This window comes from Oryza brachyantha, chromosome 4 (assembly GCF_000231095.2).
Source record: "Oryza brachyantha chromosome 4, ObraRS2, whole genome shotgun sequence".
Taxonomy (NCBI): Eukaryota; Viridiplantae; Streptophyta; class Magnoliopsida; order Poales; family Poaceae; genus Oryza; species Oryza brachyantha.
In genome coordinates, this window is record NC_023166.2 from 5,380,423 (window position 1) to 5,507,179 (window position 126,757).

The following is a 126,757-nucleotide window of genomic DNA, read 5'->3' on the forward strand; positions in this document are numbered from 1 at the left end:
CACTAATTAGAAATATTAAATATAGACTATTAATAAAACTCACCCATACGATGAACTATTTCGTGAGACGAATCTATTGAGTCTAATTAGTACATGATTAGTGAATGTGTCTAATTAGTACATGATTAGTGAATGTGGTGCTACAGTAAACATTTGCTAATCGTTGATTACTAGTAAACATTTGCTAATTGTGGATTACTTAGGCTTAAAAAATTTGTCTAATGAAATACTCTTTATTTATACAATTAATTTTTTTATCAGTCTATATTTAATTCTTCTAATTAATATCCAAACATCCGATGTGACAAGAACTTAAAAAAAAGTCATTGACACGTCCTTAGTATTCCATTGTTGTGAATTTTGTTTACCATTTCTTATTATTTTATGTCCATGTATCCTATATTTTATAGTTCTATTAATAAATAAATTTTACTATTGAAGATGATTATATATTACTAGTAAAATGTGCTTAAGTTATGAATTAAAACCATCACATGGGAACATAGAGAATCTATTTTGAAATTAAAAGTTAATTAGAGGTTTTTGTTACTCCCTCTGTCACATATCATATGGGATTTTGACTTTCTGTTTGTAATGTTTGATTACTCGTCTTCTTTAAAAAAATTGAAAATATTATTTATATTTTTATATTTCACTAATTTTTTTAATAAGACGAAAGATTAAAAATTATAAGTGAATAGTCAAAATTTCATACAATCTGAGACTGAGTTAGTATTAAGTTTTTAAGAGAGAATAGTGAGACTCGTACATGTTTGAATTGGGGGGTTAGCAAATTCGCCATCTACTATCCCCGCTATACTCTTTTTATGGTGTAGATAATAATATTATATGAAGTACTGTATAAATGCTGACATGTAATGCAAGTTCTTTCGTAAATCTGCCATAAAAAACACCGTGGTTCAAACGATATATTTGTATATGAAAAATAATATGTAAATAAAGTTTTCATAATTTAAAAGTAACACCGTGGTTCAAACGATATATTTGTATATGAAAAATAATATGTAAATAAAGTTTTCATAATTTAAAAGTAACGATTGAAAAATAAACTAGGATAAACAAACTTTAAAATCAACTTTAAATACGGTTAAAAATCTAATTCTTATAAGGGAAAGCTGGGGCCCTCGAAGGTTGTGCTGTAAGCTGACGTATGGTAGTTTTCTTTCGTCATTTGCTTTTTGTTTAGAGTAGGCTAAAAGTTTCCTAAAAATATTACATCAAATTTTTAGACATCAGAGCATTAAATATAAATGATCATTAAAACTAATTACATAGTTATGGAAGAAATCATGAGACAAATCTTTTGAGCCTAATTAGTACGTGATTAGCCATAAGTACTACAGTAACCCACATGTGCTAATGACGGATTAATTAGTCTCGAAAGATTCATCTCGTATTTTTTTGGTGGAATCTCTAATTTGTTTTGTAATTAGGCTTAGTTCCCAAAAACATCATATCGAATCTTTGGACGCCTAAATAAAGCATTAAATATATATGAACATTAAAACTAATTACACAGTTATAGAGAAAACAGTGAGATGAATCTTTTGAGTCTAATTAGTATATGATTAGCCATAAGTGCTACAGTAACCAACATATGCTAATGACGGATTAATTAGACTCAAAAAATTCGTCTCACGGTTTTCAGGCGGAATCTGAAATTTATTTTGTAATTAGACTATGTTTAATACTTTAAATGTGTGACCGTACGCATTGATATGACCTCTTTTCTAAAAATTTTCTCCAACTAAATGCTGCCTTAGACTATATTTAATACTTTAAATATGTATCCATATATTTGATATTTGATGTGATGTTTTTAAAAAAAAATCGCAAATTGAAGATGGCCTAAAACTAACACACTCACGCGGTCACATCCCTCTTCTGTTGCGTGGCATCGATCCTGCAGGCTACAGAGATGCCTTCACATGGATGATGGATCATGGCAACCATCCCAGAACCAAATATCATGCGTAAAAGTTTCCAATAACGAGTCACCTGCAGCAGCCGGGAAGATTACCAGGGCGATGGTCATGTGAAAAGCACGACGACAACGACGAGCCTTTTCCTGATCATTGCACAGCTACTTGTCTCTTTGTAGCTCTCTTGCTTTGCTCACCAACTTGCCCTCATCCTGTCAGTTTCTTTCCTCCCGTTAATGGTGAACCATGAACACCGCCACTGATCGATCGATCACATTCAGAGAATAATAGCTACGTTTTGGTACTGGATTAATTGGGAGATTGGATTAATTATTATGGGTTAGAGGTCATACAAGACAATCGTACAAAATTTTAAGAGCGTTCTCAACTATTTTACTAATATATCTTACCCACAAAGCTGACACCCTCGTTTTTTGCTTTTACTGAATTTTTAATTTTAAAAATAAAGTTGACTTTGAGATTTTTCTTTTATAGTTTATTTTCCAACCTTTGTTTTTAGATCGCTAAGAACACATATATAAAAGTTTTACTCGCAAGTTACTTTTCGATTGCAAATATACCGTTTAACTTTTTTTTCATGCAAAAACGAAAAGATGCCCCCTGAGTTTCTTGTTGAATTATGTATGTGTGTGTATACATATACATATACATATATATTTATATATACATACATACACATATATATACATACATATATATATATAGATATATACATATATGCATGACATCTTTTTCATGTGTGTCCTGGTTATATCCATGACCGGGCAGGTGCACTCTAGGGTAGGGTAGATATATAGCTTACATATTTTCATTTTGTTTCTGTTGCATATATAAAATTAAATTCTGGATATACAGACTCAATTTGTATGCATTATCTTAAAAATTACTTAATTTCATTATCCAATTTACTCTAGTTGCAACTTTTGTAATCGGATAATAATAGCTAGCGGCAACTGCAAGTGGCAACTCACACTATGGTTGTCGTAGATATAAAGCTAGCTATGTGCTTCAAGCCAGTGTCTACATGTTCTTTTTTTTTTTCCTTTTTCTTTTTGGTACACAATTAAAAAAAGGAGGGGCCGGGCTGCACACATATATGGGCGAGAAAGAGAAGGTTTGGGAATCTCCCAAGGTGTATCTCTCGCAGCCATACACCAGCGTACGAGACGTATTGCCTCTGCTGTCCAGTTGATCGATCCAGCAGCGATATTTTTTCCTGCACAGAATGGATCGACGCATTGTGGTGGACATTCTGATCGATCAGGGCAAGTTACATCGATCCTGCTTTTACCAGCACCCCCCCATCGCAGGCACACGTGAATACCCTCCAATAATTGAATTTCGAGAGCGAAATTTGCAGGAGTTGGAAGAACTTGGAAGGAATTTTTTGGATCGATGGTTGGTAGCTCAGAAGCAGCGAGAAAAAAGACAGTCTGTGCCGACAGACAGCTTACATGGCGCAAGCCAGGCCTCCAGGATGGATCGGTGCTGATGCCGTCCCAGTTCGTCTACACATCCCCGTCAATGTATCCGTCCAAGGCAATGTATATCGATCGCAACGGAGGCGAATCCAGATATTCGATAAACTGCTGTCGCAATTCATCAATTATATTATATAATATACACACACATATACGTACATATATATAATTATATATACATATATATTTATAGACATACATATTTATTTATTTAGTTATTTATTTCTAGCTAGCTATAGGCAATTTAATTATCATTGTTGCCTGACTCTGACCGTAATACTGTAGATAACCCGTCGACCCTTATCAGAAGGTTGTGCTCATGGCTTGGCAAATGCTCAGATCGATAAGATCAACACGGAAATGTTTGCACCAAATCACTTGAATTGCCTTCGATAATAGACTCTGCTTGTGCAAATGGAGAGTTTTTTGTTTAGTCAAGTGTCATATTAATTTCGATTTATCCAATTTCTACGCTTTTACTGTGCTCTCAGTGTTAACATGCCAGAGCCTAAATCACAGAGACACTACTAGAGAACTATGCTCTAGTGCAGGTTCCAGAGAGGCATCTGTGCCAGTTATATATGGTACCGATCGACACCCGTTTAGGTGGTTTGGTACCCCTTTTAGGTCCACAAGCTGAAAAAGAAAAAAAATATGATTCGAGCCAGCTCGTCCAAACACAATAAAAATTAATGCACATAACAAAACAAGCAGGTTATTCTCTAGCGGTAGCGTGGCCATGGTCATCAACATCCACCCTTGTTGTCAGCTATCCCTAGCTTCCACAAGCCATATCTGCCGGCAAGGGTGCTAGGTTCACCGGATCTAGGCAGTGTTCGGCAGACCCCATAAGATAACTTAGGGGGTGTTTGGATCCCCAAGACTTTTTTTTTCCTATCATATCGAATGTTTGAACACTAATTAGAAGTATTAAATATATATTATTAATAAAGCTCACCTCATACTCTGGACTATTTCGTGAGACGAATCTATTGAGCCTAATTAGTACATGATTAGCGAATGTGATGCTACAGTAAACATTTACTAATCATGGCTTAATTAGGCTTAAAAAATTTGTTTAATGAAATAGCATTTATTTATGCAATTAGTTTTGTTATCAGTCTATATTTAATACTCTTAATTAATGTCCAAACATCCGATGTGACAAGGGACTAAAAAAGTCCCTGGATCCAAACAGCCCATATTCTTCTCGTTTTCCACGTGCACGTTTCCCAAACTACTAAATGGTATACTTTTTGCAAAAAAATTATATAGTGAAGTTGTTTTAAAAAATAATATTAATCTATTTTATATTTTATTAATAATTAATAGTTAATTAATTATGTACTAATCTATTACTATGTTTTCCGTACCGAATAAATTAACTTACCACCCCATTAAAGAATGCGGCCCTAGTTGCCCTTGAACCGGAGCTGGGAAAGGATGTGGCCTAGAGAGGGAGGGGGCATGGAAGCCAAAAGTTGAGAAGAGGGAAAGCGGAGGAGAGATCAGGAGGTGGCCGCCAAACCGGGGGAGTGTTTCACCGCTATTGGACATGGAGAGAAGGCAAAAGAGAGACAGAGAGTGAGAAATGGAGAATGATATATAGGGATAGTTTGAGAGTTGAACAAACTTTTTTTTTATGACGTGTCTTGGCTCGTCCTCTATTGTCTTGGTTTAGTCTTTAATGTCGGTTCGTAGAACGAGCACTAACAGGTGTTTTTGTTCGGTTCATTTTTAAAAGCTTGTACATAAATATTTAGTATCTATTCAACTGAAAAGTCGGCACTAATATGGTGTTACGTGTGTCGGTTTGTCTTATCTGAATATATTATGTGCACAGCAATAAGAACGACTTTAGGGTTGAGTTCTGTAGCAGTGATATTTCATCGGAGATGGTCAAAATTAATTGAAACGTGTATAGTATATCTTGTTATACACCGGTATTATAGCCGCAGCGATACGTACGGTACATTACACCCGGCCATGCTGACGACGAAAGGGCCCAATTGATCGATCGATCGATGGACATACGTACACATCCGCAGTATAACTGTGCGTGCGGCATAAAGCACCCAGCGCCTCCGTGGCGTAGCGCCATGCATGCATACCGGCAGGCGCACGCATCGCACCGCACCATTTTTTCTCGCTTTAGTCAGCCCCCCGGACGACCCCCCCCCCCCCCACGTGACCCAGATTCCGCGCTTCCCAGCGACCTGCAACAGCTACAGTACAGTACTCGCTCGCTCGCTGCTGCTACGGCGTCGCAACATATATTTTTCTGCCTCATCTTTACCGTCGTCGAGATCACACGCATACGTGGAGACCCATACAGTACGTGTATAAATAGCTGGCTAGCTCGCCGTTACGTTTGCATATGCCAACTGCATGCTACCTGCAGCAGCAGCAGTACACCTGCAACTTTCTAGCTAGCTAGACCTGCTGCTGTCTGCACTGCAGAGTGCAAATAGGCCGGTGTGACTCGATCGTACGTACGTGCATATATATCTGGTAGCTGCATGGACCAGGAGGACAAGTCGAAGGAGGCCGGCAGCAAGTACCGCGGCGTGCGGAGGCGGCCGTGGGGCAAGTTCGCGGCGGAGATCCGGGACCCCGAGCGCGGCGGCTCCCGCGTCTGGCTCGGCACCTTCGACACCGCCGAGGAGGCCGCGCGGGCGTACGACCGCGCCGCATTCGCCATGAAGGGCGCCGTCGCCGTGCTCAACTTCCCCGGGGAGGCCGGCCGGACCCGGACGAGCAGCGCCGGCTCCTCCTCCTCCGCCGCCGCCACACCACGGCCAGCTCCGGCGACGGCTACGGACAAGGTGGAGCTGGTGTACCTCGACGACAAGGTCCTCGACGACCTCCTCGCGGAGGACTACAGCTACCACAACAAGAACTACTGATTCCGGCCATCGATCGATGCAGTAAGACGGGCATGGGATTGCTCGTAAATACGTGCTCGCTGAGACGACGACACTCAGCTCACTACGTACCAATAAGCTCGCCGATCGAAGAACAACTCTCCCCTACATACATATACCTTCTTCTGATGCCACGATCATGGCATGCATGACTCATGGCTACTGTGCATTCATTCACGAACGTGCAGATTCAACCACGCTTCACGCTCTTAATTACATGGCTACCAGCAGTTAACATACTCCATTACTCCTTCCTTGCTTTCAAAAATACAGAGTACCGTACATACTGTTTGAGCATCCAAACTTCTCTGGTTCATTTTGGTATACAGTAAACATTTCTGTGTGTGTTATTAGAGATGATAAGAATCCAATATAATATCTGAAGATAAAGATAAAATTCTATTGAGATATGATAGAATATTTGTCTTGTACAAACTACAAGTTTTTATCCCCTATATACGTTATATACACCCACGAGGGTCAGTGCAATATACAATAGATTATAGGATTTCTCCATATACAATATTTTCTACATGTTATCAGGGTTCTAAACTAACGTTATTAAATCTTTGGTTGTCATAGCTTCCGTTAGTGCTGCCCCGGGAGATGATTTCTCTATAAATCTCCCTGTGGCATCGCATCGATTAACTACAATAGATTATCCATATATTAGTATTAGATCAATTCCTTTAAGTCACCCTAAATCATCTATAGATTATATTATATTTAATTATATCAATATTTAATATTACATTAGTTTCTTCTAGCTACAAAACTCCCAAATTCTAGCGGCAAAAGCAAAGGAGCGGCGATGGTAGCGATGAGTCTGAGGAATAGTAACGTACAAATTGTTGAAGTCAATCCACCAACAAGCAAGCATTGTATTAAGCGACCATCGTCTTCACCAAGCATCCACGTCCACCAACAACATGCATTGATATAACACGATTATACACCGTCGATGGCCTACATCAATATTGGAACAACACAACGCCGCTTCATGCACAATGATGGACATACATTTTGCGTCCTCTAACAAGAATTACTGCAAGACGCTTCACCAATAATGACCGATGACGAATCCAGGATAAAATTATATGGTATGCTCGAAGTACTAAGTTAATTAAATTAGATCGATACATCCTTATAGAAGTTATTCAACACATGCATGATTGAACAAGAAATGAGAGAATAATAAATAAAAATAAAAATAAGACGTACCTTGCCAGTTGCCACAACAAGGTACATTATCTTTCCTGAACATGTGGATACCAATTGTGATGTTGATCGGCACAATTTCATCGTGGGGTTTATGCGTGTGGAGGAGAAGATCGGGCTACAGTGATTGGCTACTTGCTCTATATTGACGCGCGTTAGATCTCCAAACATTACTTTAGCTTTTTAGCACCTTCTTCCGCTGCACAGTGTGTCGTGTGATAACGATCCATGATCTTTTACTTGCATGGTTACTGGTTTACGTGGTACAAAATTCTATTTAACATTATTGTAACCTACACGTATCCCTACATCACCTTCCTTGACCTATTGAAACTAAATCTGACATAGAAACTGAAGTTGGGTCCAAAACTAAAATGGACAACTTGAAACTCGTGTCTTACGAAGGAAACTACAAACTTGCAACCCATGATAAGCATAATAAAATTAAGCAATTCTAACCAACTAAAAAGTGCACATCACTATTAATCTAGCAACGACATAAAACATAATGGGTTTCAAAATAAACTATAAAATGCATTGATGTTTTTGGGATAGCATCTATTGATAGATAATTGAATGAGCTAAGGTCGCCTACAAATATTAGGGGAATAATCAAACAAAAAGAAAATGTGCACTTGCCTATACCAGCAGCCTTATATTTCGTTGGTTAGGCAGCAAAAACCCTATGAGCATGGCCTCCTTGTACGGTGTGTCTATTTATCTGGAGGAAAGCAAAATTACTAAGTTGTTGGATCTGAAGGTTGAGGATGCATCCATGGTGGAGACTGTTGGCAAGCATTGGCACAACTAAAGAAGCTACCGGCACTACTTAAGAAGTTATCAGCGCCATTGAAGAAGCAAATTACATCCGTGAAGGAGCTCGGTGAATCAGTTGCGTCAGGTCCTGTCGCGCTGTTCTGCTCTAAAGCATTGGTCGTGCGTGATGAGACCTTCACCTCTATGCTGCCACATCCCTCCTCTGTCCCATCCACTTCTGTCGCCACCTTTGCTTACCACTGCCCTGCTGACCTGGGCCTCCGCCTCATTACAGCACAAACACTCTCTAGAGACGGTTTTTATATAGCGTAGAGACGGATGTACCCGTCTCTATTAGTCATAGAGACGGTTTGTGCAACCGTGTCATAAGCGTTGTCATTGCTCTTGTTTCAAATGATCAGAGACGGTTAGAAAAGTCGTATGTATAGCTAGAGACGGTCGGAACCATCTCTAGATAGAGAACTCGAAATTCAAATCAATTTTTTAGACACATGGAAAACCGTCTCTACTTTAAAATATGGCCGTGTCAAATTTGAAATAAAAAATTTTGTTAAAAACATGCAGAGACGCTTGTTGATGCTAGGCATGGTTGTTTTCGTCTCTACCATATATTAGAGACGGTTTATTGTTTGTCTAGAAACAGTTAGAGCCGTCTCTGTTCATGGCTAGCATATTAGTTATTTTTTGTAAAGACGGTTTTTACTTATATAGACACGATTACAACCGTCTCTAAGTTGCGTCAAATTTACATGTAATACTGTCCCTAGCACTGTTGGTTACACGAGAACAATTGGCACAAATTTATTTAAAAAATTCATAAAACAATATCACCACATTGAATTACCAATAGATCACAACAAGATTTTTAGCACCAGTACTTTGCATTAAAACAAACAAGTAATATCCATACATTCTTCCCAATAAAAATGCTGAAACATTCTTTCCAATAATAATGAAACAGTAGGTTCTAAAACAAGTTAACTAAAAAAATCCTAATGCAGCAAGTAGTATGGAATGATATAGTTGCCACTGTAAATTTGTAACTTCAGTCTTCTTCAGTTGAAGGCTAGGAAGATGCTCTATGACTAGGAGATGGCTCAGTATTTGGTGCCTGAATATCTTGGTTTTGATTAACCTGAAAATGCATCCATGAATATATTATTTTTCAAGCTTATGCATATGCCCATATAAGTTGCTACATTTAAAACTAATAATCTTTTACCCATACCTCACTTGTTGGAATGAGCTTAGTAAAGGATGGTGGCAGCCTAGCCAATAAATTATCCTCGGGATATTTCTCTGTCATATATGATCGACCATAAAACTTATGAAAGCATTGACATTGCTGGAGTTGGCTCCTTGTTCATTGCTTGCTGATATATTTGAAAATCTTCCACTATAATAATTTGTGGGAGTAATGGTTGAACCCATGCCTCTAACTCTACCACTATGATTCTTTCCAAACACATCCAACATAGCTTGTTCAAAATCAGCTTCAGTGAGTTGTTGACCATCTACTCTTTTCTCAGCCAATTTCATGTATACATTATTCTACATTGGAAAAATCAGACTCTTAGCATAATGTATTTTGTTGTACAAACAATTAAAAAAAGATAGGTTAGTACCATTTTTTCTTGAGTAGCATCATTAACATATCTGCCATCTTTTGTCTTATGGCATTCATCAAACAAGGTTGCTCGGTCCACATCCACCCCCATTAACTTCCTATAGTTATAAATCTCAAATGCATGAGGAAACAGAAGAATAAATTAATAAATAAAAGTGCTAAATGACTTACCAACTCTTTCCTCTTTCTTGCAAAACTCTTTCTTCCTAAAGTGTGTGGATGCTTGATATTTTGTGCATTCTCTTGGTTTCTATCACTGATTTTCTAACAATACAACATATATCATCATTTAAATGAGCTGAGATAATTCAAAATGACTACCACTCACTAAAAAATCCCAACATATATTTACCTTAGAGTCCTCTGAGTTCCAGTAAGAGACAAGTATAGGCTTATTGAGATTCATCAATAGTTTTGGGTACCATTTTCAATACTTGTTCCATAGATAAGTTAGGCTTGTAATATTTTCCTTTCAGTTTTGCCTTGTGCTGCCTCCATTTGCCATCTAACTGATGGAGAAGCCAACTCTTAGCTCTCCCATCAATTGCAAACTTTCGCTAGTGCATAAAAAAAGCAATAGAATTATGCTGGAATCAACGTATAACAATATGATTTTAAAAACATGGTAAATTAGAGATAAATACCTCTACTTCAGCAATCATTTTTTGATGATATATTCTTTTAAAAAGTTTGTCGTTCCATTTCAGAATATTCAGTGGAGCTAGATGTGGCTTCCTAACTAATGTTCCTAAATAGGATCCAAGAACTACAGAAGATTGTGAGCAAGGTGCATTGAAACGGTCTAGTTTGACAATAATCTTAACTCCAGCGGGAAGATTTTCAACATTTGCCAATTTTGTTGGTCCCCGATGTCTTTTAATGCGGCCATCAGGATCTACAAAGTTTTAGAAGTTAGTATATATATAAGAAACAATTTTGAACCAAAATACACAATATATCTTACGATACTCATAGCAATTTGTGCGCCAATCCTCATTTGATAGGTTCTGTTCTTCAACATACTGATCATTCCTTGGTAGGGCTGAAAACGGAGCGAATACGGACGGATAACACACGTATCGTATTTGTTTTCATATTTTTAGGCGGATACGGAAACGGATATGAATATCTCGGATACGGAAACAAATACGAATTATCTCGAATACGAATAAGGATCGGATGTAGTCGAACACGAATACGAAAATAAATATTTCTTGGAACATACAAACCACCCAAACTGTTCATAAAAACAAATAGCACCACATATATAGCTAACTTAATCGAGATAGTTGTCATTTTAGACCTTATCGTAGATTAAACACGTTACATTTAATTTCACGTGTAATAGACAGTGACATAAGTTCACCACATAGCACATAATGAGTTCAACAAATACTGATAGTATAATAGCACTAAAGCAGTTTTGCAGTAAACTGGTTGATGGGCCAGACCTGAAATCAAATGGACTAAACTGATTTCAGGTGTTCGCGGATATCCGCTCATTACAATCTTCGGATATCCGTCGAAATATCCGTATCCGTCGGAAACTGTCATACTGTATTCGTATTTGTATCCGAAGAAAATTATCCGTATTCGTATCCGTATCCAAGTTATCCGGGAAATATCCGCTCCGAGCTACCTCTGTATCTGTTTTTTTTCGAAGCGGACGGAAACTATCCGCTCCGTTTTCAGCCATATTCCTTGGTATATCTATTTATTGATTTTACACTCCATTCTGCTAAAGATCCGAGCCCTGTAGTTTTTGGGAGCTCGCAACCATTTGCACTATATTTGAAAATGGGTCAGAATTTTAAAGATATAAGAAACAAGATAACCATTGCATACCAGGTAAGGTGAAAAAAATGAGATCACACATTAATTTATCTATAGAGACGGTTCATTGATCTGTGTCTCCCATCTGTATCTACTTAATGAGGTGGGGTGGGAAATGGCTTCGGTAGATACGGTGTCCCAAGTCGTTTCTTTGAAAATGTCTCTAGATGCCCATTTTGTTATAGTGCTTTGAGCAGCACTCACACGGTCGATGATGCTTGCTTCTCGTCCTACCTTTACAGCGTTTGGGGATCAGGGATTTGGGAGATTTGAGAGAGGACATGTACACACGCTCAAATGGAGGTAGAGAGGGGAGGGGGGGATTTGGTGGGGTCTGAAGGAACAATGGCGTGCGCTCGATTGCAGTAAAAACTCACATCCGTTGCCACTACGCAATCGAATCCAGACATCGGCGATGCCTCACAACTCCTCCATAACAACGCCTGTAGACTGCCAACTCCCCATGTTGGAGCACACGTCATCGCATTTGCTCATTGAGACAACAAGAACCATCTCTTTATTCATTTAATTGTGTGCACATCAGCTAATTCTACCTCCGTGGCAGCACAAAGACAGCTGTTGTCCAAGCGCTATAAGTGCCCTCATCAACCTCGTATGTACAGGACAACCGCTTAAGCCCAGCTATGTCATAGACCAACAAACAGAACTATAGAGACATCGGGCTTGTTCAATTTATTGCAGATCAAACCTTCTCAAAATTTGGTATACTTTTGGATGTGCATAGTTTATAGTCTCACAAAATTTTGGTAGTTTTCTTAGAAGTGGATCAAATTTCCAAAACTACCAAATTTAAATAAGACAATAACATAGGGACAATTAAAAGCATTGCCACACTTTTTTGGAAAACGTTTAAATATAAGTACAATATGATATTGCATTATAATTACGTTATAACTATATGGGGGTAATTGTTTGGGTTTTGCATGGAAAAAAAACAAACAGCATATTTGCAAACGAAAAATAATTTGTAAAAAAACTTTTATATCCGTATTGTTGGCGATCTAAAAGTCGATGGTAAAAATTTAACTTCAGTGAAAAAAAAAACCGTAAAATTAACTCCAATTTTAAGATTGAAAATTTCAATTTTAGCTTATAAGCATAAGCGAAAAGATAGGGTTAATGCTAACTACATTGTAACTTCATATATGTATGTCCAACAGTATTACACAAATAAGTAAAATTTCATTTTTCAAATTCATCATACATAGAGAGCAAAAAATCGGATATATTTATACTCTTAAAACTATTAGGTTTTTTTGGGTGCCACCAAACTAATACTATTTGGAGATAAATGTACAATACTTCCGAAAAAATAATAAAACAATTCTTTTAAAAATAGTTCTTTGAGGCCCAAATGACGTCGGATAGGAACATCTTCAGAGGTATAGTTTAGGACTGACTCTTCTTATATCCATATCAACAACAACAACTCATCTTATAACAGTGTATATAAAGGTATAGACAAATTTCTTAATAAATAAAAAAAGTAATTTTTATTACACTCATGTCCTTGTCATCCATCTCATACAACAAAATTTCTTTCGATAAATGGGTGACAATTGGCTGTGAGTCATTGTCACACATAACAAAAGTTTTTTTTCTTGTCTTCTCTGTTTTTTCTTCATGTCATCAAATTTTCTTGTATGAAGATGAGAAAATTCAGCTAAGAATTATACGTGCCCTAATATATATTTGTTCCTACAGTGCCCTTAGGGTTGGAGCCATCTCTGGACGAGGCCAATACAATGCCTCCAACGGAACAGCCTTGGGCATGGTCAGCCCGGACCCTTCAGCCATGTCAACCTCCTCGTCACCAACCCTGCTCCAATGGAAGCAATGCACGAGCGTGCCGAGCGCGAGGCCGACGACCTTCACGGCGAGGCCCTCGCCGGGGCACCGCCGCCGGCCCATCCCGAACGGGAGCATCCACTTCCCGTCGCTCCTCCCGCCTTCGAACCTCTCCGGCGAGAACCTCTCCGCCTCCGGGCCCCACGTGCGCCCGTCCCTGTGCATGGCGTGCACGTTCACCAGCAGCATGGTGCCCGCCGGGACGTCGTAGCGGCGGCCGCCGGCGCCGGCGCCGACGGAGCAGTCGGCGGAGGACTCGTGCGGCGCCAGCAGCGGGGCGACCGGGTGCAGCCGGAGGGTCTCCCTGATGACGCACTGGAGGTAGGGGAGGTTGGGCAGGTCGGCCTCCTCCAGGAGGCGGCCCGTGCCGACGACCTCGTCGATCTCTTCCCTGGCCTTCGCCATCGCCGACGGGTGGTTGAGCAGCAGCGCCATGGCCCACTCTATGCTGCTCGAGGAAGTGTCCGTTCCGGTCTGCAAGATGGACTGATGCAACGCAGCAAAGGTTAATTGGATCGGCGAGCCAAAGGTATATAATTAATCTGGTGTGCAAATTATTACCTGCATTATTTTATTTGATACCGTTAGTTAATTTTTTAAGTAGTTATCTTATTCAATAATTATATAGCATTGTTGATTATTTTGCTGTAATTTGATTTATTAATTAAGACACTTTGAGCATGACTTGTAATACTATATATTTGTATTAAAAATTTAGAATAAGACGAATGATCAAATGTGATCCAAAAGTCTAACACGTCGAATATTTGCATATTTAGCATATTTGTATAATCTCAATAAGCTAGCTGAATAAAAGATTTACTGGACAATGAGCTGGTGAATTGCGTATTCAATTATAATCGTCCTTGACTGGTTCTAGAATATAAACACCATAATATCAGTGTGGCAGTATGAATACGTCAACTGTAAATAGAACAGCAGATGGTGCAATAGCAGGAGTACAACTGTAGCGCAAAGTGTTGCTTGTATATGACTCCAGGTTTTATCACCCTTATAGGTAGGTTTGACAATGAAATGTAGAATTGATCTTGCCAAAGGGAATCTTAATTTCTTATCACAGTTCATTTAACTAGATGAAGAAAAGTTTTCATGTTCAAATTGTGGCTAAGAACTAAACACTGCTCTAATCGAATGTTTGACATTTTCCGACATGTGTATTAACCAAAGCTATTTGACAACACAAACCAAGTTGATCGGAGGTACTAACAGACTAAAGTTCGGCGAAAAAGAAGAACAGAATAACAACAATTTACATACTCTAAAAAGTAAACACTCATGAATTTCTGTAGTCAGCCTCTGCGGCGGTGATCTCAAACTCTAACGGAGAACCTACGAATTAGCATTAATTACTACTTGGTGATGACCAGCGGCAGGATCCTAAAATCGAATGATATTTTCCTATTTTTTTTAAACCGAAGGCTGGTGTTATATTTAAGAAGAAGAGAATTGACCTAGTTTATATAAAAATCGGACTTGAAAAACTTACAGTGTTTTTCTAGTTTTTAATTGAGTGACCAAACAGCAAGCTCCGAATAAAATAACTAACTGTAAGATGCGATGTAAGCACATGGTTTCACATGGGTGATGGGTTAAACCATGCAAACTGCTCTGTCCTATGTCGTTGGAGTGCTGCCCTGCATTTCTAAATGAAAAGGTATGTCGACTCGCCAATCTCAAAACTCAAAAAGATCATAATCAACGATCACGAACGCAGAGGTCAATTTTCTGCTACTGAAATATCATAATTATATATATATATATATATAAAGTCTCTATCATACTATATTCCATTCACATCTAAGGTGCAGAAACGTATCCATACATATTTTTACTCTCTTTTAACAGAAAATGCTCTATACATATATCATTTATATGAGATTTAATATGGGATTTAATAGTGTCTATCATTTCTGTTGGGTGAGAGCAGAAACAATTATGAAAATGTTTTTCATTATGGACGTAAAGGGAGTATATATATAAGTCTAGCTACGGTGAGGTGCAACTCACGGCCTGCTTCGTGAGTCGGAGTCCAAAAACATATCAAATCACCTCTAAATTTCGATTTATATGGCTCACTAGATTCCTTGTATCAAAATGTTGTAGCACGCAAAAAAATTCATTTTTGAAGATTTTTAAGTATTTGTTTGATATTTTTAAAAGTGAACTTAAAAATCTCCAAAAATGAAAAGAAAAATTGCATGCTACAAGATTTTGATACAAAGAATCAAGTGAGCCATAAAAATCGAAATTTAGAGATGATTTGATATGTTTTTGGACCCTGACTCACGGAGCAGCCCGTGAGTTGCAACTCAATATATATATATATATATATATATATATATATATAAAGACTATTATGTGCACCCTCTTAGTATAAGCTATTCTACACCTCCCTCACTTCCAAGGCCTCCCAAAGCCCATCCCACCTCCCATCCCTCTTTTCTAGGCCCAAAAATCACCCACACCTGAATTAAATGTTAGTCAATTAGTTCACCACGTGGATCAACCTCCTCATGGGCTTCCTCTCATGTTTATCTAAGTCCACTCCTTGTCTCACAGTAATTCTGTAGTAACATAAAGTCAAAAATACAGGAACACGACAACTAATTTATAGTAACAACGTCAAAACATATCTATTAGAGATCTACTTTTTTAAAGCATTTTTTCTAACAATGTGGTACAAACGTTTTTAAAAAATAATATATGAGGTGAGAGATAAAATTGTTTAAAGTTTGAAATTTTAAGAAATATCTATATGATTTACATTAGTATACACTAATACTATGGCAATAGGTGCAGCAACAATATATATTCTATATAGTAATAGCGTCATGTTACTATAAAATGTGTATTGTTACCGCATAATTACAGTAATATAATTACAGTAACATGTGTATTGTTACTGTACAATTACAGTAACGTCATGATATAAGTATAGTAACATTATGATCAAAGTACAGTAACGCGAGGTGTGACTGTATACTATTGCTACATACAACTAATAAATGTGGGATAGCTAAAATATTGTATTTCCAATTTTTAAAGAGCAATATATTATGTGTTCTATATTATTTTTTAAAACCGTTTTCGCTACCGTGGGTAAAAAAATATGATTTAAAAAACTAGATCCGTCATGATGTTGTTACTATATTTTATAAGACATTTTACTGTATTTTTACATTCGTGTTACTGCATTTTTCAGATAGACAGGACTAGACAAAGGTGGGGTATGGAGGAAGATCAAAGAACGGGTTTGATGGGGGGAGGGCTTTGACCAGGCTACTTGAGAAAAGTTTTGGGCCCTTGGAAGGAGTGGGAAGAGGGGTGTATAGAATAGCTTATTCTAAGGGTATATATATACACACACACAATTATGTTGCTTGCTTACTTTGAACAGTTACTGGTTCTGACCATGTGGAATACTATCGCCATTTTCCCAGGAAAATAAATGTCCTGGTCCGACCATCTGAGGACCAATCCATACCGGCATGTCTTTTGCTAACGTGTGCTAACTTGTGTGTACCATCATGTTCACGAGTAAAAGAAACAAAACAGAGTGCTAGCCTATGCCATGTTTGTTACTGGGGGCTGACTTCGGTTTTACTGCCGTTAATCTATTTTATATTATATTATCAATAATATTAGGTGGACTGAAAATTTAAAAAAATAATATCGTCCTTTTATAATGATCTTTATTAAAAAATTATAAAATAATGTTATTCAAGTAATTAATAAAATAAAAAATATTATTTTTCTACTGGTCGTATAATATAAAATGCACCGGAGAGTTGCCCTCGTTACTAATATCTGCATTGGTGTGAATCACCTTAGCTTATATTTAGTTGTATCCAAAAACGGAACATCATGTATTCATGTTCATGTAATTTGCCTAATAGCAGAGTAGTAGTAGCAACTATAGTAGCATTCCAATGGAGCAATGAGCAAGTAGTGTACAGTGTACTCGCTATACTCACCAGGCACAGAGCTCTGATGACCTTGTCGCTGTACGCCTCTGGCTCCGACGCCTGCATCTCCAGCAAGTCCCCAACCATCGTCCTCGCCTCCGTCGCGGCGCCGGCGCGGTGCCGGTGCCGGTGCTCGTCGATGAGCCTCTGCGCCCACGCGTTGCGCGTCCTCGACAGCCTCACCGCCCGCCGCCTGGCGCCGCCGATGTCAACGAGGCCCAGCACGGGCACGAAGTCCTGCAGGTTGGACGCCGTGCATCGCGAAGTACTCCCGCACCATCTCCCTGAACCGCGCCGCCTCCTCCGTCTCCGCGTCCGCGTCGCCATCGCCGCCGTAGTACCGCTTCCCGGCGACCATCCGTGCCACGACGTTCAGCGCGAGCTCGAACGCGCGCGCCTTCACGTCGGCGCGCGAGGGATTGGAGGGCCCCGACGACGCCGCGGCGGCGGCCTGGAAGAGTCGCCGCGCCATGTGCCGGACCTCGCCGGCGCGGACGTCGGCGGAGCGGAGGAGGCGGTGCGCCGAGAACACCTCGACGGTGGCGATGCGGCGGAGGTTCCGCCAGTTGGGCCCGTAGCTGGAGGACCCCAGCGTGGTGAACCCGTTGGAGAGGTGGCGCGCGGAGGGGAGCTGCGGGCGGTTGGCGAAGGTGACGTCGTGGTCGGTCAGGCACTCCTCGGCGACGGCGGGGTCCGCGACGTGGATGACGCGGCGGGAGCCGAAGCGGAGGAGGAGCACCGGCCCGTGCGCCGCCGCGAGAGCGGAGAGCGCGCGGTGGAGCGGCTTCTTGAAGAGGTGGAGGTGGCCGATGACGGGGAGGGACGGCGGGCTCGGCGGGAGGCGGAGGCCGCGGCGCTGCAGCTGCTGCTTCTTGTTCCGGAGCCTCCGGAGCAACCTGAGGAGCAAAAGAACCGATGCCAGCGTGAGGAAGAGGAAGAGGAAGGAGAGCGCTGCGGTGGTCGCCATTGACGATGAGCCAACCTTTCGAGCTCGGGGGAACGAGATGTAGATCAGGGTACACCACCTGCTTCTTCTTAGCAATTTATAAACCTTAATCACCTCGATGTGATACCTTAAGGATTTTTTTAAGGTACCGCTCTGGAAGGCGTCCGTTACTTTAGATACAACGGATCTGATTTTCTTATATTATGCTGTGTAGTAGTGTAGTAAAAATTTTATTAGGGTAAAATTAGAACTAAAATATATGACATTACAATAATTTGTGTATAATATTTCATATTAAAATAGATAAATTGCTAAGTATATATTAACAAAATTTCAAATAAAATATTTAATATACTTATAAAAATATATGTTTAGATTTAAATTTTACTACAATACTACCCTTCCTACTGAAGGTACCGTAACAATGCCCTAGCTTAATTAACCGATGCAATCTTATCACGTGGCTAGTGGCTAGCTTTAATGGCAGTGTGGCTTGTTGATGATGTATTGAAAGGTTTGGAGGCGAAGGTGGAGGCCATGGAGGAATGGGTTGATTTTTAGGTAGGGTTAGCAACGGGGTAGATCGGGGCTAGGTTGATCGATAACGTCCCTGACCCTAGTAGGCACTGCGTGTCCCAAATCAGGGCCTCGTGGCTTGATGGCGCGCGACGCAGAGATAGAGACGTGGGTATGCAAAGGCGGCTAGCGAGGGTAAGCATGGGGGCCACTAGCTGCGCGAGGGCAGGCGACTCACGCACACGAGTGGAGCTGAAGGGTCGTGACGGTATTGAGGGGAGGATAGGTTAGGATTTGAGGTTTATATACGAAGCTCTACACTATTGGTCTATTAGATTTTAAAAAGGAGAAGTGATGGATGAATAATTAGGCTACTAGACATTTCGGAGTCCCGCGGGGAAAAGATTTCCCTTCCCCGGCCCCATGGAGGCGGGTTCCGACGGATCCCTGGCCCTGACATGGATTTTTCCAACCCTAGTGATGATGGTGAGATGTGGCGGTGAATTTTATCGGTGTTAGGGTTATAACAGCGCCATCGTCGCTACCATCGACTCCATTCACGATGCACGGTGTCACAACCACTAGACCTTTTGAGTTAGGGGTGTCGGGTAGCACCAACATACCAGAAAAAACTAAAAAATTGTTTAGGATCAGTTAAGTACTCCACAAACATACGAAGGCGGAGCTACGGTGATCTTGGAGGGTTTCCAGACACACGGTCCTGAAATTATTTTAGTTAGAGTTAATGTATTTTTAATATATATATATATATATGCATCCGCTTAATCTAACCTCAGACAGCCGTATCAGTCTAAACTTATTTCAAAACACTAAAAATAAAAGTGAGTGGCATCTCTCTGTATTTTGTTATATACAGCTCTGCCATTAAGAACATGCTTGTAGGCTATTAGATCACCGTACGACAACCTACACTACAATCGAAGAAACACACGCAGCACTTACTCGATCTCATGACTTGGGTATCGGCAGAGCTAGCTCCAGACTCCAGTGTTCTTGCTCGTACGGGCGTTTGGCGCCTGGCTACAACGGGGCAGGCAGCGGCAAGCCCAAGGCCGGAGATTAGGGACGCGTCGTCGGCGCCTCGATCGCGGAGGCGGTGGAAGGCACGGAGCGGAGTTCGCCGTTCGCCTCGTCGTGGAGGCGCGGGGCGCAACGATGGGGCTTGCTCTCCTGCTCGGGTCACACGGACTCCAGCTCACTTCGGCCCGGGCTAGATGACTCCAGCTCGGTTAAGCCCACCTCTGTTTCTTGGGTCACGATGGCTCCAGCTCACATTGGCCCATCTTACATCCATATTCGCTGGCCAACCCATGTGATTTTGGACCATAAGAGCAGGTATAAGTTGGCTATAAACATATTTTAAAGAGATAAGATAGGAAGTGAGCTATAAATTTATAACCAGCTGCAGCACGGACTCCAAGACATACTGTGTGTATGACACGTGGGACATGATAGTATATGTTTTGTAGCTAGCTATTATATGAATTAGCTATTAGATTGACTATAAATGAATTGGAGACAGTAGTTGGCTATACTATTTAACTTGCTTTAAGCCATGGTGTGGATCGTTAGATCATTGGGTCCATGCAGCCCAACTGTATATGTTATCTACTACTATAAAAGTGCAGTGGTGGTGGCACCTAACCCACCACCAACTCTCTTCTATTTTTTAAAATAAAAAATAACTTAGACATATATATCAAACCACTTTATTAACTCTATTTTAATAATATATTAATGATATTTTTAATAAGATCCTGTGTAACGTATGAGTAATATGCTTGTAAAATAAATGCTACCCTGCTCATCGCATAACTCATTTCCTTGTAAGTCTCTCCTGCTACGTTTACAGTCCTCTCTCTCTCTCTCGTTACATTTGCCGGTACGGGCGTCGTTCGTCACCGAGAGACAGATATCCTCAGGTAATATGATAATTTTATTATATACTTTTCTATGGGATCCATGTTAGTGGTTGTAATTGTATAATAAGAGGTAGGTGATCCTAGAGGGTTTGAAGGTTGTAACAGTATAATGAGAGGATATGAACCTAAAGGGTGATTACCAGATAGCATATTTGCGGATGAAAAGTAAATTATGAATAAAAATTTTTATATAAGTATTATTAGCAATAAAAATTAAGGTTGAAAAAATAAACTTCGATTAAAAACCTCAAAATCAACTTTAAATTTAAGATTAAAAATTTAAATTTTAGGTTATAAGCATAAGCCAAAGATAGGCGTGCTGGGCTAAGGAATTGAATCTGACAAGGCCGAAGAGGACAAACAGGATGGACAGCACTTCGGAAATCACAACCAGGACTGACTGTTCAAATAAAATAGGAGTATAACTAAAAGGAAGCACATTTAGGAACAAGGATAATGTACATGATCTCTTAGCTTATTCTCAATAGAACTGTGATTTAAGGTACAGATAAGCCTGATTTTGGTTCCCATTACACTCATAAAACCGATCACGCCTGATCAAAAGGTGCTGAAAATTCTACAGGGAAGATTGCAGACTACCATACTGTAACTCTAGCGATGTTCTTCAACGTACACTAGGCTTGCATAACTTACGTATTAGTACCTACTGACCAACACAAAATCGTCGTCATCAAGAACCCGTGCCTCTTTCTCACCCACGAAGTTTTCCCGTCCAATCGATTCGACAATTCGGACAAACTCGACCCTCTTTTCAAGAGCAAGAGGTACATATGGCAATCTAAAGACGGGCCTTACCACTCCAAGCTGAGCCAGTGCAGTGTTGAGAGCAATCGGATTCGGCTGACAAAACAACCATTTCATCAGAGGCAGCAGCTTCTCATTTAGCGTTGCATTCTCACCTTCATACATCAGACTGTGCATGAGACCAGGAATAAGGTTGCTAGCCACAGAAATAACTCCGGTGGCGCCATATTTCCACCTAGAATCGTGGCATTCATCATCATTACCACTCCATATGGTTATTCCTTTGTCGGTGTAGCACTTAACCCTGTCATGCCCAACACATTCTTTCACACCTGCCAAGTTTGGAAAACTTGAAACTGCCTCAATAACTCCAGGGGGAATATCTTGGCCCGTCCTGGATGGCACATTGTAAATGATGGTTGGACCCATTGGGAGGACAGCCTCAAAATGAGATATCAACCCCTCGATAGATGTCTTCCCATAATAGGGATTGATGTGGAGAGCCGCATGCATACCAACAGCAAATCCCTGCTCTGTTGCATGAATAGCCTCTCTTGTTGAGTTACTTCCTGTGTTACCAACCACTTTAACTTTAGTACCAAAGCAGTTAACAGTATGTCCAATAAGCATGATGTGTTCATCCCAGCTCATAAGGTGGCCTTCTCCTGTTGTTCCTCCAACTATTACACCTTCAGCACCACCTTCTATCTGCATATTTATCAGTCCGTCATATGCTTCAAGATCGAATCTTCCGTCTGGCAGATAAGGGGTTTTGATTGCTGTAACTACTCTAAGGCTAGTGATATCAGCTGTCGATGTCCTGCAGGTCAGAAAGAGGAAGATCAGACCTGGAAAGCAAATAGAAATCAAAGACCTTAAATACCCATGTGATCAAGGTTATAGATTGACCAAGTACAAATTTCAGTTACCAACAGTAGGCATGTAAAGGATTATTTGATTTCACAATGTTGACAATAACAAGAACATCTTATGTTTCTTTATTGGTAAATGTTTATTCCTGAATAAGACCTGAACTTGATAACATACATCAAGATTCAAGAATGCCCTCACTATCCAGTTTACACCATTACATGTCATCATAGTGTACAGCTTACACATGCAAAAATATGTAAGCAGGAGCAATTTGATATAATGTATGAAGCAATTTGGTTCTGGCAAATTCAGGAGCAATAAATGATTTCAGGACATGATAAGAGTAAAATTGGTTACAGATGTTCTAATAGAAAGAGATTTGGACATGTGAAGTTCTAACTGAAAAGTTGCAATTGAAAGAACCAAGTAGCAATTGAGAGAAGCAGTTTACAGGGCATCTTAATGTCTAGAAAAGTCTGTGGCAACTTAAATAAAACAAGGAACCCAACTCTTCACTTCCAAACTAGAAAGATTACCGATTTTTCACTTCAGTACTTCGCATAGGAAGATAATCATCAAGGGTTATAGCCGCCACTGAAAACTTTCCTCTGCTCATCCTGCACAAACACCTGCTGTGTCAGTGTCAATGTATTGCATAACAAATATGGGGGGATTATTGAGATAAATACCCAACATCCATCCTTTGAATAACAAAAAAAGAAGTTGCATAGATCATCGAAGTATCAAATTTCTAAAGAAATGAGATGGCAGGATAATATTCGGTTGGGTCATTCACACGTTACAAAGAATATGAACATCTGGAATAAAAAGAATTGCAATATAGCAAGAATAATATAGCCTTCTTGGGCTACCTACCAAGAAATGCACATAGGCCATTGCTCATAAAATAGGTTGCAGTTGCCAACTACATGCTAAACTAACTATATTCCCTTCCATTTGAAAAATGCTGTGCGGCAAGATAGCTAATCGATTTCATGCCAATGAGTACTTGCTACTTGCTAGTCTAAAAATGTACTTCAGTTAGAGTATGTTCCCAAATTAAAGTAATCTATATCTATACTAATATAAAAAGTACCAGTTTCACCTCGCAATCCTGTAATCCCACAATACGTCATACTCCTCATAACCTGACACGTGGCCCACCCCAATCAAAAAAAAGGAACAACCTTGCTCCCCTCTTTGGCTGCCTACTGCGAGCGATCCTGCTGCCGTCCCAATCCCCTGAATGGATCCCCACGGCACCCCTGATTCCTTTAATGGATCCCCATGGTGGTGCCTACACTGCTCCTCGCCTCTGCGGTTCAGCTGGCTTCGTCGAGTCCCCACTGCGCCCCCACTCAAGGCGTCTTTCTGGTATCCCTGCAATATCTCAGCTTCAAGGAGGTATCCTTCCATCCGTCTGTCCATGTATTTAAATCTCATTGTCTGTATTACAGGAGTGATTCCTACCATGCTACTTCTCATTCATCCTTTGCATAAGCATATTACTTCTCCTTCATGGTAGATTGCTTATAGCAAGGGCATGGCGACCTGGAGGTATGCACTTTGTCCATGTACGACAAACTTTGAGCACGCGACTAACTCTAATTGAAAATCTGATTTCCTGGTGTCCTAGAATAACCTGCCATAAGCCTCATTGTCTCTGTCAGTTAAGTTTCACCATGTCATGCCTGAAAATATGAAAATAATTGTTCTGAGGAATCAATATTCTTCATTTTTTGGATATAGATATTCTTCATGTTGTTAATATTTGGGAAAATTATGTTATATATATTCGGTGATGACAGCTTTGCATGGTTTTAGCTTTGAACAATCAAGGTACATTATAAATGCTTGGAACCACAACATGAAGCTGGCAGCATGACACAGAGGCAGCTGTTCATGTTAATCCATATTCAGCCATGATTTCATACTGTCCTTTTGGCTTCAATGAAGCACGCCCTGGAACTGGACCTCCTCACTTCATGCTACAACATCATTGCCCGGTCATCCTCAATGCATGACAACCCATCCTTGCAGCATGCTTGGGCACCAAACCTCATCACAGCACTCAATTCCTTTGGCCGCCCTGGTCCTTGGCATTTGCGCCCCCCCCCCCCCCCCCCCCCCAAAAAAAATCTTCACAGCATCATCCGGGTGCCGATCCGCCTTACCACAGACAGCTACATTACCGCCTCAGTCACCATTCTCTCCCCCGCGGGCTAATTATGACCATATTTAATTTTTGAACTGTCCCTTTTTACTCCTTACAAACAGGCGTAAATGGATAATATGGACATCTAGCCAGTGATTTATATTAGAGTTCACTGACAATTATTAGTGAATTTCTGATTAAAAGGTTCAGATGTTAAGTAGCTGAAGAAATTCAAATATATGTGCCATTCATTCTCTAGATTATATTCATTTACTTCCTTTGTTCTTCAAACTGGATGATACTGATAGTGTTTTCACTACAATTCCAATAGCGAGTTTTCTATTGGCATTGATATGGGATTATTGGGGTCATTGTAATCAGCAGCTAATGTGCCTTCTTTTTTCTTCTTTGCAAGAGGATGGTAGCGCCTCTGAAGGTTAGGAGGATGGCACTAGGCAAGGTGTTGTGCGACCTAAGTGGAGCAAGTTAATCGCGAATGCAGGTTTGGAGAATGCCATCACTAAAGCATATGTCCTGTCAGAACAAGATTTGGCATTCATATGTTGTACACAGATATCAGCCCAAAATTATCTACCTGAGTGTTCTGGTCTGTCACAAGTAAATCATAACACTAATGACTATTTGTGAATTATCCCAAAGTCTGACCTTTGCACTTGAATTATGTGCAGTGATGGTTCCCTCTGCTCAATCTCAATAACAAGAATAACATGCCAGTTTCCTTACAATCTATTGCTGGGTTCATGCTAAGTATATACATTTGACTTTATATTTTTCATAAAAGTCCAGAATATTCATGTGCAGATTTCACATATGACTTTTCTAATGTTTGGACAATCCTAGACTTTGCATGGTCTTCAACTGCAGTCTGCAAATAGTCTACAGGTAAGTCTACATCTTTATGAAGTAGTATGAACCTAGACTAACAGTTTAATCGTGAATGATGTAAGCAGAGCTTTTTTTTTTTTCCTTTCATTTTTTAATGTTGTTTGGATAAAATATTGCAAAAACGTGCACGATTACTAGTAGACGTAAATTTGTTACGGAATGCACAATCATATAAAACGTACTCCACAACAACTATTAAATCTATAGTGCTCGAAGATATACTCGTAAACAAATCACAATCTGAACATCAACGAAAATAAGTGCAACATTCCGAATCATACAAAACTCTCAAGGTCTTGCGTATTTGCGCAGCTGAAGTAAGCGAGCAGATTAAAAAAAAAATCCCCACCATAAGTCCTCAATCCAAACACACACGGACACACCCATCCATCCGGGTCTCACAGGATCATGCCCCCGCAATAGACGCACTGACCGAGGAACAAAAGAAAAAGCCCCAAAAGGGAAGGGGCAGCAGTAGCCAGGAGGAGGAGGAGTTGGGAACGCGACCTGAGCAACGGCGCTGGTGCCGGTGCGGCGGCGGCGGCGTCCCGCCACGCGAGGCGGCGGGCGCCCGGGCTGGCCGTCAGCAGCGACGCCATCCTCGCTCGCAACCCAGTGCACCGCGGCGGCTGCGCAGGAGGGAACGGGTGGGAGGTTTAGGTTGGAGTTGGAGTTGGAGTTGGAGTTGGGGGGATTGTATGCTGCAGCGCGGTGGAAGTGGAAACCCGCGGTCTCGTCTCGGTGGGGGAAATTCCACGGGAGAAAAACGAGCGGTGCGACACCTGGTTTTGGAGCAAAATTTTTAGCTCATGCGCTGTTGTTTTTGGGTGGGTTGGCTCGGCCCAGCCTAGAGACGGTGGTGGTAAGGAAATGGCCGCCGCGGCAGGGTATTCTGGCCCACCGAGCGGTGTGTGAGCCCGGCACGCGTAACCAGCAAGCCCGCTGGGAGTTTTGCCGTGGAGCCCACCAACCACCTTAAGGTGTTTTTTGAATTTTTAATTTTATTTATTAAATAATTTACAAATTTAATTTTTTATTTCAAAAAATCACAAAACTAACCTCCTGCCGTCCTCTAGGAGGACGAAAAGGTGACGTGGCAAATGGTCACTCGGTCCCGAGCAACGGCTGGAAACAGCGACACGGCGAATTTTACATTTGAGACCCTTTCCGCCCTCTGTAAGGGCAGCAAGAACCTAAGTGCAAAATTTGCAGCGCCGTCCGAAAATTTTACGAATATGGTTTGATACATATGAATATATGTATAATGTATGAAATTGTATATCAATAGTAGTACTTAACTAAGTGGTCACCATGCCCCTCTTCTACAGTGGGACGATAGCCACTAAGCTAAGATAGTCCTTGTGATTAAACAAATACATACGTTATACATATATGTATCAAACCGCGATTCAATCGAAAAATTCTCGGTTCAATCACAAAATTTCCGGACGGCGCGACGAATTTTGCATTTAGGCTCTTGCCAACCTTACAGAGGACAAAAAGGAGATAAATGCAAAATTCGCCGTACGTGTCGCCGTTTCCAGCCATTGCTCACGACGAGTGGCCGTTTGTCACGTCACCTTTTCGTCCTCATAGAGGGCGGCAGAAGGTTAGTTTTGTGATTTTTTAAAATACAAAATTAAATTTATAAATTATTTAATAAATAAAATTCAAAATTCAAAAAAATCCCACCTTAAGAGCGTGTTTGGTTTGGTGCACCGCACCAGCAGCATTGCATCAGGCCAGCAGATGTCGCATTGTTTGGTTTGTTGGACCGGGGCGTGAGCCAGGCTAGGCAGGTGCAAAAACGCCCTCTGGGCCAGGCCGAGCAGATACGCGAGAGGTGAGCATCTCGGTGCCCAGCCAGAATCGGTGCAGGTGCAGTCGCGCATGCAAAGTAGAGAACGCTTTCCTCACCCCTTCTCCTCGATTCACTCCCCAATCTGCTCTGCGTACGCATGATTTTGTTGGACGGCAAGGATTACATTTTCGAGTCCTTCGCTACGGGGTGGTGTATTCGTCACTTTTTTGCTATAAATTTTAAAGGGTTCGTGGGAGCTCTAATAATTTTAACCGGTAATGAGGACTTGAGACCCGCCGCCTCTGCTTGAAGGTGGGATCTGAATCCGAGTGGAGACACTCTACACCTGATTATTTGATTCTAAGGTTGCCTGGTTGATTTTGAAGTCGAGACGTAAATGAAACTGGAATCAGACATAAAGGGCATGTTTGGCACAGCTCTGCTTTAGTTTTTCCTGCTCTACTCCACTAGCTTCACCTAGGAGCAGCTTTAGTGAGAAGTTTGTGGAGCTAGATGTTTTGTTTGGCACGCAGCATAGCTCTAGCTCCAGAAACATTAGATTTATCTGACAAAGGTCAAGTATGCCCCTGCTTAGTAATTGGTGTTTGTTATGATGTATCCAGAACTTGGGTAAGCAATGTAATATGATATAGAATATGATAAGATTTTATAATATGATGTAGATTAATATAATTGCATTTAAAGTAAGAAACAATTATTTGGTTAAATAAATCCATACATTTGCCCGTTCAAAATATCGTTCAAAAATTCATCTGTGAACGGGCCGTACGGCCATGTAGTACATTGTCCCCGTCGTGGCGAGGACGTCGACGTAAAGGAGCGTGAACACGGTGAGCAGCGCGTTGCCGTGGTGTAGGCCGTGGAAGCTGAGTTGCCCGGCGGTGGTCTCCAAGCACGCGGCGAGCGTGACCAGCGTCGACGGCAAGAAACGCACAGCACACGAGCAGCCGCAACTACCCCGGCCGTCACACCAGATCCGACTGGCGCCGCGGCTCCTCGGCTGGCCGCCACCGCACCAGATGCCCCCGCCACCACCGCACCAGCTCTCCTGGCCGCCGTAGCAGATGGCCCCGCCGCCGCCGCCGCACAAGCTCCCTCGGTCGTCGCCCAGGTGCCCCTCTGCTGGTCGGGACGCCTCCGCCGACCGGGACCCCTCCGCCGGCCGTCGCACCTACGTCGGCTGCCCCGCAAACCCTCTGCCCACGGCGCCGTCGCCCATGGGCGCACCAGTTCCGGCTGGGACGCCTGCCGTCGTCGCACCAGGCCCCACGGTGCCCCTGCTCGCTGCCGCATCTTGCTCCATCGGCGGCGCTTGGCGGCTACTGAACGGGACGACGGCTACTGGGGAAAAAAAAAGAAAGGACGCAACGTTTTCTGGTTGTAATGACAAAGGTGGTTAATTGTCACACAGCTCCACGAGGAGATACAAAACTCTGATGTGTGAAGTACCCCTTCACGAGCTTCATACAAAACGTGGAGTTTGGTTTTGGCTCTACCTTTTTCTAGGAGCAGAGTTTCTAGAGCTAGACCTGATCTTTTGGTAGCGGAGCAACAAAAGTAGGAGCGGAGCAGTCCCAAACAGGCCCTAAGAGTGAACTCTCCCAAGATTATCCCATGTCTTTTTTTTCTTATAAGTCAAAATTTAAATTTTCAATCTTATATTTAGAGTTAATTTAGAGTTTTTTACCGAAGTTTATTTTCAACCTTGATTTTTGATAAAGGTCGCCAAGGACATGTATTTGTTATCTATTTAATATATAAAGACAGCTAAACAGATAAGTTATACCATGGACTATCTATTTGGTTGTATGTATAACAAGTTATACCATGGACTATCTATTATTTGATTGTATGTATATTATTTGATTATATGTATAATAGTTAGTACATTATTTTTTATATTTTGTATTACTACAACCAATACACGAAGTTTTTCTTTAAAAAAATTTACATGCAACTTGCGACAATAATCAATCATGGATATATATATAAGGTCATTGTCTTATACAGGAAGCCTGTCTCATTATTATACATGCTCTACAAATTCATATATAAAACTTTTATTTATAAACGTATAGTTCAGCCTTTTTTTCCATAAAAAATCGAACCAATCGTCCCAATTCAACGTTGTTCAGTCTTTTTTCCCATAAGAGCAAGACTAATAATATAACCAACGAGCTACCTATAAGATTTCTTATAGTTTTCTTTTAGCCCACCCATATAGATTGTTTATATTTTTTATAGTCTTCTCTTGGCCCACCCATATAGTAGTTAGCTCTTCATCATTAATGTAGGACCCACATGTCACTTTCACAGAATTTCTTATTTTTTGTGTCTAAGCTGACTACAAGCTTATGACCTGTTTACACTCTCACATCTTCTCCCTCTAAGAGCAGGTACAATAGCAGGCTATAAGGCTATAAGCCAGTTATAAATATATTTTAAAGAGATAAGGAAGAGAGAAGAGAGGTGGGCTACTAATTTATAGCCAGCTGCACACGAGCTTCAGGAAGCTTCAAGGCAAAATATATGTATGACGTGTTATATAAACATATTTTAAAGAGATAAGGAAGAGAGAAGAGAGGTGAACTACTAATTTGTAGCTAACTGCACACGAGCTCCAAGAGCTTCAAGCCAAAGTATGACGTGTTATAGATAACTATTGTATGGTATGAGTTAACTATATATTGATGTTTTATATATAACTATTATATAAGTTGTATATAAGTTGGCTATTAGATTGACTATGTATTGATGTTTTATATATAAATAAAATATAAGTTAACTATTAGACTGACTATACGTTTGTACTACATAAGTTGGCTATCAGACTGACTATATGTATTGTATGAGTTGACTAAACGTACTACATAAGTTGGCTATTAGACTGACTATATGTATTGTATGAGTTGACTATGTATTATTACGTATTATTAGACTGACTATACGTTTGTACTGTATAAGTTGGCTATTAGACTGACTATATGTATTGTATGAGTTGACTATGTATTTTATATATAACTATTATATAAATTTATATAAATTGATGTTTTATATATAACTATTATATAAATTTATATAAATGTTTTATATATAACTATTATATAAATTTATATAAATTGATGTTTTATATATAAATATTATATAAGTTAGCTATTAGATCGACTATGTTTTATATATAAATATTATATAAGTTAGCTATTAGATTGACTATATGTATTGATATTTTGTATATATAAATATTATATAAATTAGCTATTAGATTGACTATATGTATTGATATTTTGTTATATAAATATTATATAAATTAGCTATTAGATTGACTATATGTATTGATATTTTGTATGTACCTATTATATAGTATTATATAAATTGGTTAACTATATAACGATATTTTGTATGTACCTATTATATAGTATTATATAAATTGGTTAACTATATAAATTGGTTATTAGATTAACTATTATATAAGTTGCTATTATATAAATTTTATAAATTGGCTATTAAATTAACTATTATATAAATTGGAGCTATGGCTATACTATTAACTTGCTCTAAAAGATCGAAACAATCGTCCCAATTCGACGTCGGGGCTTGAAACTCACAGGCCGAGTTAGGCCGCGTCTCCGCCTCTACCCGCTTCCCCCACGTCGTCCGGTTAGTGCGGATCGTGGGCATTTTGCACAGTTGTGATCGTTCCCTTGGCGTCGCGCTCATGGTCCGGGACGGACGGTCACTGGTGCTCCCTGACCCCTGACGCCGCAACAATTTGTGCCGCAAATGGACACGTCGTCACGTAGCAGCCTCCCACTTCTACGACTCGCCCGCGACTTAGCACCTTTACATGGAACATAGCGGCGTACGCAACCGTAGCCGGTAGCCCCCGCGTACACCTCTCAAATTCACCAAAAGAGGAACAACAATAGTACACAATCAATATTAACCAAGAACCAACCAAATGAACTCGACCTTTCAGAAAGTGAAAGGCGATCCCTAACCCCAAATTCGAGATAAACCATAAGAAAGAGATCACACCCTCTGAAAAATGATTCAAATGCGAAACACATCAGGAGGAGGAGATCACACCCTCTGAAAAACGATTCAAATGCAAAACACATCAGGAAAGCGGAGTTTCCAAACACGATCTCGAAGACGAACATCGAGGAAACTGCAAAGTTCATTTCATATAGGAGTAAGTTAGATGAAGACATCTCCACCTCCACAAGCCTCATACCATTTCTTACACTACATCATCAGGGGATACATAGAACTTCGCCTACCCAAGAACTCGATCTAATTAGGAGAGACATGGAGGACACACACCCTTTGTACAGATCCTAAAACACCAAGAGGGGACCTAGATATAGCTCATCAGCCCGGCTCAGGCAGCGGCGACCTTGCGGGCCTTCTTGGCGGCCGGAGACCGGACGGTCTTTGGCTTGGCCTTGAGCTTCGCCGCCGGGGACTTCTTGGGCTTGGCGACCACCTTCTTCTCCGGCGCCTTGCGCTTGGAGCCGGCGGCGGCGGCCGCGGGGGCCTTCTTGGGCTTGGCGGCGGGCTTCTTGGGCTTGGCGGCGTCCTTGGCGGGCCTGGGGGCGGCGGCGGGCTTGGCCTTGGGCGAGTCCTTCTTGGCGGCGTCGGAGAGCTTGTAGGAGGCCTTGACCTTGACGAGCTTGCCCTTGGCGGCGAACCCGCGCAGCTGGATGGAGAGCATCTTCTTGTAGTTGGCCGGCAGCGACACGCCGTGCTTGTCCTCCATGTGCTTGGCGATGGCGTGCGCGCTCGAGCCGGTCCTCTCCTTCAGCGCCGCGATCGCCTCCTTAATCATCTGCAAAACCAAGAAACCACTCAGCCGTCAGCCCCCAAAAAAAAAAGTAACTCCAATGCATCACATCCAGCTGAACCAGCGACCGGTTGCTCACCTCGAAGTAGGGCGGGTGCGAGGGGCCACCGGCGGCGGCGGCGGCCGGCTTCGCCTTCGGCTTCGGCGCCGACGCGGGCTTGGCGGCGCGGGAGGCGGGCTTGGCCATGGCAGGCATGGTGGCGAGGCGAAACTACTCTTGCGTGTGCTTTCTCTGATTTTTCTTTTCCGAGAGGGGAGCTGGATGGATTCGAGGGGTGGTGCGGCGAGACCGAATTTATAGCCTCGGGGGAGGACCGATCCGGCTGGACGGGAACGCCGCGCTCTGATTGGTCATGACGGGAGCGCCGCGGATCGCGATCCGTGGGAGGAGGGGCGGGGCGGATCGCGGCCGTCGGATGGAGGTGGCGGTGATCGCGCGACGCCGCCCCGAGCGGGAAATGGGTTTTTCTATCTGTCAACAAGAACAGCTGGGGGCGCGGGTCGGTGGAACGCGCGCACGGTGGACCGTGTGCGGGGCGAGGTGGGGGAGGTGGGCAGGAGTGGCTGGTGTTCCGTGGAGCGGGTGTAGGGAACACGGTGAGGCAGGTTTTCTTTTTGTGTGTGTGTGTGTTGGTTTTTGAGACGCAGTTTGTGTTCGCGTGGTTTCCGGCCTTCGGTTTTTTTTCGATCAGGATAAATGGATATGGGTGTGGTAGAATTTTTTGGAGTTTTCAAAATTGGAACAAGCGCGCGGTGTTGCCACGTGGCCACGGCCTTCTTGTAGCATGTAGCTCCTCCATCCCAACTTCCAAATTTCCGAGTATAATTTAGTAAATTTTGGCGAAGTATAAATGTATACTGGCTCCTGCCGAGTAATTTTTTATTATTATTTTTTTAAAAAAATATTTACTAAAATATATTTCCATTTCAAAAAATTAAAAAACTAGCTCCTCGCACCTAACCGTGGGCGGTGTATAAAATGCTCTCTGGTTGGGCGGTAGGGAGTGGTGCGCGACGACCGTTAGGCGTGGGGTAGAATTTTGCGAGCGGCCCCTTGCCGCCCTTTATAAGGATGATTTACGGGCAGCCGGAAGGCGCTTGAAAAAATGACGTGTTGCCTTTTTTTCAAGCAGCTCCTTGCTACTGATAAAATATCCTGCCAGAAAGCTTTGAGAAGGCCGCTTACAAAATTATCTCATTGACTTTTGTTTGCATGCAGCCCCTTGCTGCTAAAAAACACTCTACCATAGGGATTTAAGAGGGTTGCCTAAAAAAAGCCCCTCTAATGGACGTCTCATATGTTCCACTCGTCATCTGCCATGTCACATGCCGCATCCTCCCACAGGATGTTTTATATATTGCACTCACTAGTTGCGCGTGAGAAGGTTAGTTTTGCATTTTTTTTAATAAAGATATATTTCTATAGATATTTTAAAAACAAAATTAATAAAAAAAAATCTCCGGTTGATAAGGGTAAGCCCATTATTGACCAGCAGGGGGCGAACTTATGTAGAAATTCATGTGTCCTTGCTGTAATCTTACGTATACCTTAGCATCAGTTAAGCCTTATATAAATAAATATTTTTATAGTCAAATATCTTTTAGATAAGAACAACCATGTCATAGGTAAGCGTCGAAAGATTGGTAGGGCGAAATAGGGTTTCGATATATAACAAGAGAGCCAGTGCTAGGAGGAGATTTTGGAAAGAGCTTTTGAGGTTGATCAAGCCCCAGACAATACAGAAATCATGCATGAACTCATCTACCAACACTCATCGCTAGAGGAGTCACAAAATTCAACCTTAACCATAGTCAATCTATTGTACATAGATATTTTGTACTCTGTATTGTATTAATCAATAGGACATATGTCTATGTGTGTTGATAGATGCTTAAAACTACATAAAGTCATGGGAATGCAATAGACCAACACTTAGGCAATTCCCTTGTTCATGTAGCCGACATCCCATATATTGTGATCAAGCTAGGGGTGAAACCGGGTCGGGTGCGGTCGGATAGCATCATTCCCGTATCCTAACTCATATTTTCTTTTCGGGATCGGGTCGAATACGGATATTGTCGAATATGAATACGAAGACGGATAATATCGGGCACAAATACAGAACGGATACGTGCTAAGACGGATACGAATAATCTTGGTTACGAATACTTATTCGGATATCAAATCAAAACAACAACTATACATATATAATAGCTATTCAACTATTCCATAAATCTTAAATACAACTATATCATGGAAGTAACAACTAGCATTAGCAAAATTTGTAAGGAAATATAATTGATTCATTAAATTATATCATTAGTATGTTAGTATATATGAACAAGAAATATAAATAAAGTTAATGTACATGTATATGGAACACTTAGAATAATGTTTTCTTATTACTGGGCTTTAATTGTATGTGAATGCAACTTGGGCTTTTGATGCGCTATAACTATCCAGGTTATATCCGGATATTTAACCGGATAGTACCCGTTTTTTGCCGGGTAACCCGTATCCGTCGGATACCACGTTCTCGAACCCATATTTGTATCCGAGAAAAAATACCCGAACCCGACCCGAAATCCGTATTATCTTCTGAATACCCGATTTGGTGACCCGAATTTGTCCCGAATTAATTCGGGCGGGTGGGCGGACGGGTAATATCCGTCCCGTTTTCACCCCTAGATCAAGCACAAACAAGCAAGGGCCCCTTCGAAACGCATGATTGACAAAATGCATGTATAGGAAAAACATATGATTTTGATAGGAACGCTTGTGTAAACATATAATTGAAAAAACATACTAAAAATGTAGCAACAAACTATTTGAATAGACCATAGAAACAACACGATAATTAGAGGAAAGAGATAGAATTAGAGGAAAGTTTCCATGAGATTGGACCTCATGCAACCTTTTCTTCAAAACATGCATGGAATGAGACATTACATAAGAGTTTCATAGGATCCAATAGGATTATTTTTTGGGTTTCAAAGGACCATGTAGGAAAACGAATCCTATATGATTGAGATCCTACAAAATTCCTATATTTTCCTCCAAATCAAAGGGGGCATAAATCGAAGGATCCCTAGCATTCGTCCCTCCATTAAATACACACTAAGTGCATTCATGTTAAGGAATAGTCGTAAATTCCAAAATCCCATATATGTGTTTAACATTATTCCAAGATCACATGCTATTTTTCATTAAAAAAGATAGAACTTTTTATATTGTTTACATATTCACACAAAGTTCCATGTCACATTGTTTTTTATTAAAATATCATGATTTTATTATGCTAACCTTGACAAAATATCTAGTGCAAACATGTTGAAGGCTCCTTTGAAACACATGATTAACAAAACATAGGAAATAATAACATAAGAATATATTGTCACATGCTATGCAATACCACAATAATTTAGAACAGGATAGGTGAAGTCCTTGGATGGTTCATAGGAACTGAAACACATGATATTTGGGTAGTAAATCATATATGTGTGTTGGGGGTGTGCGCCTTAGAAAATGAAAAAAAACAAGAGGTGTGAGCTCTAGCAAAATTTCCTATGGAAGAAAGTTGTAGAAAATCCTCCAACACTATAAAATTCCTTTAATCTAAAGGAGTTACAAGTGACTAAGGAGAACATATGGGTAAGCTAGCCAAGCACGTCATTGGCTTTTGTAACAACCCATCCTCTGGAACCGCGCAACCCATCCCAACCTGACCCAACCAATGGGCGAACTCACTTATACATACTAACGTACTTATAGTTTCATCCTCACTTCGTGCAAAAAGGTCAACCCAGGAGTAATATGGTCGGAGGGTGGGGCCTTATAAGTTGGTTCCACCCTTACTAAACTAGCAAAGTGGTACTAAACATGTCTCGTAGACCACAAATGCCACATCATAATTGGGTCAAGATATCACATCTTCACCTACAAGGTAAGATGTAGATTAAGTATTGTTGATGTTTTACAAATTGAAGGTGACACATGCGATCGAAAGAATGATGGTACACAGAAAATAAGGTTTATACAAGCTTAGGTCTTCATATACAAAGTAATACCCTACTTGGTGAGGACATCTCCACCGAGGATATAATCATGTCAAGTCTACAAAACTAAACCAGTGTTACAATGACCAATCACATGTGCTCATGCCTATCAACTTGATTATAAAGTGAATGTGTTATTGGGATTGCATAAGCATGATTACTGATTAGGATACTACTAAGTGCTTGTATGATGTTATTGTGCTCGGGAACAAAGGACAATATGAAGGAAGAACGTCTCTGCCTTAATCCCCAACACAGTGTCAGATTCAAAGGACAATAATTGTTGATCCAAAAGTCCATTTGGGGCGTATAAGTACTTGATGGAAAGGTCTCAAAGCCCACTTCCAAATAGATGTTGCCTCATCTCCAAATTCCTCTCCAATCGATTATAGTTGCCAAAACCACCACCAGTTTTGGGTCGTAGGTCCATTTATCGGGTTGAAATCGTTAGGGATGTGTCTTAGGTTTAGAGGAGGACCCCAACTCTTCCTCCCACCTATATTTTTCCCTTAACCACCAAAGATCAACTCGGTTTTTGTTTAGATCAAGTTTAGCTTCGTTACTTTGTCGTGTAATTCCATGATTAGTTAGATCGTCGGTTTGCTCGTTTCAAAACCACACCTTTTGATACTTTTGTTGGTTTAATCTTACATCTTTATTTCACAATTTGAGTTGCTTTGTCCATCTTATTCTTGTTAGTTCTCGATTGCTTGCATAAACAAACACCCTCGTGGTTGGGCTAACCATGAATCCGTGTAGATCACGACCACCTCTAGGGTTGGTGTAATGAGTGCTAAGGTCCAACGTCCCTACACAGTTATAGTCGAACTATCAATGTCACTCAACTCGATTGACTTATCCTCTTATTGAAAGATCGGGACACCCTAGCTCACAACAATACTCATGCCGGCATGTTCCACCGTGTATATTGGTGGATGTTGAATAACGTGTCACTGAGGGGGCCCTATATGCTCATATAGATCGATGAACAAAACTAAAAGGCATGGAACCTAGCTGAATATGACTTCATTTACATGATATTATTTGATTGGAACTCTGTACCCTGCCATGGGAAACAAGGCAACGTATTATCCATGTTCTAGTCTATCCATATGTAATGTATCTGGTTTACCCCCTCCCTATTCAAAGTTGTAGGGCTGTCAATGAGCCGAGCTCGAGCGAGCTAGCCTGTCTAGGCTCGAGCTCGACACAGGCTCGAGCCGAGCTCGAATCGAGCCTAAAAAACCTTCGAGCTCTTAGACAGGCTTGGCTCGAGCTCGGTTTGAGTTTATGATATATATATTTTCATGATATTTGTAAATAAAAATAATAATTTTAAGTAAACTATATTAAATAAATTATAAATAAGATTTAAAATTAATATATAATAATAAAACAAATTAATTTATCATTTAAATATATAATAATTTATTATTAATCTACTATTTTATCAAATAAAAAATAAAAATAACATGTATATGTAAGCTCGTGCGAAGCTCGAGAGCTTCCGATCAGGCTCGGGCTCGGCTCGTTAGGAGCTCGAGCCAAGCTCGAACCGAGCCTGAAACGAGCCGAGCTCGAGCGGCTCTCGAGCTTCGAGCTTTTTTGACAGCCCTACACAGTTGGTTATGCATTTTATGTGGGTGCATGGTATCAACATCTTCCATAGTAGTCCCCGGAGTGATTCATAGTTGAATCGTAGTCTTTCTCATGGTTTAGGACTAATGCTGAGTGCTCCCAAGTGAGGTCCTTCACTTTGATATCTTTGGAGAGTGGGTCTAGAGTGCTTAATTGATAAAATCTAGGAGTAACCCCGACAATATGCTTAGATTGAAAACAACTAAATATAGAGTAATACAATTGTATCCAAAGATGAAGATCCTAGGTGTGCTAAGTAGGTGCACCTAATAGGTGTACTATATGCTAAGATGAAAAATAACTAAACATGGAGTCTATTAGGATGATATCCAAATATAGACTTGATAGGTGCCAGAAAGATTAACTAATATACTAACATGAGTGCAATATTGTCGGGTTGATGCATCTAATAATTAATAAATTATTAGGTAAATGTGAAAAATACTTAGTTAATAGACTAACCGAGTGCAATAGCATCGGGTAGGTGCATCTAATAGTCAATATATTATTAAATTATAGGTGCGAATATGAAAACCGGTCAAAATTAGACAAATACTTGCAAAACATTTGAACTTGCAATTTGATTGTTTTAAAAATTTGATCAATTTATTAAACGATATGTCAACTCAAGGCAGCTCGTAACCTCAAAAGTTCGTGGAAACCAAGCATTTTCACCAATTTTTGCTGGCAATTTCTTCCCAGATAATTGACTTATTTTATCATGATACATAGTAATTGCATGTTTTCCATATCTAACACAACTATCAGACCTACGCTTACCAAAACTGTGTTCCCTTCCTCTAATTTCGATCATGTTCCCATATTTAACTATTCAACACTCCTAGATTTGGTAATTAATTGATATGTTTATGACAAGACTCATATGTTATAGACACGAGGTATGATAAATATGTAAACACAACAATGGAAAAAGAATCAAATCCCCTAAAAAATTTACGAACATGCCATTATCATTTTGCAAAGTTAAAGATATGTCATATAGAGTCTGCATGAGTCAATGACATGTAGGTCAGGATAACATATCTCCAATTTTACAAAATTACAATATCATCCTTGTAATTTTCCCTCTAAAATTTGGCGCTCGACCTAATCACAATCATGTAACGCTTTAGACCAGCTATCAATAAATTTAACCAGCAGTTTATTTTTTTTCCTGACAGTTCATCTAGAAATCCCTCTAAAGTAGTATCAGTAGAAAAAATTTTTCCGCGATTACTTTTTTTTTTTTGGAGGTGAAACGCGGAGCACCGAAGAAGACCGCCGCGTACTCCACCTCTGACCTGACCTGCCCCCCCCCCCCCCCCCCCCCCCCCCAATCTTCCCCTGATCCACATCGCCGGCGGAGAGCGCGGCGTCGCTCCCTCCCTCCCCTTAGCCGCTACCAGGAGGCGGCCGGGCTGCGCGGCCGCAGGCGGCGGCGAGGGGAGAGATGCACAGATCTGCGGGTGCCGCGATGGCGTGGAACGTGTTCAGGTTCTGCACGGCGCTGAGGGGGCTGGGCTCCATCATGATCCTGCTCGTCCTCTCCATCGTCGGCGTCACCTACTACGCGGTCGTCCTCTGCAACTACGGCCCCGCCCTCCTCGCCGGCGGCGCCAGCACCCTCGGCGCGCTCGCCGTCCTGCTCCTCTTCCACTTCCTGGTAACGCGTCGCGCAACTCTGGGGGGTTTGGTTGCGAAGAGGATTAGCTGGTCGGGTCAAATCTCTCAAATAGAGGAGGAATTGAATTTTTTTTTGAGCAATGGTAGGATACAGATAGAATGTTTTGATATCTGTACTCATTGATATGATATTTACTGGCGTATTTCCTCCGTTTTTTCTTTTACTTAGTAGAAGTCGCTATGAGCGCGCTGGAAACTGATTAGCATAATTGAGCTGTTGTGGCCATGGTCTAGCTGTTTCCTTAATATGCTTCTTAACAACATACTAGAATTGTTATGGCAACATACTAGATTTGCTACATTGTTGAAATGGACATGGATTGTAGCGAGAGATTAAGAAAGAAAAGTAACACAATGAGTTGATAAAATACAATTGATGCCATATTGATTAAGAGCCACAATTTTAAGGGAAGCTTGCATGCTGGAAATAGTTTGATTATAAACACTAGCCCCCTGTTATATTGGGCATATTTTCACTGTTCTGATTCTGTTTTTTTCTTTGCATATTTGTTTTGATAACAATTTGTTTATTTTCGCTTGGCAGCTTGTTATGCTTTTATGGAGCTATTTTTCTGTTGTGTTCACCGACCCTGGTTCTGTTCCACCTAATTGGAATCTTGACTTTGACGAGGAGAGGGGAGAAACTGTCCCCCTTTCTGGATCAGATTTCACTAGCCAGATGAACTCGCAACAATCTATGGCTCACAATGATACGGGACATTCAAGGGCTAGGTATTGTAGGAAGTGTAACCAGCTGAAGCCACCTCGATGTCATCATTGCTCTGTTTGTAAGTTGTTGATTTATTCTTCAGGGTCAATTGTCGTTCTAGTTTTTATGAATTGCATAGCATAATCCATAATCTCATGTATTCAGGTGGAAGATGTGTTCTTAAGATGGATCATCATTGCGTTTGGGTTGTTAATTGTGTTGGAGCACTGAACTACAAATACTTTCTCCTCTTCCTGGTATGGTGCCACTTTATTTGATATTTTCTTAATTTGTGCCCTTTAGAAGGGAAATAAGGCTTTAGAGTTTTGTTATTGTTAACACATTACCAAGCTTATATTTCTTATTATGCTAGCAAGATGCACAGAAATTTGTGTTATTTCCTAAATTTCTTATCTTTCGCAATAAGAAACTTGTTTCATTTTTAATAATTGATTTAAGGCACCATGAATAATAAGAACTAAAACTGTTCCTTATGTTGGATATTATTAGCTAGAGGGGTGCACTATAGGGGTGTAAGTGGGCTTGCTCACGAACCCGTTTATAGGCCAATTAAGCGGGTAGTCCCGACCTAAGCGGGTTAGCAGGCTGGCCCACTGTCACGCCCAGAAATTTACACCAAATTTTTGAACAATAGCATGTATTAAATCTCGGTCCAGGAATCAGCCCGAGTACACACCATGACAAATTAATACACAGTTCTACGACTTAAAAACAAATAAAAACAATTATCTATCGAAATGCAGCGGAAAAGGAAAACAAACTAAACCATCTAATCTTCAGCTTCAGCTGGCGATGACGGCTCCACACCACAGGCATTCTCGACGGCGGACTGAACCTCACTTTAACCTTTGGAACAACCTTCTTCTCACTTCTGACTCAGGCTCTGGCACTTGCTCTGGTGGGGGAAAAATTAAGCAAGACTGAGTACAAACCACTGTACTCAACAAGTAACACCCAAGAGAGGGGGAATAATGAATGCAATAGGGTGTCGAGGAACAGGCTAAGGTTAAATTGCACAAAGCAGTAGTAATTTAGCAAAACAGTAAATAAAATAGACTGAATAAAAAGTAAAGTACTTGAAAATAACCATCCACTGTTCAACGTTACATCACGTTGCAACAGGCCCAGACCGCTATTGAACATTACACCACGTAGCGACAGGGTCAACCCTCTGCCCAACGCTACACCACGTTACGACAGACCCGAACCACTGCCAACGTGTTACACCACGTTGACAGGGTCAAACCAGTTCCAAGATTAATGAAGTTATTAAGGGGTTCAACTAATCCCAGTGAATCTGTCAGTTCGCCCAATAACCATGGATACGGCTATTCGAATATTTTTACTCTGCAGAGGTGTACAACTTTACCCACAAGACATGGCTCCCAAGCATGTTACCATGCCCCAACGTATCACCACGATACCTCAGTACGGAAACCATGATAAGACCTTTCACCTAACCCTCCCTAGACAATCGCACCACACTTCAGGTTTCGCCCCCTTCTTTACACCGAGTCAGGCAGCCCCCTCTTGTGCCTAGGTGAATCCGGAAGCAACATAGGACCATCGTTACACCACGATTCCCATCCAGACTCCATCACGCCCACCCTTGCCTGGGTACGTCGAATAGGGACAAGCTAGACTACAAGTCCCACCGTTGCCCATTCTGGCTTGTGGTTAGTACGTGTAAGACTTCCAGGGTTTCCTGATAACCGGTTCTTAATTGCTATGGGCACGACTCTCAAAACCATGCACCCACAGCCCACCATAAGCAATATTTTAGTTATATTAATCCACATCGGGAACATTCATCATGATCATAACCATTAAAGGTTTATCAAGTCTAACAAATAATTAAATAAGAATTGGTGAGCTAGTTGAACTAAGCATAACTAAGCATTGCTTAAGCCTATTTCTAGTCAAATTAACCCTGGGATGACAATAATAATAAATGGGGAACAACGGATCTAAGGGTAATTGCCCAATAGATAAATAGAATAAATAGATTTGCATAAAACAATTCATGTTTGAATGTAAAACAGGGATTTTATAAACATGGGATCAATATGTTCAAAGAAGGGTGCCACTTGCCTTGCTTAGACCCACGAGGAACTTCGGCGACGACTTAAAGAACGAACGGCGCTGCGACGGGGTCAAAACCTACGACAAACAAGGCAAAACAAGCAAAACAAACTATAAAACTACTGAAACAGAGAAAGAAACTATTTTTAATGGATTCTTGACATTTTTCTGGATTTAATGAAACTTGAATGGACCTAAACGGAGACTAGATGAATTACTTATGAATTTTAGAAGATTATCTGTCTTTAAACTAAACAGAAAATCCTTAATGAATTATTGCGCAATTAATCGGAGGCAATGACGTCAGCAGGGAGAGAGAAGGTGTGCTGACAGCTGGGACCCACTTGGCAGAGGCACAGCCGAGAGAGAGGGAACAACGGCTGACACGTGGGGCCCATGGGGAGAGAAGGACAAAATGGGGGGGAAGCTGACAGGTGGGCCCCCTGGTTCGGTGAGAGAGGAAGATGGACGGTATGACGGACGGGGCCCACAGAAGAAAGGTGAGAGGCGCTGGCAAGTGGGGCCCGCGGCCTGGTGAGAGGTGGTGGCCGGCGGATGGACCCCACCGGTAAGTGACAAAACAGGGGAGAGGGGAGAGCGGACTCCGGCCGAACAGAGGCAGGGAGCGGGCGGCCGGGCGGTGGCGGTCGGCGACCAGCGGCGGCGGCGGCGGTCGGCGACCAGCGGTGGCGGCGGCGTTCGGCGACCAGCGGAGGCGGACGCCCAGCGACGGCCGGTGACCGGCGGTGGCGGAGGCAAGCGGAGCGGCTAAGTGGCGGCAGCGGAGGAGACGGGAGGCGGTAGCCGTGACGGTGGCTCGCAGGCGGAGGGGGAAGAGCGGCGGTGAATCGACCGGTGGCAATGAAGGGGAGCGGCGCACGGCGAAGGCCGATGGTAGGAACGACGACGACCAGGGCGGCGGAGACCGAACGCGGCGCACGGTGGCGACGGTCGGGAGGGACGACGCGGCAGCCCGGGGAAAGGGCGGCGCGAGGAGGAGACGGTGGTGGCGCGAAGCGCTAGGTGGCGGCCGAGGAGAAGCAGAGGCGGCCGAAGCGGCGTCGGGGAAAGGAGACGTGAGTGCGCCGGGAGGAAGGAGAGGGGAGAAGGCGGCGACGCCAAAGGGTGGCGCGAGCACGGCGTCGTCGGCCCGACGGCGTGGCGTGTGCGAGTGGGAGATAGAGGAGGATGGAGGGAGGGGGAAAGGCAGCTCATTGGCATGACGACGGTGGAACGACGCATCGACTGTGGCCGAGCGGCGCAACCAAGCGGCGACGACCGGGAGGAGGGGATCTATAGGTGGCGGCCGGCGCATAGGGCGGAGGGGCGGTTAGCGCGGCCGGGGTGGACGCGGCGCGGCAAAAGTGGGAGGTGGTTGGCGGCGGCACGGGACGCGGCCGGGAAAAGCGGCACAGTGGCTGCGTGCGGCCGCGAGGCGAGGACGCGACGGCGCTAGCACGGGCGAGCGGAGGACGGGGACGGCTGACGGCTTGACGGCACGATGCACGGCGAGGCGAGGTAGAGCAGCAACATAAGGGTGCCGGTGCGGTGGCGAGGTGGCTCGGTGCACACGAGGCGGGAGCGCAGCTCGGTGGCAATGACAGGGCGCAGACGCGGCGAGGCACGACGCTATCGGCGACGCAGAGTGGCGACACGCGTGCGCGAAGGATGGTTGCAGCGACCGCGGCGCGACGCGGCGAGGCGTGCGTGCGGTGAGGCACGAGGGCAGCTGGCAGCGAGGGAGCGGGGCAGCGGTGGCGAGCGAACGTGGCGCGGCACGACCGACAGCGCGAGCGCGGGTGGTAGGGTGTGGCGCACGGGCGCGGCAGCGGATCGCCAGCGCGTGTCGGCGTAGCGGTGACGCGCTGGCGCAACGCGGCATGGCGGCGGGATGCGCGTGTGGCTCTAGCGTGGCTCGGCCGGGAACGCCATGCGGTGGCAGCAACGGAGGGCGGTCGGAGGAAGAGGACGGGGCCGATAGGTGGGGACCACCTGTCAGTGGCCCGGAGGAGGAGAGGGAGGCGGCCCGGACTTGGCGCGAGCGAGGTGGCGTCTAGGCCGTGGCCTTCGGCCGACCCAGTGTGGGAAGGGAGGGGAGGAGAGCAGGCCGAGCGGAGGGAGCGGGCTGGACGGCTGGGCCGGCGGCCTGCTAGCCTGGAGGAGAGGGAAAAGGAGGAGTGTGCCGAGGGAGGCGATGGGAACTTCGAGCGCGTGTTGGGCCGCGGCTCGGGAAATTTGCGAACAGTACGCGTATTCGCAAAATAGAACCAAAACGTGCACGAATCAAAGATTCGTACGACGAATCAGATCCGAAACGCGAACCCGTGAACCGTTAGCGGAACAACGACAGGATTGAACGACCCGTTAAATTGAGGTTTAACGACTCGCTAACTGAAACTAAACGACTTTAACGTAAAACCAATCTACGTGTACGAAATTAAAGTCCGCACTGTAGATCAATCTCACGCTAGCTAATTAGATTGGAAAATCTGAGCAACGGTAGATCAAAGATAGATTGATTCGCATGAGTAAAACATGTGCGAACATGAGATTTGGTGGAGAGATCAGCAACGGATTGTTGCCGTTCCTCGCTGTTCGGCTAGAAAACCTAAACAATTAAATGGTAGATGAATTTAGATTGATTCGCATGAATAAAATATATGCGAACCTGAGGTTTGGTGAATAACCGGCCGGTGACGTGCTGTGAACAGGGATGCAGCAGGGCTTGTAGCAGCTTGCTGTTGCTTGCTCGCTGTTTGTCAGGGACAGAGCATGGACGTGCAGCGGGGAGCACGATCAACCAGTGCACGGGAGTTTGGCCAGGGACGGCGCACGGCAGAGGGGCTCTCGGCAGGGTGCGGATCCGCCGGCGGCTAGAGGGGACGGCCGGGCAGGAAGCGGCGGCTTGGCAGGAGGCAGCGCCGGTGAAGCAGAGCGACGGCGTGGGCGCAACGCGGCTGAAAAAAGACGGGAAAGAGTGGGGGCTTGGGGGTCTATTTATAGGAGAAAACTAGAGATAAATCTAGTTATCCATCTCCTATAAAAAGGGAATAGATAAGGTTTCAAAGGGATAAAAATTGGAGTCCTAATTGATTGTAATTGTTTTCACGTGAGAGAGGTGGAGATGGGGGTTGACTCACGGCTGTTGATGGGGAGGAGGATGTGCGGCATTAGGGGGAGGTGTGAGTTGGATGCGTGCACCAGGAGGGGACGGAGCAGGACGTGCAACCAGGGAGGAGGAGTTCGGCCAGGGTGGAAAAAAAAAGAGAAAAAGAAAAAAGGAAGGAGGGAAAAAAAGTAAATTGCCTCTAATTTTGCCGATTTTTATTAAGTTTATTAGAGCAAATTTTATTCTCTGAAATTTAAATTTAAATCCTGTTAATCATTTAAAATGCTTTCAGGACATTTTAGAACATTCCGCAAAGCTTCCAATTAGTTTAATTAAATTTATACACTGTTTTTCTCCTGAACTTTAATTAACAAATTATTTTTAATACATTATTTAATTAATTCTTGGCTTGGGTAAAACTCAGGGCGTGACACCCACTTACACCCTTAGGTGCATAGAAGGATATAGGAATACTATGGGTGACTGTTCTCATGGATACTGCTGCTTACACATCATGCCATGCAGCGGTCAGGATCATGACCCTTTTGTGAAGTGATAGGCATGTGAAGGAAATTTTTGTAGTTATTGCTTGTAGACAGTTAAACAAACCATATTTACAAGTTAACAAACAAGCTAACCAAATAAGTACCAAACTAATTGAGAGTTGGAGACGTAATCCAACTAACAGTTCAAAGCCCCTCATTCATGGTGGTCACCTGTTCCGGATCCATGCTCTGCATGCGCATCGCATCGTTCATGACTTTTGTGGGTTTGATTTCCACCACTCTGACTGCACCATACAAATAAGTCATCGGAACATGTGCCACAATGTGAATAGCTAAACTCTTCTAATAGATTACATGTAACTTGCTTGACCTGCTTACAAATAATTCATCTGATTCCATGTAACTTGAAATGTGAAATCTAAATATAGCAATGTTTCGTACATCTCCTTTGTCATGCCAGATTCTCTATATCTCTGCTTCTGACCTTAATAGGTAGACTGAAGCAGCTAATAGACATAACAAGGCGAATATTCGTTGAGCTATGCTTGATGCTACCTCCGGTTTTATTAGTTTGTTGCTGTTGAGTTTGGACATACATTTGACCATTAGCCTTATTAAAAAATTATAAAAATATGCAAAAATACAAATCATGCTTAAGTACCTTCAATGATAAAAACATATCACAACAAAATAAATGATAATTACATTTTTAACAATAAGACAAATGTTCAAATATATGCACAGAATTCAACAATGTCCAAAACTAAAAACCAGAGGTAGTGTTTTGTTAATATTTAGTCATAGTATAATAACACCTATTTATTATTGGAGTGTATAAAGTGAATTGCCCGTCTTTTCTTATCAGCTTAGGCTTCTAGGTGTAACTGGTCAGTGCATGCAACTTAACATGGTATCAGAGCCAGAGGTCTCGCGTTTGAATCCTGGCTGGCGCGCAATTAATTAAATTAATTGCAGCCCACTCCAATATTTCACGCTTGAGACTGGAGGGGGTCTCGCGTGAGGGGGAGTGTTGGAGTGTATAAAGTGAACTGCCCGCCTTTCCCTATCAGCTTAGACTTTTAGGTGTAACTGGTCGATGCATGCAACTTAACATTTATTACAATGTTGCTAAACGTTGGTTAGCCATGATACTCATTCATTCATAGTTGAGTGTTCATACTTTTCTCATCTACTTGGGGATTCCACTTATATGGCAGAGAAGAAAGTAAGGCAGGAAAAAAAAAGAAAATCTGTGTTATTAGTGTGTTCACTTCTCTGTTAATAGTATTAGCAGTATAAATGCTGCTGCACTGGTGGTGCTTTTATTATTCTTATCTTAATTTGGTCCACTATCTGTTTTTTTCTTCTTTCCACACAGTTATTTGATCCTTAGGTTTCTGAGGTTAAAATCATGTTTTAATGATTCTATGCAGTTTTACACCTTCCTTGAGACAACACTGGTTACCCTTTCTTTGTTGCCTCACTTCATAGCCTTCTTCAGTGATATTGATATCCCAGGAAGTCCTGCAGCACTTGCAACCACATTCCTCACCTTCGGTGAGTGCATTACTAATACTCTACCAGGAAAAATTATGGTTGGGCATGATTGTCTGAGTATTGGCTAATAATATTCCTTTTCTCTGCAGTGTTGAATCTGGCATTTTCCCTGAGTGTTCTGGGTTTTATGATTATGCATGTTTCACTTGTTTCTGCTAATACAACAACAATTGAGGCAAGTATCCAGCTATTTATAAATTATAGTTATATAAGTACTACTTACTTTTGACACCTGCAAGGTGAAATTAATTTGTTACCTGTTATTATAGGCATATGAAAAGAAAACTACGCCACGCTGGATGTATGATCTTGGCCGGAAGAGGAATTTTGTTCAGGTTAGGCTTTTGATTGGAATTTTCTTCTTAAGAACATGTTCTTAATCAATTACTTCTTGTAATGGTGCAAGCACACACAGACTTCTTTTTATTTAAAACCTTGACAAGGCGGGATTATAAGGCATGAACAAATGAAGATATTTGTTTGTTTAGGTTACACCCTGAACATCAATATCAATCAGAAAATGTCCCCCAATTATCACAGCAGTATAAATCATGTTTCAAGGATGGTTTGATTTGGCATCATATGTGACACGTAGACTGATGTGATAGTTTATGGAAATAAATTAATGCTAGTTTTTTCCAGACAAGGTACGACATGTTAAAAAACCAATGATGTGGCAACCACAAAATCCAAAACCAGTTAAGAAAGCTTGTCTGGATGCAATTTGCACTGATTGTAACAGTCGTGGGATGAAAATTAAATGGTATTAAAGTTCAGGTTGTAAATTCAGGTAGTCAGAAATCAAAGGCGGACCTTCTTCTTAATCCTATTTTAGATAATTGCGGTAGGTCCACCCTCTCACTCATGTTACTAGCCCATACAAGCAGAAAATTTTCATTATCCAAAAAGGTGGTTTCACAAGGACAAACAGGGATGGGATCAACTTCCAGGGTAAATCAAGAATTTACTCTTAACTTTCTTTACAAAATATATAAATTCCGTATGTTGTTCCAAACTTCCAATAATTGTTTGGACTTCCATAAATTTCGAGTATACCATTCTGCATGCGCTAAAGGGTATTTATTTAACTAATTGTCAGTATTACTAAAATATAAGCCAGCAAAGTCGCTAGCCTGATAATCCCAATTCAAGTCAGTATGTGTTATCTTCAACACCTGAAATATGACTTTGTCTTTTCATTTTTTATCTCTGTTTGCTAAACATTCTACTGCAAGTTTGCAATTCTGTTTAGGTACTGCCATAACTGAAGATATCATTAATAAAACACAAAGTTAGTTAAACAGTATTCTGTTAACAGGTTTTTGGAAATGACAAGAGGTATTGGTTCATCCCTGCGTACTCAGAAGAGGATTTGAGAAGAATGCCCGTTCTACAGGGCCTTGATTATCCTGTCAGAACAGATTTGGATGGGCAAGAATTGTGATGGTACAATTTCGCCAGTGCCCTCACTTCCCATCTGCATCAAATATGTTCCATGTAAATTTTACGGTTTCCTTGCCAGATACCTTAGTGTTCATTATTTATAAAGGTACACCTTAGTACTGACAGCATTGCTGGTTGGGTACTGCATGGCCTCCGATGACACAGTGTTCCCCGAGTTACTTGTCAAACCATGTGTAATTCACTTGTGCTGTCTGATTGCAGTGGCAAAGAAATTAGAGGTCTTGCTGTAGTGGCGAAAAGAGGCTTGTGCTGTAAATTCTTTTTAGTGTGTTTCAGATGGGTTTCCAGATGTATGATGTACAATGATTGAGCTGTGCAATAGACGTACACTTTATAGAGCATGACATGCTGATAAGAATCTGTGTTAATCAGAAAACTCAATGGTGAAGTGTTTCCATTAGTTTGTCGTTTTAAATTACTACAAGATGAACTTGATCAATATATCTCACCTTGCTAATAGAAATTTTAGAGCTCCATCAGATTAATAATTTTACTTGCTTCCGTTGCTCTGAATGTCTCTCTAATTTAATTGAGGTGCTGCTTTCACTACGCCTAATCCAGTAAGCCATCAATTTCTGTACCGCCCAAAACATGTAAAAACTGTTCCTGAACAACCTGGGGTAATGTCTCAGACATGTGGTCCGGGGTCATCTTTTGGGTTCTTGTTAAAGAAAAGGAAAATGATATATCCGTATTTTTATATATGTGTTTACAGCAATCTAAAATCAAAGTTAAAAAGTAAAATACAATAGAAAAACTCAAAATCAACTTTAAATTTAAAATTAAAAATTGAAATTTTGGCTTACGTAAGCAACAGCGAGAAAATGACCCATTTTGGTTTCGCACTTTGCTGTACTAGAAACTTCTATAGCCCTTTTCTTTAGTGAAAATTGCAGGGATTACCTGAGCGCTCTGGCCTTTACGAAGGTTCATGGAAAAAAAATGTTGGGCTCTTAAGATGCTCTCCAACGACTCCTAATTCTAACTTGCTATCTCTGTTTTTTTATAAATAGTAAAAAAATTGTCTGCAATTTGCCATCTGGTACTGAAATTTTAGCAATTTGCCATATCCTCTCGTTTATACGTATATATGGGAGTCCGGATTTCACTTGAGTACGAAGCTGGTGGCCTGTTTGGCAAGAGGGGGAAGGGGAATGGGAGTTTAGAGAAGGGAGTTGATGGTGAGATGGGTCATGGGAGTTAGATTATAATCCCCATCTCTTATTTGGTTAGAATGAACATGGCAGGTAGATATATTCTAGAGTGTTTAAAACCTTCGTTTGGTATGTGAGATTGGGAATGAGATAAAAGTTTAGCATCACTCAAATGCCCATGGCCTAATTAATAAATCCAGTTGTTGTTCCTCCGCCAGAAATTTCACGTGCGACATTTTCTTTTCCGTGGAGTCGGCGTCGCTGTCCCGTCGCCCTGGTCGCCGTCCAGTGGCCAAGCCGCTGTGCCGCCGCCGCCCGGCATCCCGCCGCCGCCGAGGCCCGTTCCCGGCCGCCGCCGGCCGCTCCGCCGCGGCGCCCGCTTGCCCCGCGCCAACTCGCCCGTCCTGCGCCATCTCCCCCGTCCTGTGCTCGCTCGTCCGACGGTTCAAGCCCCTCCGCCGCCTGGCCGCCTCACCGCCCCGAGCAAGCCACGCTCCAGGTTCATTGTTTGAAGCTTGCCTCCTCTTTCTCTTTCTCCATTGTGTGAGCATCTGTTTTTTTACTTGACAAGAAATTCATTCATATATCACCCACGACGCGCTGCCGGTGACGACACATCCATTCTGCCGGAGCACTGCCTTCCTCTTGGCAATGAGGTGGGGTTGGATTCCCCATGATTCCTCGTTAGTTTTGAGTATTTGTGCCTTGGATGACAGCTTCGCTTGCATGCTTGCTATGTTTGTTTAGCTTCAGCGAACTGCGATTTTGGAGAAGGAAAATCAATGGGCTTATTATAAATGGATGTTCTGCATGATTTCTGTTGTCCCTTGTGTCTGTTTCATAATTCTATGGATATCGTGAACATGTTAAGAAAAAGGTGTTATTTGAATTCTCGATGACTCTTTCTTCATTTTACACATCCATATTATGTTGCAATTTAGCTTTCTATGGTCCATTTGAATCCTGATGGGTATCAGCTCCAATGCGGGTGGGGCGGCGCAGCGCGGGGTGGCGTGAGCCTGATGCGATCTCCCTCAACTTCGAACCGTTTTGATAACTAAATCTATTTTTGCAAATGGAATATCTCTGACTGTCGGAGATAAATTAATTTTTTCTTTACCATATTAGTTACAAACCTGTTAAAATGCTAGTTTTGGGAAACGAAATTTAGGTAACTATTGGAGTTATTCTAAGAGATGAACACATGTTAATCTACCGGTAATATAGGGTCAGTATGGGTAATAGAGGGTCAGTTCTAATTTAACTGAATAAATTAAATTTTAATTTATACTGAAGGGCAGAAGGAGGGGGATATAAAGCATAGTAACATGTGTATTATTACTGCATAATTACAGTAACATTGTGATAGAAGTGCAGTAATATATACGATTTTAGTGGATAATTGCAGTAACATTATGATAGAAGTGTACGTAATATGTGCGTTGTTACTAGACAATTACAGTAACATAATGGTAGAAGTACAATAATATTATGATATTATGATAGAAGTGTAGTAACACGGGGATTACAATCTCTTGCAGAACATCATAATAAAAATACAATAACTCGCGGGGTGTGACTTCGTACTGTTGCTACATTATAACTATATGTGAAAAACGTAAAAAGATTGTATTTTCAATCTTTAGAGAGTAATATCTCATGTCTTATTTTAATTTTTAAAACCATTTTCACTATAATGGTTAAAACATAATTTAAAAAACTAGATTTGTCATGACTATATTGTTACTGCAATTTATAAGTCATGTTACTATATTTTTGTCTTCATGTTACTGCACCTTTTATAGATAGACAAGAGTGAACAAATGCGAAGTGTTTAGAATATCAAAGGACGAATTTGCCGGCGGCGGGGGAGATTTGATCAGGCCGGGTAAAGGGTTTTGGGCCCTTAGAAAGAGGTGGAAGATGGTTTGGAGCCATATGAGGGGAGAGAGTATAGAATAGTTTATTCTAAAGGAAGCATAGATTAGTTTTGTTATATATATTATATATAAAAATTAGATCCTAATATATTCTAGGTCTAAACAGTATTGCTTTTGCATACATCAAATTAAAAACGTGTGTAACGACAAAATTTATATTGGATGTCCTTTTGTATGTAGCCAATTAATTGATATGTAATAATGAAGGCGGGCTCAACAGGCTAGAGTGTGACGTGGAGTGAGTACAGTCCTAATGCTAATAAGAGTTTTAAGGGTAAACAGTGGTACTCCGCTGCCTGTTCCGTTCCGTCAAAAGCGGGTCAGCGACACCACGGAGACGGAGGCGAGGCCGACCGCGAGGTGCCATGGAGCTCCTGCGCGACAGCGTCCCCACGGTGTCCCTCGCCGTCACGGCCGCCGCGCTGTACGCGCGCGTGGCGTCCGCCTCCCTGCGCCCCGGCCTCCCGCGCCTCGCCACCCTGCTCCCCGTGGTCGCGCTCCTCGCCGCCGCCCCCCTGGCCTTCGCCTCCTCCTCCTTGCTCCGTGGCACCGCCGCCTTCTTCCTCGCGTGGCTCTGCGCCTTCAAGGTCGTCCTCCTCGCCGCCGGCGCCGGCCCGCTCGACGCCGGCCTCCCCTTGCTCCCTTTCCTCTTCACCGCCTTGCTCCCCGTCAAGCTCCGACGCCGTGGCGGCGGCGGCCGCGGAGCAGCTGCCGCGCCGCCGGAAGCACGATCGGTGTCCATCGCTTCTGGCGCGGCCAAGGTCGCCGTCACAGCCGCCATCCTCCATTTGTACGCGTCCGAGATCCAGCTGCCTCGCTACGTACGCCTCTCCGTTTACGGGGTCCACATCTACTGCTTCCTGGACCTCCTCCTCCCCTGCATCGCGGCCGCCGGCGCCGCGCTGGGCATGGAGATGGAGCCGCAGTTCGACCGGCCGTACCAGGCGTCGTCGCTGCGGGACTTCTGGGGCCGGCGGTGGAACCTCATGGTGTCCGCCGTCCTCCGGCCGTCGGTCTACGACCCCGTGCGCGCGCGCGCCGGGAAGGCGGCGGGCGTCGCGGCCACGTTCCTCGTGTCCGGGCTGATGCACGAGGCCATGGTGTGCTACCTGACGCTGCGCCCGCCCACCGGCGAGATGGCCGCCTTCTTCCTGCTCCACGCCGCGTGCTGCTTGGCGGAGGAGGGGTGGGCGGCGAGGGGGTGGCCGCCGCTGCCGCGGCCGCTGGCGACGCTGCTCGTGATGGCGGTCCTGGCGGGCTCGTCGTTCTGGCTCTTCTTCCCGCCGATTTGCAGGGAGGGAGGCGAGGAGATGCTGCTGGAGGAATGGGCGGCGGTGGCGGCGTTCTTCCAGGACGCCGGCCGGAAGCTGCTCCGGTACGGTTCACTGATTAATTAAATTAAGATCTCATACTGAATTAAAATGCAGATTTGCAATATTGAAAAGAAAAGGGACAAGTGACAAGGTGGTTGGATTGATTTTCAATCAAAAGATAAGGATTTTGTACCGAGCTGCATGAATTGTGCGACGAATTCTTGGTTACTGACTTTTTTTTGTGCAGTGAATACGTCTATGTTTCTTTTCATGTAATAAAAAAAGTCACCTCTATCTGATGTATATTTTTTGAGAAAATCTACGACATACCATTGAGTTTGCATCGATTAAACGATCTGCCATTGATTTTATCGAGTTCTAAGATATACCCTCGGTTAGCAGTTTTCTCTATAATATACTCTAGGAGCCTATGCATTTGTAAAATGTTCAAAATGTTCTTTAGACATACAAGATTGATTATTTATCATATTAGAAGATCGAGAAAATTATGAAAATTTTTGTCTAGCATCGTAACAAATCATTATAGTTTGTGAGTATCTTTTAAGATCGAGAAAATATTTTTTCAAAAAATAAAATATGAAAAATAATTTAGAGTTGATTTTGGAGTTTTTAACTATAGCTTATTTTCCGGTTTTTCTTGCTAGTAATAGATATATAAAAATTTTATTTATAAATTATTTTTCCTTGTACCGTGATGTTTGGCCAAACCACTCCCTAGTGTACTTACATCTGGTAATTTTCACTGCTTTTGTGCGATAATCAGTGATGGATCTGGGAAAGAATACTAGAGGGGTCTGATCGTAAGATCCAGTTCTCCTATTTTTTATTCATCTTTTGACATAAAATTTTAAGTAGAGGTTCGGTTTAAATCCACCTCTTGTGGCAATCTAAGCTAATCTGGTCTAAAGCATTTTGGTAGTGGACCGGCTAGGATCAGCTGAAGTTGCAAAGGTGACTGTAATTTAGGACTGCACGAAGTTTCCTTCGTCCATTCCATTCCGACGATCAACGACAGATCTTTTGCCATGGTATCCCGTGCTACAGTATTTTTACTGTAGTGTTCCTGACTAATTTGAGCCATCTGATTTACATCTGCTGGTATACATCTGCTGGTAATAGATGAAACTGTCAAAGTTGCAGTTGTTATTACAACTTCAACTGAACCGGACTCGCAGTGGACCCGTGGTAGAGTACTGAATAATGGTAGATCAGACCAGACCAGACCTAAAATTGACCGTGAAACTTCACACAAAGTTAATGATGTAAACAGTAGACACATTAAGGTGCAATTGCCCACATTGCTTGCAGCAATATCCCCTCCGTGAAAAAAGAAACGTTAAGTTTCTATTGATCCCTTCAATTATTGAAAATCATCGCTCACCTCCCTTATCTATAAAAACAAATACTCCCTCCGTTTCACAATGTAAGACTTTTTAGTCTTACCTATATTCATATAAATGCAAAAGTCTTACAATATAAAACGGAGGTACTACCTCCGTACGTTTCATAATGTAAGATGTTTAATTTTTTTTAACTTTTAACCATTCGTCTTATTTAAAAGTTTAGTATAAATATAAAAAATGACAAGTGATGCTTAAAGTTCTATTTCCATAATTGTTTGAATAAAACAAATGGTCAAACATTGAAAAAAAATATCAAACATCTTACATTATGGAACATGGAACAGAGAGAGTAACATTTAACACTTCAAACTTTATACCGAATGTATAATCACCCTAATTATAATCGAGGGTATTTTTATTCTACGTGATAAGAATGTGGCACTACTCTATCTACGTGGCAACGCAATGAATACAATTATCAATTATTTCTAAAAAAAATTCATGCTGGCCCATATTTTCAGCCGCCTAGTTCTTCTGTAGAGAAAGAGACCCTTATTCTTTTAGAGAAATGCTGCCGCATCAACAAGATAAATGCAACAGACTGAATAATTTGGTTTAAAAAAACAAAGGATTAGAATTATAAAGATTAATTCCTATTAAAGCTATTCGATTCTAGGAACAAAGTATAGAAAAATTAATAAAAAATTTTCTTTCCTACAAATTACAGAGGAAAAACGTAGAAAATTTCTATCTACTCAAACCGAAAAATTTATATCTACTCAAACCCCTTAAAAATTCATATATTTTCTCCATTTTTTCTATTTAGATGGATTGCCAAATAGGCCGTAAGAGCATGCCTAACATTTCATTCAAATTTGATCATCCATATTTCCATTTGGATCCATATCTCCATTTGGATGATCATTTAAAATAGTTTCATCCTTCATATTTCTCTTTTACTCCAACATATCATCTAAATCACATCCTACATATCTCACTCAATTACATTTTATTAATAATGTAACTACCCATATTTTTATATTTTTTTTACAATGGCTAGATTTTTTGAATGTGTAATTGAACGACTATTTTTTAACTAACAGTATTTATGTGAACAACTATGCTTGAATGTGTATCTCTTAAATAATTTAATTCGGTATACATAGACATAGCACGAATAAATATTATGTTGAAATACTCTCGGTATGTTTTCATAATCACTGGACAGAGCTCCAATTTCATTAAGGCTGAAAACAAGTGGTACATCAGTGAAGACGGACAAAATGAGATGGATGCTACTGCAAGTGTTGAAGATGCGAAGACTGGAGAGGGCGCAGAGGCAGGCAGTGGCCTGCCTGGGCCCGAAGGTCGGTGAGCAATCCGGATTCTCTGACGCAGTGAACAAAAGTCACAAAACAGCAACACATGGTGTGTGCTACAACACCTAACTTTCAACACCGTAAACACTGTAGCTACAGTGAAGAACAGTAAATATATACCGTTCGTCGGTACTATTGTGCTCGATCTCGTGCGCTTGTTGCAAATCGAACGGTTGAAAGCACACCCAAAGTCATGGTACTGTGCATATCTGACTTTTGAACGAGACTTTAGAGAATGTCGTTTGGTCGGTATGGGCACGCACGGAGGTCGGCGGTGGCCTGCCTAGGCATGGAGGCGTGGAGGCAGGTGAGGCTGTGGAGGCGGGCGAGGGTGGTGTGCGAAGACGCAGATATCGACCATAGTGGTAGATGACGCCGCGGCTAACGGTGACCGCCGGGGGCCTATGAGTCTTCGGTCTTCCCAAAAAGTTTTTTGAAAAACATCACGTCGAATTTTTGGACACCTAAATGAAGCATTAAATATACATGAACATTATAACTAATTACATAGTTATGGAGAAAATCGTCATACGAATCTTTTGAGCCTAATTAGTACTTGATTAGTCATAAGTGCTATAGTAACCTATATGTGCTAATGACGGATTAATTAGGATCAAAAGATTTGTCTCGTAGTTTCTGGACGAAATCTATAATTTATTTTATAATTAAACTATGTTTAATACTCCAAATCTATATCCAGTGTATCCGATGTGATGTCTTTTTTAAAAAAAAATTTGCAATCCCAACCAGGCCTCACCGCCGGCAGGACCAGTGCAGACGCTCATCTCCTACCAAAAGCAAGAAGTGAGCTGATTGGCAGAATAAATGAAGCAGGGCCACCTCACCAGCGCACGCGCCATGGCTGCCTCAGCCGGTCACAATAGACTTAAATTTTGATTTTTCTTAACATAGAGTTATTCTTGAGGTTTTTTTCTAGTTTTTCCACCCTTAATTTTCAGGTCAATAAAAATATGTATATAACAGTTTTATTCATAAATTATTTTTTATTTATAAATATATCGTAACAATCACCCCACTGAAAAGTGTTCGTAGTTTCCCATGGCATTGGCCGGAGTGGCTACGGCTGTTATGATGTCTTTGAACAACGTGGTACTCGTACTACTCCCTTCCGAAATAATCTTATTTTTCCATAAATATACCAATACAAACAAAAAATTAAAATACCATTTACTTTATTAAATCCTAATATATAATTGTTTTCATCTTATCTAGTTTCAATGTAATTGTTCTCTAAGGGCACCTAAATGTATTTTCTTAGAAATGTACAAGTCTAGATACATCATAAGATTCTAACTTAGCTAGTTTTGCTCTAATATTTATACCTATACAACTAAGATGGATCCTACTATATTAGAAAAATATTATCTCCCTCAACTTTTTTAACATGGGCCAATGAGCCAACAGTCCATCAACTATCCAACCAAATGCTCTAGCTAAAATTATTTTTTTAACCTAAGCACCGGTTGCCCAAACAAGCAATATGTGCTTAGAATTTTTAACCTAGCATCTATGCTCCAATGCATGACACTTTTTTTCTATTGTTTCTATTTCCTTCGTGTACCTCCTTGGAAATTCACTGGAGCTGCCCTAATATCACAAACCCCAATGCAATATTGCTAAAAATAAATTTATTTTGAGACAAATAAAGAGAACATATATATGAAGTTATTATAAGACATAGATTACCTAGTAGCAAAAGCGTTGAAGTTATAACTGCGAACAAGGGAAAAAACTTCGAGTCTATTCTCCAAAAAAAAAAACCTTGCCTGTCTTCGTCATCTTTTCGTTTATGATTACGCTTATAAGTCAAAAAATTAATTCTAAAACTTAAATTTAGAGTTGATGGTGACATTTGTCATTATTTTATTTTCTTGCCTTTGCTTTAAGATTACTAATAACACGTGTATAAAATTCTTACCTATAAATTATTTTTTAATAGTTAATAAACCGTTTAACTCTACTTAGTTTTAGCGAACAATAAGGCCGCACGCTTGTCACAGATTTAAGTTTTTCTGCTAAGGAGTAAAATGTGATTAAATTAGTGTCAGACATTTTATGTACCAATCGGATGAGGGCCTCATAGTTTTGGGATAAGTTATCCCGTCGCAGAAAAAATAGTAACAAATCAGTACATGACTAATTAATTATTAAATATAAAAAATTAAAAATAGATTAATATGATATCTTTTTAAGTAACTTTTTCATAAAAAATCTCAGAAAACTACACTACTTACGGAAAAAGAGAGGAATCTGGATTACAGAGTCATTGCCGAACAAGACCGAGATCGAATAATTTGCCCCTACCGGTAGAAGCAACCACTGCTTATCATCATGAGAAGGAAGACACCGAAGCTCGCGTTGGATTTCTTCAAGAAGAGAACCTTGGAAAAATGCTCCAAATGGATGTAACAGGTGAAAACAAGAGCAAAATCCAGGCAAAAGATCACTTATACAAGCTTTTACTTACTGAGAGCTTATTCACTTTGAAGAAATTTCAACTCACACAAATAGAAAAGGTAAAGTAATAGTAAGTATGACAACATTAATCTATAGAAAATTTTCAAGAGGTTTGAGTGGATAAAAAATTTCCTATATTTTCTCTCTGCAACTTATATGAAAGAAAAAAAATTCTTTGGGTTTAATGTACTTCATTTATATTTCAAAGGAATCAAATCCTTATGAATTGGATTGTTTGTTTTTTACTTCAAAACGAGTAGTCCTTGAATCGTACGATCATTTAGGCCCCATTCTTTTTAGCTAACTCATAGGATTATTATCACAAATGATTCATTAACATAATGTAATGCATTATTTAGACAACGCATTTTAATCTATCTGTTAATATTATTTGTCCAAATATTTAGTTTATCCTTGGAATCGAATAGACAATCCAAAATCTAGAATAATATATTTCAAGCTATCAATAGAATATGTGTACTCTTTCAGTAGGATTTCTAATGTCATCATTTGCTATTTGTTTCCATTTCTTTAAGAATATGTTTGTAGATGTACTCGTGATTTATATATTCATGAATTCGTGACACATGGTCTTAAAACCCTGTCACCATATAGGTTTTACGACTTAAACCCCAATAGCATATTAAGCGCTTGTTTACTTTATTGGGAAATTTACAAACGTACCATTATAATTTTACAAAGTTAGAGATATGACATTGGTATCTCAATGACATATGGGGTCTACATGAATCAATGACACGTGGGTCATGATGACATATTTTTAATTTTACAAATTTATAAGACAAAATTTGCTACATAGCATTGAAAAAACACGTAATTAGCCGGTGGACACCGTAAGATCATGAATTTGCTACAGGACACCACAAAAATATGGTAATTAGCTACCGGACACTCCGGCCAATTTCTTTTTATTATTTTTAGAGTCAAAAATTTTAAAAATGACGAGATTGGTCTCGGTGGTCAACTTGTTATGCGCCCTCGTCGCCATTGGGTCACCACCGTCGCCGCCTGCTTACTCGCCCCGTAGGCTAGGGTTCGGGTATGTGCGGCGCTGAAACCAACTGGGTCTTGTTCGACCCAACCCAGTCGATATAACGGGTTGCTTACCGAGGACAATCTCATCATTTTTGAACTTTTGACTCTAAAAATAATAAAAAATTGGCCGGAGTGCGCTGCTAATTACTACACTTTTGTGGTACACTACAGCAAATTCATGATCTTGCGGTGTCCACTGGCTAATTACGCATTTTTCGATGTCTTGTAGCCAATTTATAATGACATCCTTATAATTTTTCCTATTTAAAACCTTTCAAAATTTGCTATGACAACAAACCAAGCATATCACCCCTAACACATCCCTACCAATTTTTGGTTCCTGGAATTTTTCGCTCCCAAAACTTTCACCAAACATCAGAGAGTTTCAAACAAAACCGTACCCAACCTAACTAATATCTAGTAATGCTAAGATTTGACAACACCAAAGTTTAGAAATATATAGTTTTGAATTTGATAAGCCCTAAATGCAGCAATGTGAAGGGCACAGGCAAAGCAAAGCTTTGGTTGACCAGTTGACCCAAATTTAACGGTACTGTGCTATAGCCAGTTCTGAATTTGCAAAAGCAACCCCTCCTACCATAAATATTACGAGGAGGCGCCACAAAAGCAGCAACTTTTACTAATTTCTCAGAAACCGAGGGGCAATTTTGAAAGAAGCTAGGGTTTCTCGGGAGGGCAGAAAAGGGATTTCCAAGAAAGCAATGGCGTTCAAGGTAAAGTTCAAGTCTTCCCTGTTCAGGAAAGCGAGCGCGGGGGGCAGCGGCGGCGATGGCGGCGAAGAAGCTACGCCGCCGTCGTCTCCGCCTTCGTCTTCGCGGCCGGTACCACCGCCTTCCCCATCCCGTGGCCCCCTGGAGTAGTTTTGATCTCGTCACTGTCGCAGCCGTTCTTCCTCCTCTGCCGCTGCGGATTTGGTGGGCTTCACCTCCGTGTTTGTGCTGCCTTGGGCGGTGATGAGTTTTCCAGGAAAAATGTTTTGTCCAGTCCCATTCCGATGGTTGGAATTTGGTGCGGTGCGTCGTTGGGCTATGTAATTTCGTTCTTTGTTAATTTCGAATCTTTCTTGCCCCCGTTTTTTCGGGATTTAGGATGGTTTCTTGGGTGTAAAAAGTCCTAGTCATGTTCTTCAAAACTAGCGCGCGATTTCCTTATGCTGATGTCTTTTGGTTGAATAAAAAATGTATCTTCCGTCGCATGAAATGGGCAATGAAGCTTTTCTGCGTTATTGAATTTGTCAGTTAGGGGAATTCATGTGGTGTGGTCAATGTTCTTTTTTTTTGATTCTTTGGCTGTGTATGCTTGTGAGCTCTGTGCAAGTTCTTGACACAATGACACCATTGGTACTTTCAGACTTTCTTTAGAAATAAAGAGGTGGCGGTTTTCTGATTCTTGTGTTGGCCTTTTGTCGTTTTTTTGTTCCAAAATTACGTTCTTTCGTAGCTTTGCTGCCTGTTTTGTTGTGGCAACATAACTTTTGCCCTTTTGAATTTGGATGTTCTCTGGACCTAGATTTGTTGATCTGGTTGTAGCTTGCAAATGCCAGTTTGTAATAAAAATGGAATGCTGTTCAGTGCATTTGGTGCTTGAAAAATATTCTTTATAACGAGGTTTCTGCATTTTTGCAGCGCATGGTCCATAAGAAGGTGGCAAAATCCTCTGGAGATTGCTTGTTCATGAGTGCTCAAAACGAATGTCCACTTTATATTGGTCGGAATGACTCAGCACCGCTCACCATGCACAACTATTTGGCACTGCGCAAAAAATGGTGGCGCCTGCTCGCTGGCAAGAGAACATACCTCCGACCACCAAAGAGCCACCTTGGACACGATGGTGCCTTCAAGTGTCCAAATGCTCGTCCAAGTACATTAGGATGTCAGGTATGGATCTTCTGAGTCTTTCTGCTCCCTGCCCCCTTCATACTCGATTACTCGTAGTATTATATATTATTACGTTATCTTGAAATTCGCAATTTATTCTACTAGTAGTTCATCAAACATATTACTTATTCTGTATATCTAAAGGATTCCGGTTGCAATTATCCTCAGAGTTAAGTGCAAATAACCAAAAGAGTAGAAACTTGAGTACTTGAATGTGAGGAAGATTCTCAGTACAACGCTGTGGTTGTTCCAACCAGTTTTCTCTTCTTGATCATAGTTTTTACGTAAAAAGGTTTTACACTGAGTTACACTAATATTTTAAGAGTAATACTGTTTTGCTAGTTGTTGCTTTTCTGCTATTTGTGTCCTGGCATTACTTGTTTGGATCCATGTTCAGATCTAATGTTTGGATAAATTATTCATTACATTCTTGTATTTCTTATTCTGACATTCTAGGAACCACTCTTGGCTTTGGTTCACCTATCTACAGAGAAACACATCATCAAGCAAAAGATCAAGGTGTGTACAAGTACTACATATGCAAACTTTGACTCCAAAAACATTATTGTTATGAAATGTACAAGTACTCAAGTCCTAAAATTCATTATTCCTACAGCTTTTGGGCGAGCAATATGCTCTTGTCAGACAAGTGCGCAAAGATGGTAGCAGTTTTTACAGGGCCTTTGTCTTTTCCTTAATGGTAACAACATATCGCTTCTTCATAGCATACATCTGTATTTTTCTTTTGGCTGCAAACTTAATATTGCTACCATGGTAATAGGAGAATCTTGGACAAATGCTAGAAAAGCAAGTTGAGATCGCTCGGCTGATGGAACGCGTTGACATGTCCTTAGAAAAACTCTCCGACCTTGAATGGGACAAAGCATACTTCCTAAATCCTGCGGCATACTTCTCAAGTGTTGCTAATGTGAGAATTACCACCATTAAGACAAGTGGGAACAGTCTGCTAGATGGGTTTGATATTCTCATAATATAGCTTAAATTATATTCATTGTTCTTTCAGGAGTTCGATGATTTGGTCAAGTCTGTTGCAGATGGGTAACTTAATTCTTGACGGTTCTTTTGAGCTATTTTTTTTCTTTTATGTGATATTTTTCAGGATCTCTTTCTTTCCATTTTGTTTCATATTTGTTTATAAAAAGTACTTTGGTATTTGTAGTCTGCCTGCCGATGAATTGTACAAGAGCAGCCTACAAGAAATCAAGTCATCAAGGAGTAAGTACTGAGTACATTGCATGTTGTGACGTATATTTGTCTTTTGTTCTCTCTGTCACAATTTTTCCTTGTCAGCTCTTTCTTTGCTTAGATTGCTGACAGAGATTGAAATCCGCACACGAGAAGAGGACTACTTGCCATGTCCCCTTGGATATACTGATGCCCTTGAGGTTAGACTTATGTCAACATTTATCTTCTATTACTGTAAATACCATACACTGTAGTATACGACCAACAGATAAAATTTCTACCGTAAGGACTGTGTTTTGGTATGTTTTGTGTGAAGGATATGCAAAAATGTATGCATTGAAAACATTCTTTAGCTTCCATTTCCCCAAAGATCTGGTTTGGCTTGTTGGCTCGTTGAGTAGATGCAGTTCTTGTTCACTTTCCACACTTGGGTGCTTTCGATCACAGTTTTGTGTGAAGATGGTGCGTCCCATGGACATTGAACCTGGTGTAACACAAATCAAGGCTCTATCAAACGCACTTGGCGTCCCGTTGCGCATCGAGGTTGCTGATTCAAGCTCTCAGTTTGGGGCAGTTCAAGTGACACGAATATATTTCTTCCCTCAATCAGAGCCTACGGATCCAAGTGAGTCCTCACCAGGCAAAGCCACAGAAACTCTGGAGCAGCAAACAGATAGTGTCCCAGTTGAGAGGGCTGGAGAATGCCCGAGTGGGAATTTCCTAACGTCCGGTGGCATACCTCTGGTGTCCTTGCTGTATAGGCCTGCCCACTATGACATTCTTTACCTCAAGTGAAGAGTTTGACTGCAAGTCATCTTGGTATAGATGTGCCTGATAGAACCTTTTCGATGACATGGAAATATAATGATAGTGTAGTTACTGTAGTACCGATGGACCATCCTCTTGGTTGTGCACTGCTGTTGAAACTGCTTGCAATTCCTTGCATCTTCTTCAGTTCAGTTGCTGGTAGATGCTTGACGAGTTATGATATTTTGGGAAAGAAGTATCGGCATCGTGCGGAAGTTGAAGGCACTATTTTTTTTTGTTGCTCCTGCACTCAGAGGGTGTAACTGAACATGGTATTTTTTTTTTAAGTCTCTACTAAAGCATAATCGTTCATCATCCTCACCCCATGTAGACATTGCATCCACAAAAAAAAAAGAAAAGAAAAATCAAGTGGTTAATTAAAAAATATTTCTTTTCTTTATAGACATGTGCGACCCATATTTATTTTCTCTATGTCTTCTCTTTTGCTTCTGTCTATGTTTATAAATAAAATTTAAATTTTCGACCATAAACTTTGATTCTAGTATTTTTTTACCGTAATTTTCAATGTTCTAAAAAAGGACATAATTAAGCAATGAGATTACCGAAATCGTGATAGGCGTGAATGTTCGTGTATTAGCCCTATCCGTTTGCTTCTTTATTATGATTATTACGAGGAAATTTTTTAATTAAATAAAATTTTTAGCAAGTAATTTTATTACTAAACCATAGAGTAATTTTTTTTCAAAACTGAACCTTTTGGCTACGCCAGTGTTGGTAGTGTGACAAAACCTGTGAACCTTTTGGCCACGCCAGTGTTGGTAGTGTGACAAGATAACGCTGCTACGCAGTCTGGTCGGCGTGGCAGTCTTGGCCACGTCAATACAAGACAATGCTGCCACGTCATCGACAATGGCGTGGTAAGCCGTTTCGTCATGCCAATGTTGGTAGCGTGGTCAAAAGGTTCATACAGTGTAAATATTTTTTCCAGAGGTTTAGTAATAAAATTATTTATTAAAAAGTTTTAAAAATAAAAAAAATTCTAATATGAGGGGGGAGGCCACAAGAGCCACGGACTGTGGGACCCAGTGGTCAGCGGCTGCAAGAGGACGTGGGCCGGGCCCTATTTCCTAGGTCGATTTCACCCAAACCTATTGAGTCTGAGGTCGCCGCCGCCCGCGCGTTCGTCGCAGTCGGAGTCGGAGTCGGAGGACGCCGCCTCGCCGTGGGCCCTTTGCCGGCGATCCTGCTGTGCAGATCGGCTGCAACCCAGGCACGAATTAAGGTCAGTCAGCAGCAGTCTCCTCTCCTCTAGCAAATTGCGTCACCGAATTAGCGTAACGCGGAAAATTTCAATGGTAGGCAAATACCGGTGCTTTGCACCGGATAAATATGAATTACACGTATCATGGAATTATACTCGTCCTAGTTGTGAGGTTTTTAGGAAAGACTCGTCCCTGCAGATGTGTTTGCATAACAAACTTATTTTAGAGATAGAAGGCCAAAGAATTGTAATGTGTACAACTTCATGTGCATGCACAAAATTGTTTCCATAGCCCCGCCTAAGGCTATCACCGATCCAGCTTACAAAGAATTCATGCAGTTATATTTGGATATGAACCTCGAGTTTGAACTGAATTGGAAGTTGGATTGAACATCAACTGTGCTAAGCAGTACGTACAATTTATTGGTTCTTCCACCAAATGCCGGAATTCTTTATATTGATGCTTGTGATAGTTTTATGCTTCTCTTGTTTAAGTTGCATTTGCCATTTTCTTGGTAGTTGCCAATTGATTTAATCATACCTCAAGTTTGATGAAGCTTCTAAAATTTCAGGTCGTGCAGCAAATCACCAATTCACTATGCTAATTAGCTTACTATAAAATGGCCGGGTCGGTCCAAGGGTATCCCAACTTGACTTTATGACTTGACAACCATGATATTAATCGACACTAGTAAACTCACAGGACAAAGAAATGGGAAACAACCGATGAGACAATCAAATTAGTCCTTTAATATCATGCTATTCTCTAAAAAAAATGTACGAAATGAAGGGCATATTCACCGGAAACTACCCTTGCTTCATATTGCCTAAGGTACAATTGCATTCAGCTAATTGTATTATTTGAGTAGAATAAAGAGTACTTTATTCCGTTCCAATCATGTCTGGATTAGGGCTCCAAACTCGGTAATTAAGAATGTCTTGTGTGCATTATCCTTTTCTCAATGCCACCGTATGGTTGCTGCTCCTCCTCATATAAAATTTATGAACTGCAGTGCAGGCTAGCTTTCCAGCAGCTTCAGTAAACTTGACGTTTTCATGCTCGTGCAGATCTCGATCAGCCACCAAGCTCAATTTATCTTTCTCCCTGTTGCTTGTGTCGCCCAGTTCCTGGATTACCAAAACGTGCTCATTCATATTAGCATACTCCAGTGTGTTTTCCTTTGGCATTTGTTGTTCATCTCCAATACCCAATCCCTCCGTCACAACTATATGATCTGACTCCTCATTTGAACTCTTGGGACAATCCAAACTGCAGTCAGTAATGTGCTTGAATTTTTTTGGGGGGCTCCCTCCAGGTCGTTTGGCATTATTTGAACTGACCGACTCTTTTCCGGTGGTGCCAGTGGCTTTGACCATCTCTTCCTTTGGCTCAGATAGACGATTTAAGCAAGAAGTAACGTCTTCAGCTGCAACTTGCAAAAGACCAATCGTTAGAATGGACTCATTTAATTAGACAAAATATGGTCCATGCCATTCAACAATAGCTAAAAAATGCCGTTCGCATTAAAACTTTTAACTTGGGCAAAAGTTAGTAAAGTTTAAGGATTTTGTATATTGGCATCAGTGTCCCATTAAACAGTAGGAAGGACTTTGACTTCCAAAAGAAAAAAATGTTATGTACCTGTATAGTTTTGGTGCCATCGCAGTCTGTTCTGTGTAGATTCTTCTAGGGTGTATTTCAGTACAGAAGCACTTTAGTTTCCATAATAGCCTCAGAAAAGGAAACATTCTGCGCTTTGATCAATGCTGCCCGTTTGGTTTAGATCATCGATCGTGTTAAGACTTACTTCTATGAGTGCCTAAATTTAATCTTCTGCAGGGTCCATAACAGGATAGTATGGGTAACTACCTTAAAGAAAGAGGCTGAATGGTGTGGCACTTTCGAAAGAGAGAATAGGGGAGGTGTGGTGTACTGGTGTGGGGGCTCTTATTGCTCTTTTTTCTGTTTGACTATCATTTGCACAGTATTATATATATAGAAGAAGAACAAGGATGACTAACAGAAACTAATTTTTTTAAACTAATCGAGATGTCAAATAAATGACTACTATCCTCATTATCTAAAAAACAGTTATCTTAAAAAACTAACACCTAACAAAGGAAACTAATTGAGCAATAATATCAACGCTACACTATCATGGACAATACAAAACTATAGGATTACCCCATATCTGTGGTACATGATAGTAAGTTCATGTTTTTACTAATATAGCAGGGCAAATTGTGTCCAAATACCTTACAGACTATCTTGCTAAAAAAAACTTCAGCATTATATACTATTCATATCCTTTCACAAATTACTAATATGCTATCACTACTGAAAGAACAACTGCACAGAGAAATGTGGAAATGAAATGTGAAAGCAAGAGTTGGCGTCATTTTATTGATCATTTCTGTTTAGTTTTCTACTTTTCAGTTTGTTTTACAGTGGACTCTGGCCTTTGTATTTGTCGCCTGGAAGTCTTTCCTTCTTTACCATGTAGCTTTTACTGCTGTACTATTTTTTTAACATTGCATAAAAGATATCATCAGATGCAGCAGAGCAAAGTAAGCATTAGGAACGATGAAGGGGAAGTACACAATATATTCATAGACTTCCCTAAAGAATCCAAACAATGTAGCATGCATGTTTTGATCAATATGTTTTGTAGAGCTATTTAAGTCAAACCATTATCATATGATGACAAAATTTATACCACATGTTATATCAGAAGGTTATTCACATTCTTCATATCATTCAAAATTCTGCAAACAACAAAACAATGTTGAGGCACAATTTCCGGAATGGAAATAATCAAGCATAAAGAAAAGTTAAATCTTTCTCAACAGAATGATTATTTGAATTCTTTTTTTGACATTACTATGACTGAGACTGAATACTTTTGCATTTTGGCAAATATAGCGAAGCACAAGTATCTCAGCAAACTATGTATGCTATATCAATACACTTAGCTTTAAATGCAACTCACAATTTTTTTTTCTAATACATGGTACTAAAACAAGGGATTTACATCACTAGACTGAAAAAAATCTTTCAGAATAGTAAAGCATGCCATATGTATTATTAAGTCGGTGTAATATTGACAGACCTAATTCTCTGATATTGACAACCTAAATGATTGAGGGCAGTTTAAACTTACATTCCAAAACAAATCCCAGAAAAATACTAGGAAAATCAATATTTCTTTAATTTCCCATCACAATAGTGCGGTGTTTATTACATTCTGTCATGTGAGCAATAAAAAATATAAGGTCGTTCAGAGAACACCCCTTTATCCCATTCCAAAAGGAAAACATAAGAATATTATTGTGGTGTATTCATTTTCCTCAGCAAGTAAATGAAGTAGATCAGAAAAGATCAAAGATTATTGGAGTGTATCACCACCACACATCTAATCACTGATCAGGATAGGGAAAGTCACAAGTCACAACAGCAATCTATGATGGAATTATCATGGTAACATATGAACCTCCAGACACACACAGTACACATGGTGACCTTAGGAGCAATCAGTTAATACTTATAACACAAGACAAAGATGTTATGGTGATTATAACAACTGATGAACACTAGCAATGCAATATAACTGGTTAATTAGGATTCTTTAGATAAATTCATCTTTCCACATGTAAAAAACAAGCTTAGTTACAAAATAGCTGTTTTAACAAAGAAGTGCTTTAAACATTCTGTTAGGCATAAGTGCATTGAGACAGGAAACAATGTAGCAATAAGTGACATTTTTTTATTATTTGCATTGTCTCTTTACTTAGTTCTCTCTAATTTTTTTCCCCCTGTGAATTACCTCTAGTTTAGGATATTGCTTCTTTACTTGCATTCACTGTTCAGTGCTCTTAGTCCTTATCTTCGCACAAATTTTACAAGCGTCGGTTAGTCATTTGATGAATTTAGGTTATTGTTCTTGGTAGTAATAGCCTTCATACTGTTAATATTTTCATAAGTTTTATCATGGTTTCCCATGGCATTACCTCTTGATCTCTTGCTAGCCTCTGATGTGACTAATGCCTTCTCAGCTTTGGAGCTTTCAGCAGTTGGCATCAAGATTTTCCGTGGTCTTCCTCTTGGTCGCTTGGGAATATCTGAGTTATCTGCTTCTTTGCTTTCGCTTATAGCTTTAACAGTTACAAACTTCCTTGCTTCTGGCTCAAATCGAGGATCCAACTCAGAAGACATACCTTCAGGCATGATGTGGCAATAATCAGGTAGGTGGAGGACAAGACAATATAAATTATATAAATAACTCTCTAAAGACTGAAAGGAACTCGTCTTAGAAAAGTTAGTTTTATAACACCAAAAACTTTTAGCAGTTTAGTTTTTTAACCTCAAAATGTTACCACTATCTTTATCCCTGACACCATTGCCTTCCTGTTCATTATACTCTCTTCCCTATCCCAATGTGGAGTTGTGGTCTCGCTGGTGAACCATTGATGAGATCAAAATTGTCCCAGAATTTTTATAACCCTGCTGTCCACATTGTTATTCTACAGTTATCCCTGACTTACCTTCCTGCACATCCTACTTTTTCTTCCCTGTGCTAATGCAGAGTTGTGGTATGCCATCACACCTGCCCCCGCCACCCCCTTCCCCTTTTTTGCATCTCTCCTCTCCTCTCCCTCATAACACAGCCATTTCCACGCGTGCTGCCACTCGGGGCACATGTGCCAATGGTGTGACTAGGGGTCTAGGGCAGCCTAGCAGTAGCAGCACACCTAACGACCAAATCTGCAATCCTATAGTGGGCTCACCCGGGATCTCTCCTCTTCTTCCCTCCTTAATGAATGAATTAAGCACAGGACGAACCAAGCAGAGCTTTAGATGTTGCAGGTGAACATGGGTGCATATGCCTGAACTGAGCATTATCCTGTTCCTGAAAGGCATAGAAGGGCATGTGATGAGGCTTAGTGAGATAGGGGATGCAACCTAGAATGCTGGGCACACGGACAATGATGCCTCAGGGAACTGAGCTGTTCACGATGGTGTCTGCTATGCGTGCCATATTGATCCAGACGGAGCCAGGTAGGGCTAGATCTGATATTCTACACATGTACTTTCTTGCCAAAAAACAACAAAAAGTAAAAAAGAGGCTGAATGGAATAGAAAGTTGGTGGCATAAAATTTAGCAGCAAAATGTTGGTGGTACAAAATACAGAGGGGAATTTTATTGGTACAAAAGTAATATTTCCTTTTTCCATGAAAATGGAAATATTTCCTTCTTTTAATGGTTCTACATTTCTCTGCAAGTCTGAAACTATTGTAGTCAAACTTTACTCAAATTATTAAACATTTACAATCAGGAATTTTGCCCAGCAAATATCAGTTAATTTCTATTCTAGTAACCAGTTCACTGAGAACAGAAAAAAAAAAAAACAAGCGCAACAAGTGTTGAGGGTCAATTGCCAAGGAAAATAAAACAGTATATATTTAAAAATCAACTGGCAGAAGTTGCCTTAGCCTATAGAAATAAAATAAAGCATAAAGAGTGTCTAGTGCTACAGAAATTACCGTAATGTGATGTGCCATATTAAAAACTAGATTTTTCTCCAACATTTCCAGGTTATGAGAACTGTTTGCTACTGATAACCCAACGCTCAGCAACTAAAGATACTTCACAGATCAATTTAGAAATATAGTGAAGAGTTGCACATAAGAATAACTCCAGGAAATTGTAAGCTCATTTGGATCCAGAAACATTGGGTGGTTTTAGTATTTCTGTTACTTATGAAGCACATCAAGCAGATCACATATTACTTGAACTTCCCATTAGAAAGCTATGCTGAAAATTCAAAATCAAAGTACCAAACCTAAAGACTCATCTGACATGATTCAATATATGAATGAAACATAAGTTTAGCACTCTCCATCTGCTGCCATGTCCAGCACCTTCTATCTCAACACTGTAAATCTCTCCTGTTTATTTATGATTAATATTATTGCTGCAGATGATTATCTCTAGACAACTCTATTTGTCCTAGATGGGTGCTGTCTTCTTCATGATCCTGTATTCCTGTGCCAATGTCTTCTCATGTAGTTAAAATTATCCACGTTTACCTACAACCTACAGTATACTATTGCTAATACCAAGTATATTTCATTGTAGTATGTGTAACTTGAAGCTGATGGAGTACAGATATCATGAAATAGGAAATAGGATGTATTACAATTACTGTTCAACAGACAGTAAAATAACTGCCACATACGTCTACAATGATATCAATCAATAAAAAAGGAAATATACTAATGAAATTATCACATAACAAACAACTGGATGAACTTACAGTTATTTGATGTTTGGCCATTTGGTAGTTTCTTGTCTATAACTGATGCTCCAACAAATTTTTTCTTTGCTTTTCCTTGTATTTTCAGTCTTTTCAACATACTTTGAGGCTGATAATTAAAAACAATTACCAAATGCTATTCAAAGTTCTGCATACTTCTCATAAATGGCCACCAAAGTAGCACAAATAACCGGAAAAGAAAATCATTTAGTAGTAACTCACAGTATAGTCAATGTTACACATAACTATTGTATATGAAAACAGCATGTAAAATAGTAAATAATGTTTTCAACCAATTCTATAGTACATTCCATACATGATACATGTCAATTTCGAAGAATGCATGAGAAATCATTTAGCATTATGGTTCTAAAATATAGGGAGAAACAAATATGAGATGTTCAAACTTAAGCTCTAATAAAATAATTTGGTTTGTGCCAGCAAGCATAGCAATAGGAAGTAGAATTCAGTGATCTCTTAATGGAGGATGAGACGATAAGGTCAAAGAAACTTAGACCCAAGTTTACCGTTTTCAGAAAGTTGACTAGGCCATGTACTTGATGTTGATGCATGGGAAGTCCAAAAGAATGGCATATGGTAAAACAAAGAGTTGAACAAGGGCAGTCAAAATGAAACTATCATATGCATTTGTTATGAATGGCCAAAGGCTCAAAGTAACAAGCAATTCTCAATATTAACTTGATCCTTTTTTTGTTGTTGAATCATTAGGAAAGCTAACATGAACTTCCAGTATCACAGAGAACACCATATAGCCTGTTTCAAAAGCATCTATGGCATCTTGCATTAAATGAGAAGTGCATATATTTATTATAACTGTGTGCTTAATTGTGTAAGAACTAAGAACATTAGAAAGCAGATTTTGCTTTGAGAATTAGTGGTTTTGAAGGATAATAACATAATTTCGACAGAAAAAACAAGGTAATTACCAGATCTGTGCACCTTTCAAAAGAGTACATGTCAGTGACGCTTCTCCTGGGAATATAGGCATGTTTAGTGATTTCTCCGGTTTCAAGATAGTTGATTACAGACTTAAGTGTACGGAATACATGACGACTAACAGGGTCAGTATAATACTGCACAAGAAGATAATGAATTATTAGAAAACAATAATAAAACACTTTTTAGCATATTATATCAAAAGAATCGCATGCTCTATTGTAATGTACCGGGTCTTTCCTAATTCCATCATTGCACTTTCTAAATATCATTTCCTTCACCCATCCTTCTGGAAGTCCATCTGGATTAAATTCCACCGTTGCAAGAATCTGTAGCCAACTGTAACATTTAGCTCTAGAAAGGCATACTTGCCAAATAACATAAATAATCTCAGCAAACATCATACATTATCTTCAGAGCTTGTATCGCACAACACCTTCACATCACATCTAGAAATCTTCCCCTCAATAGAATAGCGCAATACATTTTCTTTTGACAAGAATCTCACTCCAGTAGGAAGATGAGCATAGAACTGCAAAGAACACATTTTCATGGATATTTAATCACATGTAATTGCAAAACAATTATGATCAAAAAATTATGTCATACTACATTCCACCTTCTGTTGCACAACTATGCATTTTATCTAAACATGGAAACCAAATTGCTCTATCGTGCCACAAAATTTCAAAAATAAATCCATTCTACACAAGGAAAACAAAAGATAAATCCTTCTGAATAAACAGAAATGTTGGCACAGATTGTCTTTTTGTTTTTGTTTTGAAAGTGATTATATTTAAAATTTTGGCATGACTAACAAACTTCATCAATATTGTGGGAAATTCCCATGAACATTTTTTTGGACTGTATAAAGTAAATTGCCAGGATTTTCCTATCAGCTTAGAGCAACTCCAACAGTTAGACAAAAATAGTTTCCCAAATCTAGTGTTTTAGTAAGTTTGTAAATAATATGGCAAAGAAAAAATCATTTTATCTCCAACAGTTAGAGATATTCCACTTGCCAAAAACAGATTTAGTCATCAAAACGGTTGGAAGTTGAGGGAGATCGCAGATTGCCGTCGCTATCGTCGCCCCGCGCCGCGCCACCCGTCTGGTCCCATGATGAAACATGTTCAAGTGTTCTTGCTTAACATGCATTATCATATCGAATTTATATACTCTCCTCTCTACTAATCATGTTATATTATATGTATACTAACTATATATATATATATATATGTATGTATGTATGTGTATATCTATTGATCTATACTGAATTTTCTAATGGAATCACATGTCGTCGGACCAGTCCTGCAGCTCACCATCGGAGAACGCCTCGACGATGTTGTCGATGAGCGAGTCGACGAAGGCGATGCAGCCAAGCATGAACATCAGGCAGATCCTGGTGTGCGTGCTCAAGATCCACGCGAATGCTGCGGCGCCGACCACCACGGCGAGGCATACCCCCGCCGCTTCCTCGATCGCCTGCATGTCCAGCTTCTTGAACGAGTGGCCGGAGACACCGCGGGACATGGTGGCCGTTCACCGCCCGGTGAAACTCCCCCGCGAGACGGTAAGTGTCGCTGCGCTCATGTCCAGTGGCTCGTCGTCGCGGGCAAGCTGGCGCGGGGCGCAGCGGCTTGGTGGCGGCCGGAAACGAACCTCGATGGCGGCGGGGCGCCGAGTGGTGACGGCAGAACGCCAGTCGGCAGTGGGACGGCGGACCGAAAAGAAGAACGAACCACGTGAACGGCGGACCGAAAAGAAGAACGAAGCACATGAATTTTCCAGGCAGAGGCGCGAGAGAAACCCAACGCCGTACTTCCTGGATGGCTAGTGAAATCCGGACTCCCATATATGCACGCAAACGAGAGGATATGGCAAATTGCTAAAATTTGGGAACCCAGATGCCAAACTGTTGGAGGCAGTTTTTTTAGAATTTGCCAAAAAAACAGAGACGATAAGTTTGGATGGGGAGTTGTTGGAGTTGCTCTTAGGCTTTTAGGTGTAACTGGTGTGTGCATGCAACTTAACATGGTATCAGAGCTAAAGGTCTCGAGTTCGAATCCTGGCTCGCGTGAGAAGTGTTGGAGTATATAAAGCGAATTACTCACATTTCCGTATCAGCTTAAGTTTTTAGGTGCAACTGATCGGTACATCCAACTTAACACATTTGCCCACACTTGTGGGGGAAGGGATGTGGTGCACTTGAAGATGACATGCACTAGATATTTTGCTCCCACCTACCTGGCCTCCTATATAATGAAACCAATTTCCTTCTATATATTAAGCAACTCCTTATAATTTGTAAGAAATAACTTACAATGAATCTAAAGGCCAGAGCGGCAGCATCAATAACTTGAAATGTTCTATTCCTTGTTTCGATGCACAAGTTCTGACAAATCTTATCCAAAGTAGTGTTTCCATATAGTGCTAATATAGAAGCAGCGGCAAGCAACTCTAGGGCCTGCAGCCTTTCACATGTTAACTTTACCCACTGAGTTACTGTTTATGCAGGCTGTTTAGATTATATTATTGATTTGTTAGTTCTTTCCATAATCTTAGAGATAGTTTTTTAAGGGTCAAACAGCCATCCCATCTATATAAGGATGGGGTTATAACTCTATTCAGTATTAATCAAGAAATAAATAAGACTGTTTAGTCTCTCTCTTTCTCTCCATCTTCTCCCCTTCTCTTATGGATCATCTGTAACCTTAGTGCAGCTTCCTCCATGAATCCAAGACTCGAGGGCACCTCAAATAAGGCCTAGGGACTCTTATCCAAAAGTCCAACAATCCCAACCAATGTTCCTTACAGACTTGTCTCTAGAAGATGCCTTAATGATGAAAACATCCCAGATTGGAACAAGTAAAAACCTGTATAAATGATGTTAACTCATCTTCTACTGTAATTTTGTCCTATTAGAGATGGGAGCAACAAAAAAATCACAGTTAAATCCTGTTAAAATATTTGTCTCCAATGTACCTAATATTGTGTCCTTGTGGAAGGTCATGATTTCCCCTCACAATCAAATGTTTTTGTGACTAGTTTACACAATTTTTATTCTTACAGGAGATAATATACACCACAGAAACTGGCAGGATGATAAACACTGCCTTGTCTATTCAACTGATGGATCTTTGACACACTTTTTCTTTGGCTTCCTGTCAAGCAAGCTATGTGGAATTGTTGAGTACAATCAGTGCTGCTGGAAGGTTCAGACAAACAAAAGAATGCAACTTGATATTCTAACTGGATTCAGGTGGCATGGCCAGTTGCCCGACATTTACATTCTTTCAGTTTGGGTGCTTTTTGCTGGTCAGTGTGGAAGTCTACAGATATACTCTGCTTTAAGAAAAAATATCATGGCAGCTCAAGAAATCTTTTCAATGTGTGCATTTTTTAACTTTTGGACATATTTGCTGAAGGGATGATGTAAGGAGAATGTGAGAGCTGGAGTGGCGCGACTGCAGGAATTAGTGTTGTCGCACAAGGCTGAGGGTTTGTGGCATCAGGTGGTGGAGAACGTTCTTTGTTTTTACTGCCTTTCCCTGTAATAACAGTCTGTACGACCTTCAATTGCATAATATCTTCATCATCTGGTTTGTACTGCCTGCACTATGCTTCAAAGTTCAAACTCAAGGAAAGATGCGTGTGGTGTAGTTGTAAGAACTTTGTTAGCTGTTTCTCTTAATGTTTGTTAACTGTTTTTCTAATGTAATCCCTCACTCTTAAATAAGTTGGCAAAAGCTGCCAGGCACCTGATTTCTTTTAGTGGAATACACCTGATGTTAACTGAAAAACAAGATCCAATGTACCTTGTACATTTTCTCCATCTTCTTACCCCCTGCTCTGATTTCAATTATCCACCCATCTGGAAGCCAAGTGTGCATTCTCTGCATGTCAAAAGCAGGAAAGCACATCACAAGTGGAATCAACAGCAGTACAAAACAAATCACATCATTGTAGGCACAACTTACATGAAGCTCATTGCCATCGGCACACGCCTGTGACTCCAGCACACGCTCGTCCATCTCTGAGAAAAGATAATATAGTGTCTCCATCTTCGTGGAGAATGTGTATCCTGACACTGGAGAAGTGTAGTACTGCACAGAAATGATCAGGAAGCAACCAAACCTGTAATATTTCGACCAGGATCCTCTTGCAAATACTCCATCCATTTTTTATGACGCAGTTGACTTTTATATTAAAGTTTCACTGTTTGTCTTACTAAAACAATTATATAATTATTAGTTTATTTTGTTATAATTTGATTTATTATTATATGAACTTTAAGTATAACTTGTAATTTTGCATATTTGGGTAAAATTTTTGAATAAGACAAATGGTCAAACATAAATCCATAAGTCAACGACATCATATAAAAAAACAATCCCATTATACGTACCACCCAATTGTACTACGTGCAACCATTGATTAGACAAAGAAAGTCAAGTGAGTGGCACTGCAGTCGTTGGATGGTTGAATCGTACTTAAGTCGGATGGTTGGGTCATACGCATAGCAATTTCCATAAAAAAATGAATGAAGTATCAAATATGTAGGTACAAGCATATGTTAAGAGTAAATACCCGGTAGATGGAGCCATTGTCGCCACGTCGCACCTCCATGATCCAACCATCAGGAAGCCAACTAGGTAGTTCCTCCGACACTTCCACGTCCTTGTCCATCTCCTCTAGCTCCTCTGCCTCCATGCCCTCTTCCCCTTGCTTCTTCAATTCTCCTGCCTCAACAGGTTGGTCCGCTTTGTTGTCATCTAACATGACCACTGGGTGCGGCACATTGTGAACCTCTCTGGCAGAATCAGCAAAAGAAATTTGAGAGGGAAGCTAAATAAAACACAAAAGTGAGTAATAGAGAGCATTAACTCAGTTCGGACTAGCAAATTAGTTATTTGCGCAGTATTTTTTTTAGCAATCGCAACCCAATACAACAACAAGAAGAAAAAAAACAAGTTTACCAATTTAGCATCACCAACTCCGCCCTTCCAAGAGAACACCTGCACTGAGAGAGAGTAAACGACGAACCTGGCGCAGCCAGATGGCGAGGCGCCGCGGCGGCGGCGTCGAGGAAGTGGGGAGGAGGGCTGCGCGGCTCCGGCGTGGGGAGCGCTGGAGGAGGCCAGCCTGGATGAGCGGCGGGGCGCCACGCCGACCGGGGTGGACATGGGATGGGATGGCCTCGCTGCAGGGGGTGGGGTGGGGGCCCGGGCCGGGCCGGGCCGGGCTTCGCGCTAGGCGGCGGCGGCGGAGGCGGCGACTGGTCGGCGGCGGTGGCAACGAGGAGCGAGACTGCGAGAGCAGTGTGGGGAGCAGGTGCTGGAAGCGGTCCACGTCTCGGGCCTCTCGGCCGAGTCCAATTCTCGTACGCTGGTGGGGCCCAGTTACTGGAGAGGTGGTGGTGCGATCCGTCGGCTGGGGTTGATCTGGGGATCGCGGATGCGGACATCGGACGGTGCTCGTGTGATGCAATGTACGCTGTAGTGCACGGCAGAAGGCCCCGCGTGAAATATATTATTATTGACAGGCGGTCCTGCCCGAGCGGTCGTAGCCTCGTAGAGTGGCCGTCCGGCCACCACTTGCATGTGTGTCCCTCCATATAAAATAGTTCATCATAGCTATCACACGAGTAAAAAGGAAAAATAATTGTTACGTATGATAATGACTTAGCGTCGACTCTTAATATTTATTTAAGAAAATGTTGCATGTGGTAGATTAAAAGAAAAGAAGATATTTTGTTGTATTGAAAAAAAATCATACCTGCGTCTACCTTTATAAATACGTTTATGGTAAGTTAATTACTGAAGTGAATGAGAAAAGAGTTAATATTAAGCTCTACCTTTAAATATGACATTGGACACTTATTCAAAATACACTATTTGAAGTTTTGGTGGTATATATGAGATAACTGATATTAAGTTAAAGGATTTATTTTTATTTTAATAGCTATTTAAATATATAAATAATTGAATTAACTACTATATAGTATCTCCGTTCATTTTTCAGTTTTTTGATACAATGTTTTGACTCTTCGTTTTATTCGAAATTTTTTTGCGATTAATATTTTATTCTTATTAGATGATAAAATATGAATAGTACTTTATGTGTGACTAATTTTTTATTCTTACTCTTCGTTTTATTTGTACAAATTTTTTTATTCTTACTAGATGATAAAATATTTTTATTCTTACTAGATGGTGAAACGTTGGATACGGAAAAACGAAAAATGAAGTTATTATGGGACGGGGTAGTACTAAAATAGATCTTACTTTAAACACATGAATTTTTTAAAACTATTTTAATAAATAATTTTATTACTAAACCTTGGAGTACAATATTTTCACTGTATGAACCTTTTGGACACGCCACTGTTGGTGGCGTAGCAAAATAACGTTGCCACGTAACATGGTTCACGTGGCAGTCTTGCACTCTTGCACAATGCTGCCACACCATCAACACTAGCATGACAAGCTACCACGTGGCATGGCCAAAAAAATCATATAGTGAAAGTATTTTTCTCCGAGATTTAGTAACAAAATTATTTATTAAAAAGATTTAAAAAATTAAAAAAATTCTAAACACATTAGATGCGCAACTTTATATTGAAAACTTTTATACTAAACACATCATTTACAAGTTTTGAGAGTGTGCTCACCTAATGGAGCTTTAGGTTTTCCATTGACTGCTCCTGAGTTGAGCTTTCAATCAGCTACAAGTAGAGATGAAAACGGCTTGGAAACGGATAAAACCACCTCTACAGTTTCCGTTGGCATAACTTTTTTGGAATCAGAATCGAAGTTGGAAACCCTAGATATGAAAACTGAATTGAATATTATCGAATACGAAAATTAGGTGAATACAAATTGGAGCGAATACGGTAATGGAAATTTAACGTATTATATAAACCCTCAAATCAAACTTCCAATTTTTTTCTAAACCAGGGGATCAAAAAATTCAAACATTTGCAAACTAATCATACTACCTTTTATCGTTACAACCAAATTCATAATTGTTTCAATACCAAATAAATGTCATACTTTATAGATTATTATAAATTAAAGAGTACATTTCACAGACTATTATAAAGTCCACATAACATATTACAAAGTAAAGTGCATATCATACAAGTCATTATAAAGTGAAGTGTATGTATATGTCTTGACTAGTTAAAGACTTAAGGTTAACTTGCTAAAGTGGGCTGTACTATTTGAGCTGATATTGTAGATTTATAACATATGAGCCTGCAAAAATTTCGAGAAATATTTCGGAAAGTCTTGGACCGATTTTGATTTCTAAATAGTATCCTTACCATATCCGATTCTGTCTTCGAGAAAAAAAATTCCGAAACCGTTTCCTTTTCCGATAATTTCTGGAAAAATTTCTGGCCAACGATTTTCTGTTTCCAAAAACTGGTCCGGAATCCAAAAAAAATGTTGGGGGCTAAATTCCATGTCATCACACCAACTCCGTGGGTGACTCTAACTTCACCACGAAACACTAGGATTAGGAGTTTAGGACAATAAGCCAACCCACACCAGAGCACAACTTAATTGGGGCCATGTTATCATTAATATGTGTCATGTTTTGTCGATGCCGTAATTCTAACTTCACAACACTAATTTCTTTGAGTCACTGCCATGCTGGAGTGTAAACCTTGTAGACTGAAGAGCTTGGTACCTCACAATCACAATTGACAAGATCCGTCTTGGTTATCGGAGCCAAGTTCGCAATTGTGCAATAGCTCAAACTTTTGTAGAGGAGCGTAGTCAAAACCTTGCATGCAACTGAGGACAACTTCAAGTCATTGTCGAATGCCTAGGTGCAACGGCTCTAGCTTCCTAAAAACCATACTTAGGTGTTAAAGAAAGACGTACCCAAGAACTTGCATATAATTCATGACTATGGCTTTAATAAGGAAACGACGATACTTCGTCACCATCACTAGTCAAGTGGTTGAATCGGGTTTTCACCTTACAAATCCAAGCAACAAGACAAACAAATGCAACAAAACATCTATGTAGTGAGATAATGATTACAGAGACTCTTTTGACTTGGATTCCACTCACTACAATAACGAGGATGGTTTCACCAGCGATGTGGCTACTCGTAGATGTGTTAGTAGCCCCTTGAGCACATCACAACACTCGAGGTGACCTTCTCTTCTCTCTTGCCCCACAGGCTAGCCGTCATCACCCTTAAAAATAGGGACGTGCTTCACCCTATTTATCTACATTTATCTGTACACGATCATGATCCTTTATCTTTAAAATCACATGACTTTATCACCGGCTAACGAATCTTTAACCTTCCTGACTACTACCTCCATCCCATATTAAGTTCAATTTTCAGTATTTAGATACAATGTTTTGACTCTTCGTTTTATCTAAAATTTTTTGTGATTAATATTTTTATTGTTACTAGATGGTAAAATATGAATAGTATTTTATGCATGACAGATTTTTTAAATTTTTTATACAATATTTTAAATAAGACAATATTAGACATAGAAACCGAAAAATAAAGGTATTATAGGACGAACTTAGGTGGTGTTTAGTTGGCAAAAACTTTTGGCAAAAATGTTAAACGTTTGACCGAATGTCGGAAGGGGTTTTCGGACACGAATCAAAAAACAAATTTCAGATTCAACCTGAAAACTGCGAGACGAATCTTTTGAGTCTAATTAATCCATCATTAGCACATGTTGGTTACTATAGCACTTATGGCTAATCAAGTAGTAATTAGGCTTAAAAGATTTGTCTCACGATTTCCCCCATAAATATATAATTAGTTTTAATATTTATATATATTTAATACTTTATTTAAATATTTAAAGATTTGATCTGATGGTATTGAGAAAAATTTTTGGAACCAAACAGAACCGAGCATCCTACCATCGCTGAAGTCAAAAGCGGGAACGACGACAGCACCAGCATTGTAGCGACGTGTCGAGAAGGAAACACGTGTCACCTCACTTCCTCATGTCGCTGGGGCCCACCCCGTCTTCTTTCACACGCAGGTGGCGCGGCTGACGCTCCTCCTCCTCGACTTCGTAGCAAGCCACGCGTGGTGCCCGAGAACCCTCACGGCCATGGCGACGCGAGCTCCCACCTCTCCCGCCGCCGCGGGGGCGTCCGGCCGTGCTTCTCGCCTCCTCTTCCTCCGTTGCCCATCCACCCGCTTCCGGCTGGCCGCCGGCCGATCGGCGACCGCCCTCCGCGCGCAGCCGGCGGCGGCGGAGGTGGTGGAGCAGTCCGTGAACACCATCCGGTTCCTCGCCGTGGACGCCGTGGAGAAGGCCAAGTCCGGCCACCCGGGCCTCCCCATGGGCTGCGCGCCGCTGGGCCACGTCCTCTTCGACGAGTTCCTCCGGTTCAACCCCAAGAACCCCTACTGGTTCGACCGCGACCGCTTCGTCCTCTCCGCCGGCCACGGATGCATGCTCCAGTACGCGCTGCTTCACCTCGCCGGATACGACAGCGTCACGGTGAGATCCTCTGACCACTCCGTCCTCGTGAAATTTCCCGGGGGGGGGGGGGGGGGGGGGGGGGGTGGGGGTGGGGGGGCTTTAGGAGGGTTTTGTGGTCGGATTCGAGGAACAGTTCACAGTGAATGGAAATCGATTCCCCTGAAAATCAGTGTCTATGAAGTCGAACGAAATGTTAAGGGCCTCAAAGTTTGCGGAATGATTGTTTGATCCTATAGGAGATCTATTCCAGTTCTGGTTCTTACTTTCTTCGATGCTGCTTGATCATCTCCAGTCCCTACTCTGCTTTCATCGTCCTGTTTAGATCTATTGGTCGTTGCAGGACAACTTCAATACAATGATCATTTACTCCTTAATGACGATCATTCCATCTTTTCGCTTATGGTTATGTTTATAAAACCAAAATTTAAATTTTCATCCTTAAATTTGACTTGATTTGGGGTTTTTTTCATCCTAGTTTATTTTTAAGCCTTGACTTTCGTATCAGTAAGAATATGTATATAGAAGTTTTATTCCAAATTATTTTTCATTTGCAAATATAGGCTGGGTCCTTTTTTGCTTTTAGATGAAAGATTATCTAATTTTTGTGATAGTTATTTAATAGTAAAGTATGGAATTAGCTACTACAAACTTAACAATCTATATTAGTAAGGTAAGATGATAAACTTATATATACAAACATTACACAAAAAATGCACCGTTTAGTAGTTCAGGAAGCGTGAACATAGAAGTGGTGAAAAAAATTCTGAGATAATTCTAGAGTACAGAACACAGCCATAGCATTTGAACTTTTCCCTTGAAAAAGCAAAAAGATAACCCATCGAGAGTTATGTTGAATTGTATATACATGTTGATCTTTTGCACAAAATTTAATATTGATGACAGCAAGTTCCATGGGTCATGTAAGCAGGAGCAAACTAAAAATAAAGAATAAGCATGTCATTATGTCATCACTCGCACAAATTCAGATTCCATTGTCATTTTAACACATAAAACAAGGAGATATTAAGTTCTTGGTTTTTCTAATTAATACCACCCAAATTTGTTTGCTAGTCAATCTAACATCAGCCCATAAATGGTCTTGGAAGCCAACAAATGTGTTTCAAACTGTTAACTGAGTAGAGAGACATGCAGTTGGAGTATCTTGGGGGAAGAAACCTTAAAGACTTAAAATGGAAATGATATACATTTAAGAACAAAACTAACATCCTAAAAAGGCATCTATAAAAAAAAACAGAGGGAGTATGTGGTTGTCAAATTAGCATACCTCAACAAAACTGTAAGGTACATGTTAGGATCTTGTTGTTGGATTAATATTGTACTGTGAATTTCTCCTTCATATTTTCATCAGAGGGTCATGTTTGTTGGTGCAGATGGATGACCTGAAAGCTTTCCGGCAGTGGGGAAGCAGAACTCCTGGTCATCCCGAAAATTTTGAAACACCTGGTGTTGAAGTCACCACTGGTTTACTCTTGAACTCATTTTAAAAATTTCCTTGATTTCCTTCTAGATTTCTTCTGGAATAATTATCTAAATGTGAAGCATTCTGATACCATGCAGGTCCTCTCGGGCAGGGTTTTGCAAATGCTGTTGGTCTAGCGCTTGCTGAGAAACATCTAGCTGCTCGTTTCAATAAGCCTGATTTGAATATCATTGATCATTACACGTAAGCTGTTCCTTTTCTGACCTGATGTAGTTACTGACCTAATGGACAATTGGGATAGTGGAAAGTTCTAATAAAATACTGGTACTTGATGGTCTTAGGTATGTTATACTCGGGGATGGCTGCCAAATGGAAGGTGTTTCAAATGAGGCATCCTCCCTTGCTGGTCATTGGGGTCTTGGAAAATTAATTGCCTTCTATGATGACAATCATATATCAATTGATGGTAGCACAGACATTGCTTTCACTGAAGATGTGCTTGCCCGATATGAGGCACTAGGATGGCATACTATCTGGGTGAAAAATGGCAACACTGGGTACGATGACATCCGTGCTGCAATTAAGGAAGCAAAGGCAGTCAAAGACAAGCCAACTCTTATCAAGGTGACTGCTCGTTCGGCACTTCCGTTCTTTGCTTATTGTTCCGATGCAGTTTTATGAGAGGTGTTGTAATCTTGCGTTATATAGGTGACTACTACTATTGGCTATGGATCTCCAAACAAGGCGAACACATATAGTGTTCATGGTAGCGCTTTAGGTTCCAAAGAAGTAGAGGCAACCAGAAACAATCTTTCCTGGCTTCATGAGCCTTTCCATGTTCCTGATGAGGTGAAGAGGTATCTAATATGCTACTACTCTGCACTGAAGCAAGTGTGAACTTAGGCTGCTGTGCTACACAGTATAGAAGGAAAAGTAATGATTTTCTTTTTCTGAAAAACACAGGAGGAAGAAGTAATCATAATTTAACAATTCTTATTGAGAAACCATCTCAAATTAACAACAAAGCTAGTTGTCAGGAAATTCAAGCAGGGTGGTTTAATAAGAAATAAGTTCGTCACTATCACATTTAAGAAATGGTTTAATTAATACTGTCAAGGATCAACATGAACTCATATTTGTATTCCTGATCATTGTGGTAGTTGGTATATATAATACTGCAAGCATTGCCACAGGAAAAGTGCCCAGTTTCTACTACTCCCTCCGTTTCATAATATAAGACTTTCTAGCTATGCCTAGATTCATATGGATGGTAATGAATCTAGACATATATATAAATTATATATATTTATCAATTGATGAATTTAGATAAGGCTAGAAAGTCTTATAATATGAAACGGAGGTAGTAATATACATCAATACCATAAATAAGAATAGTAAATTATCAAACCAATACTTCTCATCCATGCTTTATTTGGTGTGTTGCAGAATATGGAATGGTTAAAATCAATGAGGAATACATCATACATTTGATAGTTCTTTTTTTTTATTGGTAAAGTCCAGAAAACCCCATGCTGTGGAATTAGTAAAACAAACCACATATATTAGTTTATTTTTTCACAAAACTATAGTTCTCAGTAAATCCACAGGGGCCCACAAGTAGGCTGATGCATAGAGGAGCATGCCACATCAGCTCGATGCCACCTTACTGTGAGTCTCAGGGACATAATTACCCTGTGATATCCCTTTTTTCCAGCACCCTTGCCAGCATGCTGCAGTACTAGACTTGCCATGTGCCGCCCTCTGGAGAGACTGCTTTAGTTGAGCCTATACTTCAACAGAGGGTTCAATTCTGATAATCTATAAATTGTTTTGTGTTACTGGAACTAAAAGAGAGAAATCCTGAAAATCGCAAGAACGAATTATCAAAAATGTTTCAGCCTTTTACCCAATTTCACCAAATTTTGTGTGAAGAAAAGGAAATAGCAGATGAATCCAACATTTTTAAGAAAACAATTCATACAAAACTAATTTGCAGCCGCATTACAAAATAATACAAGATCATACATCTTACAAATGTCTTAATCTAGGGTTTTCAAGATGAACCAACAGTTAGATTAATCAAGGACATTCATATTTCATACTTGCAATGCAGCTACCCTTCTCCAGAAATTTTGACAAATGTTGCAGTATGGTGATAATTTCACAAATAGTTGCATTCTTGTGGAACTTATGTTTGAGTTTCCAAAATTTTGCAGGCTTGTAGGCATATAGTTTAAATGAACTCTGTTTTGCTCTGTAGCATGATTAATGAAATAATTACTTACAGGCACTGGAGTCACCATATTGACGAGGGTTCTTCTCTGGAAGCTGAATGGAATAAAAAATTTGGTGAATATGAAAAGAAATATCACCAGGAGGCTGCTGACTTAAAGAGCATAATTTCAGGGGAACTACCATCTGGGTGGGACAATGCTCTTCCAGTATGTGCGATCCCATGAACTCAAATGTCATGTCTGTTTCACATATTCAACCAGGCATGAAAATGATGCATATATTTGTTTTTTTTACTGTTTTTCTTATTTGTTTTGCAGACATATACTACTGAAAACCCTGCTGATGCTACAAGGAACTTATCTCAACAATGCTTGAACGCTCTTGCTAAAGCAATACCTGGATTTCTTGGAGGTAGTGCTGATCTTGCAACATCAAACATGACTTTATTAAAGATGTTTGGTGACTTCCAAAAAGATACTCCTGAAGAAAGAAACATCCGTTTTGGTGTTAGGGAGCATGCAATGGGTGCCATTTCAAATGGCATTGCACTCCACAGTCCTGGCTTAATACCTTACTGTGCTACGTTCTTTGTGTTTACTGACTATATGAGAGCTGCCATACGCCTTTCAGCCTTATGTGGATCAGGAGTGATCTTTGTGATGACTCATGATTCAATCGGCCTGGGTGAAGATGGGCCAACTCATCAGCCTGTTGAACAGCTATTCAGCCTCCGAGCTATGCCGAACATACTAATGCTTCGACCTGCTGATGGAAAGGAGACTTCTGGAGCTTACAAGATTGCAATTCTGAACAGGAAAATGCCCTCCGTCCTTGCCCTTTCTAGACAGAAGCTTCAACATTTGAAAGGAACATCAATCGAAGGTGTTGCTAAGGGAGGATACATTATTTCTGATAATTCAACAGGAAACAAGCCAGATCTCATTCTCATCGGCACTGGTTCTGAACTTGAGATTGTAGAAAAAGCCGCGGATGAGCTGAGGAAAGAAGGGAAGGCTGTACGAGTAGTTTCACTTGTTTGCTGGGAACTGTTTGAGGAACAGTCTGAGGAATATAAGGAGAGTGTTCTTCCATGTGAGGTAACTGCAAGGATCAGCGTCGAGGCTGGGGTAACATTTGGATGGGAGAAATATGTCGGACAAAAAGGTAAAGCTATTGGCGTCGACCGTTTTGGTTCTAGTGCCCCCGCTGGGAAAATATACAAGGAGCTTGGTTTGACAGTGGAAAATGTCATTGAAACAGCCAAATCACTGTAGACACTGAAGAATATATGTGTAGGAAGATCATTCTAAGGACCTGTTTAGGGAAGCTTAGCCCAGCTGTAACTTTTTTTAAAAACTGCTTCTGCCAGAAGTTGCCCCAAACGGTCCACAGCTTCTGAAAATCTATAATTAAAGATTCTGGAAAATAAACTAAGAATCCGGAAGCTAGGTTTAAGAGCTTTTTCAGATTCTTAGAAGTTGGCTATCAAGCAGCTGCTTCTTAGAATCTAAAGCTCCCCAAACATATCGTAAATAAGGCTTCGGATTTGAATAAAGAGGCAGGTATTCAAGCAGTTCATGCTTGAGGTCGTCCGTGTTTGAACTTTCCTTGTGTAAGATACTTTACTTGCTGGCCTTGCACTTCCATGCCGTTCCAATTCGCTGAAGATTTTGGGGGCATGATGCATGAGAGAGTTTAGTCAGTGCCCACACATATAAAATAAAATGTTGTTGACACTGTCAGATGCATTATCGATTTTTTTATGATTTGTGTTGTGTTTGGCCTTGCTTATTACTGGTCACGTAAAAAGCTTGCTGATGCAGCAAATGCTGTCATGCGGCTGCTAGGCCACCGGCCCAAATCGGCACCAGAACTGTAAATCAGTTCTGGATTTTCCATATGACCAGTGCGGAATAAAACTTCTATATACGATATTCTTAGCGATGTCATTTAAATAGTTACAATTTTTTTTAAAAAAAGTTACGAAAATAGATTAATAAAATATACTATCATCTTAACTATCAGTACGCCGATTTTTACAAGCCAAAAACCAGAAATCATAATCTATACGAAATACAGCAGTCTTGTCCGGTTGTCTGCGCGCCAGAATCGCAGCTCGTCGGTCAACTTCTTTACGCGATCTTTCGCGGTTTTGGCGGGAAGGGTAACCTCGAGCTGCTGCAGAGCTGACGCCTTGGACAGGAGAAACCTCGCAAGCATCCTCTCGCATGGCGTCCCTTTGTAGTTGAGCAGCTTCATCTTCCTCAGCCTTTGCAGGCACTCGACCTGAGCCTCCCACAGCGCCGGCGGCAGACGTACTCGTGTGTCCAGTGCGGCGGCGGCGTCGTCGTCGTCGCTGTACGAGTAGTCGTCCTCGTCGTCGTCGGAGTCGATGCCGAGGTAGTATGGCTTCGGTTTCTGGGGGCGGACAAGGGACAGCGTGAGCACGTCGAGGCCCGGCGTGCTGCGGAGCAAGGTGGAGATCGAGCGGACGGTGCGGTCGTCCTTGATGACGCCCTTGAGGGCGAGCTGCCGGAGGTGGGGGAGGTGGTGGAGCGCGCGCGCGATGGCGCCGCCGTGGTACGCCATCGCCGGGCGGAGGTGGATGTGGAGGAATGTGAGGCCGGTGCAACGGGCGATGAGCTTCGTGATGGGTGTCATGGCGTCGGCGGGTTTCCCGGCGAGGCTCCCGCAGATTTCGATCGTCATGGCCAGGACGTTGGCGCAGCCGCCGGCGAGGGCGAAGAAGTTGTCGCCGGGGAGGGCGCCCTTGTAGCGCAGCGTCCGGAGGCGCTCGGTGCGGAGCACGACGCGGCGGGCGTTGTGGCAGCAGGTGATGGCGAAGCTGTCGAGCCGCGGGCTGGCGACGACCAGCTCGTCCACGCCGGGGCACTGGTCCAGCGTCAGGTCGGCGAGGTTCGGGCACCCCGAGACGAGCCTCTGCACCGCCTCGCCCGCCGCCGCGACCCTCTTGAGGGAGGCGGACTCCAGCGACGGCATGGAAACGACGCCGTCCGCCGGCACGTCGAGCCTCCAGTTGGTGAGCCGCAGGCGGCGCAGCGTGTCGCAACGGAGGATCTGGGGCGGCGTGGCGACGAACGACTCGCGCGCGGCGTCGTCGCCGAAGTCGGCGGAGGCTCCAGGGTGGCCGCGGAAGGGGCAGAGCCTGCGGTTGGAGCAATCCGGGTACCTGAGCTTCACGTCGAATTCCTCGAGGCCGCCGCCGGTGGCGGCGGCGACGGCGACGGCCTGGTCGAGCGCGTCGTGCGGCGGCCAGAACTCATCGACCCGGATCCTGCGGATGGGCGTCGTCGCCGAGTGCCTGCCGACGACGGCGCATATCTGGTCGCCCTCGGGCTCGACGAGGTCGACGACGGGGACGGCGGCGGGGAGGTGGCGCCACCGGCGGGACAGAATGGCGGCGCAGGCCGCGTCGACGGAGCCGAGGTGGGAGAGCACCCGCGCCAGTATCCCGTCGGGGAGAGCGCTCAGCCGGTCGCGAGCGTGACGACGGTGCCTGCTCGACGTCGGCGTCGGCGTCGGCGTCGCCATGTTCGATCACTCGAAGCTTTAGATTGTTCTTTTTCTTTTTCTTTGTGATTTGTGACGTTGGCGTCGGGTGGTCTCGTGCTGCGTATTTATTTCGGTCGCGCCGCCCTTTTTTGTTCCCCTTTAATTCGACTCGGTGAAGAAACCGCCGCGATTGATTCCGAATCGATTTCGCAGGAGCGTATTTGTGGAACTCTGTCGACAGTACGTCTGGGCAAACGCAAATTCGAATCGAAATTTAGATCAGAATTAGATTCAGGTAGGGAAGTTTTCGGTATCCCTCAATCTAATAAGCGCATAGGAGTTAGCAGGTCCATCTTTTTTCTTGTTCTGCTTATAAATTATAAATTTGAATTTATAATCATAAATTTAAAATAGTTGTTGATACCGGTCCCTCCTTTCAATCCTATTCGTCCCAAAGTGAGCCTCGAGACGTGCTCGATCAGGATGCCTTGGTATTCGAGTATGCCTCCGTGGAATATTCGAGCAAGATGCCTTAGTATTCGAGTGTCACGCCTCCGTGGCATGTTTTACCAAGATACCTTGGTACTCGAGTGCTACGTCTCGGTGGCATGTTCGACCAAGATGCCTTGGTATTCGAGTGCCACACCTCCGTGGCATGTTCGACCAAGACGCTTTGGTATTTGAGTGAGATACTTAAGCACCACTAGCACCCCCTCGGCGATCTGGACCAAGTCAAAGTACGGAAGCTTGCTCATTATGACTCCAAGGAATATTCTCATCATGATGCCCGGGGACTATCGCGCCCAGAAATTTACACTAAATTTCTGAACAATAGCATGCATTGAATCTCGGTCCAGGAATCAGCCCGAGTACACACTATGACAAATTAATACATAGTTCCACGACTTTAAAACAAATAAAAATAATTATCTATCGAAATGCAGCGGAAAAGAAAACAAACTAAACCATCTAATCTTTAGCTTCAGCTGGCGAAGACGGCTCCACACCACAGGAATTCTCGACGGCGGATTGAACCTCACTTCAACCTTGGAAACAACCTTCTTCTTACTTCTGACTCAAGCTCTAGCACTGGCTCTGGTGGAGGAAAAATTAAGCAAGGCTGAGTACAAAACCACCGTACTCAACAAGTAACACCCAAGAGCAGGGGGAATAATGAATGCAATAGAGTATCAAAGATAGACTAAGGTTAAATTGCACAATGCTGCAGTAATTTAGCAAAATAGTAGATAAAATAGACTGAAATAAAAGTAAAGTAACATTTTAAGAAATAAACATCCACTATCCAACGTTACACCACGTTGCAACAGGCCCAAACCACTGTCCAGCGTTACACCACACTACAATAGGGTTAACCCTCTGTCCAACGTTAGACCACGTTGCGACAGACCCAAACCACTGCCAACGTTACACCATGTTGCACAGGGTCAAACCAGTTCCACGATTGATCAGGTTATTAATGGTTCAACTAATTCCAGTGAATCTGTCAGTTCGCCTATTAACCGCGGGCACGGCTATTCAAATAGTTTTACTCTATAGAGGTGTACAACTTTACCCACAAGACATGGCTCCTAAGCATATTACCATGCCCCAACGTATCACCACACCTCAGTACGGAAACCATGATAAGACCTTTCACCTAACTGTCACACCTAGAAATTCCTCACACGAATTTCTGAACTTAATTGTGTATTAAATCTCTGTCCAGGACCAGCCAGGGTACACAAAAAGACAATGTTTATTACATAACCATCGTTCTTAGAAACAACTGAAAATTACACTTATTCTAGCGGAAATGCAGCGGAAAGAAAAACAAAGGGGTAGACTAGCTCCAGCGGGTACGGCTCCAGTCCACAGGCAACACTTCGACGGCGGAACAGCTCACTCCTGAGAGGCACCTCCATCGGACTCTGCTTCTAGCTCTGGGTTGGGAAAGTTAAGCAAGGCTGAGTACAAACCACCGTACTCAACAAGTAACACGGACAAGGGGGAAATAAATGATGCAACGGGATTTACAAGGACAGGCTAGGGTTAGTTGCAATAAAGCAGCAGTTTAAATAAATAACAGAGCTTAAAGAATAAAGGTAATTAAGTACAGTAAAGCATAAATAAAATAAGCAGTTGTAAAGTACCACAACACTGTCCAACGTTACACCACGTTGCAATAGGCCCAACCACTACTCAACGTTACACCACGTTGCAGTAGTCCCGAGTGATAACAAATTTACTCAAGTTATTAAGGTTCACTAATAACAGTGAAGCTGTGAGTTCGCCCGTAACCGTGGGCACGGCTATCGAATAGTTTATACTCTGATCAGAGGTGTACTACTGTTCCCACAAGACACGACTCCACTACACTTGAACGTGCACCGACATACCACCACGGCATACCGGAAAGGAGACCGTGATAGGACCCGTTACACAACCCTCCCTATTTAATCGTACCACACTTCAGGTTTCACCCCCTCCTTTACACCAAGTCGGGCAGTCCCCTCTTGTGCCTTGGTAGATCCGGAAGTAGAAGAAGCTTTCGTTACACCACGATTGCCCGTCCATACTCCATCACGCCTACCCTTGCCTGGGTACGTCAAATAGTTCGAAGTCATGCTTCAAATCCCACCTTACCCATTTCGGCATGTGGTTAGCACTTATTTACTTTCAGGGTTTCCCGTGAACCGGTCCGTAATTACCATGGGTGCGACTCTCAAAACCATGCACCCACAGCCCACCATTATCAATATTTTAGTTGACATTAACCCGAACCGGGTAGTGAATCACTATCTCAGCTATTCAGAACTAAGCATAATTAAATGTGATCCCATGAGCTATTTGTTCTAAGCATGGCTAAGCATTAACCTAGGCCTAACTCTAGTCAATTTACCCTTGGTCCAGCAGAGAATAAAGTTGGATAAACAACGGCATAATAATAAGGTTTACCCGGAAAATAGCATAAAGTAAGTACTTTAATTAAAACAATGCATATTTGAAATAAATAAGCGAGGAATTTGCAATAATGGGTTCAATATGTTCAAGGATGAGTGTCACTTGCCTTGCTCTGGCCCTTGGGGAACTTCGGCGACGATCTCGAAGTAAACCGGCTCTTCGGCGGGGTCCGAATCTAAGCGACAAAGCACAAAAATAAAGAAAACAGGCACAAACTCTACTGAAACAGCAAAAGAAACTATTTTTAATGGATTCTTGATAATTTTATGAATTTAATGAAATTTGAGTGGACCTAAACGGAGACTAGATGAATTACTTATGAATTTTAGAAGTTTTCTGGGTTTTTTAGCTAAACAGAAAAGTCCTAAATCAATTATTGCGCAATTAATGGGGCTGCTGACGTCAGCGAGGAGAGAGGAAGCTGACGGCTGACAGGTGGGGACCACCTGTCGGTGAGAGAAGGGGAGAGGGAGAGACTGACACGCGGGCCCGGGGAGGAGAGAGAGAGGAGGCGGGCGCGGGGACGACTGACGGGTGGGACCCACTCGTCAGCGAGAGGGGAACAGAGAGAAGGGGAGCGCGCGGGCTCGGGCGGACGGCGGCGACTGGCGGGAGCGGCGGGCGACGCGGCGGCGGCGGCGCACGGCGACGGCGGCGCGACGGCGACGACCGGCGAGCGGCGACGGCGCGACGGCGACGACGGCCGGGGTGGCGACGCACGGGCGCAACCCGGCAGAACAGCGGCGACGGCGACTGGCGAGCGGCGACGGCGCGGCATGCGTGGGCGCAAGCGACGGCGGCCAGACGTCGGCGACGCGGAGGCGACGACGACCACGGCGGCCGGCGGGAGGGGCGAGCTTCGCACTCGTCCGGCGACAGCACGTGACTCGGCGGCGGTCGGCCGGAAGGGGGGGAGAGAGAGGGGAGGAGGATGCGGGTGCTCACCGGCGGCGGCGAGGGCGCGGGCGGGTCGGCGAGACCGAGGCGGAGGTGGCGACGCGGGCGGGTGCGGGAGATCGGCGGTGGCGGCGGAGATCGATTGGCGGCGGCGAGGCGACCGGGCGCGACGGCGACGACGCGACGGAGGAATGCGCGACGCAGGGGACGCTCACCGGCGACGACGAGGACGGCGACTGGTCGGCGATAGCGGCGCGGAGGTGATGACGCGGCTGGACAGCGGCGAAGGCGTCCGACGGCGAAGTTGCGCGGCGGCGGTGAGAGGCAGCAGCGCGGCGGCGACACGAGCGACGGCGGAAAGTGGGCGACGGCGCGGCGGCGGTGGGGATTTATAGGGTGGCGGCGTCGGCTAGGGCGGGCGGAGGTTGGAGACCGAGTCGGCGACGACGCGGTCTCGGCGGCGGCGGACTCGGACTCGGCCGGCGCGGGCGCGGGCTGGCGAAACGGTCACTGACAGGTGGGCCCCACCTGTCAGTGGCGCGAGAGAGAGGAGGGAGGCGGCGCGGACTCACGGCGCGGGCGAGCGGGCGGCGCGGGAGCTGGGCCGAGCGGCGGCCCAGGCAGGGCGCGCGCTGGCGGGCGGAGGAGTGGGCCGGCTCGGCTGGGCCGGCCCGGGAAGAAAAAGAAAAAAAAAAGAAAAGGAAAAAGAGAGAGGGAGGAAAATTGGACTTCGGCCCAATTTGAGAAGGAAGGGAAAAAGAAAAGAAAAAGGAGGGAAAAAGGAAAACCCCACTTTTGCCGAGTTTTAAATTAATTTGTTTGGCCAAATTTTATACTTCTGCAATTTGAATTTAAATCCAGTTAGTCGATTTGCGAGCCTCGATTTAGTTGAATTAATTCCTTTTAGAGGGATTTTTCCTGAGTTAATTAAGCCAATTGTTACTTACGAATTTTCTTTTTACAATTTAGGCTTAGGACGAAATTCCGGGTGTGACAAACCTACCCCCTTAAACGGAATCTCGACCCCGAGATTCGGAGGCACTGGCGAAGAGGTGCGGATGGGCGGCCTTGAGCTCATCTTCTCTTTCCCATGTTGCTTCTTCTTCTGAGTGGTGACTCCACTAAACTCTGCAGAATCTGATCACACGGTTCCGAGTCTTCCTTTCACTGGTTTCTAGAATCCGTGCTGGCTTCTCCATATAAGTTAGATCTTCCTGTAGATCGATGTGCTCGGAGTTGGTCTGTTCTTCAGGCACACGTAGGCACTTCTTGAGCTGTGACACATGGAACACGTCATGGATTCCGGCCATGTTAGCGGGGAGTTCCAACTGATACGCAACTTCTCCCCTGCGTTCCACTATCCGGTATGGTCCCACGAAACGTGGTGCCAATTTTCCTTTGGTCTGAAACCGGTGCACTCCTCGCAAAGGTGTGACGCGGAGGTACACATAGTCTCCTGCTTCGAAGGCTAAGTCCCTTCGACGATTATCTGCATAACTCTTCTGTCTGGTTTGAGCTGTTTTCAACCTTTCGCGGATTATTCTGACCTTCTCTTTGGCCTGGCTTAGAACTTCAGTCCCAAAAACTTGACGTTCTCCTGTTTGATCCCAGAAGAGGGGTGTACGACACTTTCGCCCATACAATGCTTTAAAAGGTGCCATCTGCAGACTGGCTTGATAACTGTTGTTGTATGAGAACTTTGCATACGGTAGATTCTTATCCCAAGTTCCACCAAAGTCGAGAGCGCAAGCTCTGAGCATATCTTCAAGAATCTGATTTACCCTCTATGTCTGACCATCTGTCTGGGGATGATAAGCCGTACTGAAATTCAGTCGGGTTCCCAATTCTTCCTGTAGCTTCTGCCAAAACTTTGAAGTAAACTGACTTCCACGGTCAGAAACGATCTTCTTCGGTACTCCATGTAAACACATGATCCTAGCCAAGTAAATCTCGGCTATTCTTTTCCCTGAGTAGGTAGTGTGAACTGGTATGAAATGAGCGACCTTGGTCAATCGATCAACAATTACCCAAATCGAGTCATGACCAGCAGCAGTCCTTGGTAAACCAATGATGAAATCCATTCCGATTTCTTCCCATTTCCATTCTGGAATCTAGAGAGGTTGCAACAATCCTGCTGGCCTTTGGTGTTCTGCTTTGACTCGTTGACAAACATCGCACAAGGCGACGTATTCTGCAGTTTCTCTCTTCATACTAACCCACCAAAACTTTTCTTTGAGGTCCTGATACATCTTGGTACTCCCGGGGTGAATAGAGTACTGGGTTTGATGAGCTTCTTGGAGTATCAACTCCTTGTTATCTGGTACGCACAACCTGTTTTCCATCCAGATTGTTCCATGTTCATCTTTTGAAAAATCTCGGGCCTTACCGACTCGCATATTTTTCTTTAGCTCGGCTATCTCCGGATCATTTGCTTGGGATTGGCGAACTTGATCCACCAAAGTGGGCTGCGCTTCTAGGGCTGCCACAAAGCCTTCTTCGACTAAACCCAAATTTAGTCATTCAAACTCCTGTTGTAACTGCTCACAAACTTCCGTTGTTACCGCAGCATTGCAGTAATTCTTCCGGCTCAAAGCATCTGCAACTACATTTGCTTTGCCTGGATGGTAATGGATACTTAAATCATAATCCTTGATCAATTCCAACCATCTTCGCTGGCGGAGATTCAAATCCGGTTGTGTAAAGATATACTTTAAACTCTTATGATCCGTATACACTTCACACTTGTTACCGATCAAGTAGTGTCGCCAAATCTTTAGGGCATGCACCACAGCTGCTAGTTCCAAATCATGAGTCGGATAGTTACCCTCATGTGGTCTCAACTGACGAGAGGCGTAAGCAACCACCTTTCCTTCTTGCAATAGCACACATCCTAGTCCTGTTCTGGATGCGTCACAGTAAACCTGGAAGTCCTTCGTTTGATCCGGCAAAACCAACACGGGTGCCGAAACCAACCTTTGCTTGAGCTCTTCAAAACTCCTATCGCACTCACTTGACCACTTGAACTTCTCTTCCTTTTTCAACAACTGTGTCATTGGCTTGGCTATCTTTGAGAAATTCTCAATGAACCGGCGGTAATAGCCCGCAAGTCCTAAGAAACTCCTGATTTGGGAAACGGTCTTAGGCGGGGTCCACTTGATCACTGACTCCACGTTACTGGGGTCCACTGCTACACCTTGGGCATTGATCACATGGCCAAGGAACTTCACTTCATGCAGCCAAAAATCACACTTGCTGAACTTGGCATACAACTGGTGTTCTCTTAGCTTCTCTAGCACAATCCATAAATGTTGCTCATGCTCTTCTTCTGACTTGGAGTAGATAAGAATGTCGTCGATGAAGACAACCACAAACTTATCCAGGTATTCCATGAACACCTTATTCATGAGATTCATGAAGAATGCCGGGGCATTAGTAAGTCCAAACGACATTACCGTACACTCATACAAGCCATAGCGAGTAGTGAATGCCGTCTTAGGGATATCTTCTTCCCGAATTCTCAACTAGTGATACCCTGATCTCAAATCGATCTTGGAGAAAACTTTGGCTCCCTTCAACTGATCAAATAGGTCATCAATCCTTGGCAGAGGATACTTATTCTTGATAGTGACATCGTTCAAAGCACGATAGTCCACACACATTCTCTTAGTTTTGTCCTTCTTCTCAACAAAAATAACCGGGGCACCCCAAGGCGAGGTACTCGGTCGGATATAACCTTTCTGGAGCTGTTCATCCACTTGCTTCTTCACTTCTGCCATCTCATTGGCGGCCATCCCGTAGGGTCTCTTATAGATCGGTGCGGTTCCAGGTACCAAGTCGATACGGAACTCGATCTCTCTTTCTGGCGGCATTGTTGTGAGATCATCTGGAAACACCTCCGGATACTCACAAACCACTGGTATGTCTTCCAACTTCTTTGGGTCTTTGACTTTTTCCGAGGGCTGCTCTTCGGCTTCCATCTGATTCAAACAAGTCCTGGTTGTCACTGACTCCAGCGACTGATAAGTCACCACTTTACCTTCTTCACTGGTCAAGGTGATTGTACGCTTGGCACAATCAATCACTCCTTGATGCTTGGTAAGCCAGTCCATTCCCAAAATGACGTCTAGGTCTTTAGATTCGAGAAGGATGAGATTGGCTAGAAAGGGTGTCCCTTGGATTTCTATGGGCACATCAGGGCTATAAAGGTCCGAAAACATACTATGCCCTGGAGTATTAACCCGCATCGGGTTTCTTAACTTTTCCCTTGCTAACCCAAGCATTCCCACAAACTTCCTTGAAATAAAAGAGTGTGTAGCACCAGAATCAAAAAGTACTGTAGCAGGTACGGAGTTGACAGGAAACGTACCCAGTATTACTTCCGGCGCAGCCTGTGCTTCTTCGGCGGTGACGTGATTCACGCGAGCTTGCACGAACCTTTGCCCACTGCGCTTCGGCTTCGGGCACTTGTCAGCAAAGTGACCTGGGTCGCCACAGTTGTAGCACACCCCAGGCTTTGCACCTGCATCCTTCCTGACTGGAGGAGGTTGAGCTGTTGGCGGAGGAGCATTCTGTTGCTGGGGAGCTGGTGCAGGGAGAGCGTGTTGAGGTGGAGCACGCTGGGACGAACCACTGGAGAAGTTGCTGGGGTTGTAAGGACGATGTTGGCGGACAATGAAGGTTGATTGCCCGTGTTGTTGATTCTGAGGATAGGGGCCGGTGTGGAATCGGGGCTTCTGAGGAGGCGGCTGGTTAGACCTGAACTGCGAAGCCTTCCTCTTCTTGTCCATCTGGAGGTGCTGGTCCTCCTGACGGATGGCCTTATCCACAAGTTTCTCAAAGTCGGCATAGTCGCCCGAAAGCAACTGCTTCTTCAGTTCATCATCCAAGCCTCCGAGGAACTTTTCTTGTCTTTCGGCGTCGGTGCGGACGTCCTTGGGAGCTTATCATGCTAGGCGATTGATCACGCTTCTTCTGGGTGACTATCCCGTCGGGGATATGGGCCTTGCGGAAGTTAAGGCAGAATTCCGCCCAAGTCACTTCCGTGGTAGCGGTGCGGGTAACTAGGAAATTATCCCACCAAGCAGAGGCGGGACCCATCAGTTGATGTGCGGTGAAGGAAACCTTCTCTTGGTCAGTGCACTGCAATAGGTTGAGTTTCTTCTCGATAGCATGGAGCCAATCACTTGCCTCCATGGGGTTGGTGGTGCTTGAGAAAGTTGGGGGACGGACACGGAGAAACTCTGGTAACTTGGACTGCACAGGGGGTGGTCCCTGCTGTTGCTGGTTGTTCTGGTTCTGATTTAGAAGCTGCTGTAGCACTTGTTGGTGTTGCTGCTGTTGTTGTTGCATCTGCTGCATCATCCAAGAGAGCATCTGCGTCTGGCTAGCAAGAATCTGGGCAAGCGACGGGTTCTCTGGTGGAGGCGGCGGGGGCGGTCCTCCGGTGCTGGACTGGTCGGTGTCACGGTTGCCGTGGCAGGTGTTCACCATCTGCGGGGCGGGAGGAACAGAAAGAGATAGAAGAAAAAGAAACGACTAAGCAAACAGGGGCTTTATTTAATTAGTGAACTGTAATTGTCTTGCTTAAGAAACACACTTAAAACCACACAACTCCTGGCGGCACAACCATAACCCCACTACTGCTATGGTTCACCACTAGCCCCAAGCGAAGCAAACCTAACACACCAAAACTAGCACACAACGACTAAAACGAAGCTAAGGGCGGCGTCTAGGGCACGGAAGGAGAGCGACGATCGACGACGGGAGACAGATCTTCTTCCTCGTCTTCAGAGCGGCTTCTGGAGTTGCTGGGGAGACCGTCTTCATCCTCACCAGAAGCGGACTCGCTGCTGCTAGAGACCGTGACGACCCTGTTGCGGTTCCTTGCAGCGTTGAACGGGGAGACACCTTCCTCGGGCACTGGGGTCGGAGAGGTTGGCACCATCTGCATCAGTGGTGTTGGTTCATCCGGGGCACCGGGGTAAGACTGAACTCTTGGCGGCCCACGGGTTCGCTTTCTTGCCGTCGTGCGACACCTTGCACCTCCGGGCTCTGGGAGTCCTTTGAGCCTGGCATTCTCCTTCTTCAAGCGGTCGACCTCATCTTGCAGACGAACGATCTGGGTGAGCTTGGCGTCGTTCAGAGCCTTGGACGCTTCGTGGAGGTCGTGATGCATCTGGTCGAGACCCTGCAGCACCGTGCACATCCTACCGAAGGTAGGGTCTTGCTCACTTCGGGCAGACCGAAACCTACTGACCATGGAATTGGGTCCACGACCAGGGTGATACCGGTAAGCCGAATGTCGAAACGTCAGGTCATGCCTGGCCCTGAGCGTTGTCATCAGACTGTAGGCAGCTTCCTGGCAGGCATGCTCATGTGTGCCTCCGGCTCCTTCTGCTTCCAAGTTAGGGAGGAAACCGGGGATTCCATGCAGCTCCAATCTTACTCGGTGGGGGAACTCGCCTTCCAGAGGATGGATCGTGGTGTACTCCGGCTCGTAGGGGTACCCTGCCGTGAACGAGACTCTTGCCAACTCTGCCACGAATCCAGCCATCCCGTTTCCACGATGATACAAGGGGTGGTCAGCCATCTAAAGAACACAAGGATTTGGAATCAATAGATGCAAAATTTTATTTCAAGATAAATAAATCATAAAAGAAAAGAAGTAAATAAAGTTTTACCCGTAAATCGATTTTACTCACGCTTTTCAACAAAAGGGGTTTTGTCTTTTTAAAACACTCACGCTTTTGAAAAGCACTAACCCACTTTCAAAACACTCCCACTTTCGCAAACTATGCACACACATGAAAAGCAGAGGGCTCTTAGGGTTTCCGTTGGGCTGATCCTACGGTCAAAGGAGGCTCTGATACCAACTTGTCACGCCCAGAAATTCCTCACACGAACTTCTGAACTTAATTGTGTATTAAATCCCTGTCCAGGACCAGCCAGGGTACACAAAAAGACAATGTTGATTACATAAACATCGTTCTTAGAAACAACTGAAAATTACACTTCTTCTAGCGGAAATGCAGCGGAAAGAAAAACAAAGGGGTAGACTAGCTCCAGCGGGTACGGCTCCAGTCCACAGGCAACACTTCGACGGCGGAACAGCTCACTCCTGAGAGGCACCTCCATCGGACTCTGCTTCTAGCTCTGGGTTGGGAAAGTTAAGCAAGGCTGAGTACAAACCACCGTACTCAACAAGTAACACAGACAAGGGGGAAATAAATGATGCAACGGGATTTACAAGGACAGGCTAGGGTTAGTTGCAATAAAGCAGTAGTTTAAATAAATAACAGAGCTTAAAGAATAAAGGTAATTAAGTACAGTAAAGCGTAAATAAAATAAGCAGTTGTAAAGTACCACAACACTGTCCAACGTTACACCACGTTGCAATAGGCCCAACCACTACCCAACGTTACACCACGTTGCAGTAGTCCCGAGTGATAACAAATTTACTCAAGTTATTAAGGTTCACTAATCACAGTGAAGCTGGGAGTTCGCCCGTAACCGTGGGCACGGCTATTCGAATAGTTTATACTCTGATCAGAGGTGTACTACTGTACCCACAAGACACGACTCCACTACACTTGAACGTGCGCCGATGTCACACCTGGAGTTTCGTCCTAAGCCTAAATCATAAAAAGAAATCCGTAAATAACAATTGGCTTAATTAACTCAGGAAAAATCCCTCTAAAAGGAATTAATTCAATTAAATCGAGGCTCGCAAATCGACTAACTGGATTTAAATTCAAATTGCAGAAGTATAAAATTTGGCCAAACAAATTAAGTTAAAACTCGGCAAAAGTGGGGTTTTCCTTTTTCCCTCCATTTTCCTTTCTTTTTCCCTTCCTTCTCAAATTGGGCCGAAGTCCAATTTTCCTCCCTCTCTCTTTTTCCTTTTCTTTTTCTTTTTCTTTTCCTTCCCGGGCCGGCCCAGCCGAGCCGGCCCACCTCTCCCCGCCCGGCCGGCCCAGCCGAGCCGGCCTTCCGCTCCGTCCCCGCGCGCGCGCGCTCCTCCCGCCTGGGCCGCCTCGGCCCAGCTCGCTCGCTCGTCCGCCCACGCCGCGGCGAAGTCCGTCTCGCCTCCCTCCTCCCTCGCGCCACTGACAGGTGGGGCCCACCTGTCAGCGACCGAAACCCCGCCTCCGCCACAGCCCGCGCCCGCGCCGCGCCGCGCCAGCCGAGTCCGCCGCCGCCCCGAGTCCTCCGCTCATGCCGCCACCGCAACCGCCGCCGCCGAGTTCGCCGCGTCGCCGACTCGGTCTCCAACCTCCGTCCCGCCCTAGCCGGCGCCGCCACTCTATAAATCCCCTCCCTGCCGCCGCGTCGCCGCTGTTTTCCCCTCCGCCACCAAGCTGCCGCTGTGTCCCGCCGTTCGCCGCCGACGTGCGATTGCGCCCTCTGCCGCCCGTCGTCGCCGCCCACCCGCGTCACCACCGCCGCCCCTACCTCGCTGATCTCCCGCCGGTCTCCGTCGCTGCCGGTGTGCACCTGAGCGTCGTCGCCGCCCCTTCGTCCCTCCCGCCGCCGTGCCCGTCGTCTCGACGCCGTCGACCGATCTCGCCACCAAACGTCGCAAGTCGCCGCTCGTCCGCGTCTCCACCTCCGCCTCTCCTCTCTCCCGAGCGTGGGCCGAGCCACAGCCCATAGCCACCACGCGCGCGCCAAGTCCAGGCCGCCTCCCCTCTCCTCCCGGGACGCTGACAGGTGGTCCCCACCAGTCAGCCCCATCTTCCACCCCCAGTCGGCGCCTGCGCCCGCGAGCGTCGCGCCCGCGACTGCACCGGCCGCGCGCAGCCACTGTGCCGCTTTTCCCGGCCATGACCCGCGCGCCGCCAACCACCTCCCGCTTTCGCTGCACCGCGTCCACCCGGCCGCGCTAACCACCGCTCCGCCCTAAGCGTGCTGCCGCCGCATCGGCTCCCTATAAAATCCAACCCTCGTCCGCCGCTCGCCCCCCCTCCGGCTCGCCTTGGTTGCTCGACGTCGTGCCGTTCGGCCGATGCCGCCGCCACCCGATTCCGTCGCACGCCGCCGCTCCGGGCCGCACGCCACCTCCGCCTCGTCCACGCCGACCCGTTGCCGCCGTTCTCATCACCGGTGAGCCTCTCCCTTTCTCTCTTCCTCCCTCTTTTTCACTTCGGCCGCCGTCATCGACGGATGTGTCGCCGTCGCGCGCACGCCGTTTGCCGCCGCCGACGCACCCTCTCGGGGCCGTCTCCATCGCCCCGCCATCGCCGCCGCGGAACCGCCGTCCTTCGCCGCCCTCCGCGCCGGATGCCGCCGCCCTCCTCTGCCTGCACCCCTCACCGCCACGGCACAAGCCGAGTACCCTTGATGTGTCGCCCGTTGTCGCGTCGCCACCCCGCGCTTGCGCTGCGCCGCTTACGCCCACATCCTAGCCTCGCACTGCGCCAGCACCTTGCCACCGGCCACCCTTCGTCGCTGTGCTGCCTGCGTAGCTTCTCGCTACCTCTCGGCCACGCCGCATCTCGCTGTGCCGCTTCCACTGCTGGCCGCCGCACCTCGCCTCTTCGTCGCCTCCCGCGTAGCCGCACTCGCCGCTGTGAGCCGCCCCTCGCTTGCCTCGCCACCGCGGCCTTGCGCCGTCGTCGGCACCGCCTCCCAACCCAGAGCTAGAAGCAGAGTCCGATGGAGGTGCCTCTCAGGAGTGAACTGTTCCGCCGTCGAAGTGTTGCCTGTGGACTGGAGCCGAACCCGCTGGAGCTAGTCTACCCTTTGTTTTTCTTTCCGCTGCATTTCCGCTAGAATAAGTGTAATTTTCAGTTGTTTCTAAGAACGATGGTTATGTAATCAACATTGTCTTTTGTGTACTCTGGCTGGTCCTGGACAGGGATTTAATACACAATTAAGTTCAGAAATTCGTGTGAGGAATTTCTGGGCATGACAGCCGACATACCACCACGGCATACCGGAAAGGAGACCGTGATAGGACCCGTTACACAACCCTCCCTATTTAATCGTACCACACTTCAGGTTTCACCCCCTCCTTTACACCAAGTCGGGCAGTCCCCTCTTGTGCCTTGGTAGATCCGGAAGCAGGAGAAGCTTTCGTTACACCACGATTGCCCGTCCATACTCCATCACGCCTACCCTTGCCTGGGTACGTCAAATAGTTCGAAGTCATGCTTCAAATCCCACCTTACCCATTTCGGCATGTGGTTAGCACTTATTTACTTTCAGGGTTTCCCGTGAACCGGTCCGTAATTACCATGGGTGCGACTCTCAAAACCATGCACCCACAGCCCACCATTATCAATATTTTAGTTGACATTAACCCGAACCGGGTAGTGAATCACTATCTCAGCTATTCAGAACTAAGCATAATTAAATGTGATCCCATGAGCTATTTGTTCTAAGCATGGCTAAGCATTAACCTAGGCCTAACTCTAGTCAATTTACCCTTGGTCCAGCAGAGAATAAAGTTGGATAAACAACGGCATAATAATAAGGTTTACCCGGAAAATAGCATAAAGTAAGTACTTTAATTAAAACAATGCATATTTGAAATAAATAAGCGAGGAATTTGCAATAATGGGTTCAATATGTTCAAGGATGAGTGTCACTTGCCTTGCTCTGGCCCTTGGGGAACTTCGGCGACGATCTCGAAGTAAACCGGCTCTTCGGCGGGGTCCGAATCTAAGCGACAAAGCACAAAAATAAAGAAAACAGGCACAAACTCTACTGAAACAGCAAAAGAAACTATTTTTAATGGATTCTTGATAATTTTATGAATTTAATGAAATTTGAGTGGACCTAAACGGAGACTAGATGAATTACTTATGAATTTTAGAAGTTTTCTGGGTTTTTTAGCTAAACAGAAAAGTCCTAAATCAATTATTGCGCAATTAATGGGGCTGCTGACGTCAGCGAGGAGAGAGGAAGCTGACGGCTGACAGGTGGGGACCACCTGTCGGTGAGAGAAGGGGAGAGGGAGAGACTGACACGCGGGCCCTGGGAGGAGAGAGAGAGGAGGCGGGCGCGGGGACGACTGACGGGTGGGACCCACTCGTCAGCGAGAGGGGAACAGAGAGAAGGGGAGCGCGCGGGCTCGGGCGGACGGCGGCGACCGGCGGGAGCGGCGGGCGACGCGGCGGCGGCGGCGCACGGCGACGGCGGCGCGACGGCGACGACGGCCGGGGCGGCGACGCACGGGCGCAACCCGGCAGAACAGCGGCGACGGCGACTGGCAAGCGGCGACGGCGCGGCACGCGCGGGCGCAAGCGACGGCGGCCAGACGTCGGCGACGCGGAGGCGACGACGACCACGGCGGCCGGCGGGAGGGGCGAGCTTCGCACTCGTCCGGCGACGGCACGCGACTCGGCGGTGGTCGGCCGGAAGGGGGGGAGAGAGAGGGGAGGAGGATGCGGGTGCTCACCGGCGGCGGCGAGGGCGCGGGCGGGTCGGCGAGACCGAGGCGGAGGTGGCGACGCGGGCGGGTGCGGGAGATCGGCGGTGGCGGCGGAGATCGATTGGCGGCGGCGAGGCGACCGGGCGCGACGGCGACGACGCGACGGAGGAATGCGCGACGCAGGGGACGCTCACCGGCGACGACGAGGACGGCGACTAGTCGGCGACAGCGGCGCGGAGGTGATGACGCGGCTGGACAGCGGCGAAGGCGTCCGACGGCGAAGTTGCGCGGCGGCGGCGAGAGGCAGTAGCGCGGCGGCGACACGAGCGACGGCGGAAAGTGGGCGACGGCGCGGCGGCGGTGGGGATTTATAGGGTGGCGGCGTCGGCTAGGGCGGGCGGAGGTTGGAGACCGAGTCGGCGACGACGCGGTCTCGGCGGCGGCCGTTGCGGCGGCGGCGGTTGCGGCGCGGCGGCGGACTCGGACTCGGCCGGCGCGGGCGCGGGCTGGCGAAACGGTCACTGACAGGTGGGCCCCACCTGTCAGTGGCGCGAGAGAGAGGAGGGAGGCGGCGCGGACTCGCGGCGCGGACGAGTGGGCGGCGCGGGAGCTGGGCCGAGCGGCGGCCCAGGCGGGGCGCGCGCTGGCGGGCGGAGGGGAGTGGCCGGCGCGGCTGGGCTGGCCGAGGAGGAGTGGGCCGGCTCGGCTGGGCCGGCCCGGGAAGAAAAAGAAAAAGAAAAAGAAAAGGAAAAAGAGAGAGGGAGGAAAATTGGACTTCGGCCCAATTTGAGAAGGAAGGGAAAAAGAAAAGAAAAAGGAGGGAAAAAGGAAAACCCCACTTTTGCCGAGTTTTAAATTAATTTGTTTGGCCAAATTTTATACTTCTGCAATTTGAATTTAAATCCAGTTAGTCGATTTGCGAGCCTCGATTTAGTTGAATTAATTCCTTTTAGAGGGATTTTTCCTGAGTTAATTAAGCCAATTGTTACTTACAAATTTTCTTTTTACAATTTAGGCTTAGGACGAAACTCCGGGTGTGACACTAACCCTCCCTAGACAATCGCACCGCACTTCAGGTTTCACCCCCTCCTTTACACCAAGTCGGGCAGTCCCCTCTTGTGCCTTGGTGAATCCGGAAGCAGCAGAGGCTTTCGTTACATCACGATTGCCCGTCCATACTCCATCATGCTCACCCTTGCCTTGATACGTCGAATAGGGACAAGCTAGACTACAAGTCTCACCGTTGCCCATTCTGGCTTGTGGTTAGTACGTGTAAGACTTCCAGAGTTTTCCGAGAACGGGTCCTTAATTGCTATGGGCACGACTCTCAAAACCATGCACCCATAGCCCACCATAAGCAATATTTTAGTTGTATTAATCCACATCGGGGAAATTCATCATGATCATAACCATTAAAGGTCTATCAAGTGTAATCAATGATTAAATAACAATTGCTGAGCTAGTTGAACTAAGCATGGCTAAGCATTGCCTAACCCTAAGTCTAGTCAAATTAACCCTGGGATGACAATAATATTAAATGGGAATCAACGGGTATATAAAGGTAAATGCCCAATAAATAAATAAAATAAATAGATTTGCATAAAACAATGCATGTTTGAATATAAAGCGGGGATTTTATAAACATGGGATCAATATGTTCAAAGAAGGGTGCCACTTGCCTTGCTTAGACCCACGAGGAACTTCAGCGATGACTTTGAGAACGAGCGGCGCTGCGACGGGTTCAAAATCTACGACAAACATGGCAAAACAAGAAAAACAAACTATTAAACTACTGAAATAGAGAAAGAAACTATTTTTAATGGATTCTTGACATTTTTCTGGATTTAATAAAACTTGAATGGACCTAAACAGAGACTAGATGGATTACTTATGAATTTTAGAAGTTTAACTGTGTTTTTAAACTAAACAGGAAAACCTTAATTGATTTATTGCGCAAATATTGGAGGTAATGACATCAGCATCAGGAGAGAGAGGAGGCTGACGGCTGGGCCCACTAGGCAGTGACACTAGGCAAGGAGAAGGCACTGACAGTGGGGCCCACGGGGAAGGAGTCAAAAAGGGAAAGGGAGAGCTAAAGCTGACAGGTGGGCCACATGGTTCGGTGAGAGAGAGAGGAGTGGAGGGGATGACATGGGGGCCCACAAGGAGAGAGAGGATGAAGAGGGGTGCTGGCTGACAAGTGGGCCCCGCTTGTCAGCGGCCCCAAAACAGAGAGGGGGAGGCGGCTTCGGCCGGATGGAGGAGGGAGGCGGCGGTCAGTCCGGCGAGCGGCGGAGGACGACGGCCGACCGGGCAGTGGCGCACGACGGTGGCGGTGCGAATTGCGGGGAGGGGCAGCGGCGGACGGCCGGCGACAAGGCTCGACGACGGCACGACGGCGCTTGGGCACGACGGTGCGGCGACGGCGAGGCGATGGAGACGGCGCCAATAGGGCGCGTCGGCGGTGGAAAATGCCGTGCGCGCGCGACGGTGACATACCGGTCGGCGATGGCGGCCGAAGTGAAAAAGAGGGAGGAAGAGAGAAAGGGAGAGGCTCACCAGTGACGAGAACGACGGCAACGGGTCGGCGTGGAGGAGGCGGAGGTGGCGTCGAAGTTGCACGGCTCGGAGCGGCGGCATGCGGCGGAATAGGGTGGCGGTGGCATCGGCCGAGCGGCGCGACGACGAGCAACCGATACGGGCGTGGCGGCAGGGGAGGAAGAAGGGGAGGGGAGAGGACGGCACTCACCGGCAGAGGAGAACAGTGAGGAGGAGCGATGAGGACGGTGCTTGGCAGCGGCGATCGGCGGTGAGATGGGTGGCGACCGAGCGTAGCGCACGACGGTGACGGTGAACGGCACGACAACGTCGGCGCCCGACGATGGGAAGCGGTCGCTTGGGAAGGCAGGGGGTGGCGCGGCGACGGCGTGACGATGGCGGAGACCGGCGGCGACTCGGCTGTGACGGCCGGGAGGCCCACGATGTCCGGCGACGGCGGGGTAACCCGATGGCAGCGGCGAAGGCGTGGGAGAGGGAGATAGGGAAGAGGGGTCGCTCATCGGCGACGACGTCGGCGACGAGGACTCGGTGAGGTCGCGGAACACGGGGTGATGGTCGGCGAAGAGCGCGCACGGCGGCGGAAGGCGAGATTGGTTGACGGCGGCGGGAATTGGGTATGGCTGTTCACCGGCGACGACGACAGCGAAGCGGAGGAGCGGCAGCGAAGGCGGCGTTCAGCCACGGCGATCGGCAGCGTGGTCCCGACGGCGGTGAAGCGCGGCGGTGAGAGGCGAGCACGAGAGGGAGCGAAGGGGGCGGCAGTGCGACCGATGGGGAGGTTAAATACGGGCGAGAGGTTGCGGCGCTCGCAGAAAGGGCGGGGAGGTGGTTGGCGTTGCGCGTGGGATACGGCCGGCGGTTGTGGGGCGGCTGTTTAGTGGGTGCGCGATGGCTGGCGGCCGAGAAAAACGGCCGGCCGTTGGGCCAGTGGGGCGAGGCGGTGAGGGCGCGGCACGTTGGTGAGCTGCACGGCTCAGCGCGACGACGGTGGCGAGATACAGCCGGCAGCGGCAGCGAGCGGACACGGCGGGGCGTGCGTGTGACGACAACGCGACGCTGGGCAAGGCGCGCGGCGCAGGCACGGGAGCGCAGCGGCGAGGGCGCACCAGCGGCACAACGTGAAGGCATGGTTGCGGCAGCGAGGCGAGGCGGAGAAGAGGCAGCTCGCGGCCGACGATGGCGGCGCGAGAGAGGCGGCGGTGCGAGCGGACACGGCGAACAGCGGCCAGCAACGGCGACGGCCGAGGAGAGGAAAGGAAGGGAGACCGAGGCGCCGGCCGAGCGGGACGGCAACGCGGGTGCGAGGGCGCGGCGCGACTGGGGCACGGACGCGGGCGGAGGGGTGGACGACGGACCCGACTGGTGGGCCTCACCTGTCGGTGTCCTGGGTGGGGAGGAGGCGAAGAGGACTTGGGCGCAAGTGCGATGGGCCATAGCCTGGCTGGGCCCAGAGAGGAAAAGAAGAGAGAGAGAGGAGGGAGGTAGGAGTGGCTGGGTGGCTGGGCCGTGGCCTTTGGGCCGGCCCGGTGCGGGGGAGAGTGAAGGAGGGGAAGGCAGGAGTGAGTTGGGCCGGGAGAAGACTTGGGCCGGCCTAGAGAGGAAGGAAAGGAGGGCGCGGGAGGAGACATGCCGAGCAGAGGGAGTAGGCCGACTTGTTGGGCCGAAGGGATGTGGGCCGAAGGAGGCGATGGAGACTTAGAGCGCGGGTTGGGCCGCAGCTCGTGAAATTGCGAACAGAATATGTACTCGCGAAACAGAAGTAAAACATGCGTGAATATAGATTCGCACGACGAATTAGATCCGAAACGTGAAACCATGCACTGTTAGCGAAACAACGACGGGAATTAACGACCCGTTAAATTGAGATTTAACGACTCGCTAAACTAGAAACTAAACGACTTTTACGTAAAACCATTCTACGTGTACGAAATTAAAGTCCACACTGTAGATCAATCTCACATTAGCTAATAGATTGGAAAACCTAAGCAATTACACGGTAGATCAAAAATAAATTGATTCGCATGAGTAAAACGTATGCGAACCTAAGATTTGGTGGAGAGATCGACGATGGATTGCTGCTGTTCCTTGTTGTTCGGCTAGAAAACCTAAACGAATAAACGGTAGATGAATTTAGATTGATTTGCAAGAATAAAACATATGCGAACCTGAAATTGAGTGGAGAAATTGACAACGTATTGCTGCTGCTTGTTTGCTGTTTGGCACGAACAGAACAGGGACATGCAGCAGCAGAAGATTTGGTGGCAAGGACGTCCAGCGGGGCTGCAACAAAGGGCTCGGCCAACGGCTGCTGTTGCTTGCTGTTTGGCATGGATGAACCTTGATGAAGTGACCGAGAGGACGACCAGCAGATGATCAGCGGCAAGGAGGGTGGTGGCTGATCGGCAGGGGAGACAACTCGGCAGGGACACGGCGTGGGTGCGATGCGGCTGAAAAAAAACGGGGAAAAGAGGCGAGGCTCTAGGGGTCTATTTATAGGAGAGGGCTAGACATAAATCTAATTATCTATCCCCTATTAAAAAGAAATTGATAAAGTTTCAAAGGGATAAGAAATAGAGTCCCAATAGTTTAGGAATTGATTTTACCGTGAGGGAGAGAGGTGGGGGCTGACTCACGGCTGTTGAGGGGGAGGAGGATGTGCGGTAGGGGGGTTGAGGTCGCACGGGATAGGGGGAGGGGTGGAGGGCGGTTCGACCAGGAGGAGGCCAGGGGGAGATCACACCAGCAGGGGGAGGGGAGCTCGGCCTGGGAAGGAAAAAAAAGAAAAGAGAAAAAGAAAAGGGAGAAAGGGAGAAAGAAAGGAGGGAAAAAGAAAAGAAAAAGGAAGGAAGAAAAAAAACGAAATTGCGTCCAATTTTGCCGATTTTTATTAAGTTTATTAGAGCAAATTTTATTGAGTGTAATTCAAATTTAAATCCTGTTAATCATTTAAAATGCTTTCGGGACATTTTAGAACATTCCGAAAAGCTTCCAATTAATTACATTAATTTATTAAACTGTTTTTCTCCTGAACTTTAATTACCAAATTATTTTTAATACATTATTTAATTAATTCTTGGCTTGGGTAAAACTCAGGGCGTGATAGGGACCAACACTCAAGTGCACTCGAGTGCTGAGGACAGCTGGTATGGTGGTCCCCAAGGAGTTACATATTTACCCTGGTGCCCTTAGGCTCTATTAGTAACTATTTATGGGTATTTGGGTAATTGTACAAGGGGTCTTCTGGGGCTATAAAAAGCCCGCACCCGAATCCTGTAAGACTCAAGGTTAATAAGATATACAGACTCAAGGTTAATAAGATATACAGTGCCAAGATATTTCGAACATCGTCTACTTGAACTTCTTGTGTGTATGTGCGACTGACTTTTCCATAGTTGCATATATGTCTTCGTGACGCAAGGTCACAACAATAGTTTAACGCATAGTTGTAGAAGATGGAATACATCAGTCAGACGGAGAGGGTACCACCAAATGATTAATCGGAATGTAGACGATTAATCAGAATTCGATGGAAATTTAACTTTTTGTAAATATACTGAGCTTGGCTGGCCCTTACTGCACACTCGGCTTCGTACCATATCCCCTTTTTGTTGTGGTGAACCCTGCCACCCTTTTCCCTCATCCCTCACTCTTGCCACCCAATCCCTCCCACCATAGTGCCTCATTGAGGCTAGAACCTCCCACTACACTGTGCTTCCCCGCTAGCTTTTCCCTTTTCCCCTTCTACGGGCAATGCCGTTGTGAGCTATCCTGTTCTCATCCTCCCCTCCCCTCCCCTCTCCACCTCAGTTCTTGTTGATGTCAAAAATGTGATCTGACGTGTCACACACGAAGGCCTAGGAGTCAACTTTAGACAACTCCAGTGCAGGACCTAAATCTTAGAAGGTGCGCGGGCGTGCCAGTTAGTTTGATCCTGCAGCTGACAAGATGAAAAAAATAAAACAAGCCGATCGGATATTGATGCTGCAACGGTTAGCTGATAGGATAAACAATCGGCTGTAAAAAGCTTGGATCGGCTAGAAACTTGATATAAATAGACATAAATTAAATATTAGACCAACGTAATCCACCAAGTTACTTATTAATCCTAGTCGATCGGACGAGCTCCTACAACTAGATCGAACTAGACGTACAGAGATCAGACATAACCAAGACAGTATGCAGTCGAGCACGATATGATTATAGGAAACATGAAGATCGATAAGGCTAATAGATAAACAGACGAATTACTTGGAACAAACAATAAATCATGTGTTGCGATCGGCTAAAACCAATTTGCATGTAATAAATAACCGCCGATCTAACTAATCAAGCTGATTGGTATAAAAATAATGCAGTAAAGCAATCGGCTACTCTATTGATGTAAATATGATAAGCATGTAGATCGGCAAAAAATCATCGGCTATAGACGGTGGACAAACAACCAAGATCTATAAAATACCTAGCCCAGATTGCTAAGAATAATCATAGAAGATCGGACCCAACCGAGACAGCTCAAGATTAAACCTAGCAATATCAGGATAGATACTAAACAAATCTAGATTGCTATCAAGCCAATTAGTCGATGACTGGTAACTTATCGACTGTTACCCGATAAAACAATGAACAAAATACATCGATCTGATATAAACCATCTGACAAACACAATCTACTAGATCAGACCTAACCGAGACAGTACTAGATTGAATATGTCAAACAACAAATATAGAATATCAAACCCACATAGATCGTCCAAAGTAGCCGACCAGATCAACTCAAGATACAGAAGTAACTCAAGTAGAAACTGATACGATAACTAGCAATCACACAACTAGATTAGAAGATCAGACCGAACCGAGACAGTTCTAATCTAGCCGAACGATTACCGTAGCCCGGCGGAACTATGGACTTACCCCTTCGTCGGAGATCGAAGTGATGCAGCCCCGCGTCAGGTGCCAAGTTCCGCCGGAGTTGAAAACCTCGGACAAGAGGGTGGCGATGCGACAAAAGAAGTTAATCTAATTGATGTGTAGATGGTTTATGTCACACCCGGAGTTTTATCCCAAGCCTAAATTCGTAAAAGAAATTCGTAAATAATAATTGGCTTAATTAACTCAAGAAAAATCCCTCTAAAGAGATTAATTTAATTAAATCGAGGTTCACAAATCGATTAATAGGATTTAAACTCAAATTATAGAGTATAAAATTTTGCCCAACAATTAAGTTAAAATTCGGCAAAAGTGGGGCTTTCCCTTTTTCCCTTTTTTTCCTTTCTTTTTCCCCTCCTTCTCAAATTGGACCGAAGTCCAATTTTCCTCCCTCTTTTCTTTTTCCTTTTCCCCTCATCCCTCTCCCAACCCGGTCCGGCCGAGCCGGCCCGCTTCCTCTTCCTCCTCCCCGCGCCGCGCACCTTCCCCGCCCAGCCGAGCCAGGTCATCTCGGCCTAGCTGCCGGCCCGCTCGTCCTCACGCCCGCGTTGCCGAAGTCCGGCTTCCCTCCCTCCTGACCGAACCCGAGCCCGCGCCGGAGCTGTCGTCGACCCCAACTCCGCCGCCCACAACGGCCGCCGCCCGCCGCGCCCGCGTGCGCGACCCGGTCTCCAACGACCGTCCCGACCTAGCCGGCGCCACCTTCCCCTGTAAATTCCTCTCTCTCGCGCCGCCTTACCGCCTTTTCCCCGTCCGCCCAAGCTTTATCGCCGCCGCATCCGATCTCGCCGTCGCATCCGATCCCGCCGTCGAGCGTCGCTCGCCGTCGCCAGGCCGCGTCGCCACCTCCGCCTCGACCTCGCCAACTCCACGTCGGCCATCGCCGCCGCCGGTGGGCACCCGAGCGCCCTCGCCGCCTCTTCGTCCCTGTCGCCGTTGCGCCCGACCTGGTCGCTCGCGCGCTCCCGACCACTCTCCGGACGTCGCCGCCACCTCTCCACTCGCTGTCGCCCGTTCCTGGTCGTCGCCGACCTCGCCGCCACTTCCCCGTCGCCAGTGAGCGCCTCCATCTTCCCCTCCCTCTCTCCCTTCATTCCGCCGTCGTCGCCGGTACGCCCGTGCCGTTGCCGCGCGCAGGAAGCCTTCTGCCGCCGCCGCCAGGTGGCTGCCCGACGTCGTCGTCCCCTCACGGCCGTCGTGTCATAGACACCTCGCGATGCCACAGCCCTCCGCCACCGCACGCCGTCGCCATCTCGGCTGCTCGTCGCCACCGTCTTCCTCCCCGCGTTGGAGCCGCCTCCGGGCCGTCTCCGCGTCACCTCGCGCTGCCCTCCCCTTCGCGGGCGCTTCGCCGCTCCTCCCCACCGGTGCACGCCACCGAGGCCGCCGCTAGCAGCCGCCGGTTGCCACCGCCGAGCGCCGCTGGTCGCCATCTCCCTCTCCTGCCCTGTTTTCCTTGCCCCCCCAACGGGTGGACCCTACCCGTCGGCCTCGCCGTCTCTCTCGCCTCCCCGGGCCCACTCGTCAGTCGGTGCCGCCCTCCCTCTCTGCTCGCTGACGTCAGCAGCCCTATTAGTTACGCAATAATTGATTTAAGACTTTTCTGTTTAAGTTCAAAACCCAGAAAACTTCTAAAATTCATATCTAATTCATCTAGTCTCTGTTTAGGTCCATTCAAATTTTATTAAATTCATAAAATTATCAAGATTCCATTAAAAATACTTTCTTTTGCTGTTTCAGTAGAGGTTGTGCCTGTTTTATTTATTTTTGTGCTTTGTCGCTTAGATTCGGATCTCGTCGAAGCGCCGGTTTATTTCGAGATCATCGCGGAAGTTCCCCATGGGCCAGACCAAGGCAAGTGGTATTTATCTTTGATCATATTGAACCAATTATTGTAAATTCCCCGCTTTATTTATTCGAGTATGCATTGTTTTAATTAAAGTATTTACTATATTTATTTTTCGGGTGACCTACTATTACTATGCCGTTGTTTATCCAACATTATTCATGCTGTACCAGGGGTAACTTGATTAGAGTTAGGCCTAGAATAATGCTTAGCCGTGCTTAGAACAAGTAGCTCATGGGATCACTCATCCGTCATGATTAGTCCTGAATAGCTGTTAATAATGATTCATTACCCGGTTCGGGTTAATGTCAACTAAAATATTGATAATGGTGGGCTGTGGGTGCATGGTTTTGAGAGTCACACCCATGGCAGTTAAGGACCGGTTCACGGGAAACCCTGGAAGTAACCTAGTGCTAACCACATGCCGAAATGGGTAAGGTGGGATTTGAAGCATGGCTTCGAACTATTTGACGTACCAAGGCAAGGGTAGGCGTGATGGAGTATGGATGGGCAATCATGGTGTAACGAAAGCCTCTGCTGCTTCCGGATCTACCAAGGCACAAGAGGGGACTGCCCGACTTGGTGTAAAGGAGGGGGTGAAACCTGAACTGCGGTGCGATTAAATAGGGAGGGTTATGTGACGGGACCTATCACGGTCTCCTTTTCGGTATGCCATGGTGGTATGTTGGCGCACGTTCAAGTGTAGTGGAGTCGTGTCTTGTGGGTACAATAGTACACCTTTGATCAGAGTAAAACTATTCGAATAGTCGTGCCCACGGTTATTGCGCGAACTGACAGCTTCACTGTGATTAGTGAACCTTTAATGACTTGGGTAAACTGGTTTTCACTTGGGACTACTACAACGTGGTGTAACATTGAGTAGTGGTTGGGCCTGTCGCAACATGGTGTAACGTTGGATAGTGTTGTGATATTTTAAAACTGTTATTTACTTATTCTTTAATGTATTTGATTACCTTTATTCAATTCAGTCCCTGTTACTTATTTAAATGCTACTTTATTGCAACTAACCTTAGCCTGCCCTTGTTGATCCTTATGCATCATTTATTACTCTCTTTTCCGTGCTGCTTGTTGACTAAGGTGGTTTGTACTCAACCTTGCCTCAATTTCCCCCTCCAGAGTTAGAAGTTGAGTCCGATGGAGGTGACTCTCAGGTGTGAGCTGGTCTGCCGTCTAAGCTTTGCCTATGGACTGGACCCATACCCGCTGGAGCTAGTTTACCTTTCTTTCCGCTGCATTTTCGATAGAATAAGTGTTACTTTTAGTTGTTTCTAAGAACGATGGTTATGTAATCAACATTATCTACTTGTGTACCCTGGCTGGTCCTGGACAGGCATTTTAATACACAATTAAGTTTAGAAATTCGTGTGAGGAATTTCTGGACGTGACAAGTTGGTATCAGAGCCTCCTTTGACCGTAGGATCAACCCAATGGAAACCCTAAGAGCTCTCTGCTTTTCATGTTTGTGCATAGTTTGTGAAAATTAGAGTTGCTTTGAAAATGGGTTAGTGCTTTTCAAAGGGTGAGTTATTTAAAAGCTAAATCTCTCTGGTTGAAAAGCGTGAGTAAATTGATTTACGGGTAAAACTTTATTTACTTTGTTTCTTTTATGAATTATTTATCTTCAAACAAAATTTTTGCATCCATTGATTCTAAATCCTTGTTGTTCTTTAGATGGCCAACCACCCCTTGTTCCACCGTGGACTTTGAATGGATGGATTCGTGGCAGAGTTGGGAAGACTGTCCTTCGCGACAGGATACCCCTATGAACCGGAATACACCACGATCCACCCTCTCGAAGGCGAGTTTCCCCACCGTGTCAGGTTGGAGCTACACGGAATCGCCGGTTACCTTCCTAACATGGAAGAAGAAGGAGCCGGAGGCTCACATGAGCATGCCTGCCAGGAGGCCGCCTACAGTCTGATGACAATGCTCAGGGCTTGGCACGACCTGACGTTCCGTTATTCGGCATACCGTTATCACCCTGGTCGTGGACCCAATTCCATGGTCAGTAGGTTTCGGTCTGCCCGGAGTGAGCAAGACCCTACCTTCGGTAGGATGTGCACGGTGCTACAAGGCCTCGACCGGATGCATCACGACCTTCATGAAGCGTCCAAGGCCCTGAACGACGCCAAGCTCACCTAGATCGTCCGACTGTAGGATGAGATCGACTGCCTGAAGAAGGAGAATGCCAGACTCAAAGGACTCCCGGAGCCCAGTGGTGTGTCACGCCCTGAGTTTTACCCAAGCCAAGAATTAATTAAATAATGCATTAAAAATAATTTGTTAATTAAAGTTCAGGAGAAAACTCGGTATAATAAATTAATTTAATTTAATTGGAAGCTTTTCGGAATGTTCTAAAATGTCCCGAAAGCGTTTTAAATTATTAACAGGATTTATATTTGAACTGCAATCAATAAAATTTGGTCTAATAAACTTAATAAAAATCGGCAAAATTGGAGGCAATTTCTTTTTTTCCCTCCTTCCTTTTTCTTTTCTTTTTCCTTCTCCCTTTTTTTCCTTTTTCCCTTTTCTTTTTCTCTTTTCCTTTTTCCTCTCCCTTGGCCGAACTCCACCTCCTCTCCTCCCTGTACGATCCTCTCCTCCTCCTCTCCAAGCCATGCAGCCTCATCTCTATCTCCACCAAAAAAAATCAATTCCAATTAATTCTAAATCTTACCCCCTTGAAGCCTTATCTATTCCTTGTTGATAGGGGATGGATAACAAGATTTATCTCTAGCTTCCCCCTATAAATACCCCCTACACCCGTGCCTCTTTTCCCCGTCTCCCTCTCCCGTGCATCTCCAGTCGCCTCTTCCGCCTCCGCTACACCTGTGCCGCCCCTATCCAGCAGTTGTGCAGCAAGCCGCTAGCAGCCCTGTTGCATCCCTATTCGCAGCAGCTAAAGCCGATCTAATCTGTCACCGATCCTCAGGTTCGCATATATTTTATTCTTGCGAATCAATCTAAATTAATCTACCGTTTAATTGTTTAGGTTTTCTAGCCTAACAGCGAGGAACAACCGCAATCCGTCGCTGATCTCTCCACCAAACCTCAGGTTTGCATACGTTTTATTCATGCAAATCAATCTATCGTTAATCTACCCTGTAATTGCTTAGGTTTTCCAATTTATTAACTAGCGTGAGATTGATCTACGGTGCGGAATTCAATTTCGTAAGCGTAGATTGGTTTAACGTTAAAGTCGTCTAATTCTAGTTTAGCGAGTCGTTAAATCTCAATTTAACGGGTCGTTAACTCCTGCCGTTGTTCCGCTAAAAGTTCACGGTTTCACGTAACGGATCTAATTTGTCGTACGAATCTCTAATTCATGCATGATTTGGTTCTGTCGCGTGAATGCGTGTACTGTCTGCAATTTCCCGAGTCGTGTCCCAACCGGCGCTCAAAGTCCGCATCGCCTACCTCCCTCACTCTCCCTTCAGCCTCTTCCTCCTCTCCCGCTGGGCCGGCCCAGTCCTTCTCCCGGCCTAGCTCGCCCCTACCTCTCTCCCTCCCGCACCGGACCGAGCCAAGCCACGGCCCAAACCACCGAGCCCCAAGTCCTCTTTGCCTCCCTCTCCCTCTCCCAGGACACCGACAGGTGGGCCCCATCTGTTAGGCCCGTCTAGCTCCTCCGGCCGACACCGACGCAACCCCGCCGTCGTCGGAGCGTCGTCGCGCCGCCGCGCCCGTCGCGTCGTCGTCGCCCCCCCGAGCCGCCCGGTGTTCCCGTCGTGTCGCCGCCATATTCACCGTCGGGCGTTGCTCCCCGCCGTCGGCCATCGCCACCGGTCTCCACCTTTGCGCCTTCGCCCGCCGGTCAACGGCCATCGTCGGTCGTCCGCCGCCCCACCGTCGTCGTGGTCCACCCAGTGAACTCTCCCCTTCCTCCTCAATCTCTCCCTCGGCGCCCGCCGTCGCGTCACTCCGCGCAGCCCGACGTCGTGTCGCCGCGCCTAGCCGCCACGCCGTCCGCGTTGCGCCGCTCCACCTGCGCACGCTTCCGCTCTGCCAACGCCGCGACACGTCCCCACCGTGCCACGCGGTGCGTGCGCCTCGCACCCGTGCTGGGCCGCCGCTCGCCGTCATCACCGCGCCGCCCTCGGGTCACCGCTGCTTTGCGTCGCCGTCACCATTCGCTCAGTCGCCTTGGCCGCTGCCGCGCCGTCGCCGCTTGGCCGCTGCCGCGTCTCCCCGGCCGCCGCCGGTCCCTCTTCGTCTCTGCACGCGCAGGTCACCACCGCTGTCGGAGTGCGTCACCTCTTCCCGATCCCCCTCATTCCTCTCCTTGCCGCTGCCGCCCCGCTCTCGGGCCGGCGTCACCCCGCTGTGCCGACCGCGTAGCCGCCGCCGCCTTTATTCGCACGTCCCCGAGCCGTCGCTGCGCCCTTTGCCTCGCCGCCGCCAGTCGAGCTCGCGCCTCACCTCCGGTCGACGTCGCGGAGCCGCGTCATCACCCATCCCCGTTCGACGCCGACTTGCTGCCGCCCTTCGCGCCGCCGGTGAGCATCCCCTTCCCCTTTCGCTCCTTTTCTTCCCCTTCGGCCGCTGTCGTCGACGGGTGTGTCACCGTCGCGCGCGCGCCGTTTGCCGCCGCCGACGCACCCTCTCGGGGCCGTCTCCATCGCCTCGCCATCACCGCCGCGGAACCGCCGTCCTTCGCCGCCCTCCGCGCCGGATGCCACCGCCCTCCTCTGCCTGCACCCCTCACCGCCACGGCACAAGCCGAGTACCCACGATGTGTCGCCCGTTGCCGCGTCGCCCTCGCGCTCGCGCTGCTGCACTGCGTCCGTCCAACCTCCTCTGCTTGCCACAGCGCCGGCACCATCGTGCTGCGCCGCTGCCGCGCCTCGCCGTGCACCGCCGCCCCGCTCCATCACGCCGGCGCAACCACCACTCTACTTTCCCCGGTCGCCGCCAAATCCATTGCCCGGAGTAACCACCGCCCCGCCTCTCCCGGCCGCCAGCCGCTGCCTCGCGCCGCCGCGCTCTCCGGATTTCCCGCGCCGAAGCCGCCGCTGACTCCAACTCCCGCACCCGCAACGGCCGCCGTCCGCCGTGCCCGCGTGTGCAACGTGGTCTCTAACCGCCGCCTCCGCCCTAGCCGGCCGCCCCTATAAAATTCGCCTCCCTGCCCGCCGCCGCCATTTCTTTCCCCTCTCCGCCCGAGCCGCCGTTGTGCCTAGCCACCTCGCCGCCACGCCCGATCTCGCCACCTGTGCGCCACCATCCACGCCGCCGGTCGTCACCACCCGTCCCGCCACGACGCCGACTCACCGACGTCGCCGCCGGTAAGCCGTCGTCGTCCCCCTTCCCTCTCTTTTTCCCTCCGCATGATGTCGCTGAGGTCGCCGCCGCCGCCACGCGTGTGCGTGCCCCAGACGTCACCGTCGCCCCTCCGCCCATCGTTACCCTCGCCTCGCCGTCACCGACGCAACCTCGCCGACGCCGGAGCGCCGTCGCCCTCCCATCGCGCCGTCGTCGCCGTCGGGCGCCGTTGCCGCCATCGGCCATGCGCCTCCTCTCTACCTCGGCCGCCGCCTCACCTCGCCGATCCTTAGCGCCGCCGCTCGCCGCGCCGTCGGTCGTCGCCGCCGCTCGCTGCTGTTGCGCCGACGTCGCCGGTCGCCGCTCGCGCCGCCGCCCCGCCGCCTGCCGCCTGCCGCGCCTGCGCTCTCCCCTCCCTCCTCTGCTCTCTTCCTCTGTCCAGCGGGCCCGGCCAGTCGATCTCTCTCTCCTCGTGGGCCCCCTTGTCAGCCCCTCTTCTCCTCTTGTCTCACTGCCAGTGGGTCACGGTTGTCAGCCTCCCTCTCTTCTCAGTGCTGACGTCATGCCTCCGATTAATTGCGCAATAATTGATTTAGGACTTTTCTGTTTAGTTAAAAAACCCAGAAAACTTCTAAAATTCATAAGTAATTCATCTAGTCTCCGTTTAGATCCATTCAAATTTCATTAAATCCAGAAAAATGCAAAGAATCCATTAAAAATAGTTTCTTTCTCTGTTTCAGTAGTTTTTTTAGCCTGTTTTCCTTGTTTTGTCTTGTTTGTCGTAGGTTTTGACCCCGTCGAAGCGCCGTTCGTTCTCGAAGTCGTCGCCGAAGTTCCTCGTGGGTCTAAGCAAGGCAAGTGGCACCCTTCGTTGATCATATTGAACCTATGATTATAAAATCCCCCGCTTTTACATTCAAACATGCATTGTTTTATGCAAACCTATTTATTGTATTTATCTATTGGGCATTTACCAATATATCCGTTGATTCCCATTTATTATTGTCATCCCAGGGTTAATTTGACTAGAATTAGGGTTAGTCAATGCTTAGCCATGCTTAGTTCAACTAGCTCACCAATTATTATTTAATTATTGTTGCACTTTGGTACACCTTCAATGGTTGTTATCATTATTCATTTTCCGAGGTGGATTAATACAACTAAAATATTGCTTATGGTGGGCTGTGGGTGCATGGTTTTGAGAGTCGTGCCCATGGCAATTAAGGACCGGTTCTCAGGAAACCCTAAAGGTTTTACACGTACTAACCTCAAGCCAGAATGGGCAACGGTGAGACTCGTAATCTAGCTTGTCCCTATTCGACGTACCCAGGCAAGGGTAGGCGTGATGGAGTATGGACGGGCAATCGTGGTGTAACGAAAGCTTCTCCTGCTTCCGGATCTACCAAGGCACAAGAGGGGACTGCCCGACTTGGTGTAAAGGAGGGGGTGAAACCTGAAGTGTGGTGCGATTGTCTAGGGAGGGCTAGGTGAAAGGTCTTATCATGGTTTCCGTACTGAGGTATCGTGGTGATACGTTGGGGCATGGTAACATGCTTGGCAGCCATGTCTTGTGGGTAAAGTTGTACACCTCTGCAGAGTAAAACTATTCGAATAGCCGTGCCCGGGGTTATTGGGCGAACTGACAGATTCACTGGGATTAGTTGAACCCCTTTAATAATTTTATTAATCTTGGAACTGGTTTGACCCTGCGCAATGTGGTGTAACGTTGGCAGTGGTTTGGGTCTGTCGCAATGTGGTTTAACGTTGGGCAGAGGGTTGACCCTGTCGCTACGTGGTGTAACGTTCGACAGTGGTTTGAGCCTGTTGCAACGTGGTGTAACGTTGAACAGTGGATGATTATTTTAAATGTTTACTTTACTTTTATTTCAGTCTATTTTATTTACTGTTTTGCTAAATTACTGCAGCTTTTGTGCAAGTTAACCTTAGCCTATCCTTGATACCCTATTGCATTCATTATTCTCCCTCTCTTGGGTGTTACTTGTTGAGTACGGTGGTTTGTACTCAGCCTTGCTTACTTTTTCCCCCACCAGAGCAAGTGCCAGAGCCTATGTCAGAAGAAGGTTGTTCCGAAGGTTGAAGTAAGGTTCAGTCCGCCGTCGAGAGTGCCTGTGGTGTGGAGCCGTCTTTGCCAGCTGAAGCTGAAGATTAGATGGTTTAGTTTGTTTTCCTTTTCCGCTGCATTTCGATAGATAATTGTTTTTATTTATTTTTAAGTCGTGGAACTGTGTATTGATTTGTCATAGTGTGTACTCGGGCTGATGCCTGGACCGAGATTTAATACATGCTATTGTTCAGAAATTTGGTGTAAATTTCTGGGCGTGACATGGTGCGAGGCCGCGGAAAAGGGGGCGATGCCGGGAGAAGTGGGGGTGGTTGGCGGTGGCCGTTGCGAGCACGGTGCCGGGAAGAGAGGGCGGCAGTAGACCACGGCGATGCGAGGGCGTGGCGCAATGATGGGGACGCGTCGGTAGGCGACGACAACCACGGCGGCTAGCCGGGGAGGAGCAGAGGAGGAGGCGGCTACCATGGCGGCAGAGATGGCGACACGAGGGAGGAAGAGGTGGTGGCGTCGGCCGAGCGGCGCGACGGCGGGTAGCGCTAGCGTGGGCGCGGCGGGGAAGCAGCGCGTGTGCAGTGCAGCGAGCGGTGCGCGTTGGCGCGGCGGGTGCGGTCGGCGTGGGGAGCAACTGGCGTGGCGCGTGCGCAGCAGATCGTCGACGCGACGGGATGCGCGCGAGGTGAGGTAGAGGAGCGCGGTGGCGACAGCGACCGAAGCTAGCGGCGCGACCACGGCGACGAGACGACGACGCACGAGCGGCGAGCCGAGTAGGCTGGATGGACGGAGCACGCGGCTCGGTAGCGGTGAGTGGACACGGCGTGACCAACGGCGCGGCACGATGACCCCGACAGGTGGGGCCCACCTGTCGGTGTCCCGATGTGGAGGGAGGTGGCCTGGACTTGGCGTGCGCGGGGTGACGGGTGGCGTGGCGGTTTGGGCCGTGGCCTGTTTGGCCCAGGCGGGAAAGACAGAGAGGAAGGGGAGAGAGGGGCGAGTTGGGCCGGGAGAGCTAGGCTGTTGGGCCGCAGCCTTTGGGAAGGGGCTTGCGCAAGAGAGAGAGAGCGGCGGGCAGCAACTGGGTCGAGGCTTGGGCCGGCGCAGCGCTGGAGGGGGAAAGAGACAGGAGGGGAGGGGAAGCAGGCCGAGCGGAGGAGAGGCCGGCTAGCTGGGCTGGCGACCTGCTGGCCTGGCCGAGAGGGGAAAGGAGGAGTGGGCTGAGGGAGGTGATGGGGACTTTGAGCGCGGGTTGGCGCGGCTCGGGAAATTGCGAACAGAACATGTACTCGCGAAACAGAACTAGAACATGCACGTATTAGAGATTCGCACGACGAATCGGATCCGCAACACGAACTTGTGCACTGTTAGCGGGAAATCGACGGGATTAACGACCCATTAAATTGAGATTTAACGACTCGCTAAACTAGAATTAGACGACTTTAACGTAAAATCAATCTACACGTATAAAATTAAAGTCCGCACTGTAGATCAATCTCACGTTAGCTAATTAGATTAGAAAATCTAAATAATTAAACGGCGGATCAAAGATAGATGGGTTCAAATGAGCAAAACAGAATTGAACCTGAGATTTGGTGGAGAGATCAGCAACGGGTTGCTGCTGTTCCTCGCTGTTCGGCTAGGAAAACTAAACAATTAAACGGTAGATGAATTTAGATTGATTCGCAAGAATAAAATATATGCGAACCTGAGATTCGGTGGCGAAAAACCGATCGGGGCTGCTGCGAACAGGGATGCAGCAGGGGAGCAGGAGGCTGCTGGAGGTGCACGGGAGAGGGAGACGGGGAAAAGAGGCAAGGCTCTAGGGGGTATTTATAGGGGGAGCTAGAGATAAATCTAGGTATCCATCTCCTATTAAAAAGGAAATAGATAGAATTTTAAAGGGATAAAAATTGGAGTCCTAATTGATTGGAATTAGTTTACCTTGAGAGAGGGAGTTGGGGCTCACGGCTGGCTGGCAGGAGGAGATGTGCGTGCGTCCAGGGGGAGGAGGAGTTCGGCCTGGAGGAGAGAAAAAAAAAGGAAAAGAGAAAAAGAAAAGGGAAAAAGGGAGAAAGAAAGAAGGGAAAAGAAGGAAAAAGAAAGGAGGGAAAAAAGAAATACATTACCTCCAATTTTGCCGATTTTTGTGAAGTTTTTTTGAGCAAATTTTATTGACTGCAATTCAAATATAAGTCCTGTTAATAATTTAAAATGCTTTCGGGATAGTTTAGAACATTCCGAAAATCTTCCAATTTAATTAAATTAAATTACACCGGGTTTTTCTCCTGAACTGTAATTAATAAATTATTTTTAATGCATTATTTAATTGAGTTTTAGCTAGGGTAAAACTCAGGGCGTGACAAATCTACCCCCTTAAACAGAATCTCGTCCCCGAGATTCGGAGGAGCTGTTAAAGAGGTGCATATGAGCAGCCTAGAGTTGGAAGAAACGCCTCTTCTTGGTTTTCTTCACTTCCAGTTGCACCGGTGTTGTTGCGGTTGTTGTCGTTCCTTGTATTCCCATCTTCAGAGCAGAAGGAGAAAACAAAGGCATAGGAGAAAACTAAGCAAAGGGCTTTTCTGAATTAGTCGACTGGAGTTTTCTGATCTGGATTAAAACACTTAAAAGAGCACACGACCCCTGATGGTACAACCATAACGGCACTCCTTATTACGGTGAACCGCTAACCCAAAACAAACAAACCTACACACACAAACTACCAAACAATGACTAAAAGACGGTGCTAGGGTAACGTCTACGACTCAGAAACAGCTGCGACGGCCTTTCGAAGCGAAGCTTGACTCTCGATCGACTCGGACTTCATCTTGAGAGCGGCGCTTGGAGTAGCGAAGACCTGACTCTTCACTTCTAGCAAAACTTGACTCTTCGATCTTGACACTTGATTGACTGAAGTTGCTGGCGGCTTTTGCGACGAAGGTACGTGTTACGTCGATGGGATGACACACATCTAGAGAGATCAAGTTTTGAGAAGCAAGTATGCTCACTAAATTTTGGAAAACCAAAAGACTCGGCACCTCTTTTTTTTTCAAAAGACTCAAATTTTGCAAAACCTAATGGAAATGACAGAAGGGCTCCTAGGGTTTCCATTTGACACATCCTACGGTCAAGATTGGCTCTGATACCAACATGTCACGCCAAAAAATTTACACCAAATTTTTAAACAATAGCATGTATTAAATCTCGGTCCAGGAATCAACCCAAGTACACACTATGACAAATTAATACATAGTTCCACGACTTAAAAACAAATAAAACAATTATCTATCGAAATGCAGCGGAAAAGGAAAACAAACTAAGCCATCTAATCTTTAGCTTCAGTTGGCGATGACGGCTCCACACCACAGGCATTCTTGACGGTGGACTGAACCTCACTTCAACCTTCGGAACAACCTTTTGACTAGAACTCTGACACTTGCTCTGGTGGGGGAAAAATTAAGCAAGGCTGAGTACAAACCACTGTACTCAACAAGTAACACCCAAGAGAGTAGAATAATGAATGCAATAGGGTGCAAGGATAGGCTAAGGTTAAATTGCACAAAAGCGGCAGATTTAGCAAAACGGTAAATAAAATAGACTGAAATAAAAGTAAAGTAACATTTAAAATAAGCATCCACTTTCCAACGTTACACCACGTTGCAACAGGCCCAACCACTGTCCAGCATTACACCACCCTTCAACAGGGTCAACCCTCTATCCAACGCTACACCACGTTGTGACAGACCCAAACCACTGCCAACGTTACACCACGTTGACAGGGTCAAACCAGTTCCAAGATTAATCAAGTTAATGGTTCAACTAATCCCAGTGAATCTATCAGTTCGCCTAATAACCGCGGGCACGGCTATTCGAATAGTTTTACTCTGTAGAGGTGTACAACTTTACCCATAAGATATGGCTCCCAAGCATGTTACCATGCCCTAACGTATCACCACGATACCTCAGTACGGAAACCATGATAAGACCTTTCACCTAACTCTCCCTAAACAATCGCATCGCACTTCAGGTTTCACCCCCTCCTTTACACCAAGTCGGGCAGTCCTCTCTTGTGCCTTGGTGAATCCGGAAGCAGCAGAGGCTTTCGTTACACCACGATTGCCTGTCCATACTTCATTACGCTCACCCTTGCCTTGGTACGTCGAATAGGGACAAGCTAGATTACGAGTCTCACCGTTGCCCATTCTGGCTTGTGGTTAGTACGTGTAAGACTTCCAGGGTTTCCTGAGAACCGGTCCTTAATTGCCATGGGTGCGACTCTCAAAACAATCCACCCATAGCCCACCATAAGCAATCTTTTAGTGGTCATTAATCCACATCGGGAAATGGGTAATGATCACAACCATTAAAGGTCTATCAAAGTCTACTCAATAATCAAATAATAATTGGTGAGCTAGTTGAACAAAGCATGGCTAAGCATTGACTAACCCTAATACTAGTCAAATTAACCCTGAGATGACAATAATAATGAGTGGGAATTAACGGATATATTGGTAATTGCCCAATAGATAAATAAAATAAATAGATTTGCATAAAATAATGCATGTTTGAATGTAAAGTGGGGAATTTTATAAACATGGGATCAATATGATCAAAGAAGGGTGCCACTTGCCTTGCTCAGACCCACGAGGAACTTCGGCGATGACTTCGGGAACGAACGACGCTGCGACGGGGTCAAAACCTACGACAAACAAAGCAAAACAAGCAAAAACAGGCTATAAAACTACTGAAACAAAGAAAGAAACTATTTTTAATGGATTCTTGGCATTTTTCTGGATTCAATGAAACTTGAATGGACCTAAACAGAGACTAGACGAATTAGTTATGAATTTTAGAAGATTAACTGTGTTTTAAACTAAACAGGAAACCTTAATGTATTTATTGCGCAATAATTGGAGGAGCTGACATCAGCACAGGAGAGAGGATGTCGGCTGACAGCTGGGGCCTACTCGCCAGTGGCACAGCCGTGAGAGAGGGAACAATGGTTGAAATGTGGGGCCCGAGGTGGAGGGAGAGAGGGGAGAGTGTGACGGGTGGGGCCCGTCACTGAGAGAGCGAGCAGAGAGGAGGAGGCCAGCTGGGTTGGCCGAACAGAGGAAGGGAGGGCGCTGGCGGCACTGTGGCGGTGGACGGCGATGAAGGCCGACCGACGGTGGGGATGGAGACCGGCGGCGAGCGTCGTGCGACCGAAGGCCAGCGACGCGAAATGGTGCACGGCTGAGAGAGCTAGCAAGTGGGCGGGGAGCGAGGGCAAGGGGGGATCGGCGATGGCCGTGAGAGATCGGCGGTGCTCGACGATCCAACGACAGGCGGCGGCGACCGACAAGCGGTGGCGCTAGGCGACGCACGATGAAGGTCGGCGGTGGGAACGATGACGGCCGTGGCGGCGGAGACCGAACACGGCGCACGACGATCCAACGACAGGCAGCGGCGACCGACAAGCGGTGGCGCTAGGCGACGCACGACGAAGGTCGGCGGTGGGAACGATGACAGCCGGGGCGGCGGAGACCGAACGCGGCGCACGCCGGTGACGGCCAGGCGGCGCGTGCACGGAGGAAGAGGAGGGGGATGCAGCATGCTCAGCATCGACCGAGACAGAGGAAGGGGCGAGAGGCGGTGGCGATTGGCGGCGAAGGGCGGCGACCGGTGGACGGCGCTGAGAATAGCGGCAAAAGGGGAGGGCGGCGGCCGACACGGGGAGAACGACGACGGCGACGCACGGGCATGGCGATGCTCCGACGATGGCAGGGTCGCGTCGGCGACGGCGAGGCAGGGGTGACGGCCA

General features: G+C 44.8%; 9 protein-coding genes, 1 long non-coding RNA gene and 1 pseudogene across 14 annotated transcripts; 6 read left to right on the forward strand and 5 right to left on the reverse strand.

The window, feature by feature from the left end:
- The first annotated feature begins 5,964 nt into the window (after positions 1-5,964).
- On the forward strand, positions 5,965-6,351 carry LOC102722488 (ethylene-responsive transcription factor ERF096-like). The gene has a single exon (XM_006653161.1). The coding sequence runs from the start codon at positions 5,965-5,967 to the stop codon at positions 6,349-6,351; it is 387 nt and encodes a 128-aa protein (XP_006653224.1).
- A 7,192-nt stretch (positions 6,352-13,543) lies between these two features.
- On the reverse strand, positions 13,544-18,646 carry LOC102722764 (cytochrome P450 81Q32-like). Its single transcript, XM_040523037.1, has 3 exons — positions 18,021-18,646; positions 17,689-17,947; positions 13,544-14,179 (listed from the first exon to the last, which is right to left on the reverse strand). Exons 1-3 carry the CDS (start codon positions 18,644-18,646, stop codon positions 13,544-13,546), a joined length of 1,521 nt encoding a protein of 506 aa, XP_040378971.1.
- A 2,837-nt stretch (positions 18,647-21,483) lies between these two features.
- On the reverse strand, positions 21,484-26,493 carry LOC102710112 (4-hydroxy-tetrahydrodipicolinate synthase 2, chloroplastic). 2 transcript variants are annotated; one of them, XM_006652074.3, is made up of 3 exons: positions 26,291-26,493; positions 23,259-23,339; positions 21,484-22,669 (listed from the first exon to the last, which is right to left on the reverse strand). In XM_006652074.3, exons 1-3 carry the CDS (start codon positions 26,380-26,382, stop codon positions 21,742-21,744), a joined length of 1,101 nt encoding a protein of 366 aa, XP_006652137.3. In that variant the 5' UTR covers positions 26,383-26,493; the 3' UTR covers positions 21,484-21,741. The 2 variants fall into 2 exon arrangements, with proteins under 2 accessions (XP_006652137.3, XP_040379713.1); XM_040523779.1 differs by lacking the exon at positions 26,291-26,493 and adding an exon at positions 23,828-24,385.
- A 5,261-nt stretch (positions 26,494-31,754) lies between these two features.
- On the reverse strand, positions 31,755-32,708 carry LOC102723048 (histone H1). Its single transcript, XM_015836724.2, has 2 exons — positions 32,528-32,708; positions 31,755-32,433 (listed from the first exon to the last, which is right to left on the reverse strand). Exons 1-2 carry the CDS (start codon positions 32,642-32,644, stop codon positions 31,987-31,989), a joined length of 564 nt encoding a protein of 187 aa, XP_015692210.2. The 5' UTR covers positions 32,645-32,708; the 3' UTR covers positions 31,755-31,986.
- A 6,772-nt stretch (positions 32,709-39,480) lies between these two features.
- On the forward strand, positions 39,481-49,666 carry LOC102710394 (probable protein S-acyltransferase 14). Its single transcript, XM_006652075.2, has 7 exons — positions 39,481-39,805; positions 40,370-40,613; positions 40,700-40,791; positions 47,686-47,809; positions 47,899-47,984; positions 48,079-48,144; positions 49,128-49,666. Exons 1-7 carry the CDS (start codon positions 39,593-39,595, stop codon positions 49,251-49,253), a joined length of 951 nt encoding a protein of 316 aa, XP_006652138.1. The 5' UTR covers positions 39,481-39,592; the 3' UTR covers positions 49,254-49,666.
- Positions 49,667-52,601: 2,935 nt separating this feature from the next.
- On the forward strand, positions 52,602-53,760 carry LOC121054266 (annotated as a pseudogene).
- Positions 53,761-60,611: 6,851 nt separating this feature from the next.
- On the forward strand, positions 60,612-64,251 carry LOC102710685 (OVARIAN TUMOR DOMAIN-containing deubiquitinating enzyme 1-like). 3 transcript variants are annotated; one of them, XM_015836287.2, is made up of 10 exons: positions 60,678-60,799; positions 60,862-60,991; positions 61,604-61,855; positions 62,312-62,374; positions 62,472-62,555; positions 62,637-62,783; positions 62,880-62,914; positions 63,036-63,091; positions 63,167-63,261; positions 63,509-64,251. In XM_015836287.2, exons 1-10 carry the CDS (start codon positions 60,747-60,749, stop codon positions 63,854-63,856), a joined length of 1,263 nt encoding a protein of 420 aa, XP_015691773.1. In that variant the 5' UTR covers positions 60,678-60,746; the 3' UTR covers positions 63,857-64,251. The 3 variants fall into 3 exon arrangements, with proteins under 3 accessions (XP_015691774.1, XP_006652139.2, XP_015691773.1); XM_015836288.2 differs by lacking the exon at positions 60,862-60,991 and having other exon boundaries at positions 60,612-60,691; XM_006652076.3 differs by lacking the exon at positions 60,862-60,991 and having other exon boundaries at positions 60,631-60,799.
- A 675-nt stretch (positions 64,252-64,926) lies between these two features.
- Positions 64,927-76,162, forward strand: LOC107304132. 2 transcript variants are annotated; one of them, XR_001550166.2, is made up of 4 exons: positions 64,927-65,111; positions 69,144-69,332; positions 75,435-75,680; positions 75,791-76,162. It is a non-coding gene; the product is annotated as an uncharacterized LOC107304132 (long non-coding RNA). The 2 variants fall into 2 exon arrangements; XR_001550165.2 differs by having other exon boundaries at positions 75,435-76,162.
- Positions 65,831-77,691, reverse strand: LOC102699500. Its single transcript, XM_006653163.3, has 10 exons — positions 77,409-77,691; positions 76,953-77,175; positions 76,343-76,468; positions 76,181-76,258; positions 72,769-72,894; positions 72,593-72,691; positions 72,353-72,499; positions 71,406-71,514; positions 69,099-69,305; positions 65,831-66,517 (listed from the first exon to the last, which is right to left on the reverse strand). The coding sequence occupies exons 1-10, from the start codon at positions 77,546-77,548 to the stop codon at positions 66,039-66,041; spliced, it is 1,734 nt and encodes a 577-aa protein (XP_006653226.2). The 5' UTR covers positions 77,549-77,691; the 3' UTR covers positions 65,831-66,038.
- Positions 77,692-81,417: 3,726 nt separating this feature from the next.
- LOC102710968 (transketolase, chloroplastic-like) lies at positions 81,418-86,937 on the forward strand. The gene is made up of 7 exons (XM_006652077.2): positions 81,418-81,864; positions 83,238-83,328; positions 83,425-83,530; positions 83,629-83,911; positions 83,996-84,144; positions 85,575-85,728; positions 85,840-86,937. The coding sequence occupies exons 1-7, from the start codon at positions 81,469-81,471 to the stop codon at positions 86,794-86,796; spliced, it is 2,136 nt and encodes a 711-aa protein (XP_006652140.1). The 5' UTR covers positions 81,418-81,468; the 3' UTR covers positions 86,797-86,937.
- Positions 86,938-87,414: 477 nt separating this feature from the next.
- Positions 87,415-89,120, reverse strand: LOC121054300 (putative FBD-associated F-box protein At1g55030). Its single transcript, XM_040523710.1, has one exon. It carries the CDS (start codon positions 89,072-89,074, stop codon positions 87,587-87,589), a length of 1,488 nt encoding a protein of 495 aa, XP_040379644.1. The 5' UTR covers positions 89,075-89,120; the 3' UTR covers positions 87,415-87,586.
- Positions 89,121-126,757: the final 37,637 nt, after the last annotated feature.

Bases quoted from the DNA above. Each gene is read 5' to 3' on its own strand.
- LOC102722488 (XM_006653161.1), top strand. From the start codon at position 5,965: ATGGACCAGGAGGACAAGTCGAAGGAGGCCGGCAGCAAGTACCGCGGC.
- LOC102722764 (XM_040523037.1), bottom strand. From the start codon at position 18,646: ATGGCGACCACCGCAGCGCTCTCCTTCCTCTTCCTCTTCCTCACGCTG. The intron at 17,948-18,020 runs GTACTACGGCGG...ATGGTGCGGGAG, and splicing joins CGGATGGTCGCCGGGAAGCG to TACTTCGCGATGCACGGCGT. The intron at 14,180-17,688 runs GTGAGTATAGCG...GCGTTGCATCAG, and splicing joins TCATCAGAGCTCTGTGCCTG to TCCATCTTGCAGACCGGAAC.
- LOC102710112 (XM_040523779.1), bottom strand. From the start codon at position 24,207: ATGAGAAGTAGCATGGTAGGAATCACTCCTGTAATACAGACAATGAGA. The intron at 23,340-23,827 runs GTGAAACTGGTA...GTGTTTGTGCAG, and splicing joins TGGGATTACAGGATTGCGAG to GATGAGCAGAGGAAAGTTTT. The intron at 22,670-23,258 runs GTAATCTTTCTA...TCTGACCTGCAG, and splicing joins AGTACTGAAGTGAAAAATCG to GACATCGACAGCTGATATCA.
- LOC102723048 (XM_015836724.2), bottom strand. From the start codon at position 32,644: ATGCCTGCCATGGCCAAGCCCGCCTCCCGCGCCGCCAAGCCCGCGTCG. The intron at 32,434-32,527 runs GTGAGCAACCGG...TTGGTTTTGCAG, and splicing joins CGCACCCGCCCTACTTCGAG to ATGATTAAGGAGGCGATCGC.
- LOC102710394 (XM_006652075.2), top strand. From the start codon at position 39,593: ATGCACAGATCTGCGGGTGCCGCGATGGCGTGGAACGTGTTCAGGTTC. The intron at 40,614-40,699 runs GTAAGTTGTTGA...TCATGTATTCAG, and splicing joins ATGTCATCATTGCTCTGTTT to GTGGAAGATGTGTTCTTAAG. The intron at 40,792-47,685 runs GTATGGTGCCAC...GATTCTATGCAG, and splicing joins AATACTTTCTCCTCTTCCTG to TTTTACACCTTCCTTGAGAC.
- LOC102710685 (XM_015836287.2), top strand. From the start codon at position 60,747: ATGGCGGCGAAGAAGCTACGCCGCCGTCGTCTCCGCCTTCGTCTTCGC. The intron at 60,992-61,603 runs GTGCGTCGTTGG...GCATTTTTGCAG, and splicing joins GATGGTTGGAATTTGGTGCG to CGCATGGTCCATAAGAAGGT. The intron at 63,262-63,508 runs GTTAGACTTATG...TTTCGATCACAG, and splicing joins GATATACTGATGCCCTTGAG to TTTTGTGTGAAGATGGTGCG.
- LOC102699500 (XM_006653163.3), bottom strand. From the start codon at position 77,548: ATGTCCACCCCGGTCGGCGTGGCGCCCCGCCGCTCATCCAGGCTGGCC. The intron at 77,176-77,408 runs GTTCGTCGTTTA...TGATTCTGCCAG, and splicing joins TCGCCATCTGGCTGCGCCAG to AGAGGTTCACAATGTGCCGC. The intron at 72,692-72,768 runs GTATGATGTTTG...AGTTGGCTACAG, and splicing joins ATACAAGCTCTGAAGATAAT to ATTCTTGCAACGGTGGAATT.
- LOC102710968 (XM_006652077.2), top strand. From the start codon at position 81,469: ATGGCGACGCGAGCTCCCACCTCTCCCGCCGCCGCGGGGGCGTCCGGC. The intron at 83,329-83,424 runs GTTTACTCTTGA...GATACCATGCAG, and splicing joins TGGTGTTGAAGTCACCACTG to GTCCTCTCGGGCAGGGTTTT. The intron at 84,145-85,574 runs GTATCTAATATG...AATTACTTACAG, and splicing joins GTTCCTGATGAGGTGAAGAG to GCACTGGAGTCACCATATTG.
- LOC121054300 (XM_040523710.1), bottom strand. From the start codon at position 89,074: ATGGCGACGCCGACGCCGACGCCGACGTCGAGCAGGCACCGTCGTCAC.